The 139,121-nt window shown below is 45.0% G+C and overlaps 1 protein-coding gene across 1 annotated transcript; it reads right to left on the bottom strand.

Annotated features, from left to right (window-relative positions):
- Positions 1-23,469: 23,469 nt before the first annotated feature.
- Positions 23,470-83,477, bottom strand: sema3g (semaphorin 3G). The gene is made up of 16 exons (XM_036947322.2): positions 82,957-83,477; positions 58,858-59,018; positions 53,445-53,507; positions 47,553-47,672; positions 42,717-42,807; positions 41,156-41,272; positions 40,797-40,939; positions 36,413-36,527; positions 36,216-36,285; positions 35,857-36,001; positions 32,655-32,886; positions 32,457-32,548; positions 32,297-32,338; positions 31,940-32,165; positions 28,055-28,188; positions 23,470-25,308 (listed from the first exon to the last, which is right to left on the bottom strand). Exons 1-16 carry the CDS (start codon positions 83,063-83,065, stop codon positions 24,814-24,816), a joined length of 2,355 nt encoding a protein of 784 aa, XP_036803217.2. The 5' UTR covers positions 83,066-83,477; the 3' UTR covers positions 23,470-24,813.
- Positions 83,478-139,121: the final 55,644 nt, after the last annotated feature.

Below are 139,121 nucleotides of genomic sequence, written 5' to 3'. Positions count from 1 at the left end.
AAAACCATAACCCTAACCCTAACTTTAGCTCCTAACCCTAGCCCCCGCCAAGTTCTTTTTTCACTGATTATCATGCACCTAAGAGAATGCTAACATAATAATAATAATTTGATGGGGGCTTATAGTTGTCCTATTTCAAATATGTTTTTGCATATCACAACTCCCCGAGACACCCTCTGAGAGTGGGGTCACAGCCAGGGTCACCCTAAAGCTCAAGGGCACATCGAAAAAGAAATTCACATTGTTGGCTCTGGGATTGGAACAAGCAACCTTTAAGTTAATGGCCCAACACTTTTACCGCTAAGCTACCTACCTAACTACATAATTTGATTTTAATTTCATTTATTAGGATCGCCATTAGTCAACGCCAATGGCGACAGCTAGTCTTACTGGGATCCGACACATAACGAAAAAGACATTACAGACAAAAGGCTTTACAATTTACATACATACATGGTTGTGTGTGTGTGTGTGTGTGTGTGTGTGTGTGTGTGTGTGTGTGTGTGTGTGTGTGTGTGTGTGTGTGTGTGTGTGTGTGTGTGTGTGTGTGTGTGTGTGTGCGTGTGTTGTTTGTACATGTGTGTATTTGTGCATGGGCATGAACATTGATCAGCTCTGTGACAGCAGGGCCATTATGATATTTCTATGAAGAATGTGAAGCATAATGTTGGTATGGTTGCTCCACTAACCCCCCTTTTCCACAAAAGCCGCTCCTGGAGAATGTCAAGGGCCCAGTGATATGAAGGGGTTAAGGGGCAGTGGTGGCCTATAAGGGGTTGGGGGACATGAAGGCACAGATTGGTTTGTAGATAATGGGAAGAGGAGAGTGAAACGGGGCTCCCACTTCCCCACAGTACAGGCTGTCATGTACTGTCATGTTGTGTCTTGTCTCTGTCCTTTCCCTTCACCCTGTCTCCCTCTGCTGGTCGTTGTTAGGTTACCTTTTCTCCCCCTCTTTCCCCCAGCTGTGCCTTGTCTCCTCCTAACCACCTCGTCACCCCTTTTCCCACCTGTTCCCTTTTTCCCTCTGATTAGGTCCCTATATCTCTCTCTGTTTCTGCTCCTGTCTTTGTCGGATTCTTGTTTGTTGTGTTTCATGCCTGAACCAGACTGTCGTCATGTTTGCTGTAACCTTGTCTTGTCCTGTCGGAATCTGCCGGTCCGTCTGAGCCTACCTATGTTTGGTAATTAAAGAAGCTCTGTTTAAGTTAATTCGCTTTTGGGTCCTCATTCACGCACCGTAACACAGGCACAGAGCCCCCCCTCTCCTCTGTCGATACAGGGATGCCATCCTGTGTACGATATACCAATTGCATAGTTGTTGGCTGTTGATGTAAGGCTGCAGGCCTAAATACCATTGTTGTGCTGTAATACTCAGTAGTAGTGTAAAACATAGTAGACGACATATGACAATAAACTCCTCAGATGTAAAGTAACTGGGTATTTTATTGTGTTAAAAACAATCTGACATAACAATCCACAAAGAACTTTGGAAGTAATACAGTGCACCATGTCAACTTTGGCCTTGAACTTTGAACTGTCTTCACAGACCACCTCTCCTCCTTAACCAATATCAGCTCTCCTTTCCCCAAAATATACAAAAAACACTCACGCACGCACACAGACACAAACACTCTTTCTCTCTCAGAAATAATGTTGGGGTGCGTAACATAGCAAGGAATAGCAACATTTACAGAAAGATTTTTTAAATTATGGTATTTTTGGGAGAATGTGTAGGCCTATGGTACAAATATAAGCGCTCTATTCAATCTGTTAAGTTAATTCGCTTTTGGGTCCTCATTCACGCACCGTAACAGAAGAATCCGACCAAGAATGGACCCAGCGACTTCGGATCCTCTCCACTCAGCCGTCGGGATCCGGGGAGCGATGCTAGGCAGACACGAGCAGGAATTGTCTGCTGCTCGACATGCCGTTGAGACCCTGGCCACCCAAGTCTCCAACCTCACAGAACAGGTTCACCATCTCCGCCTCGATCCACCGGCCACTTCCAGGGCTTTCGAATCTCCGGAGCCCAGAATCAATAACCCGCCGTGTTACTCTGGGGAGCCCACTGAATGCCGCTCGTTCCTCACCCAGTGTGATATTGTGTTTTCTCTCCAGCCCTACACTTTCTCCAGGAGCACTGCTCGTGTCGCCTACGTCATATCTCTCCTTATTGGACGGGCTCGTGAGTGGGGCACGGCAATCTGGGAGGCAAGGGCTGAGTGTACTAACCAGTATCAGGACTTTAAGGAGGAGATGATACGGGTTTTTGATCGATCTGTTTTTGGGGAGGAGGCTTCCAGGGCCCTGTCTTCCCTATGTCAAGGTAATCGATCCATAACAGACTACTCTATTGAGTTTCGCACTCTTGCTGCCTCCAGTGGCTGGAACGAGCCGGCTTTGCTCGCTCGTTTTCTGGAGGGTCTCCGCGCAGAGGTAAAGGATGAGATTCTCTCCCGGGAGGTTCCTTCCAGTGTGGATTCCTTGATTGAACTCGCTATTCGCATTGAGCGACGGGTTGATCTTCGTCACCGAGCTCGTGGAAAGGAGCTCGCGTTCTCCGTTGCCCCCCTCTCCGCATCACTACTATCTTCCTCTGCCGGCTCGGGTGCTGAGCCCATGCAGCTGGGAGGTATCCGCATCTCGACTAAGGAGAGGGAACGGAGAATCACCAACCGCCTCTGTCTCTATTGCGGTTCCGCTGGTCATTTTGTCACTTCATGTCCAGTAAAAGGCCAGAGCTCATCAGTAAGCGGAGGGCTACTGGTGAGCGCTACTACTCCTGTCTCTCCTTCAAGATCCTGCACTACCTTGTCGGTCCATCTACGCTGGACCGGTTCGTCAGCTTCCTGCAGTGCCTTAAGTGGTCCGTTTCCGCCCAGGGAGCTTTTGATCTCCTCAAGAATCGTTTTACATCCGCTCCTATCCTTGTTACACCTGACGTCTCTAGACAGTTCGTTGTCGAGGTTGACGCGTCAGAGGTGGGCGTGGGAGCCATTCTTTCTCAGCGCTCCCTCTCTGACGACAAGGTCCACCCATGCGCGTATTTTTCTCATCGCCTGTCGCCGTCGGAACGTAACTATGATGTGGGTAACCGCGAACTGCTCGCCATCCGGTTAGCCCTAGGCGAATGGCGACAGTGGTTGGAGGGGGCGACCGTTCCTTTTGTCGTTTGGACTGACCATAGGAACCTTGAGTACATCCGTTCTGCCAAACGACTTAATGCGCGTCAGGCGCGTTGGGCGCTGTTTTTCGCTCGTTTCGAGTTCGTGATTTCTTATCGTCCGGGCTCTAAGAACACCAAGCCTGATGCTTTGTCTCGTCTCTTCAGTTCTTCAGTAGCCTCCACTGACCCCGAGGGGATTCTCCCTGAGGGGCGTGTTGTCGGGTTGACTGTCTGGGGAATTGAGAGGCAGGTAAAGCAAGCGCTCACTCACACTCCGTCGCCGCGCGCTTGTCCTAGGAACCTTCTTTTCGTTCCCGTTCCTACTCGTCTGGCCGTTCTTCAGTGGGCTCACTCTGCCAAGTTAGCCGGCCACCCTGGCGTTCGGGGTACGCTTGCTTCCATTCGCCAGCGTTTTTGGTGGCCCCACCGGGAGCATGACACGCGTAGTTTCTTGGCTGCTTGTTCGGTCTGCGCGCAGACTAAGTCCGGTAACTCTCCTCCTGCCGGCCGTCTCAGGCCGCTTCCTATTCCCTCTCGACCGTGGTCTCACATCGCCTTAGATTTTGTCACCGGACTGCCTTCGTCAGCGGGGAAGACTGTTATTCTTACGGTTGTCGATAGGTTCTCTAAGGCGGCTCATTTCATTCCCCTTGCTAAGCTTCCTTCTGCTAAAGAGACGGCACAAATCATCATCGAGAATGTTTTCAGAATTCATGGCCTTCCGTCAGACGTCGTTTCGGACAGAGGTCCGCAATTCACGTCTCAATTTTGGAGGGAGTTTTGCCGTTTGATTGGGGCTTCCGTCAGTCTCTCTTCCGGCTTTCACCCCCAGTCTAACGGTCAAGCAGAACGGGCCAATCAGACTATTGGTCGCATCTTACGCAGTCTTTCTTTTCGCAACCCTGCGTCTTGGTCAGAACAGCTCCCCTGGGCAGAATACGCCCACAACTCGCTTCCTTCGTCTGCGACCGGGCTATCTCCTTTTCAGAGTAGCCTCGGGTACCAGCCTCCGCTGTTCTCATCTCAGTTCGCCGAGTCCAGCGTCCCCTCCGCTCAGGCTTTTGTCCAACGTTGCGAGCGCACCTGGAAGAGGGTCAGGTCTGCACTTTGCCGTTATAGGACGCAGACTGTGAGGGCTGCTAATAAGCGTAGAACTAAGAGTCCTAGATATTGTCGCGGTCAGAGAGTTTGGCTCTCCACTCAGAACCTTCCCCTTAAGACGGCTTCTCGCAAGTTGACCCCGCGGTTCATTGGTCCGTTCCGTATTTCTCGGGTCATTAATCCTGTCGCAGTTCGACTTCTTCTTCCGCGATACCTTCGTCGCGTCCACCCGGTCTTCCATGTCTCCTGCATCAAGCCCGTCCTTCGCGCCCCCGCTCGTCTTCCCCCCCCCCCCCCCCATCCTTGTCGAGGGCGCACCCATCTACAGGGTCCGTAGAATTTTGGACATGCGTCCTCGGGGCCGTGGTCACCAGTACCTCGTAGATTGGGAGGGGTACGGTCCTGAGGAGAGGAGTTGGGTTCCCTCTCGGGACGTGCTGGACCGTGCGCTGATCGAGGATTTCCTCCGTTGCCGCCAGGTTTCCTCCTCGAGTGCGCCAGGAGGCGCTCGGTGAGTGGGGGGGTACTGTCATGTACTGTCATGTTGTGTCTTGTCTCTGTCCTTTCCCTTCACCCTGTCTCCCTCTGCTGGTCGTTGTTAGGTTACCTTTTCTCCCCCTCTTTCCCCCAGCTGTGCCTTGTCTCCTCCTAACCACCTCGTCACCCCTTTTCCCACCTGTTCCCTTTTTCCCTCTGATTAGGTCCCTATATCTCTCTCTGTTTCTGCTCCTGTCTTTGTCGGATTCTTGTTTGTTGTGTTTCATGCCTGAACCAGACTGTCGTCATGTTTGCTGTAACCTTGTCTTGTCCTGTCGGAATCTGCCGGTCCGTCTGAGCCTACCTATGTTTGGTAATTAAAGAAGCTCTGTTTAAGTTAATTCGCTTTTGGGTCCTCATTCACGCACCGTAACACAGGCACAGAGCCCCCCCTCTCCTCTGTCGATACAGGGATGCCATCCTGTGTACGATATACCAATTGCATTGTTGTTGGCTGTTGATGTAAGGCTGCAGGCCTAAATACCATTGTTGTGCTGTAATACTCAGTAGTAGTGTAAAACATAGTAGACGACATATGTCAATAAACTCCTCAGATGTAAAGTAACTGGGTATTTTATTGTGTTAAAAACAATCTGACATAACAATCCACAAAGAACTTTGGAAGTAATACAGTGCACCATGTCAACTTTGGCCTTGAACTTTGAACTGTCTTCACAGACCACCTCTCCTCCTTAACCAATATCAGCTCTCCTTTCCCCCAAATATACACAAAACACTCACGCACGCACACAGACACACACACTCTTTCTCTCTCAGAAATAATGTTGGGGTGCGTAACATAGCAAGGAATAGCAACATTTACAGAAAGATTTTTTAAATTATGGTATTTTTGGGAGAATGTGTAGGCCTATGGTACAAATATAAGCGCTCTATTCAATCTGTATCACAGAAGTACAGCGTTACAGCGTGATTGAAATTTAAAGGCAGCTCAATCGGAAACTGCCTTAACATTTATAGTGTGCAAACTCTCCCACTTCAGCAATACAGATTGCGCGCATCTATCAGTTACACATACAGTACATGTCAGTACATAAATAGTCACACAGGTCACCTGGGGAAAATATTTGAATGCATCTTTATGACTGTTGCTTCCAGGGTTGTTTTTCACATCATTACAACCCTAAGGGGCAAACTTTATGGGGCCACCACTGGGCCACTGGAATGTGTCAAGGAGAGTAATCTCCTCATCTCAGCTCTCGGCGTCCTGGCCGGGGGAAGAAGAGATAGAAGGGGGGAAGAGAGATATTTACAGTATATACAGTATACAGGGATAGAAGGAGAGAGAGAGAGAGAGAGAGAGAGAATGAGAATGTCATCTGGCAGAAAGACAGTGGGGACTGAGGCAAGTGGCTTCTACATCCAGCAGTCATCATAGGAGAATCATAATTTCTCTTCCTCTCACTCAATGATTTAAGCACTGCGCTTTACTGCCCGAGGAGAGGCCAAGTCTTTTCATTTACTGTGTAATACTCACTGATTTTCCCTAACTTCCTAATGTAGCTTTCTTACTGAGCTTATTCATTATTTTTCCTTAGCCAAGCAGGACGTCTACTGTATATGTTTTAAGGTGCAGTCTGAATGAGTCTGGCCTCTGTGGTTAAAGAGTTAAAGAGAGGGCCAGTGTCCAGTGCAGGCAGTATGGTGGAAAAACCCTGAAAAGTCTCTCACTCTCCCTCTCCCCACTGCATTGTAACAACTACTTAACGACACATAAACGCAAACACACACACACACACATACCCCCCACCCCCCACCATGCAGTGACAGGTCTAATGATGAATGGTTCTAATTAGAAGTAATTATCTCCCTCTTGTTGGAGTGATTAACCCCAGTGTGTTGTGTTGGAGAGAGTGTTGACATAAAGGAGGCAGGGTTTCAGTGACAGCCCTCTCTCGCTCCCTCCCCTCCCCTCCCTGAGCCCTGGACCCTGGGCCACGAGCAACGCTGACAGATCTAAGCCACAACCACAACACCACACAACCCAAACACACACCAACAGAAAGTGTTTCTTTAAAAAACAAACAGCAAGAGGTGGGCAGAGAGCGAAGGAGAAGAACACGGAGAGGAGAGGACAATGAGCAGAGTGTGTGGGGGAGAGGCAGAGAGAGACAGAGAGAGGCTGGGAGAGGCTGAGAGAGGCAGAGAGAGGCCGAGAGAGACAGAGAGAGGCTGGGAGAGGCAGAGAGAGACAGAGAGGCTGGGAGAGGCAGAGAGAGACAGAGAGAGACATAGAGAGGCTGGGAGAGGCAGAGAGAGACAGAGAGGCTGGGAGAGGCAGAGAGAGACAGAGAGAGACATAGATATGCTGGGAGAGGCAGAGAGAGACAGAGAGAGGCTGGGAGAGGCAGAGAGAGACATAGAGAGGCTGGGAGAGGCAGAGAGAGACAGAGAGAGGCTGGGAGAGGCAGAGAGAGACATAGAGAGGCTGGGAGAGGCAGAGAGAGACAGAGAGAGACATAGAGATGCTGGGAGAGGTAGAGAGAGACAGAGAGAGGCTGGGAGAGGCAGAGAGAGGCTGGGAGAGGCAGAGAGAGACTTAGAGAGGCTGGGAGAGGCAGAGAGAGACAGAGAGAGACAGAGAGAGACATAGAGAGGCAGAGTGAGGCCGAGTGTGCTTACACAGCCTCCAGGGCAATTTACACAGAACGGATGGAAACCGTACCTGAAATTACCACATATAAGTATGTTTCATTAGGGCTTGAACAACATTATCTTAAAGGATCAGACGCTGGATTGATGGGGGCAATGTTGTGGGATTTATTTTTTATTATAATTTTTTATTGAATCTTTATTTAACAAATTCTTATTTACAATGACAGCCTACCAGGAACAGTGGGTTAACTGCCTTGTTCAGAGGAAGAACAACAGGTTTTTACCTTGTCAGCTCGGGGATTCGATCTAGCAACCTTTCAGTTACTTGCCCAATGCTCTAACCACCAGGCTACCTACCACCTCAAAATACTGTGATGTCATCTAGCTGTCTGCTTCTCTGTGATATAGCGTGCCTATGGTCTTTTATTTGTTTTTATTTATTTTACCTTTATTTCACCAGGTAGGCCAGTTGAGAACAAGTTCTCATTTAGAACTGCGACCTGGCCAAGATAAAGCAAAGCAGTGCAACACAAACAACAACGCAGAGTTACACATGGAATTGTCACGTTCTGACCATAGTTCTTTTGTGTTTTCCTTGTTATAGTGTTGGTCAGGATGTGAGCTGGGTGGGCATTCTATGTTGTGTGTCTGGTTTGTCTATTTCTATGTTTGGCCTGATATGGTTCTCAATCAGAGGCAGGTGTTAGTCATTGTCTCTGATTGGGAACCATATTTAGGTAGCCTGTTTTGTGTTGGGTTTTTGTGGGTGATTGTTTCCTGTCTTTGTGTTTTATGCACCAGTTAGGACTGTTTCAGGTTTTCACGTTTATTGTTTTGTATCCTGTTCATGTTTTAGTTAACTTATTAAATTAACATGAACTCTAACCACGCTGCGTTTTGGTCCGCCTCTCCTTCCCAGTAAGAAAGCCATTACAGGAATAAACAAACATACAGTAAATAACACAATAGAAAAAAATCTATATACAGTGTGTGCCCAATGAGGTAAGATTAGGGAGGTAAGGCAATACATAGGAAGTCATGGCGAAGTAACTACAATTTAGCAATTAAACACTGGAGTGATAGATGTGCAGAAGATGAATGTGCAATTAGAGAATCTGGGGTGCAAAGGAGTGAATAAATAAATAACAATATGGGGATGAGATACTTGGATGGGATATTTACAGATGGGCTATGTACAGGTGCAATGATCTGTGAGCTGCTCTGACAGCTGATGATTAAAGTTAGTGAGGGAGATATCTCCATGTCTCCAGCTTCAGTGATTTTTGCAATTCGTTCAGGTCATTGGCAGCAGAGAACTGGAAGGAAAGGCAGCCAACGAGGAATTGGCTTTGTGGGTGACCAGTGAAATAAACCTGCTGGAGCGTGTGCTACGGGTGGGTGCTGCTATGGAGACCTTGTGAGCTGAGATAAGGCAGGGCTTTACCTAGCAGAGACGTATAGATGACCTGGAGCCAGTGGGTTTGGCGACGAATGTGAAGTGAGGGCCAGCAAACGAGAGCATACAGGTCACAGTGGTGGATAGTATATGGGGCTTTGGTGACAAAACGGATGGCACTGTAATAGACTGCATCCAATTTGCAGAGTAGAGTGTTGGAGGCTATTTTGTAAATGACATCGCCAAAGTTAAGGATCGGTAGGATAGTCCGTTTTACGATGGTATGTTTGGCAGCATGAGTGAAGGATGCTTTTTGTTGTGAAATAAGAAGTCGATTCTAGATTTAATTTTGGATTGGAGATGCTTAATATGAGTCTGGAAGGAGGGTTTACAGTCTAACCAGACACCTAGGTATTTGTAGTTGTCCACATATTCTAAGTCAGAACCGTCCAGAGTAATGATGCTGAACGGGCGGGCAGGTGCGGGCAGCGATCAGTTGAAGGGCATGCATCTGTGGTCTGAGTGTTAGGTTCAGACCACAGCACATTAGAAAATACATTATCTCCATTATGTATTCTAGTCTCTCCTGGATGGAACGGTATGGTGGATAGACTAAACTGGCACCCACTATCAGAGAAAGTTGCATTCTCTTACTATACAATCCATCAATGACTTCACCTATGTCCAGTAATGTGCTTTCCGAAGCAGAACTACATTGTGTTGCTTTGCGCTACATTGAACTGTGCTGTGCAGAGTAAATAGAGCAGGGTAGTGTGTTTGAGCTACTGTAAGTGAGCGGACAGGAATATATGGCTATAGTGGACAATGCTTACGGCAGGGCCCACACCCACAGGAAGGAAGTAGCACGAGAAGGTGGCTCTCAGAACTGGAGACATCCTGTGATTACAATGAAAGACGGCTGAGTGAGCTGTGACAACACTGAAATGTAGGGAAATGATTTAACTCATAAGCCATTCATTATTAGTTCTGATGTGTTTTCCTATTGATTTACCCTAATTTGTTTGTATTAGCATGGGATGTAACAGGTTTAAGTGTGTGCGAAAGAGAGGAAGTGAGTGAAGGAAAACAACTGAGAGAAAGAGAGTTTGACTGTATCTGGTATCCATTGTATGACCTACTTCTGAACAGTGTATCTCAGGTTCCTTAGGTCGCTGTGTTATTACTTAGCACAGCTGGTGCAGTTATCACACGGCTGGAGTCACACACTGCCTGTTCCTGCTTTTTCACATCACACTCTACCCAGCCTGCGCTGCGGCCCACTTTGGTCATTAGTTCTGAGATAACACACACGCACGCACGCACGCACGCACGCTCTCTCACACACACACACACACACACACACACACACACACACACACACACACACACACACACACACACACACACACACACACACACACACACACACACACACACACACACACACACACACACACACACACACACATCCTCTGTACTGATTATGACTGTGTTGCACTATCTGGGAGATTCCCATATTGGCTCACAGCAAATGGTTGCCTGTAAATGACAAGAGTTCTTCCCTGTATGACTGTAGTGGGTCATGTTCTGGGAAGAGCAAGATGACGAAAACGAGTCATCTTTTGGCATTAAAGTTGAACCTACTATCAAAATGTGTCATTTTTTAAATACAAATCAATATTTTAGCAATAGCTGGTAGAGATCATGAGGAATTGCACAGCATGAGGAATTCTTTCAAAGACACTAAAATAATTAATTAACATGCCGCTCGCAGGCACACAAGCACGAACACGCACACACACACACACACACACCCACACACACACACACACACACACACACACAAACACGCACACACACACACACACACCCACACACACACCATAGCGCCATTCAAGTTCATCCTTAAACTAAGGACCCTGGGATTAAACACCTCCCTCCGCAACTTGATTCTGGACTTCCTGACGTAGGAAACAACACATACTCCATGCTGACCGGGGGCCACGACAGCGTGGCCGCACACGACTACAACACCATCATTAAGCAACCTCTCCCTCAACGTCAGCAAGATTGTGGAAATTCACATAAATGGGACTGTAGTGGAGCAGGTCTAGATCTTCAAGTTCCACATCACTAAGGAATTATCATGGTCCACACACACCACCAATACAGTTGTGAAGAGGGCACCACAGTGCTTCTTCTCCACCAGGAGGCTGAAAAGATTTGACGTGGGACCTCAGATCCTCAAAAAGTTCTACAGCAGCATCTTTGAGAACATCTTGATGGGCTGCATCACCGCTTGGTATGGCAACTGATTGGCATCCAAGCGTAAGGCGCTACAGAGGGTAGTGTGTATGACCCAGTACATCACTGGGGTCGAGCCACTGCCATCCAGGACCTCTATTGCACGTTGTGTCAGAGGAAGGCCCTGCAAATTGTCAAAGACTCCAGCCACCCAATGATAGACTGTTCTCTCTGCTACCGCACAGCAAACGATACCGATGCACCAAGTCTGGAGGCAACAGGACCCTGAACAGCTTCTACCCTCAAGCCATAAGACTGATAAATAGCTACTTAAATAGTTAACCAATAGATACCCGGATTATCTGCATTGACCCTTTTTGCACGGACTCTTTTGACATATACTGCTGTTACTGTTCATGTTCTATCCTGTTGACTAGTCACTTTATCCCTATCTACGTGTACAGTGCATTTGGAAAGTATTCAGACACCTTGACTTTTTCCACATTTTGTTACGTTACAGCCTTATTCTAAAATTGATTAAATCGTTTTTTCCCTCATCAATCTACACACAGTACCCCATAATGACAAAGCAAAAACAGGTTTTTAGAGGTTTTTGCAAAAGCCCGGAATGGAGCATCGCTTGAGAGACCTGAATATAGCAGTGTAGCAACGCTCCCAATCCAACCTGACAGAGCTTGAGAGGATCTGCAGAGAATCATGGGAGAAAGTCCCCAAATACAGGTGTGCCAAGCTTGAAGCGTTATACCCAAGAAGACTTGAGGCGGTAATCGCTACCAAAGGTGCTTGAACAAAGTACTGATTAAAGGCTCTGAATACTTACACTACCGTTCAAAGGTTTTCTTGTTACAACATGAATTCAAAATGTATTAAATATACGCTTTTTCTCACCCATCTACACACTACACCCCATAATGACATAGTTTTTTAAATGTTTGCAAATTTATGTTTGAAAATGAAATACTTAGATAAGTGTTCACACCCCTGAGTCAACACATGTTAGAATAACCTTTGGCAGCGATTACAGCTGTGACTCGTTCTGGGTAAGACGCTAAAGGGGCCGATTCCGACCCAAGTTAAGTGAACGTAAATAGAATGGTCCTTTATATGTCCTTTTTATGCCCTTTCTCTCTATGCGTATTCTGACCTTGAACTTAAGCATGGGAATAACATGCTAGTCACCAACTATTCATTTAGAGTGGAGATCAAATAAATGAAGGTGTGGCTGAGGTGTATATTTGGCATTGTGTTTTAGGTTATTGTCCTGATGAAAGGTGAATTTGTCTCCCAGAGTGTGTTGGAAAGTAGACTGAACCAGGTTTTCCTCTAGGATTTTGCCTGTGCTTAGCTCCATTCCGTTTATCTTTTTATTCTAAAGAACTCCCTAGTCCTTCCCGATGACAAGCATAACCATAACGTGATGCAGCCACCACCATGCTTGAAAACACAGAGTGGCACTCAGTGACGTGTTGTGCTGGATTTTCTCCAAACATAACGCTTTGTATTCAGGACATAAAATGAATTTCTTTGCCACATTCTTTTGTTGTTGCATGTTTTTGAATATTTTTATTCCAATCCCTACAACTACCTCATTCTTCTGCTGTATATGTGTTCCAGAAGTACTGATACTGGTCACATTCGAGTGTACTGGGATGTTGATGTGACATTGAGTAGCTGAGGTGCATGTTAGATAGACATTTTACCACAGATCCATTAGTCTATCCTTTTTTCTTATGCGCTCAACCAAGGCTTCAATGCTTATAGCTAAATAAATGGGGATAGTGGATATCCTTTCCTCAACCTTTTAGAAATAGAGCACTATCTACAATATACCTTTAAATGGCTATGTTCCAAGTTAATGTATGTTTTACTTAAACAAAAGTCGAATGGGGTTTTCCATCTTCTGAATCTGGCAGGTAAATGTTGCCAGGAAATGGTGATGTTTCGAATAGGCCTAGCTTGTTCATAATGGCTGAGATCCATAGAGCACGTAGGGACGATGAAACAATGGAAGCCCATTCATTTAAATGGTTGTGAAATGGGCGGGGTGACTGTCAGGCAATGCAAGCATGGGCGAGGGAGCGTGAACAGGGCAGGACCTAAATTGGGGAAAGGTGAACTTTATTCAAATAGTCTGCGATATGAACACTGGCGGCAGTAAACCCTAAACCACCAGTGGTCGGTTGATAACAACAAAGCCCCATATCAGATTATTTTGAGTACATTAATATGAGAGAAAAGTTCATGTATTGTTGTGTTAGATGGAGATCAAAGGGACAAACCCTTCCAACTTGAAAGTTCACCTGAACAACATCCACAAAGAAGCAGTCAAACAATTTGACAAAGTCAGACAGCCACAAGAGCTAGCTGCTGCGTTGACAATGCAAATGGCAACCTCTTCCCCAGGACAACAGAGCAGAAACCTGGCAACCTCATTTCAATGAGTATAAAAAAAGAGAAGAAGCATTGATTCAGTTATTCATTGAGTCTGGTAAGTACACAAGACTAGCCTCCCATGCCTAGGCTACTTTCTGTCCCTAATAGGGTTGGGTGGTATCCCGATTGTCATATCCTCATATTGTCCTTCTCTCACACCGGGAATTATGGTATTACCGGCTTAGTACACAAGGGGCACCAAAAAATGCAAAAAGGACCATTGGGCGTCTATTGCCAGAATTCTAACAAAATTAGCACAAGTAATAGCGAATTTCCTTGGAGGCTACTAGCTAAATATGCTAACGAGCGCAAACAAAAATAAACAAATTGCAAAGGGAGGCAATTCAGCTTATAAAGTTATACATATATATATATATATAGGTAGGAGTTACCGAATGTCATTTCTGGTCACTTACATGCAAATGTGAATGAGAAACATTGCAAATGAAAGTTTTGATGCATGCTTGTCTGAAGGAAGAACAATACTGTGTGCACACTGTGTCTATGTGGAGTCTGGGAGTTGCTAGGGAAACTGCCTGCTCTGCTTGGAGAAGATAGGGGAGGAGCAGACAGCCCCAGATCTGACAATAAAAAACGCAAGGAAATCAAACTGCAGTGGCAGCTGTACAGAATTCATCCAAAGGGCTTTGACTTCTCAAGCACGGCAGGAATAATATTAATTCAGCCACTTGCTTAGATAACTAGCAAGTTAAACTTAGGAGTCGCCCTAATCTTTGGTAAAAATGCAACATTAACTTTAAGCAAAACATTTGGAAATTTGGCTAATGATATTCTTTCTATGGTAAACATTAGCAATATCATGGTCAGGCACAGTTTTTTTTATACCTTGCTTTTACATTGTAAGCTCATTTACTTGTATGGCTGCCAGCCAAATAGTGTCACAATTCTGTTGTCATCTGATGACAATGAAGCTATTTTCTGCTGAATGTGTTGCACTAATTCATTTTCTGTGAAGGACAACTATAGTTGCATGTCCCTGATCACTTGATTGAAGCAAAAAAAGCAATGACTTTGCAAAATAATGTGACAGGGGAAATGAAGAACGCAATCTGCTTTATCTCCAACATATTCCACAAGTTGACTGCAGGCATTTACTTAAAAGTAGCTACAAATATAGAAATATGTTGAAAAACATTTTTTTTAATAAAAAAAATCCCGTGGCTATTTCCAAATACCCCGGTATACGCTATACCCACCAAGCCTAGTCCATAATACTACAACTGAATCTTAAAATAAAAAAACTAAAATAAATGTTTCTAGAAAATTAAAACTTACTAGTAAGTCAAGTCTGAATACTAACAAACTAAACATAATTATATATATATATATATATATATATATTTTAAATGTATATAAATAAAAGCAAATGTAAAAACACAACTATAATAACCTTGTATCAGTCTTCTTCCACCTCTGTCTGTGTGTCTGAGTCCCACCAGAGGAGAGGTGAGGTCTGCCCCTGGCTCTACTGGCAGCTGAAGAGTGCCAGTTACACACAAACTGTCTGTCAGACCCAGAACTTTGTCCCAACCTTCTGCCTCCCAGAACACCAGGTTGGCAGTTTGACTGCAGGTTGGGTCTAGAGACAGAAATCTGATCTGGGAACAGTCCTCAGATCCTCTCATGTCTGATTCTGGTGGACGTTTCAAAGACTTCATAGACCAGACGGTTGTCAAAGGCTATGAGCTGTTTGGATTGGGCTCTGTGGATGTTGTTTTTTCTCTGGTGCAGTGATTACCCTGTAGACGGACTCAACCTCTATTACATCCAGGTTGAAGCCATGACTAGCAGTGGTTTAACCATTGCCAATTTCATCTGTGCTCTATAGCAAACACAACCCCGGATGACGTGTTGCTGCAGATACATGCTGGGATTTCTACACCTGATAAACCACAATGTGGACATAAGTCTGTACATGGCACATTCATGGAGCAGCAGTATCTCTATAGACAGTCAACTAACAGGGTGTGTTTTGTGTATGAATCAACACCAGCAATTATGTCCCCAGAGTGATGTTGGATTGGGCCTGTGGCATTATTACAGTGTTTTATATTGTCTAAACGTTATATAAAGTGTGTTTATGGGATGTTAAACAGGGATAGTGGTTATGTAAGTTTGTGCGTACTAGCTGGTGAAACCATTAACTAAGGCATGTACATTATATTGGCACTGTCGAGGAGTACTGTAGTGAACTACATGTAGTTCAACTATGTAGTAATATAACTACATTTTGCAGTAGCTTGGCGGTAGTTGAACTAAAAGCAAATATTGGTAATGTTTTCCGTAGTTAATTTCATGTTTGCCATGTGGAGGTGTGGCTTACTACTGGACCTGCACGCTGCTTTCTTGTCAAAATAGAATAATGGTGAAGCAGCCAAGAATTCATTTCATTTTTCATTATCAAACCTGCCCAATTGTCACTTGAAACAGTGTTAAATAGGCAAAATGACACATTCTGTTGACATCTGACACCAGAGTGATCTGTTCTCGCAATTTGTAGTCTGACATTTCAGATTTAGATATGATAATTTACCAGAAAGTAGTTTGGATGTAGTGAACTACTTTTTCAAAGTACATTTAGTTATGTAAACTATATACAGCTATAGGGTAGCTTAACTTCTTCCAGTGTGAAGTAATTGGTAGCTTGGTAAACTATATTTTCAGAGTAGCTTCCCAACACTATCTATAGGGGTACTTTCTCTGCCTGTAAGCATTTTTTTCATTTACATTTTAGTAAATTATCAGAGGCTCTTAACCAGAGCGACTTACAGGAGCAGTTAGGGTTAAGTGCCTTGCTCAAGGGCACATCGACAGATTTGGCACATAATCGTCGCTGGGCCTGTTTTAGTGTGTACATTTTATATTTACTTAACACAATGGAATAGGTAAGGTTGACATGGAGTTGTATGGCCCAGCATATCACAATGCAACGTCATTACAGCATCCATATTAGGAAACCCCTTAGTTGTCAAAAAACGCTCTAAAGCCTTGTTCACGTTGCAGGCCTTAATGCCCAAATCTGTCTAAAGCCTTGTTCACGTTGCAGGCCTTAATGCCCAAATCTGTCTAAAGCCTTGTTCACGTTGCAGGCCTTAATGCTCAAATCTGTCTAAAGCCTTGTTCACGTTGCAGGCCTTAATGCTCAAATCTGTCTAAAGCCTTGTTCACGTTGCAGGCCTTAATGCTCAAATCTGTCTAAAGCCTTGTTCACGTTGCAGGCCTTAATGCTCAAATCTGTCTAAAGCCTTGTTCACGTCGCAGGCCTTAATGCTCAAATCTGTCTAAAGCCTTGTTCACGTCGCAGGCCTTAATGCTCAAATCGGTCTTGTTTTTCAACAAGCGACCAAATCGGATTTGTGTGTGTGTGTGTTCAGACAGCAGTAATTTGCTGATGTAGCCGATGTGAAATGGCTAGCTAGTTAGCGCTAGTGGCGTTTCAATCGGTGACGTCACTTGCTCTGAGTCCTTGAAGTAGTAGTTCCCCTTGCTCTGCAAGGGCCGCGGCTTTTGTGGAGCGATGGGTAACGATGCTTCGAGGGTGACTGTTGATGTGTGCATAGCGTCCTTGGTTCGCGCCCAGGTCGGGGCGAAGGAACGGGCGAAAAGTCTATACTGTGACACTGACATGGCTATGCTAGTTGTCATAGTAACAAAGGATGGGTGAGCAGTGGTGAAGGCTGGTTGGTGGTGCTCGTGCTTCCTATCACTCAGAACATGTACAGTATTTATACATATAATTTTGTAGCAATTGAAGGTGACAACAACACCTTCCATTGATGTTTCACAGTTGCTTTGAACGTTCAAAATCATAGTGTAAAGCCTCAACAAATAAGATGATCCAAATGTCAAAGTTATTTTTGATTAGCCACAGCAATCAACTAGGTACTGTAGCTGTGTAGCTTTCTAGCTCATTCACTAATGTGTTTGTAAACAATCAACATGCTAGTTAACTACCACATGTTCTTGTCAAACTGTCAACAGGGTAGCTAGTAAGCAACAAGACATGTCAAATATCAGTCTAAAAACACTTGAAGGCAAATAAATCAGATTTGACTGTTCAGGCACACGCATATTAGGGCTGACTGGCTATCGTTCAGGCAAACAAGAAAGAAGTGCACTCAGGCTATCCAGAAGGCCAAAGTTAGTTACTTTAAAAACTCTTAAGGATCTGGCCCTTTTTTTCAATTTTCGCCTAAAATGACTTACCCTAATCTAACTGTGTCACGCCCTGACCTTAGAGAGGGTGTGATTTGGGTGGGCATTCTATGTTCCTTTTTCTATGTTTTGTATTTCTTTGTTTTGGCTGTGTATGGTTCTCAATCAGGGACAGCTGACTATCGTTGTCTCTGATTCTGAACCATACTTAGGTAGCTTTTTCCCACCTATGTTTTGTGGGTTGTTATTTTCTGTTTAGTGTTTTCTGCACCTGACAGGACTGTTTCGGTTTCGTTTATTCTCTTTGTTATTTTGTTCCAGTGTTCAGTTCAATAAAAGTCATGAACACTTACCACGCTGCGCTTTGGTCCTTCAGACGACGACACCCGTTACAAACTGCCTGTAGCTCAGGCCCTGAGGCACCATTTGAAAGGAAACACTTTGACGTTTGTGGAAATGTAACATAACACATTACATCTGGTAAAAGATAATACAAAGAAAGAAAAAACTTAAAAAATGTGTATCTTTGAAAAGCAAGAGAAAGGCCATAATGTATTATTCCAGCCCAGGTGCAATTTAGATTTTGGCCACTAGACAGCAGAAGTGTATGTGCAATGTTTTAGACTGATCTAATGAACCATTTCATTTCTGTAAAAAATGTTGTATCAAGACTCCACAAATGTGCCTAATTTGTTTATTTATTAGGAGTTCTCAGTTCTCTCTCTCTGTGGGTCGAACCCCAAGAAGTTCTGGAAAACGGTTAAAAACCTGCAGAATAAACCCTCCTCCTCACAGCTGCCCATGTCCCTTAATGTTGATGATGTGGTTGTTACTCACAAGAAGAACATGGCTGAGCTCTTTAATCACCACTTCATTAAGTCAGGATTCCTATTTGACTCAGCCATGCCTCCTTGCCTGTCCAACATTTCCTCATCTCCCACCCCTTCTAACGCAACTACCCCGATGCTCCTCCCTCTTTTTCCCCCCCTGCCCCGCTACAAAGTTTCTTCCTGCAGACAGTCTCTGAGTCTGAGGTTCTCAATGAGGTTCTTAAACTTGACCCCCAAAAAACATCTGGGTCAGATGGTTTAGACCCTTTCTTTTTTAAGGTTGCTGCCCCTATCATCACCAAGCCTATCTCTGAGCTTTTTAACCTGTCTCTCCTTTCTGGGGAGGTCCCCATTGCTTGGAAGGCAGCCACAGTTTGTCCTTTATTTAAAGGAGGAGATCAGGCTGATCCTAACTGTTATGGGCCTATTTATATTTTGCCCTGTTTATCAAAAGTGTTGGAAAAAACTTGTCAATAATCAACTGACTGGCTTTCTTGATGTCTATAGTATTCTCTCGGGTATGCAATCTGGTTTCCGCTCAGGTTATGGATGTGTCTCTGCAACCTTAAAGGTCCTCAATGATGTCACTGTTCCCCTTGATTCTAAGCAATATTTATTTTTTATTTTGAATCCCAGGCCCCCATCCCTGCAGGAGGCCTTTTGCCTTTTGGTAGGCCGTCATTATAAATAAGAATTTGTTCTTAACTGACTTGCCTAGTTAAATAAAGGTTAAATAAAACAATACAAGTCTTATGGCCAGGAATCAGATTTGTATCTGACTTCAAACCACCTACAAAAGTGGTTTGAAATGTGGGCTGAAACATCAGATTCAACGTGCTTATTGGCTGTTCAGACCGAAAAAAAAAGAACAGATTCAAATCAGATATGCAAAAAAATTGGGTTTGAGTCACTTCAAACTGTCGATATGAACAAGGCTTAACAGTCCTGGATATCCCTCCCACACTAGCTTGCCTGGCACCCGGGCTTCCTCAAAAAAGGTAAAATTATTGAAGGAGACCCACCTGTTTAAGCTAAGCCTTGGTGGCTCCTAACGAGCACCTAACGTGACTGTAACCGGTGTGCAATGCTGATCTTAACGAGTTAAGGGCCTTAAGTGAAATGGCTGCAGCAGCTGGAGTTCCCATCACCCCTGCTGTGTGGATAAAGAGGGTTTATGGGGGATTGGGTCCAACGGTGCCTCTACGGTTAATGCTGCTGCCCATAAGTCTGACCCACTAAAGCTGCGTTTACACAGGCAGACCAATTCTGATATTTTTTCCACTAATTGGTCTTCTGACCAGTCACATCAGATCTTTTCACAAATCTTTTTCATAGGTGATCTGATTGGTCAAAGTCCCACTAAAAAAACATCAGAATTGAACGGCCTCTGTAAACGCAGCCTATGTCCCTCCGACAATGTCACATTGTACCACTCTGCCGTTTTGTTTCACACAGTGAAGAATGAGGACAGAATGGGCTGAGGTGTTTTGCAGTTTCAGGACAGGCTCTGTGGCTGTGTCTGTGCTCAGGTTGTCAAGGTTTTTAGGTGATTGGGTTGGGTTTATGAGACCATGTCTTTTGCTTCCCCGACAAAAAACTAAAAACAATTCTAAGCTTTTATACAGATGTTACCCTGGCAATTACGCTACAATTACACGCAAGAGTACCTTCATTGATAACAATAACAAGGCTGGGGGCTGTGGTTCGCCAACTATGAGTTCAAAAATGAAATGCACCATAACCTACTGCACATTTACACTCAAATAGGGCATATCTAATGTTTACACTCAAGAAACCATTTTATCCTAAAATCAATTCAATCTTTTTCAGACTCATTGGCTGTGTTTACTCAGGCTGCCCAATTCTGAACTTTTTTTCACTAACTGGTCTTTTGACCAATCAGATCAGCTCTGAACAAAATCTGATGTGAAAAGAGCTGATGTGATTGGTCAACAGACCAATTAGTGAAATAAATATCACATTTGGGCTGCCTGTGTAGACAAAGCCCCTGAGATGTTACTCAGGGATAGTATTACAATTGATTTGGCATACTTCATTAGCCTGCTCCAAACATGCCAACAACAGACAAAACATTGAACACTGCACTGCCAGATGACAAACAGACACACTCATACACAGAGCAGCCGCTGATCCCTGGACACAACTACCTTGCTGCAAAGGCACGCACGCAAGCAAGCATCTTGTAGATTGATAAAAGCAGTCTGGTCTGTCTGTGTGATTGCATTATTCCTGGCTCTGATCAGGACTCTCCTTCCTCTCTGACCTGACAGAACTAACGTCTACCACTGGACCACAACCCCCATACACCCACTCCCTACAACAACATCCCACACACTTGCCTACAACTCTCACAGCCTTAAAAAGCAACAAATCCCTTTGAAAACGGCCTATGTGATATGAATATTAGTCAGAAACAGTTATTCTAGTGTCAAAATTGACTTCAAGGTGTAAACAGGATAAGTTTGGTCTTAAAGTCAGTCTCGTCTAAAATGGAGTTTGGAACATCCGTGTGTCACAATGAGTAAATTAAGGTTGGATTTTGATTTGAAAATTTACATTTGCCCACTAACCTGGGGTGAACAGATGCGGTGATTGCTCTCTATCCAATAGCATAGACAATGAGGCAGACCTGCTCAGCAGCCCGACTTTGTTTACGTAAGACAAAATGCAATTTTTTTTACTTGAGAATAATGCACCAAATACCTTAGTTAGATTTACAATTGCCAACTGAAACATTCTCAGTAAAAACTTAATTTAATCACAGATTTCCTATATTATCTTAGACTCATTCAGGGAATTTTGAGGAAGTGAAATATGCTTCCGTCTCTACAGTGTCTCAAGGGGGACAAGCATCATTAACCAAACGTGGAATTGGCCAGGAAACACACTGTCACACCCTGACCATAGTTTGCTTTGTATGTTTCTATGTTTTGGTTGGTCAGGGTGTGAGCTGGGTGGGCATTCTATGTTACATGTCTAGTTTGTCTAGTTCTATGTTTGGCCTGATATGGTTCTCAATCAGAGGCAGGTGTTCGTCATTGTCTCTGATTGGGAACCATATTTAGGTAGCCTGTTTGGTGTTGGGTTTTGTGGGTGATTGTCCTTAGTGTCTTGATGTCCTTTTTCTGTCGTGTGTATGTGCACCAGTATTAGGCTGTTTGGGTTTTGGTGGGTGATTGTTCTTATGTCCTTTTCATATCGTGTGTATGTGCACCACTATTAGGCTGTTTCGGTTTTCGTTACGTTTATTGTTTTGTAGTTTTTGTATTAGATTCGTGTTACTTCAGTTTCATTAAACATGGATCGCAATAGCCACGCCGCATTTTGGTCTGACTCTCTTTCCCATACAGAAAACCGTGACACACACCTCCAAGACGAAAGTCTTGTTTTTCTAATTGGCAACAGAAAACCACATGTGCCAATCTGCTTGTTCATTGGCTCGTTAAACCATTCCCCACCCCTATAGGCCCACAAATTTACAACACCACAAACCCACCACAACTTGGTCCCTAAACGTCACCACGCAAAACATCACAGAAGCTCTCCTACAGAAAGACAGACAAGTGTATGGGAGTCAGCAAGAAAATGCAGTCAGAGGTTTATGTTTGGGGGAAGAAATGCATTTATACAGTACCAGTCAAAAGTTTGGACACACCTACTCATTGAAGGGTTTTTATTTATACTATTTTCTACATTGTAGAATAATAGTGAAGACATCAACACTATGAAATAACACACATGGAATCATGTTGTAACCAAAAAAGTGTTAAACAAATCAAAATATATTTTATATTTGAGATTCTTCAAAGTAACCACCTAGATGACAGCTTTGCACACTCTTGGAATTCTCTCAACCAGCTTCATGAGGTATTCACCTGGAATGCACTTCAATTAACAGGTGTGCCTTGTTAAACACTTATTTGTAGAATTTCTTTCCTTCTTAAATGCATTTGATCCAATCAGTTGGTAAGGTGGTAGGGGTTGGTATACAGAAGATAGCCCTATTTGGTAAAAAACCAAGTCCATATTATGGTAAGAACAGCTGAAATAAGCAAAGAGAAACGACAGTCCATCATTATTTTAAGAAATGAAGGTCAGTCAATCAGTAAAATTTCTAGAACATTGAAAGTTTCTTCAAGTGCAGTCGCAAAAACCATCAAGCGTTATGATGAAACTGGCTCTCATGAGGACCGCCACAGGAAAGAGTAGGTGAACGGATGATCTCCGAATGTGTGGTTCCCACCGTGAAGCATGGAGGAGGATGTGTGATGGTGTGGGAGTGCTTTGCTGGTGACACTGTCTGTGATTTATTTAGAATTCAAGGCACACTTAACCAGCATTGCTACCACAGCTGGTTGTGAGTGAAGTGAAGTAAAAGCAGCCAACAAGTGCTCAGCATACAGTATGTGGGAACTCCTTCAAGACTGTTTGAAAAGCATTCCAGGTGAAGCTGGTTGAGAGAATGCCAAGAGTGTGTAAGGCTGTCATCAAGGCAAAGGGTGGCTACTTTAAAGAATCTCAAATATATATTTGGATTTGTTTAACACTTTTTTTGGTTACTACATGATTCCATAGTTTTGATGTCTTCACTATTAATCTACAATGTAGAAAATAGTAAAAAATAAAGAAAAACCCTGAGTAGGTGTGTCCAAACTTTTGACTGGTATTGTATGTTAAGTACACTTACACCGCATGCAGGAGAGCTCATTAAATAAGACATAAATACAACATTTAAATTAGGCTCTTCCCTGTGAAAGAGACCCGCCAATGAGTTACAAACCACACGTCATCGACAGTGGAAGGCTCACTTTATGTTGTAGTCTATGATTGACATTTTCAAAACAAAGCATGTCAAAACGACTGTTCTGTTCTTTAAACTATTGCTGATAGTAACTGCGAGATGGAGCTCCAGAAAAATCTAAAACAAATGGCATTTTCATTGTTTTATTCATATTCACTGTTATTGTTTTTTTTAGTTACTCAACAATCCTGTTTTTGCATAGTTGTGTGCCATAAGCTATTGTGTTGTGTGGAGCAGTGTATTTTCCCTTTTGGTGAAAAATACTGTGTTAATGCCATCTTTATAACCAATCAGAATAAGATCTGGTACTGTATAGTGAACCACTCAAACCAGGGCATACCTACAGTAATCCAATCATCAATAGTCATCAACTCCCCATTCTTGTCTATACAAGTCCTGCGACACTCTCTCCGTCCCATCTGGTCGGTCTAACATACGATCAGAAACAATATTTGGAGAGAAAGGAGAGGACAGGAGGACAGGAGGCTAATAATTGCTCTCACTCTCCCACCCTCCGCTACAACCAGCGCCCGTGGAAGGAGAGCTTCCCGTGAAGTATGTTAGTGAAACATTGTATTTCAACAACGGAGACAGAAATCCTGTATTTAAATTAAGAACCAGTGTTTACAAAGCAGCAGCAGAACATTCAGCCAGCGCCAATGACCCTTTTTATTTTCCTTCCTTTGTCAGGAGTGAGAACAACACCTACGACACACAAAGGAATGGTGGGACCTGGAGTCTAGCTGATAATACAAAGCAACAAACAGGCCTTTTCTCTGTTGAACCGTCAACAATCGTCTCATGGCAACTTCCAGTTAAAGCAATTGTCTGGTGTGTTGTTATGGCTGGTTGAGTGAGTGTGTGTGGATAGAATTTGCTGTTGTGAATTATTTGCAGGGTGATGGGATTACACTGCTAAAAAATAACGGTGCTTTGGGGTTCTTTAAATAACTTTTTGACTGTATATGAAGTGAGCCATAGCAGTGTAGGGTGTGTTGAGGTGCAGGGTAAGGCAAAGGCTCCGGAAATGCAGTTTTAAGGGGTACAGAGCGAAGAACACAGAAGCAGTCACAGAATGGGTAACATGGAATGGGCTCAATGACCTAAGAGAAATGAGTGCAATGTTGGGTTGAAGGAGATCAGTTGTAGCAGTCCAACACACACTATTTGCAGCATGTTACAGTCAATCCATAATCATACAGAGACACTGATGTTGCGAGGGTGCGTGGAAGGGTCCCTTTGTGGAAACAGTTGAGGGTTTTTCATGAAGCAAATGAGAGTTGATGAGTGCCATGAGTACCTGTCGCTCTCTTTCTCCTCCTCCCTTCTGCCTCCAAATCAGTCTCAACCCTCATCCCTGTTGGCAGCACATCTTCCTACAATACATATCACTACCACCTCTTCGTTCTCTCATTCATCATGTCATGTAGTCCTTCTCTTTCTCCTCCCTTCATCTGTTTCTCCCTCCCCTCTACGGCTGTCGGTTACTGACGTCCCGCGGCGTCCGGTTGCGTTCCCCGGAGCCCTTATTGCGGGTCTTGCGCGCACTATCCTGTGCCTGCCGGTACTTGTCCAGCATGCTCTTGTGTTTACGCCGCAGCTTGTCGTTGCACCACAACCTCTCACAGTACTCCTCCACGTGCGGCAGGTTGGACGGGCCGATCAGCTGCATGATGTCCTTGAACCAGGGGCGCAGGTGGCTGAGGGGGTTGGTGCTCCTGTAGGCATGGCAGGGTGGCCAGGACCGGTACCCCTTTACCCCCAGGGGACCGTCGAGGGGGGTGTCGTCACGGGCCAGCAGCTCACTCAGTGTGTTCCCCTGCAGGACCTCCAGGGAGAGGTGGGTGAGGGTCTGTGTGAAGCCGTGCTCACGGGAGAGACACACATACACACCCTCATCCTGACGGAACACACGGCGGAAGAGCAGGCCTTGCTCCATATGCATCACTCGGTCATCCAGCTTCACCTGCGGGGAGAAAGGGAGGGTAATGGAGGAAGAGAAGGGAAATAACAAGAGAGATATGGAGGGAGAACAGAAGAGATTGAGATGGGGAGATAGGAAGGCAAGAGGGGAACATATAGAGGTAAAAATAACAGAAGAAATAAAGAGGGCAAAGTGGTGGTGAGATGGAGGGATGAGGGGATGTAAAGTGGTGGTGAGATGGAGGGATGAGGGGATGTAAAGTGGTGGTGAGATGGAGGGATGAGGGGATGTAAAGTGGTGGTGAGATGGAGGGATGAGGGGATGTAAAGTGGTGGTGAGATGAAGGGATGAGGGGATGTAAAGTGGTGGTGAGATGGAGGGATGAGGGGATGTAAAGTGGTGGTGAGATGGAGGGATGAGGGGATGCAAAGTGGTGGTGAGATGGAGGGATGAGGGGATGTAAAGTGGTGGTGAGATGGAGGGATGAGGGGATGTAAAGTGGTGGTGAGATGGAGGGATGAGGGGATGTAAAGTGGTGGTGAGATGGAGGGATGAGGGGATGTAAAGTGGTGGTGAGATGGAGGGATGAGGGGATGCAAAGTGGTGGTGAGATGGAGGGATGAGGGGATGTAAAGTGGTGGTGAGATGGAGGGATGAGGGGATGCAAAGTGGTGGTGAGATGGAGGGATGAGGGGATGCAAAGTGGTGGTGAGATGGAGGGATGAGGGGATGCAAAGTGGTGGTGAGATGGAGGGATGAGGGGATGAGGGGATGTAAAGTGGTGGTGAGATGGAGGGATGAGGGGATGTAAAGTGGTGGTGAGATGGAGGGATGAGGGGATGCAAAGTGGTGGTGAGATGGAGGGATGAGGGGATGTAAAGTGGTGGTGAGATGGAGGGATGAGGGGATGCAAAGTGGTGGTGAGATGGAGGGATGAGGGGATGTAAAGTGGTGGTGAGATGGAGGGATGAGGGGATGCAAAGTGGTGGTGAGATGGAGGGATGAGGGGATGCAAAGTGGTGGTGAGATGGAGGGATGAGGGGATGCAAAGTGGTGGTGAGATGGAGGGATGAGGGGATGAGGGGATGTAAAGTGGTGGTGAGATGGAGGGATGAGGGGATGTAAAGTGGTGGTGAGATGGAGGGATGAGGGGATGCAAAGTGGTGGTGAGATGGAGGGATGAGGGGATGTAAAGTGGTGGTGAGATGGAGGGATGAGGGGATGTAAAGTGGTGGTGAGATGTAGGGATGAGGGGATGCAAAGTGGTGGTGAGATGGAGGGATGAGGGGATGCAAAGTGGTGGTGAGATGGAGGGATGAGGGGATGTAAAGTGGTGGTGAGATGGAGGGATGAGGGGATGCAAAGTGGTGGTGAGATGGAGGGATGAGGGGATGTAAAGTGGTGGTGAGATGGAGGGATGAGGGGATGTAAAGTGGTGGTGAGATGGAGGGATGAGGGGATGCAAAGTGGTGGTGAGATGGAGGGATGAGGGGATGTAAAGTGGTGGTGAGATGGAGGGATGAGGGGATGCAAAGTGGTGGTGAGATGGAGGGATGAGGGGATACAAAGTGGTGGTGAGATGGAGGGATGAGGGGATGCAAAGTGGTGGTGAGATGGAGGGATGAGGGGATGCAAAGTGGTGGTGAGATGGAGGGATGAGGGGATGTAAAGTGGTGGTGAGATGGAGGGATGAGGGGATGTAAAGTGGTGGTGAGATGGAGGGATGAGGGGATGCAAAGTGGTGGTGAGATGGAGGGATGAGGGGATGCAAAGTGGTGGTGAGATGGAGGGATGAGGGGATGTAAAGTGGTGGTGAGATGGAGGGATGAGGGGATGCAAAGTGGTGGTGAGATGGAGGGATGAGGGGATGCAAAGTGGATAAGGTATGGCACAGAGAGGGGGAAGGGGTGAACGTTGAGTTTTTGTGCTGTTTTCTCAGCTTGGAAGGCTAAGAAGAGTTTTGCCATGAAATTCAGCAGTAGTTTTTTTGTCCTTTCTCTCTGCCACGGTGTGTATTTGTGCCAAAGCAAACAGGGCAGCCTGGTTTCTCCAATTGACAGCTGAGAGCCAGGTTTATTTGGTGGGAAATAGAAAGCTGCTCTAATGTCTTAATACGTACATGCTTGACTGAAACACTCCATTAAGCCTAGAGGAACCATAAAGAGACCCTGGCATTGAGGAAACAGGAGCTTTACTGTACATGTAACAGGGCACTAAGCTGGAGCGGACTTGTCTCTCTCTCTCCCTCTCTCTCCCTCTCTCTCCCTCTCTCTCGCTCTCTCGCTCTCTCGCTCTCCCAAACATCTCTTTAAATCTCCCCCTGAGGTCTTTCAGTTTTTTTTAAACTTGTTCTCTACTTTTTGTCTCACACCTCTTATTGCTCCATCTCTTGCTCTATCCTCCATCAGACTTTCCCTCTCTTTCTCCCCATCTCTTTCCAACACTCTTGTGATTCCTCCATCAGACTTTCCCTCTCTTTCTCCCCATCTCTTTCCAACACTCTCGTGATTCCTCCATCAGACTTTCCCTCTCTTTCTCCCCATCTCTTTCCAACACTCTCGTGATTCCTCCATCAGACTTTCCCTCTCTTTCTCCCCATCTCTTTCCAACACTCTCATGATTCCTCCGTCAGACTTTCCCTCTCTTTCTCCCCATCTCTTTCGAACACTCTCGTGATTCCTCCATCAGACTTTCCCTCTCTTTCTCCCCATCTCTTTCCAACACTCTCGTGATTCCTCCATCTGTCTCTCACACTCTCTCCCTCCCTCCATTGATCAATCTATCTCACCTCTTCCTTGCGGCCGTCTCGTTGGAGCAGCCATGTCACAGTGGCCTGGGGGGAGCGGGGGACACACTCCAGGAAGGTGCTGTTGTTCTCTGTCCCGTACACAACCCTGTCTTCTGTTACGTCCAGCTCCTCCACTGTAGCACAGCAGACACAACATTAGAATATGTACAATTAGAAATGTGATCTTCAGAGTATGGTGTGTTCTCAGTAGGCCCTGTGACTTTGGTCATGTCATCTTCAGCTATGGTAGACACAAAATCTCCCTTTTTAGTGCCTTTATTCAATGTCAGTGTAATGCAATCGAACCCTAAGGAACTCCTAGGCCTGGCAGAGAACTTTCATCACCCCTCACACACACCTTCGGGTGAGCAAACACACATTCTCCGCCCCTCTGACTGCTACACCCTTCCTTCTTTTGTTCCCCCTCTCTCCGCCCTTCTGTTCCCCTCTCACACCATGACAAACCGACAGGGATCTGTCTTATTCTCAGCACAGCCGTGTCACGGTTCAGTGAAGCTTCTCCATAAATACAACCTAGTTTCCATTACTTGGTAAATGAAAAGGTTCTTAAAGACCTTCTCATTCAGCCCACAGCTTGTGTATGATGTCATTTCTTACACACCGGTAATGCTGTGTATTTCAACTGCACCATAGCATATGTTTCATACCTATAAGATACAGACAAGGAACCCAAATACAGCACAAGTTGTGTATATTTGTGATAATCTGTGTTACAGTATCTGTCTGTGTACAGTATATACACAAGTTTGTTGTTTTAAGATAAAGCATGTGTTTCATGTTGCTATCACTCTGGCTCCCAACAGAGGGATGCACATTTTACACAGGGATCTGACACCTCAGTCAAACACAGCTTGTGTTCTATCAGAACAACTTCGCTCTAGACCTGACACAGGGATTTACAATATAAACTACACATGATTTCCACTTCCCTCTACAGTCGTGGCCAATAGTTTTGAGAATGACACAAATATACATTTTCACAAAGTCTGCTGCTTCAGTGTCTTTAGATATTTTTGTCAGATGTTACTATGGAATACTGAAGTATAATTACAAGCATTTCATAAGTGTCAAAGGCTTTTATTGACAATTACATGAAGTCGATGCAAAGAGTCAATATTTGCAGTGTTGACCCTTCTTTTTCAAGACCTCTGCAATCCGCCCTGGCATGCTGTCAATTAACTTCTGGGCAACATCCTGACTGATGGCAGCCCATTCTTGAATAATCGATGCTTGGAGTTTGTCAGAATTTGTGGGTTTTTGTTTGTCCAACCGCCTCTTGAGGATTGACCACAAGTTCTCAATGGGATTAAGGTCTGGGGAGTTTCCTGGCCATGGACCCAAAATATCGATGTTTTGTTTCCCGAGCCATTTAGTTATCACTTTTGCCTTATGGCAAGGTGCTCCATCAAGCTGGAAAAGGCATTGTTTGTCACCAAACTGTTCCTGGATGGTTGGGAGAAGTTGCTCTCACAGGATCTGTTGATACCATTCTTAATTCATGGCTGTGTTCTTAGACAAAATTGTGAGTGAGCCTACTCCCTTGGCTGAGAAGCAACCCCACACATGAATGGTCTCAGGATGCTTTACTGTTGGCATGACACAGGACTGATGGTAGCGGTCACCTTGTCTTCTCCGGACAAGCTTTTTTCCGCATGCCCCAAACAATCGGAAAGGGGTATCATCAGAGAAAATGACTTTACCCCAGTCCTCAGCAGTCCAATCCCTGTACCCTTTGCAGAATATCTGTCTGTCCCTGATGTTTTTCCTGGAGAGAAGTGGCTTCTTTGCTGACACCAGGCCATCCTCCAAAAGTCTTCGCCTCACTGTGCGTGCAGATGCACTCACACCTGTCTGCTGCCATTCCTGAGCAAGCTCTGTACTGGTGGTGCCCCGATCCCGCAGCTGAATCAACTTTAGAAGACGGTCCTGGCCCTTGTGGGACTTTCTTGGGCGCCCTGAAGCCTTCTTCACAACAATTGAACCGCTCTTCTTGAAGTTCTTGATGTTCCGATAAATGGTTGATTTAGGTGAAATCTTACTGGCAGCAATATCCTTGCCTGTGAAGCCCTTTTTGTGCAAAGTAATGATGACGGCACGTGTTTCCTTGCAGGTAACCATGGTTGACAGAGGATGAACAATGATTCCAAGCACCACCCTCCTTTTGAAGCTTCCACACAATCAGCATGACAGAGTGATCTCCAGCCCTGTCCTCGTCAACACTCACACCTGTGTTAACAAGAGAATCATTGACATGATGTCAGCTGGTCCTTTTGTTGCAGGGCTGAAAGGCAGTGGAGATATTTTGGGGGGATTCAGTTAATTTGCATGGCAAAGAGGGACCTTGCAATTAATTGCAATTCATCTGATCACTCTTCATAACATTCTGGAGTATATGCAAATTGCCATTATACAAACTGAGGCAGCAGACCTTGTGAAAATGAATATTTATGTAATTCTCAAAACTTTTGGCCACGACTGTAGAACTGACACTGGGCTATACAATATAAACTACACATGATATCAACTGGCCTTTGGTCATCCAACCTATACATTGTTTACAGTGTATGTCTTGTTCGCTCTCCCCTGAGAGAAAATCAGAGATGCTATTTATATTTATTTCTCTACAGACCCAGGTTGCAGGCCAAATGGTACCCTATAACCTATATACTGTAGTGAACTATACTTTTGACCAAAGCCCTGTAGTCAGGGTTGGGGTTTAATCTGGTTACAAAAACACTAACTGTAAACAGTTATGTTACCAGCACAAATATTGTAATCAGATTACAGATACTTTTGAAAAACTAGATGATTACTTATTGGATCACTTTTACATTCAGACAAACCAAATTAATGATGACACACTAAATGTGTTTGATGGGTCATTTTTGTCTTCATCTAATGCCTTTTAAAGGGAAAGTAACTGAAAGTAATCAGTTACTGAGTTTGGGTAATCCAAAAGTTACATTCCTGATAAACATTTTGGACAGGTAACTAGCAGCTATAACAGATTACATTTAGAAAGTAACCAAACCAATCCTTCCTGTAGTACACTATGTAGGCAATAGGGTACCATTTACAATTTTTTTTCACCTTTATTTAACCATAGTTAAATATATTGTTAAATATAGTCGCATAGTTGAGAACAAGTTCTCATTTACATTACAACTGTGACCTGGCCAAGATAAAGCAAAGCAGTTAGACACATACAGCAACACAGAGTTACACATGGAATAAACAAACATACAGTCAATAATACAGTAGAAAAAGTCTATATACAGTGTGTGCAAATGAGGTAAGATAAGGGAGGTAAGGCAATAAATAGGCCATGGTTGCGAAGTAATTACAATATACCAATTAAACACTGGAGTGATAGTTCTGCTCCAGAAGATGAATGTGCAAGTAGAGATACTGGGGTGCAAAGGAGCAAGATAAGTAAATAAATAAATAAATACAGTATGGGGATGAGGTAGTTGGATGGGCTGTTTACAGATGGGCTATGTACAGATGCCGCCCCAGTGTTTGTCCTACCTCACCTCTCAGAGTCTAATGCCTCTCAATGGACAGGTTTGACCTCTGTGTCCTCCCTGGAGCAAATACTTTGGGTCAATTTCCGCTTGGCCACCATGACAGCCAGACTAGCTCACCCCCCTCACACCTCTGTCATGCACAACATTTTAATAAGCATTTATCAACAGGATATTAGAGTGCCCTACTTTCCCCCAAGGGCACTTGGCATGTTGTGAGTCTCCGTGCTGTATATCCTTCTCACATAGTCTATCATCTTCATTTTGTAATTAATTTACACTCATTTAATTCCCAAGCTTTTCATTCCCACCCTTTACCCTCCATCTCCCCCTCTCTCACCACTGAGGTTCTGGTCCATACACTGCAGGGCCGGGTTACCATGCCTGATGTCCTGACGGCGATAGCGGCGTCTGCTGAGCGAGGTGTAGCGAGTGCAGGAGGTGCCGTCCCAGGCACAGTAGGGGTCTCTGGCCAGGCAGCACTCAGCACAAGCCTTCCCATATGTCTCACACCTGTGAAGCCTCAGCTGGGCCATACCCACCGGAGAACCCACGTACAGTGCTTGCTGTGTGCGGAAAGGGGTCAGAGTACAACCAGAGAATGAGAATCTAATGTTTTATCGTGGTGTTGGCTTCAGTGCTTGCATGTTTTCTTTAAGTTTATGTCAACTGTGATAAATAATTTACATTTACTCACCCTTTTTACTGAGATCTCCAAAGAGGTAATGGGAGTTGGCACCTTGATAACATAAAAATATTATATTTCATTCGCATTCAGACATTGCGAATTGGTTAGACTTTTAAATACACGAGGAGGAGGGGAGACAGAGGAGAAAGGAGGCATCTTATCTAGTTACCTTAAAGACCTGCAGCTCCTCCAGAGTGACCTCTTCTGTGTCCAGAGTGTTGCCGCTGCGCAAAGCAATGACCTTCAGAACAGTGCCTATGTCTGGGGTCAGAGGTCAAAATGGTCAACTTACATCCCAATACACTCAAGTTTCCTGACTAGTCACCACTCAGACTAATTACAGAAATGTGGAGAAGTTAGGACAAACCGGTGCCTATGAACATGACGTCATACTGTCCATCCTCTGCCTCTACACGGTCCACCACGATCTGTTTGAGGCGGTAGGGCAAGTTGGCCTTGACCAGCAGAGGCTGCTTCATGGCCGGGTACACCGGTCGCCACATCAGGGGGTGCCCTCGGGCAAACTGGAGCACTGCATCTGGGAAGTCCTTGGTACTGCCAAACTGTCTGCCAGGCTGGTTGGTGATCTTACTGGGGCACTGGAGATGAGAGGAACTCTTTAGTAATCATTTTATAAAAACATATGATTTGTGTTAAATGTAAAAGGGGGAATGTGACATGAATGTTTTATTCAGCTGTGTTTTTAGAGATCAGTTGATGAGTCATTTAGTAAGTTAGGTCTGTGTTTCTCTGTGACTCCCTTACAATGTTTGGCTGGGAGTCATATTCAACACTGCTTGGGAAGATTTCTTAAAATTCTGTCATAACATTGACTAATCCATAGGCACTTCTGACAGCATTGCAAAAAAATAATTTCAGTTACTGTAAGTTGGAATGGACATAGATTTTCATTATCGAACAGTGGCGTGTATTCATAGATGCCAACGGAAGCCAGGCTTCCCCACCAAAAATTTTAAAAAAAAAATATATAAAATGTATCGTTCGTCTCTATGTTTCATAATTTTCCTTCAAATCGCAAGAGGCTGAATGTATCTGACCGGAGATAGCATCCGAGCAAGCAAAACAGCCCCTCTGTATGTGTAGGCCATCTATTTAAAGCAGTCTGGTCCAAAAGATTATGACAGTGTTGCTGCCCATAACATTGAATGTAAGGGCCCATTTGGCCTCCCTTGATCATTTCAAAAAAAAAATAGCCAATCAGCGTTGGTCCTGGCGCACCAACCATCTCAATTGGGTTGAGGTCGGATAACTAAATAATTTACAGTGTCACCATCATACCTCCTCCTCCATGCTTCACGGTGGGAAACACACATGCGAAGATCATCCGTTCACCTACTCTGCGTCTCACAAAGCGAATGGAACCAAAAATCTCACATTTGAACTCATCAGACCAAAGGACAGATTTCCACCAGTCTAATGTAATTGCTCATGTTTCATGTCCCAAGCAAGAATCTTCTTCTTATTGGTGTACTTTAGTAGTGGTTTCTTTGCAGCAATTTGACCATGAAGGCCCGATTCACACAGTCTTCTCTGAACAGTTGATGTTGAGTTGTGTCTGTTACTTGAACTCTGTGAAGCATTTATTTGGGCTGCAATTTCTGAGGCTGGTAACTCTAATGAAGTTAACCTCTGCAGCAGAGGTAACTCTACTTTGAAGAATCTAAAATCTAAAATATATTTTGATTTGTTTAACACTTTTTTGGTTACTACATGGTTCCATATGAGTTATTTCATAGTTTCGATGTCTTCACTATTATTCTACAATGTAGAAAATAATAAAACAACTTGATGAGTAGGTGTGTCCAAACTTTTGACTGGTTGTAGGTTGTAATAATGCTTTTTTTTAGCTTCCCCAGTGATTTCACCCACGCACCACTACTGCTATCAAAGCCTATCTAAATTCCTGAATTGACAGGAATGGAGAAAAAATTGTTGCCAAATTCTTATCTACTCTCATTACGGGTGTGAAAACTATGCACACCGCCTAAGCACTAAATCACAGAAGATTGCACAATAGCTTGCAGAAACAGTACAGCTGAGGTGATCTCTGTTTGAGGGAGGAGATAGCCAAATGTCTCCACAGTGCCAAACAGAGGATGCATCCAAAATGGCTCCCTATTCCCTATGGACAATGGACAGAAGTCGTGTACTTTATAGGGAATAGGGTGCTATTTGAGACACACACAGATCCAAGCCAGTCAGCTATATATTGATCCAGTAATTTAGGGTGCCTTTGGCTTAGGAGTGTTTACATTGGTGAACCTCAGGAATGAGCAAACTGGAGCAGATTCCCCCAGCATATGTAGAGTATTAGTATAGGAGCCTGTACACAGTAAATTCTCCAGTGTCTATACGGGTCCACACTTGTCAGTGTTAAATTAACACAATGCTCGGGTAAAGCCTTATTTGAATATTTCCCAGAATGCCTTGGCTTTCCAGTGAATTGTAGTTAATGCCCATGACACATTTTTTTTGATGGTTGTTGCATTCATCGATTTGTAGACCTGTGGTCTTCACCAAGTGAGATCCTAAGCGAATATGTTATCATTAACATTAAATTCTTTAACACAATACAACGTACAAAGTATTTATTAATAAGGTCTTATTTTGAGGGCCTAGTTTTACCCTAATGCAATGACCTAAATATCATGGGTTTCAGGCCTGCAAGTCACATTATGATGTGTATTTCCTATTGGAATCCAACCAGAGTGGGGATATCCAACATTTTGAATTCTTCAGAATAACTGCCAGGTTTGGAAAACTACTAATACAGCATATGAGACTACTTAACCATTTAAACTGGAAAAACAAGTAACATATTGGATTAGTTTAGATAAATATTTATTATTTATATTTGAGTAGCATTGGATGAATTAATAAATCAATTTAGTTGCAAAAACATAGAGATTGAAACAAACCATTTAAAAAAATCAACAATGCTGGGGTTAGTGGTGTTGGACTAGTAACCGAAAGGTTGCAAGATCGAATCCCTGAGCTGACAAGGTAAAAATCTGTTGTTCTGCCCCTGAACAAGGCAGTTAACTCACTGTTCCTAGGCTGTCATTGAAAATAAGAATTTGTTCTTAACTGACTTGCCTAGTTAAATAAAGGTAAAATATAAAATGAATTACAGGTGTGCCCCTGAATGTTTTCTCTCTCTCTCTCTCTCTCTCAGCCAGGACATAATTCTTAATCAGGCCTGTGTGTGTGGATTGAAACCACAGAGGTGCCGACTCTGCTCTGACACTCGGGCCCTGAATGAAGCTAAATTACAGCGCTGTGGATGACAAGAAAACATGAGGCAGAGCTGCTGAGGGGAGGACCAACAGTAACCACACTGGACTAGCTCTTTATCCCTCTGTTGGAGTTTCTTCTTCATTCTCTCTGTCGCTGTCTGTCTCCCTTTCTCATTCAATTTCTCTCTCTCGCCCCAGTTTGATCACCTGATCTCTCTCACACAAGCAAGCTGACAAGGAGTCTGAAACAAAGTATTAGTTTGTAGATATGGCATGGTAGCCTGCAGTATGGTACTGTATGGTATTACTCACCACCCCAGGTCTTGGATAGGGCACTCTGCCCTCGTAAGCCCCCCACTGGTAGTCAGGTCCCTCCTTGTGTGCAAAAGGCCCGTTGAAGGCTTCTCTGATGTCTGCCATACGGTACACACAAACTGCAAAGCCTTGGAACACGTTACTAGGGGAGAGAGGAACGTTTAATGTTAGGGACTGATTTCATTAGGGTTTGGTTCCTCCATTGTACATGTTAAAGCTACAGACTGGGATTTGAAAAACAACAAAATGTCTGCCTTGCCGCTTGTTATGGTAAAGGAATTGGGTCTGGAGGAATGCAACCACTGTCAAATTCATAGACGGCGATATGGATGTGTGTAACCATGTGTGGAGCTCACCTGATGGTGCTGAAGATGGCATAAACATCTGGGTTCTTCTCATCCTTGCCTCTAAGCAGGAAAACATCCTCTGTGAAACAAAATACAAGCGTTATTGAGTACTTTTGTTAATGTGCTCAGGTTTGGTGCCTGCGAGCATACATTATTTGTGCTTGTGTGTGTGTGTGTGTGTGTGTGTGTGTGTATGTGTGTCTCACCCAGCTCGTCAAAGTGTGTGTCAATGCCATGAGGCCCAGGTACAGAACACACCAGTCTGGCCTTGATGAAGGTGCTCCATTTATTCACCAGCACTCTCTGTCCACCTGCATCATTCTATAGAGGACACAGACAACACACCATCACCATCACCACCACCATCACCATAACATTTCAATCACACAGACAACTCACCACATCACCATCACCACCATCACCACCATAACATTTCAATCACACAGACAACACACCATCACCATCACCACCACCATCACCATAACATTTCAATCACACAGACAACTCACCACATCACCATCACCACCACCATCACCATTACATCTCAATCACACAGACAACTCACACCATCACAATCATCACCATCACCATTACATCTCAATCATACAGACAACACTCCACCACCATCACCACCACCACCACCATCACCACCATTACATCTCAATCATACAGACAACACACCATCACCACCCCCACCCATCACCACCACCATCACCATGACATCTCAATCATACAGACAACACTCCAGTACCATCACCACCACCACCACCATCACCACCATTACATCTCAATCATACAGACAACACTCCACCACCATCACCACCACCACCACCATCACCACCATCACATCTCAATCATACAGACAACACACCACCACCACCCCCACCCATCACCACCACCATCACCATGACATCTCAATCATACAGACAACACACCATCACCATCACCACCATCACCATCACCATTACATCTCAATCATACAGACAACACTCCACCACCATCACCACCACCACCACCATCACCATTACATCTTAATCATACAGACAACACACCACCACCATCACCATCACCATTACATCTCAATCATATAGACAACACACCACCACCACCCCACCCATCACCACCACCATCACCATGACATCTCAATCATACAGACAACACACCACCACCACCACCACCATCACCACCATTACATCTCAATCATATAGACAACACACCACCACCACCCCACCCATCACCACCACCATCACCATGACATCTCAATCATACAGACAACACACCATCACCATCACCACCACCATTACATCTCAATCATACAGACAACACTCCACCACCATCACCACCACCACCACCATCACCACCATTACATCTCAATCATACAGACAACACTCCACCACCATCACCACCACCACCACCATCACCATCACCATTACATCTCAATCATACAGACAACACACCACCACCACCCCCACCCATCACCACCACCATCACCATGACATCTCAATCATACAGACAACACACCATCACCATCACCACCATCACCATCACCATTACATCTCAATCATACAGACAACACTCCACCACCATCACCACCACCACCACCATCACCATTACATCTTAATCATACAGACAACACACCACCACCATCACCATCACCATTACATCTCAATCATACAGACAACACACCACCACCATCACCACACCACCACCATCATCACCATAACATCTCAGTCATACAGACAACACATACACTAACCAAAAGAGGGAGGGAGAAAGGAGAGATGGCTCACACTGACTATACAGTATAATTGTCAATACAAGGCAAACAAATAGAGTTTATCAGTTACACCCAAACAAAGAATAACCATTATCCATACGGCAGCAGGACTAAAACTCATAGAAGTACATACTGTAGCTAACTAACTCTGTCTGTCCTCTCCCATGGGAAAGTTGTCTAGTAAACCCTTCTATAACCATGCACTGGACACTGGGGAGACAGAGAGCACGGGTTATGGAGATGTAATCATATGAGCTTGTCTTCTCCTCCATACTGTTTTATAGTGTATTGTTGTAGCGCTAGCATACAGGCAGCGTACAGACAGACAGGGTCGTTTAATAGACACCAGGGCTGTGTAAGCTGTCTGGGATCAGATCATTGCTTTCTTGGAAGGATGTGGTCCTGTTCTGGTGGAACTGATAATAGCAGGCAGTGTTTAACAACGCCTTGGGGAGGGATGTGCAGGAAGAAATATACGATGTATGGAGAGAGATTTGGGGGGGGACTGTGGGGACTGTGTGTGTTTGTTTGTGTGAGAACCATATACTTGTAAGTGTGAGCAAAGGAATGTTACACTATAAATTGCCTAGACTCTAAAGCAGATGGCGAATCTAAAGCAGATTGCGAACCTGTCAGCTGTGGTGTGTGTGTGTGTGTGTGTGTGTGTGTGTGTGTGTGTGTGTGTGTGTGTGTGTGTGTGTGTGTGTGTGTGTGTGTGTGTGTGTGTGTGTGTCAGAAGGAATGTATGACTGTGTGAGAGAGATGCACACTCTGACGCTCATACCAGAGCACATCCAACAGCTGTGTGTGTAAGGAGGAAGAAAGACGCCAATTGTTGGGGAATGTCAGCTCTCCCCAACCCGCCCACCTGTGGCCTGACTAAACCATTAGAGACCCTCCCTGTAAGGCGATACTATAAGCACATCTCCCTGTAACTAAATGTTAAACTATCACTATGGCAGAGCTGAAGCTCCACTGTGGAAATAACTCTGAGCCATGATCCAGTTCCCAAGCCCCAGATCATGACGTGGTCTCAGAGAATTTGAAGACTGACTTCGTGGGTCCTGGAGAGTGAACTATCAAATCAAATTATATTTGTCACATGCACCGAATACAACAAGTGTAAACTTTACCGGGAAAAGCCTACTTTACGAGCCCTTTCCCTCCAATGTTGGTGTATCATGGTAGTATGTGTGAGTGTGTGGGTAGAGTCCAGTGAGTGTGCATAGCTTAGTGGCTAGAGTGTTGGACTGGGAACCGAAAGGTTGCAAGATCAAATCCCTGAGCTGACAAGGTAAACATTTGTTGTTCTGCCCCTGAACAAGGCAGTTAAGCAACTGTTCCTAGGCTGTCATTGAAAATAAGAATTTGTTCTTAACTGACTTGCCAAGTTAAATAAATCAAAAATAGCATCAGTGCAAGAGAGTCAATGCAAATAGTCTAGGTAGACATGTGATTAACTGTCCAGCAGTCTTATGGCAGTTGCCATGTGGTGATGCAGCCAGACAAGATGCTCGCAATGGTGCAGCTGTATAACTTTCTGAGAGTCTGAGGGCCTCCCAAGGGGGAAGAGGCGTTGTCGTGCCCTCTTCAAGACTGTGTTGGTGTGTTTTGACTGTACAGGCTTTGGTTTTTCCATTTATGTTTTGAGGTTGGACTTTAGCACGTGTAGCTCGTTAGCACGTAGGGCGCACCATTGGGGTCACCTCGTTCGTCAGTATGTGTTATACCTGTGCTGGTTGCCATCTCGTTAGTGGGAAGGTGTTTCACCTGTGCTGGCCCATGTGCTATTTAAGAGTCGCTGGCCCACCGTTAGTTGGCACTCCCTATTTAGATTTGTTTTTAAATAACATTCCTTTGTCTGATTTCCCTGATTTAATTTTGCTCCACGTTTTTGGTTTGCTTCCTGTCTTTAAGTTTCTTGTGGGGGTTTTCTTTTGTTTGCCTCTTCTTAGGCAAATTTAGTGGTCCCTCATGGTGAGTGTCGTTTAGGTTCCAGTTATTGTTGTTAGTCAACTTTCAGTGGACACACCCATGAGTGTCTTACAGAACCCCTGCTAAATCCCACCTGTTTTGTGTAGTTGTTGTCAGTGACTCTGTTAGTTTCTGTTTGAGCAACATTATTTGGATTTCTAGCTGGGGAACGTAGCAGGACCATGATAGGTCCTTAGTGATGTGGATACCAAGGAACTTGAATCTCTTGACTGGCTCCACTACAGCCCCGTCGATATGAATGGGGGCATGCTCGGCCCTCCACTTCCTGTAGTCCACCATCAGCTCCTTTGTCTTGCTGGCGTTGAGGGAGAGGTTGTTGTCCTGGCACCACACGGCCAGGTCTCTAACCTCCTCCATATATGCTGTCTCAGCGTCTTTGGTGATCAGGCCTACTACCATTGTTTCAGTAGAGGCAAACTTAATAATGGTGTTGGAGTCGTGCGAGGCCACACAGCCTCTGGTGAATAGGGAGTACAGGAGGGGACTATGCACGCACCGCTGAGGGGCTCCCATGTTGAGGGTCAGCATGGTGGATGTGTTGTTGCCTACCCTCACCACCTGGGAGTGGCCCGTCGGGAAGTCCAGGATCCAGTTGTAGAAGGTGTTCAGTCACAGGGTCCTTAGCTTAGTGATGAGCTTGGAGGGCACTCTGGTGTTGATTGCTGAGCTGTAGTCAATAAACCTCATTCTCACATTGGTGTTCCTTTTGTCCATTTGGGAAAGGGCAGTGTGGAGTGCAATAGAGATTGCATCATCTGTTGATCTGTTTGGGTGGTATGCGATTTAGTTAGGTGCAACTGTATGTATATTTCTCTTACCGCACACACACGTCCTACGCGGGTGTGGATGGCCCCCTCTCTGTTCCCGGCCTCCATGGCCTTCTCCGTGAAGAAGAAGTACACCTTGTCATTGTCACGGTCATCATTATCAGGGATGAGGTGGGCCGCAACAAACTTAGGATCTGGAGAGAGGGAAGAAGAGAGAGTGGGTGAGTGGGTGAGTGAGTGAGAGAGTCAGTGAAAAATAAATGTAAAAAAAGAGAGCAAATAGGAGTTATTTCTTAGCTAGTAGTGTCTATAGAAGATGTAAGAACCAAATGGTGTAGAATGGGTGTATAATTGATATTGGTTTAGGTGTGTATTCAGTGTGGGTGCTGAGTAGAGTACAGTTGTTGTACCATGCAGCAGTCTCTGGTCCGTCTCAGTCCTCATGGTGGAGCGACCTCCCAGACTACGGAAGATCACTGAGTCTCTACCCAGGAAGTCTGCAGTCAGCCCTGTGTATAACTCCCCACCTGGGAACAGACAGAGAGGAAAGGATGGAGGAAGATAATGAAAGAGGAGGGGATGAGGAGCGAGGATGAGGAAATAAGGGATGGCAGGGCAAAAATGTCACGATGACAGGAATACAAAATTGGCCAATATAGTAGACATACCCCAAGCCACATGTCCTGCATCCCTAGAGAAGGTTCATAGACTGGACAAAGATCAGATCAACTGTCTGTAACAACATCTCCCATTGAATCAGACAGCATTCCCAACTGAACTCGTATCCGATTAAATGCTATCCCTGCTCTACATGACAGGTCATGCTCCTAACAAGAGTATATTCATCTACAGTGGCCGTGTCATAGCTCCCTAAGCCCTGCCATCACTTCACTGACTGAGGATGGAAGTGCCTGTGTGTGGGAGCACACGTGTGTGTATCTATGGCTCCGATGATCGTTTCCCAACCAACCATTATAATAGCAGCTAGCTGTACAGAGACAGTGGGGCTGCCTTACACCCCTGAGCATGCACAAACAGATAGTCAGTCTGGCTTGGTCCCACAGAGTTTTGAGAAGTGTGATTAATGCAGACTCTGGCCCCGCTGAAAGGCAATAGCTTCTTTCAATAGCTGATCCCAGAGAAAGAAGAGATGCAGAGAAACATCAGAGGGATGCGTGTGTGTGAGGAAGCAGGGAGGAGGGTTACTGACCTCCTGTCCTCCCCCTGCCAAAGAGCTCTCTTTACTAGTGGGACACAATGGCCATGACAAATACGCTCTGTCTTCCTCTCTCTCTCTTTTTCTCCTTCTCCGTCTCCCCTTCTCTGTCTCTCTATTTTATTTCTTCCCCCATCTCTTTCTCTCTCTATCCCTGTCTGATGAATCTATCCATTGCGACCAGAAATTACACCTTAATCATGATTCAAAAGTCCCTACAGAATGAATAGAGGATAATAGATGTGTGATTCAACAGTGTAGAACATGTACACAACTTGTGTGTGTGTGTGTGTTTAGTGTGTTTTTCCATGTTAGCTTTATACAGTGTAAGTGAGTGAGCATTAGTGGAATATTACGCTGTTTGTGTAGGGGTTGTCTTTTGTGTATCAGTGTGCTCAAGGATAGACTGCTGGGCCTTTGGCCGTCCCTGTGTGTCTGCCTGCCAGATCCAATGCATTTTGGGACAGATCCTGGAGTTTGTGAGGTTCAGCAGCAGAGTGGACTGAGGCAGGGTGGGAGGACACACACACACACACACACACACACACACACACACACTTTTCACCCCTGCGACTTCTAGAGTTGCATGTTGAGGCAGTAAATCTGGCTTATTTCACAAGCTATGTGGAATGACAACAAGAGAGGAACACCCTTACTACAGTGTATCTCACAGAATCAGAAACCTCAAACCCCTTCCGGCTGTTGTGTTGAGATAAACATACTGGACTAATAAAGACACAGAATACAGGACCTACCAATTAAGGTGCTAGCGAAGGGGAGGCTGGGGTCGTGAGGAACCTTCCCCCGTCCGTTCTCCATTTTGGTAGGGTCCATGGTGAAAACATGCTGTTTAGGAGAAAAAAAGAAAAATGGGATTAGGAAAAATCCAGATATCACATATCATATCACATATCATTAAAATATTAGATTAGAAGCTTAAAGTCACATGTCCAGGGTTGCAAGTGCAATTACAGGCTACAGTGAAATTCTTAAGAAAATCTTACGATTTGAATGTAAGGCCGTAAGGGCAATTACTGAACTCATTGTAAATATTTCAACATACAGTACATCACTCTAATACATATAATTAAATAGAACACTTAATTGAATGTATCTCTATGCCCTAATACAGTAGTGACTCTTTGACTGTAGTGATGTCATCAGTGAGGGACAGGAGTAACAAGGGGTAACACAGTGAGTGTAAAAAGACAGACAGGATGAGCTCCAAGTGAATCAGGACCCAGATGAATGTCCTCTCTGTGAACTATCCACAATCTCCAGCTCTGGGTAGCAGTTCCTAGTGCAGATAATGAGGCATTGTGGTTCTCTGGTTGAATGACTGTACACACTGTCATGTAGGACACCATGACATGGAAGTCAGCAGGATAAAATTACACTTAATAACGCTACCATGATTAAAATAACACTGTATGTCCTTGATTTTGTGGCCCTTTCCTTGGCTTTGAATCACACAGGGATTCCCAGTGGCACAAGGACCTTTCCAGCTATATTGACACTGTCAGTGAGGAAGGTTGGCTTTGAGTTCCACAATGTCTCTAATATAGTCATACATTTAGCAGGAGGTTAGGAAGTGCAGCTCAGTCTCCACCTCATTTTGTGGGCAGTGGGCATATAACCTGTATTCTCTTGAGAGCCAGGTCTGCCTACGGTGGCCTTTCTCAATACCAAGGCTATGCTCACTGAGTCTGTACATAGTCAAAGCTTTCCATAAGTTTGGGTCAGTCACAGTGGTCAGGTGTTCTCTCTCTCTCTCTCTCTCTCTCTCTCGCTCTCTCTCTTTCTTTCTCCCTCCCTCCCTCCCTCCCTCCCTCCCTCCCTCCCTCCCTCCCTCCCTCCCTCCCTTTGGCAAGCGCAAGCGGTAGAGGATCTCTGCTGTTCCTCTCTCAGTGAGCTAAATAGTGGCAGCAGCACCATATGTTACCTCTCCCTGAGCTGTGTAACTCTCCGGGCTGCACACATACAGTACACAGTACCCTATACGCACAGAAACTAACCTCCTTTTAATAAAATCTATCTAGTAACATTAGTTATCGTGATCAGATCAATCAGCTTTAATTCAAATTCCAATTAGAACTCTTGCTTGGTGAATCTCCATAGTTCATCTTTTTCACATAATCAAACCTCTTTTACTTTCCATTCTCTGTACCTCATTCTCTATACCTCATTCTCTATACCTCATTCTCTATACCTCATTTGTCCTCCTTACAGCACCTCTCTACTCTCTTTACTTTACCTCCTCTCTTTTGCCTCTCCCTCCCCTCTCTCTACTTCATCCATCTCTCCCTCCCCTCTCTCTCTACTTCATCCATCTCTCCCTCCCCTCTCTCTATTTCATCCATCTCTCCCTCCCCCTCTCTCTACTTCATCCATCTCTCCCTCCCCTCTCTCTACTTCATCTATCTCTCCCTCCCCTCTCTCTCTACTTCATCCATCTCTCCCTCCCCTCTCTCTATTTCATCCATCTCTCCCTCCCCCTCTCTCTACTTCATCCATCTCTCCCCCCTCTCTCTCTCTACTTCATCCATCTCTCCCTCCCCTCTCTCTCTACTTCATCCATCTCTCCCTCCCCTCTCTCTCTACCTCATCCATCTCTCCCTCCCCTCTCTCTCTACTTCATCCATCTCTACCTCCCCTCTCTCTATTTCATCCATCTCTCCCTCCCCCCTCTCTCTACTTCATCCACCTCTCCCTCCCCTCTCTCTCTACTTCATCCACCTCTCCCTCCCCTCTCTCGCTCTACTTCATCCATCTCTCCCTCCCCTCTCTCTCTCTACTTCATCCATCTCTCCCCCCCTCTCTCTCTCTACTTCATCCACCTCTCCCTCCGCTCTCTCTCTCTACTTCATCCATCTCTCCTCCCCTCTCTCTCTACTTCATCCATCTCTCCCTCCCCTCTCTCTCTACTTCACCCATCTCTCCCTCCCCTCTCTCTCTACTTCACCCATCTCTCCCTCCCCTCTCTCTCTACTTCATCCATCTCTCCCTCCCCTCTCTCTCTACTTCATCCATCTCTCACTCCCCTCTCTCTCTACTTCATCCACCTCTCCCTCCCCTCTCTCTCTCTACTTCATCCATCTCTCCCTCCCCTCTCTCTCTACTTCATCCATCTCTCCCTCTCTCTCTACTTCATCCATCTCTCCCTCCCCACCCCCCTTCTCTCTACTCCCTCCCTCCCTCTCGCTCTCTACTTCATCCATCTCTCCCTCCCCTCTCTCTCTACTTCATCCATCTCTCCCTCCCCTCTCTCTACTTCATCCATCTCTCCCTTCCCTCTCTCTCTACTTCATCCATCTCTCCCTCCCTTCTCTCTCTACTTCATCCATCTCTCCCTCCCCTCTCTCTCTACTTCATCCATCTCTCCCTCCCCTCTCTCTCTACTTCATCCACCTCTTCCTCCCCTCTCTCTCTCTACTTCATCCATCTCTCCCTCCCCTCTCTCTCTACTTCATCCATCTCTCCCTCCCCTCTCTCTACTTCATCCATCTCTCCCTCCCCTCTCTCTCTACTTCATCCATCTCTCCCTCCCTTCTCTCTCTACTTCATCCATCTCTCCCTCCCCTCTCTCTCTACTTCATCCATCTCTCCCTCCCCTCTCTCTCTACTTCATCCACCTCTTCCTCCCCTCTCTCTCTCTACTTCATCCATCTCTCCCTCCCCTCTCTCTCTACTTCATCCATCTCTCCCTCCCCTTTCTCTCTACTTCATCCGTCTCTCCCTCCCCTCTCTCTCTACTTCATCCATCTCTCCCTCCCCACCCCCCTTCTCTCTACTCCCTCCCTCCCTCTCTTTCTCCTCCTGGCTAGTCTCACTCAGATCCAGTCTCTCTGTGGTAACTCGGTGCAGAGCGAGGGGACTGGCGCTAGTCATGTCTGTTGTCGTTCTCTAGTCAGCCCTGCCAAGCCAAACAGCCCAGCAACCCCACTACCAAGCCTGACACGACTACTGGCACACACACATGCTCTTTGATGCGCGCACACACACACACACACACACACACACACACACACACACGCACACACACACACACACACACACGCACGCACGCACGCACGCACACACACACCATAGGAGGTTGGTGGGACCTTAATTGGGGAGGACTGGCTCGTGGTAATGGCTGAAGCGGAATAAGTGGAATGGTATCAAATCTTAAACATATGGTTTCCGTTATGAGCCGTCCTCCCCCAGCAGCCTCCACTGCCACACACACGCTAGTTTTAAGACCGCAGGACTTTATTGCTAAAAAATGTTTTTTGTTGTTGTTGTTTCTCTTATCTATTCATATTTTATTTGCTCATGGGGGGGAGGGTCATGAACCTTCAGGCCGGTCTGTGGGTGGGATGACCTTTGACAGGGTGTTTCCCCTCTGTTCCAAGCCTCCCCAGGACAGATGTGCAGTCAGCTGCCTTACGTCACACCTTAACACACTGTATCCATCTACCAACACACACAGGCACAGAGAGACATAGAAACACACGCACAAGCATGCACACACACACACAAACAAACAAACACACACACACACACACACACACACTATGCTGCTCTACTCTACAAAGTAGATGTATTGTTCTCAGTGTCATGGTGAGCTTGTCAGAGGCAGCACAGAGATAAGACCTAAAGGTTTTTAATGAAATGTAATAAAGCATAGGTCCAAAGCACACAGGATGATGAATTTAGAGAGAGGGCCAGCATGGCAGAACACACAACCCTCCACACAGTTAATCCAGCAGCCTCCACCCTAACTACCAACACACCACCACAGACAGACCACCCTTCCACTCCCTGCCTATAAATATACCCTCCCTGTCTCACATAACACCCTGTTGGTTCCACAACCTCCATCCCCCAACTTGAATAGGTGGAACCCTCACCAACCCTCCAAGCCCAGTGCCTCATCCCCTCATGCCCAGTCCGATCCCCTCCTGCTGGGTGAGCCACATGGGCCTGTGTGCAGCTTTGTGGGGTTTCACCACATACAGGCACCTACAGAGGGCCTCACACCAGGGCAGCAGGGCCCCGCTGGACAGCTGCATGCTGGAGCACAACCCTGGGCCATGTGTCCTCAGCCTGGAGCTCTGAGCCTGGAGCCAGAGCGCTGAACGTTACTGACGGCTACAGCCTGCTGCCTCTTTCTGTACACACTGTCTCAGAGAGAGAGAGAGAGAGAGAGAGAGAGAGAGACCACTGTGCTCACAGACTGGATCCAATAAGACAGTATCAGGTATCAAATACTATACAACGGAGACAGACAGACAATCCATAGGGAGTAGTTGGTACTGCCATGATCACAATACTACAGCTTTACAACGAGGTGAGGAGACTGAGGCAGTCAAAGGTATGGGAGTCAGTCAGCATCAGACCAGACAGCCTCATCTGATTACTGGCTGCTGGAGGAGAGAGTATGTAGAGCAAAACCAGGGTGACTCATCTGTCAGAGCCTCTCTGTGTGTGTGTGTGTGTGTGTGTGTGTGTGTGTGTGTGTGTGTGTGTGTGTGTGTGTGTGTGTGTGTGTGTGTGTGTGTGTGTGTGTGCGTGTGTGTGTGTGTGTGTGTGATGCAGTGGGGTCTTACCTCTCCACGGTAGCCCACGTACACATAGGTACACATGGGTTGGAATGCACCCGTACCACAGGCCAGCAGGTGGGTGCGATTATAGGGCTGCAGCAGGCGCACAAAGTTGGCACACTCCGTCTGTGAACACACACGCACACACACACACACAGGTTAAATAAATACACATACACAGGACAACAATAAACTGTCAACCAATTTCTGACCATTTTGTGTAGAGCAAAAATATTTCTTAACAAAGGCCATTGATTCCACATGTTAGCAATAAGGGCCAAGAACAAGATTTGAAAAGATGAAAAACAATAAACTTCAACAAACGCTGGGCTTCCCAGATCTTTCCCACAGCCAAAGACAGGGCCACATGGAGGGATCAGGCAACAGAGAGAAGAGAAGGAGAAAGATGGAGAGCTAGAGAGAGGGGGTGGGGGGAGAATAAGAGAGGAGATCTAGAGACAGAATAAGAGAAAATAGAATCCTCAAGCCCTCAGGAAGAGTAGGGCACAGATGTATCCTTTTCTTGAAGTTTCCCAATAGAAGCTGAGGAGTGGTGTCACAGTGACCAACAGGAAACAAGCCAAGAGTGTCACTGCCCTAGGGTGAGAGGGTCAAACTCGTCCACTTAGCTGCTGTGTGTGTGTGTGACTACTTTTTTTTTTAAATAACCAGGGAGGGCTCATTGAGATTAAAATCTATTTTTCAAGAGTGCCCTGGCCAAGATAGGCAGCACCAAGTCACTACAAAAAAATTACAGACAGACAACATGAAAAACTACAAGTAATCTAGTAAAAACCATTGAATTCACAAGAGTATAAAACAGCAAATGATAAACATTGACAGGTCAGGGAATCAGCCTCAAAATCCTTTAATAATGATTTAAAAACACCAATCGGGACAAGTTCTTCCAGTTTAAAAGTATTTTGTAAGGCGTTCCAAGACGATGGCGCAGAGTACATAAAAGCCCTTTTACCAAATTCAGTTGGGACATTTGGAACAGTTAGCAGGATAAAGTCCAGCGAATGAAGAGAGTACCCACCACATTTCTGAACAATAAAAATGCCCAAATAAAAAGGTAGTAAACCCAAAATGGCTTTGTAAATAAAAGTATACCAGTGACTGAGCCTACGAGTGACTAGAGAAGGCCAGCCAACCCTGGTATACAAAGTGTAGTGGTGCGTAAGGGTTTTGTAGTTTAAAATAAATCTCAAAGTTTCATGGTAAAGAGTGTCAATTGATCTCAAACACTGAGCGGAAGCATTCATATATAAAATATCCCCATAGTCTAGTAAAGGCATAAATGTAGCTGATACTAGCCACCTTCTGGCTTCAAAAGAAAAGGCCTTATTCCTAAAATAAAATCCCAATTTCAGCTTACATTGTTTTTGTAAGTTGAGTATTATACACTATTATACACTGAATGTACAAAACATTCTGAACATGACATAGACTGACCAGGGGAATCCAGGGGAATGCTATGATCCCTTATTGATGTCACTTGTTAAATCCACTTCAATTAGTGTGGATGAAGGGGAGGAGACATGTTACAAAATATTGAAGTGCCTTTGAACGGGGTAGAAGGTGCCAGGAGCACTGGTTTATGTCAAGAACTGCAACGCTGCTGTTTGTTTCAAGCTCAACAGTTTCCCATGTGTATCAAGAAGGTCCACCACCCAAAGGACATCCAGCCAACTTGACACAACTGTGGGAAGCATTGGAGTCAACATGGGCCAGCATCCCTGTGGAACACTTTCGACACCTTGAAGATTCCATGCCCTAACGAATTGAGGCTGTTTGAGGGCAAAGGGGGGTGCAACTCAATATTAGGAAGGTGTTCCTAATGTTTTGTACACCCACTGTACAGTATATTGGCGGTTTGGAGTGAAGCCAGGTGTGCTTTTTATCTATCAGCCAAACATGACTTGGCTCTCCTTCCTGTCCAGACTATAGCTGCACGCACGCACGCGCGCACACACACACACGCCCACACACACACACACACACACACACACACACACACACACACACACACACACACACACACACACACACACACACACACACCTCACAAACACACTCCTCACGCACATACTCCTCACGCACACACTCCTCACGCACACACTCCTCGCGCGCACACACACACACACACACACACACACACACACACACACACACACACTCCTCACGTAAACACACACACTCCTCACGCACACACACCCCCACCCACGCACACACACACACACACACACACACACACACACACACACACACACACACACACACACACACACACACAAGCACACCCTCCTCACGTAAACACACACACTCCTCACGCACACACACACACACACACACACTCCTCCTTACGCACATACTCCTCCTCTCAGGTTTTAATTACCCAAAACGCTCCCTCCCTCCCTCTCTTCACCTACCACCATCCCACTCTCCTCCCCTGCTCTGGTTGAGTATAGAGTGTAGGCTGTAGTGAGACGGACTGTAGATATAGACTCCAGACTGGTCCCAGTGGAGAGACGCAGCCTCCTGGCCCTGTCTCCTCCATGTTCCTAATGTTTTATACACTCAGTGTATAAACTGATGAGTGGCAGATCCTTCGTAATGTATTTCTCCATAATATTGAGTGTGTAACAGACAGGCGGGGTGGTAGGGTAATACCATCAGGCCTCAGATGATTATACTGAGGGATGGAGACATCTTGTTCTAGTGTAAACAGCATGCATTCACTGGAGAGCAATCAGCGCTGTTAACACTAACAGGAAATCAAGACCATCGTTGGGGGAAACACACAAACACACGCAGAGAGAGAAAGACAAACACACACACCGTCAAACAGGCGTACAGCTGTGCACACACACTCGAAGACACACATGGATGCAAACACACACAAAGAGGCACACACAAAGCTGTTTTGGAAAAAGCAGGATGCTTCAGTCCAAGTCTCTGTGGTCCACACAGCTGGAGCTACATGGAGAAGAAAGAGCAAAGAAGCAGTGTGCTGAGGAGAAGGCCAGATGAGCAGACTACAGATGTGAACATTGATAACTTAGACAGACACACAACACAATCCCACCAGCTCCCAGACAAGTGGTAGACACAAGCGTAGGCATCAAATGCACTATAAGACGTGCTCAACTCCTAAAGTTTGGTTTCTTTAGCCCAGCAGTAGTTGTTCATATCAAGTAAGCTTAGACGTACTGTTAGCCTAGAGCGATCCACAGTGTCTGTCTGCATATTTGTCCTTGGTTAGTAGATGATTCACTTTTTAAAGCAAGTCACTTCCACGTTTGTACCCATAAGTACGGCTGTACCCATTAATGAACATAGTGGAACGTTTCCTCTGGCAGTGCTGGATAATGCCAAGGCACTGTGCCAAATGGCACCAAGCTGAGTTTCCAGCTCCCTGATGCATGAAGTCTCAGAGTCTCACAAAGTTCTTCAAAAGTCTCCTACAAATCCTTTAAACATTCAAATCTCTCACCCATCCACTCGGACTAATAACTCTCCCAAAGCCACAACCCCGGTAGTTCCTGCTTTGTTATTGTCTGGTTCCTGCTGAGGGAGGGGCTGTGGGACATCTATGTCTGCTGGGGGCAATGAAATTAGGGGTCATGTGGTCGCGACCTGTGAGAAAGGCCATCATAAAGCAAACACGTTAGGTGTTACCCAGTGGTCAACCAGCGGGGTCACACAGCCCCATTGAACAGCCGGTTCCCCTCCTTTAGCCAGTCAATAAAATACCCTCACAGATAACTCCTCCATCCCCCCACAGTCAATGGAGGGAAGTAGTATGCACATCCTACAGCTCCAAGACACAGACACATTGTGTATAAGGGAAGGAGACAGATTGCGACCATCAGAACGCTGAATAGGTGCAACAATAGTAACACAACGCGCTCCGGCTTTAAAACCAGCCAGGCTGTCTAGTCAGTGTCTAGTCAGCGTCTAGTCAGCGTCTAGTCAGCGTCTAGTCAGCGTCTAGTCAGTTTCTAGTCAGTGTCTAGTCAGTGTCTAGTCAGTGTCTAGTCAGTGTCTAGTTAGTGTCTAGTCAGTGTCTAGTTAGTGTCTAGTCAGTGTCTAGTCAGTGTCTAGTCAGTGTCTAGTCAGCGTCTAGACAGTGTCTAGTCAGTGTCTAGTCAGTGTCTAGTCAGTGTCTAGTCAGTGCCAGCGCCCGCTTCACTCCACAGTGTTTGTTTAATGGGAGGTCTCCATGTTCAACACTGCCTAACAAAGTTAGAGAGGGAGGGATAGCTCTGTCCTCACTCACCCACCCGCTGGCATAGGCAGACAGGGTATATTTAGAACACACATTTAAGTGTCCATCTGTGACGGAATGAGCTGCTCTGTACACACTCACATGTCCCTGCATCCACTGGGATAACATCAGTCCTCAGTAAGGGTTGTGAACCAAGCCTTTCTCTCTGGCAAAAACACAAACAAGTCCATTTCAACCAATCAAACCAACACCTATCCATGCCTTTGCAACTTTTTGACTTATGACATTGCCTGGGGTTTTGTCTAGCTGCGGGGAAAGGTACAAACAGAGCCCTGATTGAGTGTGTGTCCATGTCTGAGTCTTTGTCAGGTAGAGAACAGCGGCAGAGAGGGCACCCCATCAATGACCCAGAGACAACAACATAACTGGGCCTGTCCACTGGGGACCACCCCCTCTTACATAGGGTAAACAACACATACAGTCCCTAAAAGCCTTTCTCATGGAGTCCCTAGCCTCAGAGGGCACTGGGGTGGAGGTGGTGTGTCGTATTCCGGTTGGGAGGAACTAGAGGTGAGAAGTGTTACCGATGTGACCCTGTACACACATTCCCACTTCGCCTCTACCTCCCAGCCCAGTCATTGTTAATGATGCTAGACACTGGACTAGAAACATGGGCCCCTCTTCCTCTCTGACAAACAATGTATCTCCAGCAACTTGAACTGTGGTCTGAATGAGTCTGATGGTAGGTGAGTGCTTCTGGGGTGCATGGGTGTGTCTCTGGAGGGGAGCTTAAACACACACAGCCCACGGCTCCCTTGGCACAGGTTAGATTGAGTTACCGTGGGCCCAACTTTAACCCGTCACGACTGCTCCTCTCCCCTAAGAACACCAGCTCACATACCTCATACAGGAGGAGGAAACGCATAATAACTCCTGATATTAGATACCCTCCTCACCTGCCACTTCAAACGCCACAGTTACCTATAGGGCCAGTGTTGACGCCCAATGGGGGGGTCTTAAACTTGCCTCCACATCCACAGAGACAGATTAGTCCTGTTTTACAGGCCAAACCCCCTAACCCAGACCAGATGCGAGGGTTGTTTCACTTTCTGTCGTTACCCAAGGCTTAGGGGACAGAAGATATTAAACATGGAACCGCAAGTGTCTTTAGAGTGTCTGACTGGGGAGTGAGGGCCAGTTTCAATATGGGCAGTCTTCTTAAAGATGTAATTACTGGTGTTCATTGTGTCGGGAACCCGACTCTGGATACCTCAGCCATGTGGGAGGGGATATTACTAGATATCGAAAGACTCCCTATCTCATTCACTGGCTGTTAAACAACTTCACTGTACCCAGGGATGGAGGCATGGATAGATGAAGGGATGGTGGGATGATGCATGGGACTATGGCTGTCGCCTGTAGGATATAGGAAAAGGGAGTGTTGACACAGCAAGCCAACTGTCGACATCAATTTGCTGTTTAGCTTCCTGATAACATGATCCAGATGTGGCAATGTAGAATGTACAGTACAGTCAGTAAGGTAACTAGAATGCTACTGTCTAGAGTGGCTGATAAAGCAGCTGAATAGGCTAGACCGGTGGAAACCATAGATGTGACATTTTTTGAGTAAATAGGAAGTAGAGAGGCCTCTCTGAGCTGTCACTCACCTGAGAATCTTTCCCTCTCTGGACACATTCATCTCTGTTACCAGGCAACGGAGGCCAGTAGATCTACAATGAGAGAGAGAGAGAGAGAGAGAGAGAGAGAGAGAGAGAGAGAGAGAGAGAGAGAGAGAGAGAGAGAGAGAGAGAGAGAGAGAGAGAGAGAGAGAGAGAATGATAAAATGATAAATCACGTCATAACATTGTTCACTGCCTAAATCCACAATATAACTACAGGCAATTAGAGCATGAGAACATTATTAGCCACAGTTTAAACAATGAAAACATACTAGATCACATGAAATCCAAGCAGGTATCTCACTAAGTCTTTGCTCCCACACAATCATCCATGGGCTAATCAGTGCTAATTGATGTGGGTGGGTCGAACATGGAACTGTAATCACAGTGTAGTAATTTAGGCCGTGTGATACATTTACGGTGTGTTCTATATCATCAATATCCAGCTTATTCAAGATTGTTTTTGGAAAGCCCCTCTTTGGCACCATCAGATACTGTGTTGTAAATTACTGACTCGCAGATGGCTTTTTTGTGTGTTTCATTTAAAAGCTTATTTTGCTTTCGGGAAGAGGTCTATACAGAGTACCAAGAAAACAATCAAGGAAGCAGTAACTTTCTGTGACAGTGTGCGTACGTGTCCATCCGCAATTGTGTCCATCCGCAATTGTGTCCATGTGTATTTGTGTCTGTGCTTATGTGCATGTACATGCGTGCTCCTACATTATAGTGCATGTACATGCGTGCTCCTACATTATAGTGCATGTACATGCGTGCTCCTACATTACAGTGCATGTACATGCGTGCTCCTACATTATAGTGCATGTACATGCGTGCTCCTACATTATAGTGCATGTACATGCGTGCTCCTACATTACAGTGCATGTACATGCGTGCTCCTACATTATAGTGCATGTACATGCGTGCTCCTACATTATAGTGCATGTACATGCGTGCGCCTACATTATAGTGAGTGCATGTACATGCGTGCTCCTACATTATAGTGCATGTACATGCGTGCTCCTACATTATAGTGCATGTACATGCGTGCTCCTACATTATAGTGCATGTACATGCGTGCTCCTACATTATAGTGCATGTACATGCGTGCTCCTACATTATAGTGCATGGCCATTCATCATAAGACAGAAAACGACACCTGATACAGGTGCTTTTCTGTAACACAGCTATCATATCATAAATGAATGTTACAGAAAGGATTAGGGCCTCCTCTATAAATCACACTCTATCCCTTTATCGAGCCTGTCTGGAACTGAACCACAATAAATCCCTGCCTGTCTGAAACATGCCTTTTTATGGTCTGAACCACAGAATCAGTCAATCTGATAGTCAACACTGCGCTATTTATACTAATATTCCTTTCCTGGATTCAAATAGGAAGTACTGTGGTCATCATGTTCTATTTGTCTCTATAACTCCGTCCCTCTGTTTAACCATCCTGACATGTTAGTCATCAACACCAATTGCAGGATAAAGTTTCCCCTATGTCTAGACATTGATCTGGTCAGCTTGGGTTTCTGTGCCTTAGGGCAACTTCTTACCAGAGCTTGGCTGTCAGCGCGCTGATTAACTTCCTTTTCCTGTTTGGCTCAGTAGTGTCATCCATTGGCCGGAAAGCCCAGGCACCAGCCAATCATAACAAGCACTGACAAACCCTGGCATGAGCTGGCCAATCAAGGACCTTACTGTGGCATGCATCAAGTAGATCCATAACATACTAAACTACACACAGACCGTATGTTCAAATCTACTCTTATCTAGTCTCTAGTGTGACTGAAACTAGGGGGACATGTTTGTTAAGAACCAACCACATTTATGGCAACATAAAACAAGTTTGGTTTTACACACAAACACTCCTCAAAAGCTAAAGGTCTATATCGAGCTGCAATCATTTTAGTTTAGAGTAAAATATTTACATGTTAATGTGGCACATTTACATGAGTTTAATGGGCATGTGTTTGTTTTATTTCTGCCATGGTCGGTCATTACCATTAAGACTGTATTGAAACAGTTCAAACACTTCCCAAATATGATATGCCAGAGTGGCTGTTGACGCTCTTAAGAAGCAGTGGTGGGCAGTGGGTAGTGGGCAGTGAGCTGTGGGCTGAGGGCAGTGAGTAGTGGGCAGTGAGCTGTGGGCTGTGGGCTGAGGGCAGTGAGTAGTGGGCAGTGAGCTGTGGGCTGTGGGCAGTGAGCTGTGGGCTGTGGGCTGAGGGCAGTGAGTAGTGGGCAGTGAGCTGTGGGCTGAGGGCAGTGAGTTGTGGGCAGTGAGCTGTGGGCTGAGGGCAGTGAGTTGTGGGCTGTGAGCTGTGGGCTGTGGGCAATGAGCTGTGGGCTGTGGGCTGAGGGCAGTGAGTTGTGGGCAGTGAGCTGTGGGCTGAGGGCAGTGAGTTGTGGGCACTGAGCTGTGGGCTGTGGGCTGTGGGCTGTGGGCAGTGAGCTGTGGGCAGTTCACAGGCCAACCTGGTCTCTGTGACCTCATCTCTCCAACTCATCCATGTTTGTTTCTCCCTGTCAAAGACTAGTGGGCCCAGCCAGACTGAGCCTAGGAGTATAGACATTACTAATAGTGAGTTGACTTAAAATATACATAAAATGTATATAGTATGTTTAAACTGGAATTACAGGCCTAAGCGTTGTTGTTCACTAGTTTGCTCCAATTGAGGGAGGGGTGGTAGGGTTGGAGGGTAATAAAGTAAATATGTATTTTTTTTAAAGATATGTATATACAGTTGAAGTCGGAAGTTTACATACAATTAGGTTGGAGTCATTAAAACTTGTTTTTCAACCAAATTTCTTGTTAACAAACTATAGTTTTGGCAAGTCGGTTAGGACATCTACTTCGTGTATGACACAAGTCATTTTTCCAACAATTGTTCACAGACAGATTATTTCACTTATAATTCACTGTATCACAATTGCAGTGGGTCAGAAGTTTACATACAGTAAGTTGACTGTGCCTTTAAACAGCTTGAAAAAATTCCAGAAATGATGTCATGGCTTTATAAGCTTCTGATAGGCTAATTGACATAATTTGAGTCAATTGGAGGTGTACCTGTGGATGTATTTCAAGGCCTACCTTCAAACTCAGTGCCTCTTTGCTTGACATCATGGGAAAATCAAAATAAATCAGCCAAGACCTCAGAAAAACAATTGTTGACCTCCACAAGTCTGGTTCATCCTTGGGAGCAATTTCCAAAGCATTACGGTACCACGTTCATCTGTACAAACAATAGTATGCAAGTATAAACACCATGGGACCACATAGCCATCACACCGCTCAGGAAGGAGACGCGTTCTGTCTCCTAGAGATGAATGTACTTTGGTGCAAAAAGTGCAAATCAATCCCAGAACAACAGCAAAGGACCTTGTGAAGATGCTGGAGGAAACAGGTACAAAAGTATCTATATCCACAGTAAAACGAGTTCTATATTGACATAACCTGGTAGGCCGCTCAGCAAGGAAGAAGCCACTGCTCCAAAACCGCCATAAGAAATCCAGACTACGGCTTGCAACTGCACATGGGGACAAAGATCGTACTTTTTGGAGAAATGTCCTCTGGTCTGATGAAACACAAATATAACTGTTTGGCCATAATGACCATGGTTATGTTTGGAGGAAAAAGGGGGAGCCTTGCAAGCTGAAGAACACCATCCCAAACGTGAAGCACGGGGGTGGCAGCATCATGTTGTGGGGGTGCTTTGCTGCAGGAGGGACTGGTGCACTTCACAAAATAGATGGCTTCATGAGGCAGGAAAATTATGTGGATATATTGAAGCAACATCTCAAGACGTCAGTCAGGAAGTTAAAGCCTGGTCGCAAATGGGTCTCCAAGCATACTCCAAGCAAAATGTCTTAAGGACAACAAAGTCAAGGTATTGGAGTGGCCATCACAAAGCCCTGACCTCAATCCCATAGAACATTTGTGGGCAGATCTGAAAAAGCGTGTGCGAGCAAGGAGGCCTACAAACCTGACTCAGTTACACCAGCTCTGTCAGGAGGCATGGGCCAAAATTCACCCAACTTATTGTGGGAAGCTTGTGGAAGGCTACCCAAAACATTTGCCCCAAGTTAAACAATTTATAGGCTATGCTACCAAATACTAATTGAGTGTATGTAAACTTCTGACCCACTGGGAATGTGATGAAATAAATCATTATTTATTTCAAATTGTATCTCTACTATTATTCTGACATGTTCACATACTTTAAATAAAGTGTTGACCCTAACTGACCTAAGACAGGGAATTGTTACTAGGATTAAATGTCAGGAATTGTGAAAACTGTATTTGGCTAAGGTGTATGTAAACTTCCGACTTCAACTGTTAATATATGTATGTATGTATATGCGCCAACAAAATATATGGGGAATGGAAGTGATGCAGACAATTACATTGATGGAAGCTACAATATATCTGCAATATTAAAGCTGATCTTCTCCCTACATAAAAAATATATATAATAAATAGTGAGTTAACTTTCTAAATGGAGTCTAACAGTAAACTGGTACATAGCAGGTTAAGTGATATACAGAGGCAGAGAGGGAGGAGCAGAGAGCTTAGTCTATGATGGAGGACCAGACAGAAGGAGGGATAGAGGGGGATTAAATAATTCTAGAGGTAATGATATGTGAGGAGGAGGCTGGAGAAACCTGGGGCTATGGTTAAGCTTTCTCTCCTGTCTCTCTTTTTCAATCGCTCTTTCTCCCTCTGCTACCCTATCAGGTGGGAAACCACAGAGACCTGATAAGAAGAGACCAGCTTAGTGTAAACTCTAGACCAGGATAAGTCTGACACACACAGGAGGATGTATATCACAGGGTGAATGAGGACACAGACAGACAGACAGACAGACAGACAGACAGACAGACAGACAGACAGACAGACAGACAGACAGACAGACAGACAGACAGACAGACAGACCGCTCAAGCAGTGATTCCCACTAACTCAAACTGTTAAAGTGTTAATCTCTACAGGGATTAAGTTAGGAATCCTAAAATTGGAGCTGGATTAAAGAGAGATGATTTAGAGACATTTGAGGTTGGTATTCCTGTGTGGCTCAGCTGGTAGAGCATGGCACCTGCAATGCCAGGGTTGTGGGTTTGATTCCCACAGGTGACCAGTACAAAAAGTATGATTTTGGCACTCACAACAGTAAATTGCTCTGGATAAGAGTGTCTGTTAAGTGACCATATGGAGTCCTGGTGAGATGTACATGCCACCCTAGTCAGCAGCTCAAACAACAACACTAAGACAATGGGTGAGTTTAGGAATAATTATTTATGTGGGGTTTATTGTACATGAGTTGATGAGTATGTGGAGGGGTTTAAACTCCCCCCATTGGCCTATCGGTACAGTATATATTACAGGGAACATGGACTCACCTCTTTGGAGTCCAGGTTGGTATGGTCCAGTCTCAGGGAGTAGAGGACGTCTTTGCCCCCCAGGAACAGGCGGTCATGGTACTCGTCCAGAAACAAAGCGCTCAGGGAAAGCTGACCGTGGTGACCACTGAAGATAGAGGACCGGTTGGTGGCTACAAGGTCTGTGGGAGGAGGAGGTGAAGGAGGATGGATGGATGGATGGATGGATGGATGGATGGATGGATGGATGCAGAGAAGAACAGAGTGGGCATGTGAAGATATATAAACCCAGTGGAAAACTAAGCAAAACATCAATATGCAGTAGGTCAAGGAGGTGATGTCATCTCTGCCATTTGAAAAGGTTAGGTACACCGTGTGTGGGTCCCGGAAGAAATCTGACCTAACCTGGTCTCCATTCATGGAGTACGTAGAAACCCATTGGTTGAATCAATGTTGTTTCCACATCATTTAGTGGAATAGATGTTGAATTGATGTCTGTGACCAGTGAGGAGCCTGTCGTTTAGATTATGTCTCTGTTGTATTTCAGCACATGCAGTCATGTCCTATGTTATTAGCCATACTGTGCAAATATGTATTAACCTGTTTTTAATTATGTTTCTCTTTCTTTTTTGTATGCAATACATCAATACGGAGGACTCCTATAAATCTGCTCAATATGCTGAAGAAAAGTCCGTTTGTGATTAAGATGGAATTTGGGTTGTTGTTCTGGGTGGGCTCCCTGCTGGGAAGGAGATCTCCATGTTTGTTCAGAGGTATTCAGGGGTCTTCCAGAACATTAGATAACTGGAAGGTTTGGCTCAGCTAGAGAATGACTCAGTGTTCTGTGTTCTGAGATGACAAATAAAGATCAATAGCAGTTTGAGTGGAGTCCCAGTGTTTATAGGATGTCATACGCCTGTAATACACATTAGTTGCAGAAAGAGTTATCTGGGCTTGACATGGAACGCGCTACTCTGAGGCACACCACCCATCAACACATACGCATGTTTGCTCGCATGCTCACACACGCACACACAACACTAAAAACAAATGGTTCTATATACAGTGCCCTCTGAGGGTATCCAGACCCCTTGCCTTTTCCACATTTGGATACATTACAGCCTTAATCTAAAATTCATTAAATATATATTTTTCCTCATCAATCTACACACAATTCCCCACAATGACAAAGAAAAAACAGGTTTTAGACAATTTTGTTAATTAAAAAAAAAATATGGTAATATAAAATATCACATTTACATCAGTATTCAGACTCTTTACTCAAGCACTTTTGGCAGGGATTACAGCATTGAGTCTTCTTGGGCATGACGCTACAAGCTTGTATAACGCTACAATCTGTATTTGGGGAGTGTCTCCCATTCTTCTTTGCCGATCATCTCAAGCTCTTTCAGGTTGAATGGGGAGCGTTGCTGCACAGCTATTTTTAGGTCTCTTCAGAGATGTTCGATCGGGTTCAAGTCCGGGCTCTTGCTGGGCCACTCAAGGACATTCAGAGACTTGTCCCGAAGCCACTCCTGTGTTGTCTTGGCTGTGTGCTTAGGGTCGTTGTCCTGTTGGAAGGTAAACCTTCACCCCAGTCTGAGGCCCTGAGCAAGCTGGAGAAGGTTTTCATCAAGGATCTCTGTGTACTTTGCTCCGTTCATCTTTGCCTCGATGCTGACTAGTCTCCCAGTCCCTGCCGCTGAAAAACATCCCTACAGCATGATGCTGTCACCACCATGCTTCACCGTAGGGATGGTGCCAGGTTTCCTCTAGTCGTGACGATTGGCATTCAGGTCAAAGAGCTCCACCTTGGTTTCATCAGACCAGAGAATCTTGTTCTTCATGATCTGAGAGTCTTTAGGTGCCTTTTGGCAAACTCCAAGCGGGCTGTCATGTGCCTTTTACTGAGGAGTGGCTTCCGTCTGGTCACTCTACCATAAAGGCCTGATTGGTGGAGCACTGCAGAGATGGTTGTCCTTCTAGAAGATTCTCCCATATCCACAGAGGAACTCTAGAGCTCTGTCAGAGTGACCATCGGTTTCTTGACCTTTGTCCCCGGCCGGCCAGTTCTAGGAAGAGTCTTGGTGGTTCCAAACTTCTTTCATTTAAGAATGATGGAGGCCACTGTGTTCTTGGGGACCTTCAATGCTGCAGAAATGTTTTGGTACCCTTCCCCAGGTCTGTGCCTCGACACAATCCTGTCTCGGAGCTCTAAGGACAATTCCTTCCACCTCATGGCTTGGTTTTTGCTCTGACATGGACTGTCACCTGTGGGTGATATAGACAGGTGTGTTCCTTTCCAGATCATGTCCAATCAATTGAATGTACCACAGGTGGATTCCAATCAAGTTGTAGACACATCTCAAGGATGATCAATGGAAACAGGATGCACCTGAGCTCAATTTCCAGTCTCATAGCAAAGAGTCTGAATACTTATGTATATAATTTCTAAAAAACAGTTTTCACTTTGTCCTTATGGGGTATTATGTGTAGATTGCTGAGGATTTTTTTTATTTAATCCATTTTAGAAAAAGGCTGTAACGTAACAAAATGTGGAAAAAGTCAAGGGGTCTGAATACTTTCCGAAGGCACTGTAGTGCCATATAAGGGTTATTTGGCTTGGAACCCATTTTGGTATTATATGGGGGGGAAAATTGAAGGTTCTATGAATAACCATGCTCATACGGTTCTAAATGGAACCTGTATGGTTTCATAAATAACACTTTCCTAAGGTTCTATGAAGAATCATAAGAAAATGTTTCTATATAGCACCAAAAAAAGGATTCCGCTATGGTTACAACCCCAATAATTCCGCTATGGTTACAACCCCAAGAATTCCGCTATGGTTACAACCCCAAGAATTCCGCTATGGTTACAACCCCAAGGATTCCACTATGGTTACAACCCCAATAATTCCGCTATGGTTACAACCCCAAGAATTCCGCTATGGTTACAACCCCAAGGATTCCACTATGGTTACAACCCCAATAATTCCGCTATGGTTACAACCCCAATAATTCCGCTATGGTTACAACCCCAATAATTCCGCTATGGTTACAACCCCAAGGATTCCACAATGGTTACAACCCCAATAATTCCGCTATGGTTACAACCCCAAGAATTCCGCTATGGTTACAACCCCAAGGATTCCACTATGGTTACAACCCCAATAATTCCGCTATGGTTACAACCCCAATAATTCCGCTATGGTTACAACCTCAATAATTCCGCTATGGTTACAACCCCAAGGATTCCACAATGGTTACAACCCCAATAATTCCGCTATGGTTACAACCCCAAGGATTCCACTATGGTTACAACCCCAAGAATTCTGCTATGGTTACAACCCCAATAATTCTGCTATGGTTACAACCCCAATAATTCTGCTATGGTTACAACCCCAATAATTCCGCTATGGTTACAACCCCAAGAATTCTGCTATGGTTACAACCCCAAGGATTCCACAATGGTTACAACCCCAATAATTCCGCTATGGTTACAACCCCAAGAATTCCGCTATGGTTACAACCCCAAGAATTCCGCTATGGTTACAACCCCAATAATTCCGCTATGGTTACAACCCCAAGAATTCTGCTATGGTTACAACCCCAAGGATTCCACAATGGTTACAACCCCAAGGATTCCACTATGGTTACAACCCCAAGGATTCCGCTATGGTTACAACCCCAAGGATTCCACTATGGTTACAACCCCAAGGATTCCACTATGGTTACAACCCCAAGGATTCCACTATGGTTACAACCCCAAGGATTCCACTATGGTTACAACCCCAAGGATACCGCTATGGTTACAACCCCAAGGATTCCGCTATGGTTACAACCCCAAGGATTCCGCTATGGTTACAACCCCAAGGATTCTGCTATGGTTACAACCCCAAGGATTCCGCTATGGTTACAACCCCAAGGATTCCACTATGGTTACAACCCCAAGGATTCCACTATGGTTACAACCCCAAGGATTCCGCTATGGTTACAACCCCAAGGATTCCACTATGGTTACAACCCCAAGGATTCCACTATGGTTACAACCCCAAAGATTCCGCTATGGTTACAGCCCCAAGGATTCCACTATGGTTACAACCCCAAGGATTCCACTATGGTTACAACCCCAAGGATTCCGCTATGGTTACAACCCCAAGGATTGCACTATGGTTACAACCCCAAGGACTGCACTATGGTTACAACCCCAAGGATTCCGCTATGGTTACAACCCCAAGGATTGCACTATGGTTACAACCCCAAGGATTCCACTATGATTACAACCCCAAAGATTCCCCTATGGTTACAACCCCAAGGATTCCACTATGGTTACAACCCCAAGGACTGCACTATGGTTACAACCCTATTTGCTGCTAAATAGAACCCGTTTTATGATTCCTTATGGAACCTTTATGGAAGGTTCTTTGTAGAACCATACATGGTTTTAATTCTAGATTAATAGCCATATTATATTGTTAAACGTCCATAGGTGTTATTATTGTGTTTATTAGTAAGTTGAATCAGCTGTGTTAGCTCTGGAATTGCTGGTGTTCCCATGCAGAAAATGAAGAATTACTGATTTAGTCAACCATTCTCAATTACCATACGTGAGTTTTTCACAAGACACCATCACTGGCCATTGTCATATAGAGTACAACGTGTTTCTATGAACATTTCAGTCATTGAGCAGACGGAGCGACGTACAGTAGTTAGTGCATATATTTTCATATTTGTTCGTACTGATCCCCGGTGGAAATTGAACCCACAACCCTGGCATTGCAAGTGCCATGCGCTACCAACTAAGCCAAATAGGACTGTCATAGCATAACACAACAGATTAGATCAACTGGAATGACACTACCCTTCATCACTAAAATAGGAAACAATCATATTTTGAACTGAAAATAACCATTGAAGGCCTCAAAGGGTTATTTGGGACAATATGGTTCCATACTGAATAATCACCCAAAGAACCCTTGAGGAACCCTACTTTTTAGTGTGCACAGTATCCACTCAGGGCCTTCTTCTTACTGGCTCTCCTCTACAGTGCAGACCCAGATCGACCAAACACACGCAGACCATAAACATAGAGCACAGTAGGGAGGCCAGGCATGCTCCCCTGACATCTTGGCTGGAGTGTTGTAAGAGAAGACAGAAAAACTGTGTGTGTGTGTGTGTCTCTGTCGGTGGTCTCTGTGAAGTGTTGCCAGACTGGTCTGTACACATCAGATCTCCCTCTTCCCAAAACCAATCGAGAGTCAGGGAGGTGGAACTCAGAAAGCGAGAGAGAGAGAAAATCCTTTGATCTCTAACCATCTCTAACCATCAGAGCGTTGAGCTCATTAAAAGGCAGAGTGGTACCTGAGGTATTATTCAGCTCAGGGAGTGTTGTAATTATATTTCAAACATCTCTTCAGCCTGCCATTTCTACTCTTTAATGTCTCACAGACATTAGTTCACTGTTGGATCTCCAGCTATTCTGGCAACAACATCCAATAACAAACACATCTACAGTCTCTCTCTGCAAGAGTGGCCTAGATACGCAGTTCAAGTTCGATGTGAGGTGGTGGTTTGTATGTTTTTGCCTGATCAGCCCAGTGTGTGTCGGGAGGGGGGTCTCTCTGTGTCTGGGGGTGGGGGGTTGTGTGTGGGGTGTGTGTCTCTCTCTCTGTGTCTTGTGAGGACCTGACGCCCAGAACTCTGTTGGGCCCCACGGATGGACAAGGTGTCGCTGGGTACAGAGGGGACCTTGTGCATCACTCAGCGAACACTGAGGAGCACTGAGTGACAGGGGCTCGTCTATCAGCGTGTGTATGTGTGTGTGTGTGTGTGTGTGCATGCGCGGAAAGGCCGAGAGACTCAGTAGAGAAGTAGAGAAGGTGACAGCGGAGAGATGACAGACATGCAGAGACATACACTGATGATATCATACAAGCTCTAGGCATTGGTCTTCCCATGTACATAAACACTATTACAGCTTTTTAACAGCCAGCTAAACACCAACACACACACACAGTTATCCCTCATCACCATAATGAACTGTAGAAAGCATTGGAGAACACTTTTCACTTTACAGTGTTTTTCCCCTCATATATTTCCTAATTGTGAATAAAATGTATATGAATGGAAAAGCTGAGGTGGCACGAGTCAGACCCAACCCCTTTAATTGGAATCTGATGAAACCATCGCTACAGCAGAAGCCAAACAACAGGGCTGCCTGTTATTAAGACCTTATAAAAGTGATTTGAAGCCTTTTCCAATTCAAAGACTAAGCCTACCTCCCAACAGAACGCAGCCTAAGGTACCACTGACTCAGCATACAGACATGCGGATGGACGGACAAACTGACAGACAGGAGATCTAACTCACAGACACAAAAACAGGTCCTGTAGACATGAGCATCAACGGGGAGAAATAGGGGGGGGGGGGGGGGGGGTGCTGACATACATTCCTAACAAACAGGGGAGCACAGCGATAAGTACAGATGAGGGCCACAAGGCCACAGGTGACATATGTATACCTATATATATATATATACTGGAGACAGACAGGTTAGCAAATACAGACAGTACAGAAGAGAGATACCTAGAGGGGTAGTAGGGTTGAGACACATGTACAGTATAAGCAGAAGGAAACATCCATCAATACTATTCTGTAGCAGATCATGTTACAGACAAAGATACCGTGTCTAACTGAACAGAGTCTAACTGAACAGAGTCCAACTAAACAGTGTCTAACTGAACAGAGTCCAACTGAACAGTGTCTAACTGAACAGAGTACAACTGAACAGTGTCTAACTGAACAGAGTCCAACTGAACAGTGTCTAACTGAACAGTCTAACTGAACAGAGTCCAACTTAACAGAGTCCAACTGAACAGTGTCTAACTGAACAGTGTCTAACTGAACAGAGTCCAACTGAACAGTGTCTAACTGAACAGTGTCAAACTGAACAGAGTCCAACTGAACAGAGTCCAACTGAACAGTGTCTAACTGAACAGAGTCCAACTGAACACTTGCAGAAATTCAGTCACTGTTTTCATTTTAAGTTATCAGCGTACACCTGTAAATGCATGTAGGGGTTCAGTGTTTTCCACTGATCTGTATGAGCTGAGGATAGATTTCAGTCTGGAGTGAGTGTTGAAGCTCGAGATAGTCAACTATGAGGTTGAGATCTGTTGCTCTGCTCTCACCTCTGTGTTCTGACAAGAAAGGAGGAAATGAAACCTATCAGTGATGCAGCTCCTACTCCATTCCTATAGCCACTATCTCCTCCCCCTGTTCCCAAACCCCCCAAACTGAAGATACTGTGCAGTACACATAAAACACACACAATCAAACACACACACAGAAAGGTGGTGGCGGCAAGCTAATACCTAACAGATTTCAGCTCATCTGTAGCTTGTTATCACTGCAACAGCCTGACGCCTCAGAAAACAGTCATACTTCACACATACACCACACACTTCTCCTCTTTTTCTCCTTCGCTCTCCATCTTCAACTCTCTGTCTTTTTCCCTCTTTAAAAAACCTCACGACAGTAAAACATCTGCCAAATCGTTTAGAACCCTACAGTTACCAAAAAAATTACCCCAAATGTAAAGAACAACATTGTACATATGGAGATAAATATGCCACATTTACATCAACGCAATGCTCCAAAATAAGAACATCCTTGCCAAATCTAAGTAATAACCATTTGTTGTCAATGTGTCAAATATTGATTATCACAGCAAAACCCTCTGCCTTAAACTCAACTAAACTAACTATGCTCCTACATGCAGCTTTTAACCAACATCCACTGTCTTCCCACTGCAGTGTCCCACAGACACAAATAAACAGAGAAAGAGGGGTCACTCTCTGTGGGTCTGGGGCTTTGGGAACCAAACACTGGAGACTGGGGGGAGAGAGGAGGGGATCAGGGAGGGTGGGAGTCTATCGAGGGTTCTCCTCCTCCTCTCCCCTCCTCTTCAGTCTTCCTGTTTGTTTATCCAGTGGATTAAGAGTGTAAACATCTGGTCTGAGCCCTTCTTCTGGTCACACTATACTGGCACCCCATAGGCTAATGCCCCGTAATAGTGCGTGTGTGTGTGTGTGTGTGTGTGTGTGTGTGTGTGTGTGTGTGTGTGTGTGTGTGTGTGTGTGTGTGTGTGTGTGTGTGTGTGTGTGTCCACCTCCCTGTCTGTATGGTCCTCAGAGCTGACACCTGAGCCCAGGGATAATATTGATTCAACAGATAAGACAGCCTAACCAAGGAAATCCCAGACTAACCCAGACTATCCAAATACTAACCCAATACCAATTCAATATTAATGCAGAGTGTCCCTGATTATGGTCTGTCTGAGTGCTAACCACAACACCATTGACCCAGACGATGCCTCAGCCACCTACTTTGACTAGGGATAATGATGCTCATTGGGCACAGACGTCAGTTCAGCGTCTAGTTTTGATTTACATTAGGTTGAGTTGTTAATTAACATGAACTCAACGTGAAATCTACAACTAATATCACCCTATCATGTGATTTAGGTTAAAAGATGGGTGAAAAAAAGACCAAATGCCTTACGTTGAGGACTTTTTGCAAATCCAATCAGATTTCCACGTTGCTTCAACGACATCACATCGATTTTGGGGGTTGGAATTACGTGGAAACAACGATGAGTTAACCAGTTTTGCCTAATGGTAACCTCTGACCAACTCCAGGCTTGGGAAAAAACTCACAAAACATTCAACATGCAATTTCCTACATTCTCTGTAACCATAACATCCAATCACTTCTGGGAAATTGTACTCAATACAGATCCTCTGGATGCCTCAGCTACATGGCTTACATGCCAACATGTTCCTCCTCCATCACAGCTGTGTATGTAAAGACATTCTCTCATGGATGGGGCTTCTCATAGACATAACCCCAATCTAGCTGTATTATTTCAGTGCTTAGACAGGAAAATAAATATTTAAATAGTGTGAGAAGGAGATACTAAGGCAGAGAGAGAGAGAGAGAGAGAGAGAGAGAGAGAGAGAGAGAGACTGGTGAAAAGTAGGCTGTGTGTGAGGGAGTGCTCAAGGCTCTTCTATCTGACTGTATCATCTGTAGGTACAAATTGTGCCCCAAGCCAAGCAGTGTTAGTAGTTAGTGTGTTAAGGGCTGGCTGGAGGAGTGTTATTCTGAGCTCAGGGTGAGGGATGAGGGGGTGATGGGAGAGGGGCAGAGGAGGGGGACACATCTGATGCCCATTAGACCCCCGTAGCCACACTATGGTGAAACACTCACATCCCTTCTCTCATTGTCTCCACCTCATGCCTCTCATCGCTACATCTCTAACCCACCTTCTGCCTCCATCTGACAGGTTCACACACAATGTAAAAATAAATATTGTAAGGCAATCAGCTGCAATAGGATTGTAAGTTTGCTTAACATTTGGTGATATATTAGAACCAACATACATTCTCTGGTTGAATTGTATGATCACTCAATTTTGAAATGTAGGTTAAGTGAAGATACAATTCAACTTGAGAATGTATTCTACATTATTTGCATATTTCTCAGAGGCCTTGCCAAGATTGATTATTGAGCTACCTAAATCATATGAACTGGAACAGACATCTCACTATTGGGTACAATAAGTCCAATAACTAACACATTTCATTATTTTAGAAACATGTATGATATTTATCGCTGTGTGGCATAAGTTTAATCAACTATGGTGGGAAGTATGATAATGATGGGTGTAGTTTTGAGGGATTTTGAGCAAACATGAATTTGTAATTTTACTCAACAAGCTTGTTGATATTCAGCTCACTTTGAGCAGAGTTTGCTGAGTAAACAAACTTGAACACATTAGCTCAAATTCTTGTCCTTTTAAAGTAAACTCAACTCACAGTAGAACGCTGTTTAAGCAATTGGTTATATTGGCTCTTTATATAGTGTACACACACAGAGACACACACACACACACCACACCACACACACACACACACACACACACACACACACACACACACACACACACACACACACACACACACACACACACACACACACACACACACACACACACACACACACACACACACACACACACACACACACACACAGTCTTGTATAACTAACCTTGTGGGGACAGACAATTCAGTCCCATTCAAGATCCTATTTTCCCTAACCCTAAACCTAACCCTAACCCTAAACCTAACCCTAGCTCCTAACCATAAACTTAATTCTAAAACGAATTCTAACCTTAACCCTAAACCCCATAGAAATAGCATTTGCTCTTGTGGGGACTAACCAAATGTCCCCAGTTGGTCAAATGTTTGTTAGTTTACTATTCTTGATAAACACGTGCACACACTCATACACACATACACTAAAGTTATTACACTACTAAAAGACTTCCCAGGCCAGTGTTCCTTGTTTTAGCACTGCTGTATATTATTGCTGTGTGCCAAGAATGGCAGGAATCTGGGTCTACACACAAATCAACCCTCCCACCTCCTCCTCCATCTTTTCCACATTGTCTGGACTACCCACCCCCTCCTCTGTGCACGGACCCACAGGGGACCCACTTGGCTGCCACCATTATCTGTGTCCACCTGCCCCACCACAGATGTCCGTGACACATGAAAGCCCTGTATTTTCTGCCCACGTGTCCTTTACCATCTCCGGGCCTGTCATATATAACCGACCACAGAATCATACACACACAAGTAAGCAAACTTGCACGCACACACAGACACACAGGAAAATAACAATTTCACCCAGAAAAACAAGTGCTGTGTATCATCCCCAGAGCTGTTCTTTCCTAATTAGATCCTATTTACAGGGAAGATCTCAACTGCATTCTCCTTAGGTCTTCTCTCCTCGTCTCCTTCTCAAAACCCATTGGTTGAGAATGCCAGAGGTCCCTCCCCTCTGAGCTTCTCCTCCAATGGGTTTTGAGAAGGAGAAGAGAAGAAAGGCGAGAGGACGCAAGGAGAATGCAAACGAGGTTCTTCCACAGTGTATGGAGACTGTGAATCTCTATGGGGTCTATTATGGCTACTTGAGTCTATGGGACAGAAGTCAGGTGTTTGTCTTGGCTGGTGACACAATACTCTGGGTTACTACTAACTGGTATGGACCTGGTCTTTCTATGGCATTATATGGTGAAGCTCTACACTGAGTATGTGTGAGGGAGTGCCTGTGTGTCTGTTTGACAGAGAGAGTAATGTACACATTGAAGGGGCGTTGGGCCTGCCCTCAACTCCTAAGCTCGTTTTTTTGCTTCTTAAAAACCCATTTAGACATTCTATGTCTAAGACCTCACATAGTGTTGTTTGACCTCGGTGTTGTGAAGGTCCTCAGTGGAGACATAAGTTGTCCCTGTGGATTCTGAGGTAGAGCTGTAGTACATTCGTCACACCACTGCCAGGGCTCTGTCTGAAGGGATCCACTGGACACTGACACGCACGCACGCACGCACGCACGCACGCACGCACGCACGCACGCACGCACGCACGCACACACACACACACACACACACACACACACACACACACACACACACACACACACACACACACACAGGAACATATTTTTTATCAGTCGTCTCAGGATGCTTATCTGACAGGGTCACACGATCCCCCTGTAGAGCCAACCAGAAAAGGGTAGAGAGGGAGAGAGGGGGGGAGAGGGTGACCTCAGCATCCCAGACCTCAATCAACCCCTTGCCAGAAGGACAGCCTAGGACACTGTAAACTTCGCCAATGACTTTCACAGTGGAGTGAGGTTTCACCCAAAACTCAGTCGAAACCTTACTGGTTCACACACAGTGGTCATAAAACAACCTAAACCTGGCATTATGGGGGAATTAGGGCTGAATTGGGAATGGCTGGTATGGAGGGCCGTGAAATTGGACAGGCATGTGATGATACGGACAGGCATGTGATGACCCAATAAAATGGTACATCATCTGTCAAATGTTCTAGTGCTTCCCAACAAGGTGGGTCAGAACCAGGCCACTTCTGGAGGGTCTAGGGGGGTACTGGAATGCCCAGTCCAGTCCAGGCTAGTCTTGCCAGACCCTGCTGAGAAGGTCTCCCTCCTCCTCTCTCTCTCTGTAATGAAGAAATTACCCTCGTTAACACTAGTAGGCAGGCAGTCTCCCTGGCCCCTGAACCAGCTGACTCTCACTATCAGTGGCAGGCAGCACCCCATGTTGAGCTACTCTCTTAATTAACACACACGTGGCCTGTATGGAGTATTGGCTCAAGTATAAGTTAACGGCGGCCTATGTAATCGCCAGGAGTGCTGAGGTAATGATCGCAGTGTGTGTGTGTGTGTGTGTGTGTGTGTGTGTGTGTGTGTGTGTGTGTGTGTGTGTGTGTGTGTGTGTGTGTGTGTGTGTGCGTGTGTGTGTGCGCGCTTATATGTGTGCGCGCATTCGTGCATCTGTATACAAATATCAATAACTAAACTCAGCAATAAAAGAAACGACCATGTCTTTCAAAGATAATTGGTAAAAATGCGAATAACTTCACAGATCTTCATTGTAAATGTTTTAAACACTGTTTCCCATGCTTAATGGGAAACAGTGAACAAGCACCTGTGGAACGGTCGTTTAGACACTAACAGCTTACAGATGGTAGGCAATTAAGGTCACAGTTATGAAACCTTAGGACACTAAAGAGGTATTTCTACTGACTCTGAAAAACACCAAAAGAAAGATGCCCAGGGTCCCTGTTCACCTGCATGAACATGCCTTAGGCATGCTGCAAGGAGGCATGAGGTCTGCAGATGTGGCTAGGGCAATACATTGCAATGTTCGTACTGTGAAACGCCTAAGACAGAGCTACAGGGAGACAGGATGGACAGTTGATCATCCTCGCAGTGGCAGACCACATGTGACAACACCTGCACAGGATCAGTACATCCGAACATCACACCTGCGGGACAGGTACAGGATGGCAACATCAACTACCCGAGTTACACCAGGAACGCACAATCCCTCCATCAGTGCTCAGACTGTCCGCAATAGGCTGAGAGAGGCTGGACTGAGGGCTAGTAGGAATGTTGTAAGGCAGGTCCTCACCAGACAACACCGGCAACAACGTCACCTATGGGCACAAACCCACCGTCGCTGGACCAGACAGGACTGGCAAAACGTGCTCTTCACTGACGAGTCGTGGTTTTGGTTTTGATGGTCGGAGGAGGAGATGGCCGCCGTTATACGGGTCTCCTAACCAATTGTGCTATTATGTGGGGGGTTTTCGCGATATTTGTAAATGATTTTGTACATAATGTTTCTGCAACCGTATCTTACGGAAGGAAAGAGCTTCTGGATATCAGGAGAGCGATCACTCACCTCGGATTAGACAAAGATTTCTTCAACAACAACAACAACAAGCAGGACGATATTCTCCAAACACCCACAGGACAGACATCCCAATTATTCGCAAAAGGAAGCGACGCAGAGGAAGAAGAGCCGGATACCTCGTCCGGACCCGCAGAAGGCAACTTGGAAAGCTGCCGTTACCGTCAATATTACTCGCCAACGTGCAATCATTGGACAATAAACTAGACGAGGTACGATCACGAATATCCTACCAACGGGACATCAAAAACTGTAATATCCTATGCTTCACAGAAATGTGGCTGAATGAAGACATGGATAATCAGCTAGCGGGATACACGCTGCACCAGCAGGATAGAACAGAACACTCCGGTAAGACGAGGGGGGGCGGTCTGTGCATATTTGTAAACAACAGCTGGTGCACGAAATCTAAGGAAGTCTCTAGATTTTGCTCGCCTGAAGTAGAGTATATTGTGATAAACTGCAGGCCACGCTACTTGTCTAGAGAGTTCTCAGCTATACTTTTCGTGGCTGTTTATTTACCACCACAGACAGATGCTGGCACTAAGACCGCACTCAGTCAGGTGTATGAGGAAATAAGCAAACAGGAAACCATTCACCCAGAGGTGGCGCTCTTAGTGGCTGGAGACTTTGATGCAGGGAAACTAAATTAAATGTACAACCAGAGGGAAAGAAATTATAGATCACCTGTACTCCACACACAGAGATGCGTACAAAGCTCTCCTTCGCCCTCCATTTGGTAAATCCAACCACAACTCTATCCTCCTGATTCCTGCTTACAAGCAAAAATTAAAGCAGGAAGCACCAGTGACTCAGTCTATAAAAAAATGGTCAGATGAAGCAGATGCTAAACTACAGGACTGCTTTGCTATCACAAACTGGAACATGTTCTGGGACTCTTCCGATGACATTGAGGAATACACCACATCAGTCACTGGCTTTATTAATAAGTGCATTGAGAACGTCGTCCCCACAGTGACTGTACGTACATACCTCAACCAGAAGCCATGGATTACAGGCAACATTCGCACTGAGCTAAAGGGTAGAGCTGCCGCTTTCAAGGCGTGGGACTCTAACCCGGAAGCTTACAAGAAATCCCGCTATGCCCTGCGACGAACCATCAAGCAGGCAAAGCGCCAATACAGGGCTAAGATTGAATTATACTACACCGGCTCCGACGCTCATCGGATGTGGCAGGGCATGCAAACTATTACAGACTACAAAGGGAAGCACAGCCGTGAGCTGCCCAGTGACAACAGCCTACCAGACGAGCTAAATCACTTCTATGCTCGCTTCGAGGCAAGCAACACTAAGGAATGCATGAGAGCATCAGCTGTTCCGGACGACTGTGTGATCACGCTCTCCATAGCCGACGTGAGTAAGACCTTTAAACAGGTCAACATACACAAGACAAGACGGATTGCCAGGACGTGTGCTGACCAACTGACAGGTGTCTTCACTGACATTTTCAACATGTCCCTGATTGAGTCTGTAATACCAACATGCTTGAAGCAGACCACCATTGTCCCTGTGCCCAAGAACACAAAGGCAACCTGCCTAAATGACTACAGACCCGTAGCACTCACGTCCGTAGCCATGAAGTGCTTTAAAAGGCTGGTAATGGCACACAACACCATCATCCCAGAAACCCTAGACCCACTCAAATTTGCATACCGCCCAAACAGATCCACAGATGATGCAATCTCTATTGCACTCCACACTGCCCTTTCCCACCTGAACAAAAGGAACACCTATGTGAGAATGCTGTTCATTGACTACAGCTCAGCGTTCAACACCATAGTACCCTCAAAGCTCATCACCAAGCTAAGGATCCTGGGACTAAACACCTCCCTCTGCAACTGGATCCTGGACTTCCTGACAGGCAGCCCCCAGGTGGTGAGGGTAGGTAGCAACACATCTGGCACGCTGATCCTCAATACTGGAGCTCCCCAGGGGTGCGTGCTCAGTCCTCTCCTGTACTCCCTGTTCACCCACGACTGCATGGCCAGGCACAACTCCCAAACCATCATTAAGTTTGATGACGACACAACAGTGGTAGGCCTGATCACCGACAACGACGAAACAGCCTATAGGGAGGAGGTCTGAGACCTGGCCTGGTGGTGCCAGAATAACAACCTATCCCTCAACGAACCAAGACCAAGGAGATTATTGTGGACTACAGGAAAAGGAGCACCGAGCACGTCCCCATTCTCATCGACGGGGCTGTAGTGGAGCAGGTTGAGAGGTTGAGCAGGTTCAAATTCCTTGGTGTCCACATCAACAACAAACTAGATTGGCCCAAACACACCAAGACAGTCGTGAAGAGGGCATGACAAAGCCTATTCATCCTCAGGAAACTAAAAAGATTTGGCATTGTTCCTGAGATCCTCAAAATGTTCTACAGCTGGAACTATTTGCATTGTGACCCCCCCCCCCCAACCCCTCTTTTACGCTGCTGCTACTCTCTGTTAATCTTATATGCATAGTCACTTTAACTATACATTCATGTACATACTACCTAAATGGCCCGACCAACCAGTGCTCCCGCACATTAGCTAACCGGGCTATCGGCATTGTGTCCCACCACCCGCCAACCCCTCTTTTTTACGCTTCTGCTACTCTCTGTTCATCATACATGCATAGTCACTTTAACGAAACCTACATGTACATACTACCTCAATAAGCCTGACTAACAGGTGTCTGTATATAACTTGCTACTCTTTTTTCAAATGTCTTTTTACTGTTGTTTCATTTCTTTACTTACCTACACACACACTTTTTATTTCCTTTTTTTTTGTCCCACACCATTGGTTAGAGCCTGTAAGTAAGCAATTCACTGTAAGGTCTACTACACCTGTTGTATGCATGTGACAAATGAACTTTAATTTGATTTGCGTTTATCGTCGAAGGAATGAGCCTGTACTCTGGAGTGGGATCGATTTGGAGGTGGCGGGTCCGTCATGGTCTGGGGCAGTGTGTCACAGCATCATCGGACTGAGCTTGTTGTCATTGCAGGCAATCTCAACGCTATGTGTTGCAGGGAAGACATCCTCCTCCCTCATGTGGTACCCTTCCTGCAGGCTCATCCTGACATGACCCTCCAGCATGACAATGCCACCAGCCATACTGCTCATTATGTGCTTGATTTTCTGCAAGACAGGAATATCAGTGTTGGCCAGCGAAGAGCCCTCTTTCTCAATCCCATTGAGCACGTCAGGGACCTGTTGGATCGGAGGGTGAGGGCTAGGGCCATTCCACCCAGAAATGTCCGGGAACTTGCAGGTGCCTTGGTGGAAGAGTGGGGTAACATCTCAGAGCAAGAACTGGCATATCTGGTGCAGTCCATGAAGAGGAGAGGAGATGCACTGCAGTACTTAATGCAGCTGGTGGCCACACCAGATCCTGACTGTTACTTTTGATTTTGAACCACCCTTTGTTCAGGGACACATTATTCCATTTCTGTTGGTCACATGTCTGCGTAACATGTTCAGTTTATGTCTCAATTGTTGAATATTGCTGTGTTCATACAACTATTTACACATGTTAAGTTTGCTGAAAATATACGCAGTTGACAGCGAGAGGACGTTTCTTTTTTTGCTGAGTTTATATCAAATGCAGCGGGCGTTGTTGCTCTTGGCACTTCCTGTCAACAGCTCCAGGGTGGAATGAATTGATTGCTGAGACAATTTTTTATTATACCTTTATTTAACTAGGCAAGTCAGTGAGGAATAAATTATTTATTTACAATGACGGCCTAACAGTGGGTTAACTGCCTTGGTCAGGGGCAGAACAACAGATTTTTACATTGTCAGCTCTGGGATTTGATCTAGCAACCTTTTGGTTACTGGCCCATTGCTCTAACCACTAGGCTACCGGCCGCCCCAGAAAGCGTGGGGTGATGGGAACCTCCTCTGAGAGCGTTCACAGCGCATGAGGAACAAAGTCCGTGTCCCAACAAAGTCCGTGTCCAAATGCAGCCTGCAGTGGGGGGGATTGTTCACCGCGACGCACATCATTGTGAGCGACACTAACTTTGTTCCCCGTGCGCTGTGAACGCTCTCAGAGGGGGTTCCCATCACCCCATGCTTTCTCCTGCTCACCTTTCACTGGCCCCACAGCCACACAACTATGGATCTCTAGTGCGAAGACATGGGTAGACACATGTATATACACACACATTACACTAACTGACTAACACACACACACACACACGCACAGAGACAACATACAGACAGACTCTAAGTTAATTCCTCATCCAATCTAATTCTACAATACTCAACATTACACCCACATACGTAGCCTCACCCAGACCAACACACTGAGACCACAGGACCTTCCTTCCACTCTACCAATCCTCTGTTTCATTTGCCAAAAGGCAAGAATAATATTCTCGGCTTCCTGTGTTTACTTCACTGAACATCAGCCAATAGGAGAAATCAGAGAATTAGATGTGACATTCAATCAATGTGATTACAGTAGTATGGGGGGTAATGTACAGGACCCCCTTGCATTTAGACATTCTTATCAATACTACTACCCCCCGAAACCTCCCTCCAGCTCCCCAGACCCCCAGTACCATAGCCCAAGGAGACCCCCAGGACCACGGCCCTGCGACCCCGGTTGAAACTGTAGCCCTGTTCACTAACTCTCTCACCGGGTCAACTAGCCACGGCAGAAAGGGCCAACCCCACCAGCAGTCAGAAAATATACAAACCCCACTCACTCCTCACAGTGAATGCAGGGATTGCTGTAGGTTGAAAGCCTAAAGTAAATACTCCTCCCTCCTCCTCAAACTCCAGACCTATTTTTCTCAAATGTTCTCCCTCCTTCTTTCTTTGCCTGCACTATGGGCCAAGCAGGACCTCTTGCTCTCTCTTTCTCTCCAATGAAATATGATGAAATATGCAGAGGTCTGAGCTGTTTACCCAAGACTAGGAGAGGGAGAGCCTTTTATGAAGAAACCGAGAGCCGACATCAAATCCCTGGCATCCATCACCTTTAAAGAATAAGTTGCACCTAAACAGGAACTAATCCCTTTAAAAAGGTCTATGTGGCATCGATACGAGTCCGAAACAGTTATTCTAGTGTAAAAATTTACTACAAAGTGTAAATAGGATAATTTTGGTTATAAAGTCATTCTCATCCAAAACAGAGTTTGGATCCTCAGTGATGTCAAGATATCATACCCCCTTTTGCCAAGCTCCACGTGCAAATTGCCCCTCTTCCCACTTCGGTTCCCTTCATTGAGGGGAATCGATTAATCTGGCCCTTGAAAGAAAAGAGATACCGTTCGTTATCATTTGATAATAGTAGCGAGGCAGGCTAGCTAGCTAGCTACATGCTAGCTAACGTTAGACTACAAGTTGGATTTGCAAGTTAGTTCGTAGCTCATACAAATATATTCTGTATTTTATAGGGCAAAACTAAATAATGGATTCAGCTATGGTGGTAGCTAACTCATGTCTGAGTCTGACTAAAACAGTGAACTAGGAGCAACAAACTGTAATGGCGTCACCAGCCTAAATCTAATCCAATCTGGAGCTACAGTCAGTCTACATCTGTAAAGCATAGAATTAGGGTTTCCACTAGTTAACACAGCCACAAAGTCTATAACAAAAAAAAGATTTGATTAAGATTAGGGTTAGGCATAAGGTTAACAGTGTGGTTAAGGGTTAAGGTTAGGGGATAGTAACATTAGTAGTCTCTAAAAAAATAATACTTTTAGGAAAACGTTTTTTATGTTTAGCTCACATAATTTCCTTTAAATGTTAACATTAAGGTTTTTGTAATATAATAAATCAAATCAAATTCAAATCAAATTTATTTATATAGCCCTTCGTACATCAGCTGATATCTCAAAGTGCTGTACAGAAACCCAGCCTAAAACCCCAAACAGCAAGCAATGCAGGTGTAGAAGCATGTTGGCTAAAACATAGGAAGAAACCTAGAGAGGAACCAGGCTATGAGGGGTGGCCAGTCCTCTTCCGGCTGTGCCGGGTGGAGATTATAACAGAACATGGCCAAGATGTTCAAATGTTCATAAATGACCAGCATGGTCAAATAATAGGTCTGGGACAGGTAGCACGTCCGGTGAACAGGTCAGGATTCCATAGCCACAGGCAGAACAGTTTAAACTGGAGCAGCAGCACGGCCAGGTGGACTGGGGACAGCAAGGAGTCATCATGCCAGGTAGTCCTGAGGCATGGTCCTAGGGCTCAGGTCCTCCGAGAGAGAGAAAGAAAGAGAGAATTAGAGAGAGCATACCGAAAATTCACACAGGACACCGGATAAGACAGGAGAAGTACTCCAGATATAATAAACTGACCCTAGCCCCCCGACACATAAACTACTGCAGCATAAATACTGGAGGCTTCCAAGCTTTTTTATAATTGAGGAGGAGTACCAAGATGGCTGCATGATGGTTTCAATACAGTGTCCTCAGTAATCCAGCGTTCATACACATCACTGATTTATACACATATACAATACACACGCACACACACACAATCAAAAATACAGTTGACACACAGAGACTTATGCTGTAATGTATAGTGTGTATATAGACAAACAGACTTGCACAGACAATCTCTCTCTGACACACACCAACACACAGACACACACATTGCTAGCCCTCCTTGTATCCTCCTTCCATCGCTATACCACCATCCTCTTCATTCATGCATTCATCAATCCCTCTCTTTTCCCTAACATTCCCTTAACACACACACAGTCCTCCTATAGAGCCAGGCCTGTAGAGGCCTGCCACACTGACCCAGCTGTTCTCTACGGTGCTGCTTTAGTTTGTTAAATGCTGCAGCTCAGCTGGACCCTAATGGTTCCACAGACAATGATCTACAGAGAGGTTAAAGAAACAGACCAAGAGATGAGTCTATCAGAGTGTGTGTGTGTGTGTGTGTGTGTGTGTGTGTGTGTGTGTGTGTGTGTGTGTGTGTGTGTGTGTGTGTGTGTGTGTGTGTGTGTGTGTGTGTGTGTGTGTGTGTGTGTGTGTGTGTGTGAAATTAGTTAATGGACATGACTCCAAACAGAACAGCTAAACGCATTGGAAAGCCCAGAGTTAGCCCTTAGTGACTTGGATAGATCAACACAGTACAGTAACTGTAGCTTATCAGAACCAAATCTAAACACTGAAAACACCTCAACATCAGATCACTCTCCACTCAATACGGAACCTGGCCATCACAGACCGAAAAGCCCAGACCCCGACCAGATGAGACAGTATGGGGAGAGGAGCAAGGGAAACGGGGGGAGAAAGGCATGTTACCTAATTAGAGGCCGTGTATAGCTCTCAGTGATAGTCACCAATGGACAGGAGGAAGCCACGGGTCTCTCATGACGGTAATGTGTAATCATTACTTCCCAGTCACACTGACATGCCCTTACTGGGACTGGGAGATATTGGGGGTGCTGGGAGTAGAGGGGGTCTGAGGAGTAGAGGGGGTCTGAGGAGAGGCATTACAAAAACCCTCTGGTTCCACATCAAATGATCTGTCCTGACAAGAAATATGTTTTCCTCAACATCACTTCATTGTAATTTCCTTTATAGGCATAAAGAAAAACATAATAGGTTTGCCAGAGTCCGGAGAGTTTCCATAGGTCTGACAGGTGCAACTTTTTCTCGGGCACTTTCGTTCTCTCTTATATTTTCCCAGCCTCCCCTCTCCTCTCTCACACATCTCATGTGTTCCTCTCCCTCTCTCCACTCCTCTGTCGGTGCTGTGTGATCTGACGGCATTGTCGTCTGGGAGCTGTAACTTCAGAGTGCTGCGGCAGAGGTGGCAGACATGGTGACACTTTATCAGGGCTCAGACACCAGACACACACGTGTGAGAGCGTCACAGAGTGTGATAAGAGAAGAGATGACTGCGCTGAGGTGTTGGGCGTCTAGCAGATAGCTAGCTACCTGCTACTGTCATCATTCCTGCATAGCAGCAGCAAGGCAGCCATCTTGTTTTTTGAGATACTGGAACACACAGACATTGTTGATGGACATTCTAGGACAATCCACCACTCAATGGTAGACAGTCTATATTATAAACTGGGTGGTTCGAGCTCTATATCAGACCGTATAGCAAGGGTATGATAAAACATATATTTTTACTGCTTTAATTATGTTGGTAACCAGTTTAAACCCGTAATAAGGCACCTCTGGGCCTAAGAACAGCCCTTAGCTGTGATATATTGGCCATATACCACATCCCTTCGGGCTTTATTGCTTAATTAGAACAACTCCTCAGACTTTCTTGAGCTTCTGCTTTCCTAAAGTGATTCCATAATGACAATTTTCATGGATACACACTCTAAAACACACTCCTGGAGTTGAGCTGAGAGGCAATGCCAGCAGTCCACTCCAATTCTGTCAACCTCTGTCATACACCAAAAGGTTTTACTCCGTATTTCACTCTCGGAGCTGTACAGTATGCTGTTAATTGGTGTGATGAGCCAACCTGATTGGTTTCTGAGACCCCTTTTTCTGCCTTATGTTTCTAGATTATTGCAGAAGTCTGGGAACTAGAGAGAGAGGGATGGAAACACCCAACATTCCAGCCTCTGGATCACCAGACAATGACAGATTATTCAGCTTCTTCTCAATCCCCTCTCAACAACATCTGGGAAACACTGTAAAAACATAATGAATTAAAACAAACAGCCTCTCCATCTGCAGTACTCTGGAAACAAATTGAATCCTTTCAAAGTGGATGAAGATGAGGAGCCCTGTGTTTATGTGTGTATTTGTGCTTGTGTACATGTGAGCAAGAGAGAGGTGTGTGTGTGTGTGTGTGTGTGTGTGTGTGTGTGTGTGTGTGTGTGTGTGTGCGTGCGTGCAACTGTTTGTGTCAGTGCATTTGAGCGTGTACAGGCTTATTTACCCTGCTGAGGTCTACATATCCCTGATGGGGCAGAGGAGGGGGAGGATGGGGAGAAGGGAGGACATGGTAGAAGGTGAAGAGACAGAGGGCCAGGGGGCTGGGGGTCTCCATCTACAAACACTCACCAGCACACACAGAACAGACCTGGGGCTACAATGACACCCCCTGAGACCCCTAGTACACACCCGGCCCCTAGACCCCCATCCCCGGGGACCCAGACCCACTTTAAGAGCACACCACCAGGGGTTCCCCACTTCACATCACAAACACTGCCTTGAGTCAATACCAGCTACATTTTACAAGTCAGTCAGATGTGCCATTTTTTCAGCAACAGGATAAAGAAAACATGTGCATAATTATTTTCTATTGAAAACATCTAGTCCAACAGGAGGAAATCCCGTTTGACTTTTATCACTAATGCTTGCAGACCCACTGGGACTGGAGAAGGGCCATGTTTGTGAACACTGACCAGGAAATTACAACTCTATGTTCCCGCCAAATCAAGCATCTACATATACAGGCAGCCTGAGATGACAAAGATACTCAGGGGTATCACACGTTCAAGGCATGTGCAACCATAATTCCACATTTCTAACCTTGTGAGATTGATTTATCCCACTCTAGTCTATGAGCCGCAGATAAAACAGCAGTTGAATGTAAGTGGTTAGACAATACATTATGAATCCATATATTGTCATAGTTGAGTGTGCGAAGACAGAGCCTAGAGGTTTCCGTCTCGAACAGCAGTGTCCGCTCGCTCTATAAAACTTAATTGCGGCGCAGGAATGAAATAAACGTCTCGCGCGCCACGGTGTGCCAGACCGCAAGGAGGTGAAAATACACCAAAAATCCCTTCAGGGAGAAAGGTCGGCGATGTATCCACGTTAAAACCAACAAACTAAATGTGGGGCTTCGACTAACCGCTCGCTGCCTACAGTAGACCACAATCAACCATATTTAAACAATCATTTCCCACCTTGACAAGACCCTCCAAGAAGCCTGTGCGTGGGATGTAGGTTATAACACTGAGGAATTAAAATATTTAACTCATCCACATTATATAAAACAGGCCTGTGCATTAAAAACACTCAGAAGCTAAATTTGTAGCTATAATATACCTATAGAATATTGTATTTTTTTTGTATCTAGGCCTATTTATTTTTTTCAATGTTCTCAAAAATCTTACACATTACACTCATGTTCTCATGAACTGAACAATAGAACATACTGTATTTCTTATTGTCCAATACATTATGTAGATTACAATGAATTCAACAGCACATAGAATATAATTTCATTAACACCAATATATTTAATTGCCTTTATCCCATTGTCTGAATTGTTCAAGCATAGGCCTATAATACTCTATAATATTATTTGCAACACACCTTTAAGAAATTCATACTGTTGCCCACAATTGGGCTCACACGCTTTGAATGGCTCTGCTCTGTGGAGAGCCCTGGCGTCTGTGATGTGTCTTGTCGAAAACACAGGCGAACACAAACACAAACACACACTAGCCTACATTCTTCAACTTTGAGGTGCTTACATGGGAGTGGGTAGCCTAATAATGGATACAAAGCAATAGGCTATAATTCACATACACGCCCTGGAAAAAGTAATGCACATGTTCAAACACCTTGTGCGCATTCTGTCAAAATCTATTTTCAAATGATGACACATAGTTGAATATGAATAGACTATTAGGCAAAATAATAATTTAATTATTCCCCAGTTGTAAGCCTAGATCGGTCAAAACGTTCCTCCCCATCCGGGTCTTAGACGTTGTTGAAATAATAAAACATTTGAAAATAAGAAAAATAATCAATATAGCTGACCAGAAAACATAAATGTGATCAAATGAATGTATTTGAATGTATTTTACCTTTGTATGAAAGTCTGAGTCGTGGTACGTTCATCTTGGTAGCTGAGACTGTTGTTAGAAGAAGAGCAAACCGAATCATCCGCTGGCAGAAATATGATAATTCCTTCATCCTTGGAAATGTCCTTTTGAATTTCGATAGATCTTTGAGTTTGGGAAGTTTTGCAATTCACCTCTGTAACAAACGAATATTTAAATTCAAAATTATTGTAGCACTATATTTTCATAAGTTATAAAACTGTCTGTCATAAACGTGAAGGACTCAGTCACTCCTGTATCTAGACTCCGTCCATAATCTTCTCAGATATTAGTTTGTTCCGGGTCCACCACTCTCTCTGTGCCGGGCTTGACAGCGTGGGTTTGTTTCTACCTCTGAACAGACTTCGCTACACAACCCCGCCTTTCTCTGGAGGAGCAAGAGAACAGAGAAGCAGCCAGCAAAGAGAAGCGTTCCAAGCGACCCGCCTCTCGCCAGACACGCTCTCAACGAACATGCTCATCGGAGAGTCCACTTTACACACTATGTGATAAATAAGTTTGTTACATTATTTTGTCGATGAGGGGCTGTAATTGAGTAAACCCTGCGTCTGTTTAGGTATTTTAACCTGACATGGAGTGAAACGAATAAATTATCAAGGTCTGTGCGCAAGAAGTACTATTGGATATTTGGGGCAAAGTGATGCAATCTCAAGAAGACCTTAAAGGATTTACATTTAACTGAAAAACATATTGAACAAAGTAACAATTAGTGGTGTAAAAAGTACCCAATTGTCATACTTAAGTAAAAGTAAAGATACCCTCATAGAAAAGGACTCAAGTAAAAGTGAAAGTCACCAAGAAAAATAATACTTGAGTAAAAGTTTAAAAGTATCTGATTTTAAATATACTTAAGTATCAAAAGTTAATGTAATTGCTCAAATATACTTATGTATCAAAAGTAAAAGTAAAACTATAAAGCATTTCAAATTGCTTATAATAAGAAGATCAGACGGCGCAATTTTCAATAGATTTTTTAAATGTACAGATATCCAGGGACACACTACAACACAGAGACATCATTTATAAGCGAAGCATTTGTGTTTAGTGAGTCCTCCAGATCAGAAGTAGTATGATTGAGAATGTCATAGAGAATGTTGAACTGCTTATATTCTGTGTGTGTGTGTGTGTGTGTGTGTGTGTGTGTGTGTGTGTGTGTGTGTGATTGAGAGAGAGACAGAGACAGAGACAGAGACAGAGACAGAGACAGAGACAGAGAATGATTATGTCTGGGCCTGTCTCTATGACACACTCCATGTCCAGTCGGGCCATACTGAGGCCATATTGAACATGCAGACACACACACACAAGTCTGACAGCACCTATCATCAAGATCGCATGACATAAAACACATTGAAAACAACCACTACGCAATGACAGATGCCCTACCATACTATCCAAGTGCTTAGATTACATGCAAGTCACATGCAGTGTACAGTAAATACTTAAGCTCCAAGCTTAAATGTGAAGCATAAAATAAAATAAAAATAATACATATACTGAACAAAAATATAAACGCAACATATAAAGTGTTGGTCCCATGTTCCATGAAATAAAAGATCCCAGAAATGTTCCATTTGCACAAAAAGCTTATTTCTCTCCAATTCCGTGCAGAAATGTCTTCACATCCCTGTTAGTAAGTATTTCTCCTTTGCCAAGATAGACCTTCCACCTGACAGGTGTGGCATATCAAGAAGCTCATTAAACAGCATGATCATTACACAGGTGCACCTTGTGCTGGGGACAATAAAGGGCCACTCTAAAATGTGAGTTTTGTCACACAACCCAATGCCACAGATGTCTCAAGTTTTGAGGGAGCGTGTCTGTCTGTACTAAAGCTCTTTTGTGGGGAAAAACAAAATCTGATTGGCTGGGCCTGGCTCCCCAGTGGGTGGGCCTGGCTCCCAAGTGGCTGGGCCTATGCCCTCCCAGGCCCACCCATGGCAGCGCACCTGCCCAGTCATGTGAAATCTGTAGATTAGGGCCTAAAGAATTTATTTAAATTGACTGATTTCCTTCTATGAACTGTAACTCAGTAAAATCTTTGAAATTGTTGCATGTTTGTTTATATTTGTGTTCAGTATATACAACTGTGACAATCATAGTATGAGGCTTCTTGATTAAAACATTTTAACACATTTTCTTCACTATATTCTTCTCCTCCCGTCTAATGCCCCTGTATTGAGGGTCAAATACGGCAGGGTAGCCTAGTGGTTAGAGCGTTGAACTAGTAACCGGAAGGTTGCGAGTTCAAACCCCCGAGCTGTCGTTCTGCCCCTGAACAGGCAGTTAACCCACTGTTCCCAGGCCGTCATTGAAAATAAGAATTTGTTCTTAACTGACTTGCCTGGTTAAATAAAGGTAAAATAAAAAATAAAATAAAAAAATAAAAAAAATCTTGATGATTTGGAAATAGTGTGATGTGACTCAGATGTCCACATACTCAGTGAAGGTGAAGGTACGATACTAACTTAGCTGTCTGCTACCCTCCATGCATGGTCTCCATGTTCCCTGCTCTGCTAGCTAGAGGAGGCAGTGGTGGGAGAGCCACAGCCAGCGGGCAAACTATCCATTAGAGACAGGAAGGGGGGGTTCATAAATGTTTCATCCCTCTCTGGAGCTGAGCTGCGCGTGGACACTGGGAGTGGAAGTGGATCAGAGCGGAATGAGGAGAGAGGAGCAGTAGGCTGCGTGTCTCCACTGGGACCAGTCTAGAATCTATTTCTACAGTCCGCCTCACCTCAGCCTATTCTCTGTACTCTTCCAGAGTAGGGGAGGAGAGGAGAGAGGGATGTGTGTGTGTGTGTCTGTGTGCAGCTATAGTCTGGACAGGAAGGAGAGCCGATATATATAGTACCTTACCTCCAATATATATAGTATCTTAGTGCAGGTGCAGAGTGACTGTAGATGGGTCTGGATGTGTTGAGGGAAAATGGCTACACAAGTTGCTGTGTGCATAACTCGTGCATTTCATGAGACAATGTACCTGCCACCCTACCTATCAGCCATCTGGGTTGCCATGGTTATATCAGTGGGCCTAACCCCCAGGCTCATGGACCTAGCCTAGTTACATTTTACCTTTGACCCTGGGGGTTGTCAGGGGTGCTCAGGAGCCCTGTAGACACCTCAGAGGGCCTCAGTCTAAGCAGACCCTAATTGCAGACTGACCTGTACAGTGACCGCTGACCGGTGCCTTTAAACACAGCAGCATGGGAGGGAGCTGCTTACTAGGAGGAGCTTCGTAGTCAACAGACTCAACGCTACTACTGCCTCACATACATAGTCAGAATGAACAACTGATACTCAGTCAAAAACAACACATATTGTCTTACAAGAATGCATGTTACGATTCATGTACTGAAACAAACAAAGACACGGTCTTTCTAACTGCGCTGAGACTGAGAGGATATTGTTTTTGACTCCCAGACACACAGTTGTGGATTGTGGTTTCGCCTGAAATAGAGAAGTCCCAGTTATACCTTCTTTCTGGTTTTATTCCCCATTGAGGAATAATGACCCTTTTCACTGTCCCACACTAACCCATCCTCCTCCCACTCGCTCCCCTCAAATATGTAATGAGCTCTCCCTACTCCCTTCTATCTGCACAACACTCCTTCTTCTCTCAACCCTCCCCTGACCAAGAATTTTCCTCGTCCCTCTGTCCCACTCCCACTCTCACTCTCTCTCTCACCATGCTACCCTGCCTCTCCTTTACTCCCTTTCCTCCCCAATACCCCATGACCCATTTCATAGCGTCGCCTGTGCTCTCAGTAACATTCAGTACCATGGGGACTTTGAAACAATCTCTGGAGCTCCTCAGGGATCTACAGTGCATTCGGAAAGTATTCAGACCCCTTTACTTTTTCCACAACTTCATTAGAGTCCACCTGTGATAAATTCAATTGATTTGACATGATTTGGAAAGGCACACACCTGTCTATATAAGGTCCCACAGTTGACAGTGCATGTCAGAGCAAAAACCAAGCCATGAGGTTGAAGGAATAGATGTGCCAGAGACAGAATTGTGTCGAGGCACAGATCTGGGGAAGGGTGCCAAAAAATGTCTTCAGCATTGAAGGTCCCCAATAATAAAGTGGTCTCCATCATTCTTAAATGGAAAAAGTTTGGAACCACCAAGACTCTTCCTAGAGCTGACCACCTGGTCAAACTGAGCAATCGGGGGAGAAGTGCCAAAAGTTTGCCAAAAGGCACCTAAAGGACTCTCAGACCATGAGAAACAAGATTCTTTGGTCTGATGAAACCAAGATTGAATTCTTTAGCCTGAATGCCAAGCGTCAGGTGTGGAGAAAACCATTCACCACTCATCACCTGGCCAATACCATACCTACGGTGAAGCATGGTGGTGGCAACATCATACTGTGGGGATGTTTTTCAGCGGCAGGGACTGGGAGACTAGTCAGGATTGAGGGAAAAATGAACGGAGCAAAATACAGAGAGAGCCTTGATGAAAACCTGCTCCAGCACGCTCAGGACCTCAGTCTGGGGAGAAGGTTCACCTTACAACAGGACAACGACCCTAAGCACACAGCCAAGACAAAGCAGGAGAAGCTTCAGGACAAGTCTCTGAATGTCCTTGAGTGGCCCAGACTGACTTGAACCTGATCGAACATCTCTGGAAAAACCTGAAAATAGCTGTGCAGCGACGCTTCCCATCCAACCTGACAGAGCTTGAGAGGATCTGCAGAGAAGAATGGGAGAAACTCCCCAAATACAGGTGTGCCAAGCTTGTAGCGTCAGACTCAAGGCTGTAATCGCTGCCAAAGGTGCTTAAACAAAGTACTGAGTAAAGGGTCTGATTACTTATGTACACGTGATATTTCAGTTTGTATTTGTAATACATGTCATTATTGGGTATTGATGACGATTTGTACATTTTTTTAATACATTTTAGAATAAGGCTGCAATGTAACAAAATGTGGAAAAAGTGAAGGGGTCTGAATACTTTCCGAATGCACTGTATTCTTGGAACTCTCCAAAACCTTCATATCTCTAGAACGGCGTGACTGCTCAATAGCCCTCTTATCCACTACTGACCAAACTGATAGCTCCCTGGCTCCTAGCCTACACCCCAGGAGGGCTGAGGGACGGTTCCCTGGCCCTGGGCCCCAGAGTACTGCTCCCTCTATGGGGAGACATGTCAGGATAATCTCCCTTCCTGATGGATGGTTTTATCATCTCTAGAGCGTCTGGAATCTGGAAGACACTCTGACTAAATGAGTATTTATGATATGCAACGATAATGTTAAGTATGGCAGATAGTCCATTACATTTGGCTCAGGGACAGTGATGCTGCGCTGTGATTGGTGCAGAATGTTAAGGTCGTGACCTGAACACAGATGATCACGGCAGCATTGTCATTCACCGTGACCTATAACCCCTGACTCAGAGATCATGGTTTCTGATGTTTATTTGTTTACCCCCTCCGTCCAGAAAGCCATTCATCAAGTCTGTCAAAGGGAGGGTGGCAGTGTGGTTGTGTGTATGTGTAGCACTGCTTTACTGCTTTGTGAGCCTAGAATGTGTTGTGTGTTGAGTGATTGTTTTTTTGGTCAATATTTAGGTCTGTTTGATTTTAGTGTTACACACGGGTGGTCTATCAGTGTGTGTGTGTCTGTGTGTGCCCGTGTGTGTGTGTGTGTGTGAGTGTGCGTGTGTATCTTCTGGGTGCCTTCAGGGTTTACCGTTATAGTCCAGCAGGGAGAGAAATGTACTGGACTCTATAGTACTCCCCACAGACCACACACACACTCTCCAGTCAATACATGCCATTACCATCTCTCACCAGTCCCGATCCCCAGTGAATCTTCCATACAGTAGGAACAATATGTGTCAAGCAGCCCATAAAGTTGGAGAAAGAATATAAGACCAATCCAAAGCCAAACCATTTATCTTATAGGCAGGGGAGAGTGAGGTAAATTGTGCTATATTTTACATTCAGCATCACTGCGTCAAGGGAAACATAATCTTCTTTCTAACAAAGATATCTACCTATATTTCAGGATGTTAGGTATCCCTGGAAATTATCAGAATTCATGTAAACAGTTTTGAAAACATAGCTTGTCCAAAAAAAGTGGTGTCTTGGCACAATTTACCCCGGGTATGGGGTAAGTTGAGCCGTGGGATATGGTAAATTAAGCCGCCTACACATTTTTGTACTGAATTAAACATTACCACTACCACAACCACTAATTCAACAATTCAAGTGTTGTTATTGTCAAGTGGAAATGTTTAGGAGCAACAACAGCTCAGCTGCGAAGTGGTAGGCCACACAAGCTCACAGAATGGGACCGCCGAGTGCTAAAGCACGTAGACGGTAAAAATCTTCTGTTGCACTCACTACCAAGTTCCAAACTGCTACGTCAGCAGTATTGTTTCATGAAATGGGTTTCCATTGCCAAGCAGCCGCACACAAGCAGTCACCATCTGGCAGTCCGATGGACGGATCTGGGTTTGGCGGATGCCAGGAAAACACTACCTGCACCAATGCATAGTGTCAACTGTAAAGTTTGGTGGTGGAGGAATAACGGCCTGGGGCTGTTTTCATGGTTCAGGCTAAGCCCCTTAGTTCCAATGAAGGGAAATCGTAATGCTACATCTTACAGTGACATTCTAGACAGTTCTGTGCTTCCAACTTTGTGGCAACTGTTTCAGCATGACAATGTCCCCGTGCACAAATCGAGGTCCATACAGAAATGGTTTGTCGAGATCAGTGTGGAAGAACTTAACTCAACCTCATCAAACACCTTTGGGATAAATTGGAACGCCGACTGCGAGCCAGGCCTAATCGCCCAACATCAGTGCCTTTGGTCATGTAGTGTACAAGCATCATGAAACCTCTAACAAAATCAATTCATTTGACTTGGTGAAAATCATTTTTTTGGACTTAACTTGCTTACCACTTGTTCCATGTGGTTTCTTCCTTCACAAGGGTGACTCAGTTTACCCTTTTGGCTCAACTTAACCCACTCTCCTGAAGATGATACCTTCTTTCAACTAAAATCGAATTTGTCTTAAAATTAAGAAATGGTCCTGTTTCAACTAAACCAGACCCCTGCCTACAACACAGCAGAGTGCTGGGCCCAGTCCTTAGACTGAGGTAAACTGGATTATTTTATGCCTCTGATGGGCCGATCACAGCGCTGCCTTAATGCAAGCACGTAGCCGCAACCAGTGAGTGTGTCACTGAAAGGGCATATTGTTGGCCCCAGATCAGTTTGAGAGATCAAACCCAACTGGAAACAGATGGCCAGGGGGCTTTCCCTTTCACACACCCTAAGTCTTGGCTGGTTTTGTGGTCCCACTCCCTATACACAGTGACATGTTCAAAGGCTATGTGGTCCAGCCTGTCTGTGTTGATCCTGTACCTTGTCTGTACTGATCCTGTACCTTGTCCTGTACCTTGTCTGTACTGATCCTGTACCTTGTCTGTACTGTGCAAACTTCCATCCCTGCAAGGTGCTTAACTCTTCTAACTTAGTTTTGGAGACCAAACCAAGTTCTAAATTAATTGGATTGGTGGAATATATGTTATTTTGGAGCTGGAACTCTGGTTCCTCTCCCTCTTCATCCCTTTCTCCCTTAGCTGTGGGGAATTAAAGGGCAGAGTTTTGCTCTCTGTCTCTCTCTCTCTCTCTCTCTCTCTCTCTCTCTCTCTCTCTCTCTCTCTCGCTCCCTCTCTCTCTCTGAATGGATGGGTCAAAGTGTGAACAGATAAACGAGGCTGTGCTGATTACAGCTAATCTGAGATTTCCTCTTGCTTATCAGTCTCTGCACCGAGGCCACATCTAAACACTGGGACAACCTCTGCCAGATGACTATCTGTCCCTCCCTCCCTCCCTCCCTCCATCCCTCACTCCCTCATCAGTCTGTCTCAGCATATCCCTTTTCCTTCTTTTTACATATACCAGCACAGCCTGTCTGGACATTATGCATTGTGCATATTAACTACAGGAAACACTATGACACATTGTAAAAGAGTAGAGAACTGAAAGTGCATTTTTAATTTTCTGATGATGTTGACCTGAAACAAGGAAATGTAATAATAAATTTTAAAAAATGCAGTACCAGTCAAAAGTTTGGACACACCTACTCATTCAAGGGTTTTTCTTTATTTTTACTATTTTCTACATTGTAGAATAATGGTGAAGACATCAAAACTATGAAATAACACATATGGAATCATGTAGGAACCAAACAAGTGTGAGACAAATAAACAAATATATTTTATACTTTAAATTCTTCAAAGTAGCCACCCTTTGCCTTGAGACAGCTTTGCACACTCTTGGCATTCTCTCAACCAGCTTCATGAGGAAGTCACCTGGAATGCATTTCAATAATTAATTATTAATTTTCGCCTAAAATGACATACACAAATCTAACTGCCTGTAGCTCAGGCCCTGAACCAAGGAGTTGCATATTCTTGGTACCATTTGAAAGGAAACACTTTGAAGTTTGTGGACATGTGAATTGAATGTAGGAGAAAATAACACAATAGATCTGGTAGAAGAAAATAAAAATATTTTTTTTGTTTTTGTATTTCATTCAACCACCATCTTTGAAATCCAACAGAAAGGTCCCAAATCTAGCCATCACTCTGCTTGTGTCCACAAGAGGGTAGCAGTGTATGTGCAAAGTTTCAGACTGGTAACTTGACGTATGAACAAGATACATTACGTTTAGTGTGAAGTCACCCAGGTGTCCTTCAGGATTTGCCCAAATGTACATTTACATTACATTTTTCTGCAAGAATATTGTCAAATCTGTATACTTGGAATTTGATTTAGCTTTTCCAGTAGCCATATTGTAAGTTCAACATTTGCAAAACACCTAGTTTTAATAACTTCACAACTCTCCATATTCTTGCCATTTTTGTCCAAAAGGAAAATGCTTGCTGTCGCACAAGATTAGCAGCAAAATTGTGCATACTCCCGTAAAGCCCAGCTCATTGGCTATCTAGCTAGATTTGTTAAATCCCGATTCGTGCTTATTTGACAAAGTTACAGTCAATCAAGTGAAGACCTCCTGTGTCATCGGTGCACCTTGAAGGCGTCACTTTCTGACCAAATTTGGTGTCCTGTGGGATATACGACACTCCCAATGATATAGTGAAGTCTGGAAACGTTCTAGGATCTCTGAGGAATAAATATGAATGTAATTTGACTGGTTGAAACAACATTTAGCGATTTTCACAGATTCCTTTCTCTGCAAATTGAACGAGAGGAAATACAAAATCAATCATGCTATATGGACCTTTTTAGAATATGAAAAATTATTTTATCTAAACAAAACGACACTTCATGTTATTTCTGGCACCCTTGAAATGATAAATCAGAGCAAGATTTCAGAATGTAAGTACACATTTCACCTTCAGAGGTGAATTTATCAAACCTTATCAGACACTTACAGTTGAAGTCGGACGTTTACATACACTTAGGTTGGAGTCATTAAAACTTGTTTTTCAACCATCCCTCAAATGTCTTGTTTACAGACAGATTATTTCACTTATAATTCACTGTATCACAATTCCAGTGGTTCAGAAGTTTACATACACTGAATTGACTGTGCCTTTAACTAAACAGCTTGCTTTAGAAGCTTCTGATAGGCAAATTTACATAATTTGAGTCAATTGGAGGAGTACCTGTGGATGTGTTTCAAGGCCTACCTTCAAAATCAGTGCTGTCTCCTAGAGATTAATGTACTTTGGTGTGAAAAGTGCAAATCAATCCCAGAACAACAGCAAAGGACCTTGTGAAGATGCTGGAGGAAACCGGTACAAAAGTATCTATATCCAAAAACTTCTGACCCACTGGGAATATGATGAAAAAAATAAAAGCTTAAAGAAATAATTCTCACTACTATTATTCTGACATTTCACATTCTTAAAATAAAGTGGTGATCCTAACTGACCTAAAACAGGGAATTTTTACTAGGATTAAATGTCAGGAATTGTGAAAAACTGAGTTTAAATGTATTTGGCTAAGGTGTATAACTTCCGACTTCAACTGTATATGTACCGACATTTGTTGTTTCTCTAATATCTGTGATCATGACACAAGGCACTCCATGATTTACACCAGTCCCGTTGACGGGCGCCTTTCACTAATTAACAGGTGTGCCTGGTTAAAAATTAATTTGTGTAATTTATTTCCTTCACGCATTTGAGCCAATCAATTGTGTTGTGACAAGGTAGGTGTGGTATACAAGAGATATCCCTATTTGGTAAAAGACCAAGTCCATACTATGGCAAGAACAGCTCAAATAAGCAAAGAGAAACAAGTCCATCATTACTTTAAGACATGAAGGTCAGTCAATACGGAACATTTCAAGAACTTTCAAAGTTTCTTCAAGTGCAGTTGAAAAAAACATCAAGAACTATGATGAAAATGGTTGTCATGAGGAACACCACAGGAAAGGTAGACCCAGAGTTACCTCTGCTGCAGAGGATATGTTCAATAGAATTAACAGCCTCAGAAAAAAGTAACAGACACATCTCAATGTCAACTGTTCAGAGGAGACAGAGGAGATTTCTGCAAAGAAACCACTACACCAATAAGAATGAGAGACTTGCTTGGGCCAAGAAACATGAGAAATGGACATTAGACCGGTGGAAATCTGTCCTTTGGTCTGATGAGTGCAAATTTGAGATTTTTGTTTCCATGTAGATGCGAAACGCAGAGTAGTTGAACGGATGATCTCCGCATGTGTAGTTCCCACCATGAAGCATGGAGAAGGTGGTGTAATAGTGCTTTGCTGGTGACACTGTCAGTGATTTATTTAGAATTCAAGGCACACTTAACCAGCATGGCTACCACCGCATTCTGCAGCGATACTCCTTCCCATCAGATTTGCCCTTAGACCCACTATCATTAGTTTTTCAACAGGACAATGACCCAACACACCTCCAGGCTGTGTAAGGGCTATTTGACCAAGAAGAGGAGACATGGAGCGCAGCATCAGATGACCTGGCCTCCACAATACCTTGACCTCAACCAAATTGAAATGGTTTGGGATGAGTTGGACCGCAGAGTGAAGGAAAAGCAGCCAACAAGTGCTCAGCATATGTGGAAACTCCTTCAAGACTGTTGGAAAAAGATTCTGAAGAGTATTCAGACCCCTTCACTTTTTACACATTTTGTTATGTTACATCCTTATTCTAAAATTGATTACATGTCAGAGCAAAACCAAGCCATGGGGTCGAAGGAATTGTCCATAGAACTCAGATACAGGATTGTGTCGAGGCACAGATCTGGGGAAAGGTACGAAAAAATGTCTGCAGCATTGAAGGTCCTGAAGAACACAATGGTCTCCATCAATCTTAAATGGAAGAAGTTTGGAACCACCAAGACTCTTCTAGTGGCAGCCTGTCAAAACTGAGCAATCAGGGGAGAAGGGCCATGGTCAGGGAAGTGACTAAGAATCCGATGGTCACTCTGACAGAGCTCCAGAGTTACTCTGTGGAGATGGGAGAACCTTCCAGAAGGACAACCATCTCTGCAGCAATCCACCAATCAAACCTTTATGGTAGAGTGACCAGACAGAAGCCACTCCTCAGTAAAAGGCACATGACAGCCCTCTTGGATTTTGCGAAAAGGCACCTAAAGACTCTAATACCATGAGAAACAAGATTGTCCGGTCTGATAAACCAATATTGAATGCCAAGCTTCACGTCTGGAGGAAACCTGGAACCCGGAGCCCGGACTTGAACCTGAACATCTCTGGAGTGACCTGAAAATAGCTGTGCAGCTACACTCCCGACCCAACCTGACAGAGCTTGAGAGGATCTGCAGAGAAGAATCGGAGAAATACAAATACAGGTCTGCCAAGCATCATACCCAAGAAGACTCGAGACTGTAATCGCTGCCAAAGGTGCTTCAAAAAAGTACTGAGCAAAGGGTCTGAATATTTATGTACATATGTATTTCAGTTTTATTCTTATATATAAATGAGGGGAAACAAGCTATTTAATTAATTTTAGAAGAAGGTTGTAACATAACAAAATACCTTCCTAATGCACTTTGTATATACAGTACCAGTCAAAAGTTTGGACACATCTACTCATTCAAGAGTTTTTCTTTTCTACATTGTAGAATAATAGTGAAGACATCAAAACTATGAAATGACACATATGAAATCATGTCATAACCAAAAAAGTATTAAACAAATAAAAATACATTATATATTTTAGATTCTTCAAAGTAGCCATCCCTTGCCTTGATGACAGCTTTCCACACTCCTGGAATTCTCAGATTCACCTGGAGTGCTTTTTCAACAATCTTGAAGAAGTTCCCACATATGCTGAGCACTTGTTGGCTGCTTTTCCTTCACTCTGCGGTCCAACTCATCCCAAACCATCTCAATTGGGTTGAGGACGAATGATTGTGGAGGCCAGGTCATCTGATGCAGCACTCCATCACTCTCCTTCTTGATCAAATAGCCCTTACACAGCCTGTAGGTGCATTGGGTCATTGTCCTGTTGAAAAACAAATGACAGTCCCACTAAGCGCAAACCAGATGGGATGGCGTATCGCTGCAGAATGCTGTGGTAGCCATGCTGGTTAAGTGTGCCTTGATTTTTAAATAAATCACTGACAGTGTCACCAGCAAAGGATGCCCACACCATCATACCTCCTCCTCCATGTTTCATGGTGGGAAACACATGCGAAGATCATCCATTCACCTTCTCTGCGTCTCACAAAGACACGGCGGATGGAACCATTAAATCTCACATTTGGACTCATCAGACCAAAGGACAGATTTCCACCGGTCCAATGTCTATTGCTCATGTCTCTTGGCCCAAGAAAGTATCTTCTTAATATTGGTGTCCTTTAGTAGTGGTTTCTTTGCAGCAATTCGACCATGAAGGCCCGATTCACTCAGACTCCTTTGAACAGTTGATGTTGAGATGTGTCTGTTACTTGAACTCTGTGATGAATTTATTTGGGCTGCAATTTCTGAGGCTGGTAACTCTAATGAACTTACCCTCTGCAGCAGAGGTAACTCTGGGTCTTCCATTCCTGTGGGGGTCCTCATGAGAGCACGTTTTATCATAACACTTCATGGTTTTTGCGACTGCACTTGAAGAAACTTTCAAAGTTCTTGACATTTTCCATATTGACTGACCTTCATGTCTTAAAGTAATGATGGACTGTCGTTTCTCTTAGCTTATGTGAGCTAATGTGGACTTGGTCTTTTACCAAATAGGGCTATCTTCTGTATACCACCTTTACCCTGTCACAACCAGTGGCGTAGCCACGGGTAAGGCCAGTTTAATCTCAGTCCTACCCCAAAAAAGTTCTAGAAATGATTCGATATACATTTTTATTTGTATATATTTTATTACATTTTTTAAATAAATGCATGTGAGATTCACTTTCTATGTAACAAAGAAATAGTCCGTGACAATCAATTTGGCTTCCGACAATTGGTTACATTTAAAAAAAAATGTATATGGTTGTTTACCTGAACTACCTGGCAATGTCACGTGGATAAACTTTGTAGCAAATAAACTTACAAGCTCTACCACGCTAGCTTACTCGAATTGACTCACCAGCTAAGTTAATTTAGTACTTCTAGCAATGGCAAACCAAATGTCGATCAATAGGTTTTTCAAAAAAAGACGTCTGGAGGAATAGAAGTGTGTGCCAGAAAATAATTTGGATCAATCTACCGATGGCTTCCAGAATGAGACATTAACAGGTGGTGCCAGGATAGAAACAACCGCAATCGCCATCACAACCGCCAATGCCCCATTGAGCCAGGCATGCTTGCCTACCCCACCGTCTCCACTCTTTCTTGATGCTGCGGGCGGGGGTGACCCTGCAGTAGGTCCACCGACAGATGTGTCTGCCGTTGATGATCCAGCCTGTCAACCAAAGCTAGCAAAGTTCCCTTCAAGTATGATAAATGGCAAATCACGCTGCTTCTCTTCAAGGTGGTATGACCAGTTTGTGTGGATTGAGTATAGTAAAGCAAAAGATTTGTCTGCATTTTTCTGGGGCAAATGTCAAATTCAGACATTTGGAAACTCACAAGAAATGCTTGCTGCAAACACGAGAATAGCAAATTACATGCTAGTGCCCTTGAAAAATGTGAATCCTAAAAGGAGAAACCATGGGCCTAGAATTCGTGGGACTGTGTTGAACCAAATACATGATGATGCAAACATGGATTTTATAGAAGGAAACCGTGCACATGTTAAAGTGGTCATATATATTGTTCAATTGTGTGCAAAGCAGGAAATTCCACTCAGAGGGCATAGAGAAACCAAAGAGACAATCAACAAAGGTAACTTTTTAGAAATCTTCAATTTCATCTCAAAGTATGACTCAGGAATAGAAAAAAGGTTTAATGAGCTACCTCACAATGCCACGATTACGAGCCGTGAAATTCAGAACGAGTTGCTGGAGTGTGCAGCATCATTGTTACTGTGCAGGATAAAAGATGAAGTTCATTCTGCGTCTTCCACGTAGTTCAAAATCAGGGTCTGTGTGGAAAGTGCTGTTATTGCTAGATGTCATTTTAGAGGTTATTGCAGAGTTTCCAGAGGCTTGTGGACAAATCACATTAGAAGCCGATGCCCTCTTACAACAAATCCAGAACAAGACGTTTTTATTCCTGTTAGTCACGTTTAGTAAATTGTTTGACACTAGTGATTTTGCTACGAAGGGATTACAAAGCTCTACATTATCTGTGACGGACTGTATTGGTTTAATTGAAATCCTCAAAAGCAGCTTTTCTAAGTTCAGAGCTAACTCAGGGGGAGACTTTGATAAAGTTCTCAAGCTAACTGAAGAGATGAGGATTAAGCATGATATTAGTAATTGGGGTGTGAGCGCATTACGGCAGCGAAAACTGCCTGTAAAATTGACAGACAGTGTAGTCACAACTTCATTAGGGAAAACATCCAGCATCAAGAGTGACGGTGACCTGAGGCAACTTTGGAACAATATTCTAGACAGACAGATTACTAAATTAAACTCAAGATTTCAAGAAGACACATGTGGGATCATGCAAGCAGCAGCCTCCTTTTACAAAGAATACCAAACCTGCGGCCTTAAAGAGCAGCTGAAGACCACATGCGATCATTATGCAATATCAATTGAGGTTACTGAATTCACTGTTTTTATTCAGCAGTTGAGTCGCAAAATGAACATGGGAAAGAGTGACTTTTCCTCCATAATGAGTGTACTTGACAGCTGCCCTGATGATATTTTAACTCTCTGTTAAGGATCATTGTCACACTTCCAATGACATCATGCAGTGTGGAGAGACTTTTCGCAACAACAACTAGGATAAAAAATAGTCTTTGCACATCAAAGACAAGCGCCCGGCTGAACCACTTCAGTTTACTGTCTTTTGGCCGTGAACTGACAGATACATTGGATTATGATGAAATCATCACCATATTCAACTCAAAGCCTCGCTGTCTGTGCCTTGTGATGTAGGTCACGCCTTATGATACGTCTACTGAAGGTAAGGTACCTTGTTATAGTACTACTGCCTGCCGTGGTATAAATGGTAACATCAAATATAGACTTGTTTGCCCATGGAGATTAAAGTGCGCATGAAGATACATTTTATGTTGTCGGCAAGTTGGCAACTGGTCTAAAATTACTGTCTTATTTTTAAATGCCGGGATTGGTAATTATTTGTATATGTAACGAGGTTGTATTACAATACAAACAATTGTATTACAAAGTAATATACAGTGCACATCGCAAAAAAATGAAATAGATAAGTTGAAAAAATACCTGTCCAAATTATTCGAGGCCTATCCCCCCAAAAAAATTCTGTCTACTCCCCGGGTCACAACACAACGGATTGGCTCAAACGCATTAAGAAGGAAATTCCACAAATTGACCAGTCAGTATGAGGGAGTGAGAGCGATGACACCAAATTTAACACACCTGCTCCCCATTCACACCTGAGACCTTGTAACACTAATGAGTCACATGACACCAGGGAGGGAAAATGGCTAATTGGGCCCAATTTGGACATTTTCACTTAGAGGTGTACTCACTTTTGTTGCCAGCGGTTTAGACATTAATGGCTGTGTGTTGAGTTATTTTGAGGGGACAGCAAATTTACACTGTTCTACAAGCTGTACACTCACTACTTTACATTGTAGCAAAGTGTCCTTTCTTCAGTGTTGTCACATGAAAAGATATTTACAAAAATGTGAGGGGTGTACTCACTTTTGTGATATACTGTGTATATACTGTATATATACAGTGCCTTGCGAAAGTATTCGGCCCCCTTGAACTTTGCGACCTTTTGCCACATTTCAGGCTTCAAACATAAAGATATAAAACTGTATTTTTTTGTGAAGAATCAACAACAAGTGGGACACAATCATGAAGTGGAACGACATTTATTGGATATTTCAAACTTTTTTAACAAATCAAAAACTGAAAAATTGGGCGTGCAAAATTATTCAGCCCCCTTAAGTTAATACTTTGTAGCGCCACCTTTTGCTGCGATTACAGCTGTAAGTCGCTTGGGGTATGTCTCTATCAGTTTTGCACATCGAGAGACTGAAATTTTTTCCCATTCCTCCTTGCAAAACAGCTCGAGCTCAGTGAGGTTGGATGGAGAGCATTTGTGAACAGCAGTTTTCAGTTCTTTCCACAGATTCTCGATTGGATTCAGGTCTGGACTTTGACTTGGCCATTCTAACACCTGGATATGTTTATTTTTGAACCATTCCATTGTAGATTTTGCTTTATGTTTTGGATCATTGTCTTGTTGGAAGACAAATCTCCGTCCCAGTCTCAGGTCTTTTGCAGACGCCATCAGGTTTTCTTCCAGAATGGTCCTGTATTTGGCTCCATCCATCTTCCCATCAATTTTAACCATCTTCCCTGTCCCTGCTGAAGAAAAGCAGGCCCAAACCATGATGCTGCCACCACCATGTTTGACAGTGGGGATGGTGTGTTCAGCTGTGTTGCTTTTACGCCAAACATAACGTTTTGTATTGTTGCCAAAAAGTTCAATTTTGGTTTCATCTGACCAGAGCACCTTCTTCCACATGTTTGGTGTGTCTCCCAGGTGGCTTGTGGCAAACTTTAAACAACACTTTTTATGGATATCTTTAAGAAATGGCTTTCTTCTTGCCACTCTTCCATAAAGGCCAGATTTGTGCAATATACGACTGATTGTTGTCCTATGGACAGAGTCTCCCACCTCAGCTGTAGATCTCTGCAGTTCATCCAGAGTGATCATGGGCCTCTTGGCTGCATCTCTGATCAGTCTTCTCCTTGTATGAGCTGAAAGTTTAGAGGGACGGCCAGGTCTTGGTAGATTTGCAGTGGTCTGATACTCCTTCCATTTCAATATTATCGCTTGCACAGTGCTCCTTGGGATGTTTAAAGCTTGGGAAATCTTTTTGTATCCAAATCCAGCTTTAAACTTCTTCACAACAGTATCTCGGACCTGCCTGGTGTGTTCCTTGTTCTTCATGATGCTCTCTGCACTTTTAACGGACCTCTGAGACTATCATAGTGCAGGTGCATTTATACAGAGACTTGATTACACACAGGTGGATTGTATTTATCATCATTAGTCATTTAGGTCAACATTGGATCATTCAGAGATCCTCACTGAACTTCTGGAGAGAGTTTGCTGCACTGAAAGTAAAGGGGCTGAATAATTTTGCACGCCCAATTCTTCAGTTTTTGATTTGTTAAAAAAGTTTGAAATATCCAATAAATGTCGTTCCACTTCATGATTGTGTCCCACTTGTTGTTGATTCTTCACAAAAAAATTCAGTTTTATATCTTTATGTTTGAAGCCTGAAATGTGGCAAAAGGTCGCAAAGTTCAAGGGGGCCGAATACTTTCGCAAGGCACTGTATATACAAGCACTCAACCAAAATTACAGTGCACATGAAAATGTGGCCCTGCATAAATGTTTATGCTGCTGCTGAAGTGTTGAATGGCAGCCACTGTGAGGGATTATGAAGAGCATGAACGGAGGGGGGCAACTATCAATCTCTCTCTCTCCCCCTCCTCACCTGGCCATCCACTCCACACGGTACCTATCTATCTAAACACAGGGTATAGCCCCTATGTAACGTTATTCCCACCCTCGGAAAACCCTCAACGATATACTGTGTGTCCAATCCAATTATGCCCTCCGAGGCCAACGCCTCAATACTGCTCCTTTCGAAAAGTAAGTGCAGCTGAACAATGTTTATTGCACAGGGTTAGGAGAGAGGAGGAGAGGAGGAAGTATGGCAGTATAAGTAAGTGTGCTATTTCTCAGGGTTCCAGTCCTCACAGTCACACAAACAAACAGAAAAGTGGGAGCTGTTGTGTGTGTGATGATGATGATGGTGGCACGCCTGTGTCTCCAGCCGTCCCTTACAGCCTTCACTCTTTTAAAGGTTAGCCTAGCGCTAATGAACCACACAGGGACATCAGCCATATTCTCCTGTAGTTTAAGCCTGTTCTGCCCCTGGTGTGTGGGGTGAGAGACCCCTGGCAGGCACCCATTAAAGGTGCTTAGTGTATAAATATGGGGGTGTAATGAGGGGCCTAGCACCTCCTCTGATCCGCCTCTGTACACTGTGCTCTCCTGATGGAGGCCAGGTGCTCCCGTAATCCTGTTTTAATTCTAGACAAATATCAATCCCAGCCTGGAGTTAAACACTCTTCCTACCTACAAGGACTCTTTAACATCCATAGATGTGTAGAATCATGTTGGGAAGGTAAAGGTAAGTGAGGGGGATACAGGGATACATATTTCCATAGGGTCATTATGGAGTGATATAGGGAGGGGGGGTAGTCAATGGGTGATAGGTGAAACCCACTAACTCTGCTCCCATAGGTCATGGGGATGCCAACTGCCTCAGGTCCTGACTCCTATCCACAACCACACTTACCCCCTCCTTCCCCTCCAGATGTCACTCTCCTACTCCCCTCTTTCCCCATTAACCATCAACCACAGAACCATCTGCCAGCCCATCAGTTGAAAGGCTCTCTGGATGGATACCTATCCCAACACAGAACCACACACCTCCCCCTAAAGCCCTCTCTGTGCCTGCTTTTTTAGTTTTTATTAAAAAAATATTCCTAACAGAATCTTTCCACCCCTGCCTACCCGTCAAATCCAAGCAAACAGTGTGTACTCTTGCATGTGTGTTTGTTTCTTGCAGAGCGCCTGCACAGAGCCTTGCAAGACACACACGCAAACAATGGGTGGCGCCTGTGGTGTCTGGCATGTGTGCGTGCATGTGTGTGTGTGTGAGTGTGTGTGAGAGTGGGTCTGTGTGTCTTGCAAAACAGGGATTTTTCTACAATTTGAAATCCTTGGACAAGCCAAACAGTGTAAAGCAAAATAACACAGCATTAGCCATGGCAAAGTGCTTAGAATGGCAGAAAACGTGCTTTAAAATGGCAACATTGTCTCTCAGCACCATGGCAGAATATGTAGAATTGCAGTAAATTAGTTTTAAAACTGCAAAGATTTGTCTCAGCTCCTCTAAAATTGTCTCTAAAATTCAGCCGTGCCCACTGCCACACCCCCTGACACGCCCACTATCAGCCCCTTTTTGGCCCAGAAAAAAACCTGCACACACACAGTTCAGCACCAGGCTAATTTCTCATTTCCAAGTGGTGCCTAGACCTAACCCTCCTGTGTGACCAAAACGGTCTAGTCCCAGCTCCTCTCCACCTCTATCCAAACAATGTGTACAGACATACACATATTGTATGTACATCCTGAATCAAAACTTAATCACACAGATAAAAACACAAATATTGAGATATACACAAAAATGCCAAATGTTACTCACAGGACAAATATACTCACAGGACATACTCACAGGACAAGATCAATCAAATGTAGTGGATACCACTTTGAATATCAATGAACATGACCTCTTAACCTTTTTGGGATAGGGGGCAGCGTTTTCACTTTTTCACTTACTCTGTCCCAGATGCTAATATGTGCATATTATTATTATTAGTATTGGATAGAAAACACTCTGAAGTTTCTAAAACTGTTTGAATGATGTCTGTGAGTATAACAGACTCATGTGGCAGACGAAAACCTGAGAAAAATCCAACCAGGAAGTGGGACATCTGAAGTTTGTAGTTTTTCAAAGCTTGGCCTACCGAATACACATTGAGATATGGATGAGGTTGCACTTCCTAGGGCTTCCACTAGATGTCAACCGTCTTTAGAAACTGGTTTGAGGATTCTACTATAAAGGAGGGGCTCCTGATACCTGTTTAAGTCAGAGGTCTGGCAGAGAGCCTTGGTCTCATGACACGCGCTCCCGACAAAGTTACCTCTCGTTCCAGAGCTTTTCTGAAGACAAAGGAATTCTCCGGTTGGAACATTATTGATGTTTTATGTTAAAAACATCCTAAAGATTGATTCCATACATCGTTTGACATGTTTCTAAAGGACTGTAATGGAACTTTTCGAATTTCTGTCTGGATGAAGTGCCTGCGCCTCATGAAGATGGATTACTGGGCTGAACACGCTAACAACAAGTGGCTATATGGACATAAATGATGGAACTTTATGGAACAAATCAGTCATTTATTGATGAACTTGGATTCATGGGAGTGCCTTCTGATGAAGATCATCAAAGGTAAGTGAATATTTAGGGTCTTGTTTCTAACTTTGTTGATTCCAAAATGGCGGATATTCCTCTGGCTGTTTTGGGTTCTGAGCTCCGTTATCAGTTTATGCTTTTTCCGTAAAGTTTTTTGGAAATCTGACACAGCGGTTGCATTAAGGAGAAGTCTATCTTTAATTCTGTGAATAACACTTGTATCTTTTATCAATGTTTATTATGAGTATTTCTGCAAAATCACTGGATGTTTTGGAATCAAAACAATCCTGCACGTAAGGTGCCAATGTAAACTGAGATTTTTGGATATAAATATGCACATTATCAAACAAAACATACATGTATTGTGTAACATGATGTCCTGTGAGTGTCATCTGATGAAGATCATCAAAGGTTAATTGATTAATTTTATCTATATTTCTGCTTTTTGTGACTCCTATCTTTGGCTGGAAAAATGGCTATGTGTTTTTTCGACTTGGCTATGACCTAACATAATCATATGTTGTGCTTTAGCTGTAAAGCATTTTTTAAATCGGACACGATGGGTAGATTAACAAGATGTTTTTCTTTCATTTGCTGTATGTTTGAATTTCGCGCACTGCCTTTTCAGCGGAATGTTGTCGAGGGGTTCCGCTAGCTAGAAAGGTTAACGGACAAATTACTCATAATAACTCATAACTGTGTCTTGTGTGACACCCACTTGAGGTTCAAGCAATCCCTTAGCACATAAGCATTCATTAGCCTACAGCATCAGCCACATTGACAGAGGCAGCACTGTACGGAGCTGGAGCCAACAGCAGCAGGCCCCGGCATGGCCTTGGCCTGGCCAACACACCAGCCTTTCCCACAGCCACAAACCAAACTCCTCCCAACCCTGGGCCCAGACTCCCCAGGGAAACACAGATTAGCCCTGGCCAAAGACCACTAATCCCATCACATACTTCCACACACATACCTCAACCCCACCTCACCCCAACCTCAGCCCCAGCCTAGTCCAAGCCCCAGCCCCAACCAAGACCCCTCTCCTTATCTGTCCTGACTGGCTGGCTACCTACATACAGGCCAGTGGAAGCTCCTCAGAGGAGGAAGGGGAGGAACATCCTCCTCAGTGAATTTCAAGAAAATTCAAATATCCTTTTTAGATAAAACTATTCTAAATATAATCACCTGTCACCAAATAATTGATTAAAACACACTATTTTGCAATGAAGGTCTACAGTTGTCACGCCCTGTCAGGGATAGGGGGGTATCTAGGTATTATATTTCTATGTTGGTGTGTGTGTATGGTTCCCAATTGGAGGCAGCTGATTTTCGTTACCTCTAATTGGGGATCATACTTAGTGTGTCCTTTTGTTTTGTGTGAGTGCCTATGTGAACTACGTATTTCACGATCGTTATATCTTAGTTGTTTTTGGAAGTTTCACTATCATTAAAATGTGGAACTCTACTCACGCTGCTCCTTGGTCCAATTATTCATATGACGGTCGTGACAGAATATCCCACCATAGCAGGACCAAGCAGCGTGCCCAGGAGGTGAAGGAGAGTTCGTCATGGGAAGAGATACTAGGTGGACGCGAGACCCTTCCTTGGCGGGAGTCGACGAGGAGTAAAGGAGGACAGCGACGACGCCGGGGTCCGTGGCCTAAATCAGCCCAAGGGCAAACCCAAGGTTGTTCTTGGGGGAGGCACAAGGGGCGGTCAGCCGAGCCCGAGGAGAGAGCCAGTAACAGTCTGGGAGTTGATGAAGCAGTATGAGGAGGGATATCGGAGAGAGATGTTGGCTAGGAGTATGCTGCAGCGCAGGCGTTTTGAGGAGCGTGTCATCAGTCCGGTGCAACCTGTGCCGGCTCCACGCACCAGGCCTCCAGTGAGCCTTCCTAGCCCGGTACATCCTGTGCCGGCCCCTCGCACTCGCACTGAAGAGTGTGTCACCAGCCCGGTGCAACCTTTGCCGGCTCCACGCACCAGGCCTCCAGTGCGCCTCCCCAGCCCCAGCACTCGTCCACCAGTGCATGTGTACAGTCCGGAGTCTTCAGCGACGGTCTACAGCCCGGAACCTCCAGCGACTTTTCACAGTCCAGAGCTTCCAGCGATGATTCACAATTCAGAGCCTCCAATGATGGTCCACGGCCTGGAGCTTCCACTGCGCCGATGCCCAGTCCAGGCACAGTGTCCAGTCCCGCTCCATAGCGGGAGGCTTCGTCTGCGCCAGTGCCCAGTCCAGGCATGGCGTCTAGTCCCACTCCATGGCCGAAGCCTTCCTCTGCGCCGGTGCCCAGTCCAGGCACGGCATCCAGTCTCGCTCCATGGCCAGAGCCTTCCTCTGCGCCGGTGCCCAGTCCGGGTACGGCGTCCATCCCGGCTCCATGGCTGGATCTGCGGTCTGAGCGGGTGCTACGTCCCACACCGGAGCCGCCACCTACGCTAGTTGCCAACCCTAACCCTCCCCATCTAGTTTCAGGTTTCGTGGTCGAAAACCACATGTTTGGGGGGGTACTGTCATGCCCTGACCATAGAGAGCCCTCGGGGTGTAATAGGTAAGGGCGTGACTAGGGGGGTTATTGTTTTGTGTGAGTGCCTATGTGCGCTACGTATTTCACGATCATTATATCTTTGTTGTTTTTGGAAGTTTTCCAATTATTCATACGGTCATATTATTCAGACGGTCGTGACAACAGTAGCCTCAACAGCACTCTATAGGGTAGCACCATGGTGTTGCAGCTAGCTTCTGTCCTCCGCTGGGTACATTGTCTTCAATACAAAACCTTGGAGGCTCATGGTTCTCACCCCCGTCCAAGGACTAACACAGTTATTATTACAACTTCCAGAGGACCTCCTCCAACCTATCAGAGCTCTTGCAGCGTGAGGTGACATGTTGTCCACCCAATCAAAGGATCAGAGAATGAATCTAGTACTGAAATCATAAGCTACAGCTAGCTAGCACTTCAGTGCATAAAACGTGGTGAGTAATTGACTCAGAGTGAAGATTTCATCCAAAATGAAGGAGAAGCAAGAGAGAGATCGTATTTTTTTCACTTTCAGTTTCACTTACTTAGCTAGCAAATGCAGCTAGCTAGTTTAGCCTACTCAAACAACCTGCTCAAACAGAGGGATGCCATGTTAGCTAGCTGGCTATGACTATCCAACACAACACTGGAACTCTTCCAAGTCAAGGTAAGCTTTTGGTTTTACTTATATATTGCCACTGGGACCCGTCGGTGTAACTGCTGAACTGTTCACAGTGTAACGATACTTCATGATTGTAGCGGGTTTACTAACGCGTTAGTTCTATTAGCTACAGTGCCTTGCAAAAGTATTCGGCCCCCTTGAACTTTGCGACCTTTTGCCACATGTCAGGCTTCAAACATAAAGATGTAAAACTGTATTTTTTTGTGAAGAATCAACAACAAGTGGGACACAATCATGAAGTGGAATGACATTTATTGGATATTTCAAACTTTTTTAACAAATCAAAAACTGAAAGATTGGGCGTGCAAAATTATTCAGCCCCCTTAAGTTAATACTTTGTAGCGCCACCTTTTGCTGCGATTACAGCTGTAAGTCGCTTGGGGTATGTCTCTATCAGTTTTGCACATCGAGAGACTGAAATTTTTTCCCATTCCTCCTTGCAAAACAGCTCGAGCTCAGTGAGGTTGGATGGAGAGCATTTGTGAAAAGCAGTTTTCAGTTCTTTCCACAGATTCTCAATTGGATTCTGGTCTGGACTTCTAACACCTGGATATGTTTATTTTTGAACCATTCCATTGTAGATTTTGCTTTATATTTTGGATCATTGTCTTGTTGGAAGACAAATCTCCGTCCCAGTCTCAGGTCTTTTGCAGACTCCATCAGGTTTTCTTCCAGAATGGTCCTGTATTTGGCTCCATCCATCTTCCCATCAATTTTAACCATCTTCCGTGTCCCTGCTGAAGAAAAGCAGGCCCAAACCATGATGCTGCCACCACCATGTTTGACAGTGGGCATGGTGTGTTCAGGGTGATGAGCTGTGTTGCTTTTACGCCAAACATAACGTTTGCATTGTTGCCAAAAAGTTCAATTTTGGTTTCATCTGACCAGAGCACCTTCTTCCACATGTTTGGTGTGTCTCCCAGGTGGCTTGTGGCAAACTTTAAACGACACTTTTTATGGATATCTTTAAGAAATGGCTTTCTTCTTGCCACTCTTCCATAAAGGCCAGATTTGTGCAATATACGACTGATTGTTGTCCTATGGACAGAGTCTCCCACCTCAGCTGTAGATCTCTGCAGTTCATCCAGAGTGATCATGGGCCTTTTGGCTGCATCTCTGATCAGTCTTCTCCTTGTATGAGCTAAAAGTTTAGAGGGACGGCCAGGCCTTGGTAGATTTGCAGTGGTCTGATACTCCTTCCATTTCAATATTATCGCTTGCACAGTGCTCCTTGGGATGTTTAAAACTTGGGAAATCTTTTTGTATCCAAATCCGGCTTTAAACTTCTTCACAACAGTATCTAGGACCTGCCTGGTGTGTTCCTTGTTCTTCATGATGCTCTCTGCGCTTTTAACGGACCTCTGAGACTATCACAGTGCAGGTGCATTTATACGGAGACTTGATTACACACAGGTGGATTGTATTTATCATCATTAGTCATTTAGGTCAACATTGGATCATTCAGAGATCCTCACTGAACTTCTGGAGAGAGTTTGCTGCACTGAAAGTAAAGGGGCTGAATAATTTTGCACACCCATTTTTTCAGTTTTTGATTTGTTAAAAAAGTTTGAAATATCCAATAAATGTTGTTCCACTTCATGATTGTGTCCCACTTGTTGTTGATTCTTCACAAAAAAATACAGTTTTATATCTTTATGTTTGAAGCCTGAAATGTGGCAAAAGGTTGCAAAGTTCAAGGGGGCCGAATACTTTCGCACGGCACTGTATGTATGTGACCAATAACATCTGCTAACCATGTGTATGTGACCAATAACATCTGCTAACCATGTGTATGTGACCAATAACATCTGCTAACCATGTGTATGTGACCAATAACATCTGCTAACCATATGTATGTGACCAATAACATCTGCTAACCATGTGTATGTGACCAATAACATCTGCTAACCACGTGTATGTGACCAATAACATCTGCTAACCATATGTATGTGACCAATAACATCTGCTAACCATGTGTATGTGACCAATAACATCTGCTAACCATGTGTATGTGACCAATAACATCTGCTAACCATGTGTATGTGACCAATAACATCTGCTAACCATATGTATGTGACCAATAACATCTGCTAACAATGTGTATGTGACCAATAACATCTGCTAACCATGTGTATGTGACCAATAACATCTGCTAACCATGTGTATGTGACCAATACATTTGATTTATATTACTTCCAACAAATGAAACCTTCTCAAACAGCCTAATGTATTGAAGTACTGTTGTTGTTGTTGTTGTGGTGGTGACAGTAATCTTAGAACTTTCAAAAAAGAATACTTTATGGAAAATGTTTTATATATTTTATCCTTTTTTATTTGATTGCTTAGATCACATAATATTATTTAAAAGTATGTGTTAGGGGTCTGTAAATAAATGTGGCAAAAACAAATATAGACATTACTAAATGCATTCATCTAGCTTCCAAAATATGTTTTCTAATGGTGGGGAAGTGCCAAGATGAAGGAGCACCCCTTGCGAGTCATCTAGTGTATACAGAAATTATTGGTTAGAACCAGTAAAGAAGGGTGCTTTAAAGTTCTCGGGTAGCGGAATGACTTTGGCTTTGTCACGCCCTGGTCTTAGTATTTTGTGTTTTCTTTATTAATTTGGTCAGGCCAGGGTGTGACATGGGTTTTGTATGTGGTGTGTTTTGTCTTGGGGTTTTTGTTAGGTATTGGGTTTGTATTATAGTAGGGGTTTCTAGCAAAGTCTATGGCTGTTTGGAGTGGTTCTCAATCAGTGGCAGGTGTTTATCGTTGTCTCTGATTGGGAACCATATTTAGGCAGCCATATTCTTTGAGTGTTTTGTGGGTGATTGTTCCTCTCTCTGTGTTTGCACCAGATAGGGCTGTTTAGGTTTTCGCACATTTATTGTTTTCGCACATTTATTGTTTTCGCACATTTATTGTTTTCGCACATTTATTGTTTTCGCACATTTATTGTTTTCGCACATTTATTGTTTTCGCACATTTATTGTTTTCGCACATTTATTGTTTTGTTAGTTATTTCATGTATAGTGTCTTTATAAATTAAAGAACATGAATAACCACCACGCTGCATTTTGGTCCGCTTCTACTTCACCCGAAGAGAACCGTTACAGGCTTCCCTTCAGGTCTGAGGACAACATTTTTCTCCACACTTAGAATAAAAATGTGGCAATATAGCATATTAGCATATGTCCATCAAAGTTATCAATACCAGGTGTTTTCTCATAAGTGATGGTCAACAATCATTTTTTCACCTCACCCACGCTAACTTTAGAAATTTCAAAATGCAATTATTTCCCTTCATTATTTTGTATTTAATGCATGAATATGAAGTCTCAAAGTTTGTTGTTGGCATTTAATGCCTAATTTAGCTTAATTTGCCAATAGTCATTAAAGTATTTTGCAACATCTAAAGGTTGCAATACATCTGATTCAATGAAAGATGGAGTTGAATTAGTCTTTCTGCCCATAATTAAATTTAAAGTATTCCAAAGCTTTTTTCCATTCTACTTTGTCATTTATCATGGTTTCATAATAGTTTATTTTTTATTTTTGTTGAGTTTAGTGACATTATTTCTCAATTTACAGTAAGTTTCCCAATCAGAAGGGCAGCCAGACTTATTAGCCACTCCTTTTGCCCCATCTCTTTCAACCCTACAGTTTTTAAATTCCTCAACAATCCACAGGTTCTTAACAGTTCTAACAGTCCGTTTCTTAACAGGTGCATGCTTATCAATAACTAGAAGAAACAATTTCATAAATTGCATCAAGTGCAGCTTCTGGATGCTCCTCATTACACACATCAGACTTCAACATAGGAGTCAGTACAACACTTTTTGTATGATCTCTTATACACTATTTCAGGCCCAGCCTTTGGAACTTTGACTTTTCTAGATGCGGCCACTATATTATGGTCAGTACTTCCAATGGGTACAGCTTTAGAGAGGAGTTCTGTAACATTGGTCAAAATGTGATCGATACGTGAATTATACAGTTCCTATACTGTTTGTAAATGCCCTGGTAGGTTTATTAATAACCTGAACCAGATTGGTTACAGTGAGCAGCTTCCTCTTGAGCAGACAGCTTCATGAAAACCAGTCTATATACCTATAACCCAGAAAATAGACGTGGGATACACAAAGGGGACTTGTCAAAACTATACATGAAGAGAATGGTCAAAATGTATCCTCCGTGAGACAAACCCAGGACCTTCAGACCCCATGGTGGGGACGTTAATGCAATGACATCAATGTACAGCAAAAATGTTAGACGTCACTGCAGAACACCTGACCATTTACATACTCAGCTGTGGGGCTTTCAAGACTTTAATTTCATATAACTTTTCCAGACATCAATGTAGGCTACAGTAAAACACACATACCAGAATATATAGGCCTACTGCCTATGTGATATGAAGTGCATATTCAGATTAACTTCACAGCACAGAGCAAGTTTGTAAAGGAAAAAGATGTTCCTACCTTAGTTTTCCAAAACACAGCCATTTCCTCGTGCTTCTTCTACTCCCTATTTCTTGTTTTTTTCCTGTTGTCTGACACATCTGTGTCCTTTAGCAATCCGTGATCTCGCATAATGGTCTGGGTTGAATTTGGTCAGGGGTGGGCCAGAAAGGTTCAGAAAGACTAGTCCTGGTATGGCGAAGGTATGCAGGAAGGTGAAAGTTGAGGTGCAAAAAATATTATTTTGAGAAAGTCCCTGCTCTCATTCTGCAATGGACATTGGGATGGTGCTGACCATCTCCAACAGCTCTTTAATTCCATCTGGAATGTCTCCTTTAGCATTGGTGACCATGTACTGTCTGTAGGTCCGTATGACCAGAAGTGGACTGTCAATGCCAAACCGCTGGCAGAAAGGTTCTCTCTGTTTCTCCGTACAGTGCTCCTGCTGCCTTGGACCAGTATTGCGCGTATAGCTCCTTCAGCTCATCAATGAACTGGCTGTGTCCTGTATTGTCCACTGCCCGTCCTCCTTGAGAACATTCTAGCCTCCATGTTCCTCGCCAAGCTCTCGAAAACTCTCTCTGTTAAGGACTCGCTGGGTCTTCCACCATTCAGTTTGACACCTTGGAAAGAGTTCTCCTGAATCCCCCTCTGGCTGAGTAGTGTGTCGGCCTGGCTGCTCTGTCATTGCACTGAACACCCTCGCTTCCCTGAAGACTTGCCTGTGTGCAGTAATAATTGTGCAGTCTCTCTTTTGGAGCTCGATTGACAATTCCGATAGTTCTTGAAGTGCATCACACCTAGATTGTTAACAAACGCATGCGAGGACATGTGCATGGCAAGGCCACCATAGCTCTGACGGGTCATACTGTCGCAGAAGGCACCCTCAGCTGCTGAGGTGAAATACTTGTGAAGAGCTGGGAAATTCTTCCACACAGACTCTACAGTTCTAAAACTGGATGCCACCCATCTAGTGTCCAAGATCCTGACGATTTTGCACAGCTGAATGTCTAAACTCTATGATCACTCTCTCAGCACCATTCGGTTTTTGTTGGATACGCTATAAAGCTCATTGCGTTTGTCCATAAGTAAATGATTTTTAGCTCCCATTTCATTTAACACATGGCCTACTGCAAGCCCAAGCCTGTGTGCCGAGCAGTGCCAAACAGTTATCTTAGGGAAGAGGGCCTGGAGCCTTGTTGCTACTCCGCTCTTGCGTCCCAGCATAACAGACGCACCATCATACGTAAGGGTTTTGGAGAGAAAGATCTCAGTAAACTTCACACCCTCTAATGAAGATAACAGATTACGGACAATTCCCCCAGGAAATCATCCAGTTTCACAAGATCAGCAACACATTTTGCAGTTACGCCCATATCTGCCAGCTGAAGTCTGATGTATATAATCAAGGCACTCTTTTTAATCAAACTTGAAGCCTCATCGAGCATTGGGTTCATTTTGGGAGAGCACTGTACTATTCTTTCAAGTAGTTTTCACTTCAATTTCGTATATGAAATATGTTGCTGTATGTTGGAGCAAGCAATATTGGAATGGAGAATTCTCCCCATGTCAATTTCTTGCTCAAAACCATGAGCGGGCCTGTGACGTTTAGTCGGAGACTCGCTGTAGTTTTTATTTTGACTTAAACTTGAGTTAAGGTGTCTTCTTTTCTACAGTGCTTGCTGCTGCAAAATGGGTCTTGGTTTGGGCATGTTCAAAAACCTTTTTGCTGAGGGCTCTTTGTTTTTTTTTTTATGTTGGAGGCAGAGGACGTTACTGTACATTCCACCCACTCTTTTGTTAGTTTCATTACTCCAGTGTTTTCCGGACCAAAGCTCCCTACCTTTTTGCATGTTGTACGGTCCAGCTTTGGATTTTGCATGACTAGCCAGGAGTTATACGTTTGATTGTTCTTGAACTGAGCCTCCATCCAAACTGCACCTGCTCTGGGTACTTTGTACACTGCCCCTGACGACTAGCCCAGGCTACTTGATGCGATTATAGCTCAACATCACTGCAAGACCTGTTTCAAGATCAGTAACTTACATCGCCGGCCCGCCCCGTAACCTCTATGTACAAATAAGAGAGCAGGTCTGAAATTGGTGTGGAAAGATAGGATCATAATGCTACAGACTCTGTTAAAAATCTGCTCTGTGGTTCTCTGTAAAGGCAAGATGGCTCATGACAAGAGGTGTTGCAAATGTTCATCGACATTGGTGTCATATTGGCTTAGATATGATGTGAAGAAGATTTGAATTTAACATTGAGCTTCAACCAATGCACGCAGAGACATAAAAATGGTATCCACTAGTTCATCTGACTCTGGGGAGGTAGATAAAGGGCTTCGTTGCCAAAATCCGAAGTACCAGGACAGAAACATTTCACCCTCAGGGTTTACCATCTTGCTTCAGGATTATAACACCACCTTAAAATAGACTATGTAGAGGGACTATTCTGCTCTAAGTGATTTCAATTCCGCACCATGCTGACAATTCTGGGGAGTCCTCCTTCATTTGGACTACCTCTTCCTCAAGCAGAGTGAAGAGTTCATTTAGTTTTCTGAATGGAGGGACGGAGGGAGAGATGGAGGGAGGGAGGGGGGTAGAGAGAAGGAGAGAGGGAGGTAGGTAGGGAGCGATGGAGGGAGAGAGGGAGGTAGGTAGGGAGAGATGGAGGGAGGGAGGTAGGGAGGGACGGAGGGAGGGAAGGAGGGAGAGATGGATGGAGGGAGGGACGGAGGGAGGGACGGACGGAGGGACGGAGGGAGGGAGAGATGGAGGGAGGGACGGAGGGAGAGAAGGATGGAGGGAGGGACGGAGGGAGGGACGGACGGAGGGACGGAGGGAGGGAGAGATGGAGGGAGGGACGGAGGGAGGGACGGAGGGAGAGATGGAGGGAGCAGCGGAGGGGAATAATTAAAACCCAGTGATGAGAAAATAATCCCAACTCTGTCTTTGGGACTGGGACATGTTCCGGGTAGCCTCAGAGAATAATATTGCCGTATGCACTGATTTGGTGAGTGAGTTTGTAAGGAAGTATATAGGAGATGTTGTACCCACTGTGACTATTAAAACCTACCCTAACCAGAAGCAGTGGATGGATGGCGGCATTCACCATCGCATTTAACCATGGAAAGGTGACTGGGAATATGGCCGAATACAAACAGTGTAGTCATTCCCTCCGCTAGGCAATCAAACAAGCAAAATGTCAGTATAGAGACAAAGTGGAGTCGCAATTCAACATCTCAGACACGAGACGTACTTGGCACGGTCGTCAAGACAATCACGGACTACAAAAGGAAAACCAGCCACGTCGCGGACAACGACATCTTGTTTCCAGACAAACTAAACACCTTCCTTGCCCGCTTTGAGGATAATACAGTGCCACCGACGTGGCCCACTACCAAAGACTGTGAGCTCTCCTTCTCCATGGCTGACGTGAGTAAGACATTTAAACATGTTAATCCTCGCAAGGCTGTCGTCCCAGACGGCATACCTAGCCTCGTCCTCATGGCATGCGCAGACCAGCTGGCTGGTGTGTTTATGGACATATTCAATCTCTCCCTATCCCAGTCTGCTGCCCCCAAATGCTTCAAGATGGCCACCATTGTTCATGTACCCAAGAAGGCAAAGCTAACTGAACTAAATGACTATCACCCCGTAGCACTCACTTCTGTCATCGTGAAGTGCTTTGAGAGACTAGTCAAGGATCATATCACCTCCACCTTACCTGTCACCCTAGACCCAATTCAATTTGCTTACTGCCCCAATAGGTCCCCAGATGATGCAATCGGCATCACACTACACACTGCCCTATCCCATCTGGACAAGAGGAATACCTATGTAAGAATGCTGTTCATTGACTATAGCTCAGCATTCAACTCCATAGTACCCTCCAAGCTCATCATTAAGCTTGGGGCCCTGGGTCTCAACCCTGCCCTGTGCAATTGGGTCCTGGACTTCCTGACAGGTCACCCCCAAGTGGTGAAGGTAGGAAACAATATCTCCACTTCGCCGATCCTCAACACTGGGGCCCCACAAGGGTGTGTGCTCAGGAGGTTGAAGAAATGTGGCTTGTCACCTAAAACCCTCACACACTTTTACAGATGCACAATTGAGAGCAACCTGTCGGGCTGTATCACCACCTGGTACGGCAACTGCACCGCCTACAACCACAGGGCTCTTCAGAGGGTGGTGCGGTCTATACAACACATCACGGGGGCAAACTGCCTGCCCTCCAGGACACCTACAGCACCCAATGTCACAGGAAGGCCAAAAAGATAATCAAGGACAACAACCACCCAAGTCACTGCCTGAACTGCGAGCTAAAATCCAAAAGGTGATGTCAGTACGGGTGCATCTAAGCTGGGACCGCGAGACTTGAGAGCTTAAGAGCTTCTATCTCAAAGCTTCTATCTCAAGGCCATCAGACTGTTAGACAGCCATCACTAACACAGAGAAGCTGCTGCCTACATACAGACTTGAAATAATTGTCCACTTTAATAAATGGATCACAAGTCACTTTAAAAATGTCACTTTAATAATGTTTTAAATATCTTGCATTACTCATCTCATATGTATATACTGTATTTTATACCATCTATTGCATCTTGCCTAAGCCGCTCTGTCATTGCTCGTCCATATATTTATATGTATATATTCTTATTCCATTCCCTTGCTTAGATTTGTGTGTTTTAGGTTGTGGAATTGTTAGATTAATCAAATCAAATCAAATGTATTTATATAGCCCTTCGTACATCAGCTGATATCTCAAAGTGCTGTACAGAAACCCAACCTAAAACCCCAAACAGCAAGCAATGCAGGTGTAGAAGCACGGTGGCTAGGAAAAACTCCCTAGAAAGGCCAAAACCTAGGAAGAAACCTAGAGAGGAACCAGGCTATGTGGGGTGGCCAGTCCTCTTCTGGCTGTGCCGGGTGGAGATTATAACAGAACATGGCCAAGATGTTCAAATGTTCATAAATGACCAGCATGGTCGAATAATAATAAGGCAGAACAGTTGAAACTGGAGCAGCAGCACAGTCAGGTGGACTGGGGACAGCAAGGAGTCATCATGTCAGCTAGTCCTGGGGCATGGTCCTAGGGCTCAGGTCAGTTGAAACTGGAGCAGCAGCACGGCCAGGTGGACTGGGGACAGCAAGGAGTCATCATGTCAGGTAGTCCTGGGGAATGGTCCTCCGAGAGAGAGAAAGAAAGAGAGAAGGAGAGAATTAGAGAACGCACACTTAGATTCACACAGGACACCGAATAGGACAGGAGAAGTACTCCAGATATAACAAACTGACCCTAGCCCCCCGACACATAAACTACTGCAGCATAAATACTGGAGGCTGATTACATGTTAGATATTGCTGCACTGTCAGAACTAGAAGCACAAGCATTTCGCTACACTCGCAATAACATCTGCTAACCATGTGTATGTGACCAATACAATTTGATTTGATTTGAACATAAGCACTCTCTCATCGAGGAGTTGGAGATGTGGGCTGGTGGTGAGATCATGTGATGATTTAAGAGTGTTTATACCATCAGGCTGACTTCAGAGCCTCAGAGTCGGACCACCAGTAATCCCAGAGTAAACTTTCCAGAGCTCAGCGACCCCGGGGGTGTGTGATCTGGGATGGGAGTTGGGGTTCATAATGGATGTGTCTTCACCAAGGGGTCAGGGGGTAATCCTCGTCATAGTAACACCCGGGGTCGGCCTTCTCTCACCTCAGCAGTCTCCTCCTCAGCATCACAGATCCTACCATCCATCGTTGAGGCCAGCCACAATCTTTCATAAGGTCTTAATTGCTAAGCCTCCCGCTGTGGTCTCAATTCCCCCTGACACACTCCCCCAAACCCCCTTTAACGCCTATACACACATCAAACTCCCCATAAACCCCCTTTAACGCCTATACACACATCAAACTCCCCATAAACCCCCTTTAATACATATACACACATCAAACTCCCCACTCATTTTTACCCACACTCCCTCACTCATCACCTTTAGAACCTACTGTAACCTTTAACCAGGTTACCCCACTGTGATGGCACATTTCTCTGTCAGAACAGACCCTGCCACGATCAGGACAACATTTGCTTTGGACTCCTTTTTTCCCCAAACGGCCCCAATAACAGAGATCCAAATGCATTTACATCATACATTCTTACAGCAAATACATAATCCCTCCATAGGAATGCATGCTAAAATGAAACAGGCAAGATTCACAATCCGATTAGGCCTGCTCAGCGGGGCACATGTTATCACAGGTTTCCCAACGCTGCAGAGGAGCTCTAGTGTTCCAAACAGAGCGTGTGTTTTTACGCGACTGCAGGACAGCAATATGCCTTACCTGGGGGTGCTGTGAGCATTAGTGCGCGCCTGAGCAACAATGTTTCTATAGGTTTATTTGTACTTTACGTTGCAGGAGGACAGTACAGCTTCTTTCCACTGCATGTTTATCCATAAGTGCAGACGTTTCAGACTGTTCCCTGTGTGTTTGTTTGTATATGAGGGTGTAGGACAGTAGAACCTCTGTTTCTCTGTAAACCTGAGAATCAGCATGCACATGGTTATAGCTCTCCAGGTATGCAAAACATTCCAACCCAGAATGGCAACCATTTTGTATTTTTATAACACCTTGTCAACGGCTTGGTGATTAGTTGACAACTAGAGTCAGGTGTGCTAGTCCGGAGCCACAACAGAAACATGAACTGTTGGGGGTACCCGAGGTCCAGAGTTGGGAAAGGATAGGGAATAGAGTAAAGTTACTCTTAAAGGTTACAGAGAGTTTAGTCTATCAATATGCTAAAACATCCCACAAGACCATTCACTTCAACTCACTTCCTTGTTTTTTTTCAGTATAAATTAGACATTATATTAGATGGTATAGATTCTGTGGAAAGGGTTTGAGTGTGGAGCAATCCTTATGACAAAATGAACTATGTGTCCTTCAACACCTCTCCACTGGCTGTGTTGTCTGTGCATTGGCTTTGACACTTCACACTGTATATATATGTCAGCACCCCCCTTTCTCTGCATACTGTCTGTCTGCAACCTGCCCGCTGTGTGAAGTCGTCATTGGTTGTAGATAAAAGCTCATTTAAGTTTGGATTTTGTTTCACATAAAAGGAGAACAACCATGAAACACATGGTGCCTTGTGAAAATCTAAACTTGAATGTTTCAAGTTGAAACATCTTGGAAAAGATGTGAATCTGGGCTTGGAGGGATCCTAAAACTACCCAACAGAGTACAAATATAATTTTCTCATGTCTGTCCACAGATAAATAAGCTGGTCTCTAGAGTAAAACAAACAGGAAACGTGAAACAATTACTGAAACTATGGACAGGTCTAACTGCTCGTGCTCAGTACATCCACCGTGCGCTCTGCAGTGTGAAGCTCTTTCTCTGGGCCAGTGGATTGCTCTCAGGTTAAATGTCACATTTTGTGTTTTGTCTTACTTCCTGAAAAACCTCTTATCTTATTGTTCTACAGGGGGAGTATGGGATGCACCTCTGACCAGAAAGCAAACTCATCCAACTGGGCCAAGTGGGACCCAGTACTGTCAGGGATATTCTGTCTCATATACAGTGCCTTGCGAAAGTATTCGGCCCCTTTGAACTTTGCGACCTTTTGCCACATTTCAGGCTTCAAACATAAAGATATAAAACTGTATTTTTTTGTGAAGAATCAACAACAAGTGGGACACAATCATGAAGTGGAACGACATTTATTGGATATTTCAAACTTTTTTAACAAATCAAAAACTGAAAAATTGGGCGTGCAAAATTATTCAGCCCCTTTACTTTCAGTGCAGCAAACTCTCTCCAGAAGTTCAGTGAGGATCTCTGAATGATCCAATGTTGACCTAAATGACTAATGATGATAAATACAATCCACCTGTGTGTAATCAAGTCTCCGTATAAATGCACCTGCACTGTGATAGTCTCAGAGGTCCGTTAAAAGCGCAGAGAGCATCATGAAGAACAAGGAACACACCAGGCAGGTCTGAGATACTGTTGTGAAGAAGTTTAAAGCCGGATTTGGATACAAAAATATTTCCCAAGCTTTAAACATCTCAAGGAGCACTGTGCAAGCGATAATATTGAAATGGAAGGAGTATCAGACCACTGCAAATCTACCAAGACCTGGCCGTCCCTCTAAACTTTCAGCTCATACAAGGAGAAGACTGACCAGAGATGCAGCCAAGAGGCCCATGATCACTCTGGATGAACTGCAGAGATCTACAGCTGAGGTGGGAGACTCTGTCCATAGGACAACAATCAGTCGTATATTGCACAAATCTGGCCTTTATGGAAGAGTGGCAAGAAGAAAGCCATTTCTTAAAGATATCCATAAAAAGTGTCGTTTAAAGTTTGCCACAAGCCACCTGGGAGACACACCAAACATGTGGAAGAAGGTGCTCTGGTCAGATGAAACCAAAATTGAACTTTTTGGCAACAATACAAAACGTTATGTTTGGCGTAAAAGCAACACAGCTGAACACACCATCCCCACTGTCAAACATGGTGGTGGCAGCATTATGCTTTGGGCCTGCTTTTCTTCAGCAGGGACAGGGAAGATGGTTAAAATTGATGGGAAGATGGATGGAGCCAAATACAGGACCATTCTGGAAGAAAACCTGATGGAGTCTGCAAAAGACCTGAGACTGGGACGGAGATTTGTCTTCCAACAAGACAATGATCCAAAACATAAAGCAAAATCTACAATGGAATGGTTCAAAAATAAACATATCCAGGTGTTAGAATGGCCAAGTCAAAGTCCAGACCTGAATCCAATCGAGAATCTGTGGAAAGAACTGAAAACTGCTGTTCACAAATGCTCTCCATCCAACCTCACTGAGCTCGAGCTGTTTTGCAAGGAGGAATGGGAAAAAATGTCAGTCTCTCGATGTGCAAAACTGATAGAGACATACCCCAAGCGGCTTACAGCTGTAATCGCAGCAAAAGGTGGCGCTACAAAGTATTAACTTCAGGGGGCTGAATAATTTTGCACGCCCAATTTTTCAGTTTTTGATTTGTTAAAAAAGTTTGAAATATCCAATAAATGTCGTTCCACTTTATGATTGTGTCCCACTTGTTGTTGATTCTTCACAAAAAAATAGTTTTATATCTTTATGTTTGAAGCCTGAAATGTGGCAAAAGGTCGCAAAGTTCAAGGGGGCCGAATACTTTCGCAAGGCACTATAGTAGGTCAGTGGCGAGGGGTCAACCGTGAGCAAAAAACAATTTTCTGGGCCAGAGGCCAGAAGAGACATCAAAGCTCACAAAACAAATGATAACTTATACAAAAATCTCTCTCATCATGAGTCAAAGGAGAGCCATCCACTTTCAGATTATCTCCATAAAAGCACTTTATGATGCTACAGTACACCTTAATTAGTGCTGTTACAGCTGCTCTGACCCTTTAAAATCTTCCCTGGACTAAACACAGCTAAATCCTGTCTGTCTGCACTGGATCAGTGGCTGGTCTTAATCTGCCTGCTGGTCTGAGTTGGGATGTGCTGTACTATCTATCTGCCTGGGAGGAATTCGTAGTGGGTGTTCTAACTTCACTGGCTAATAATAGTCATCCTGGCCTGAGAATCATTAACAAGATAAAAACATCCAGAACGGAGCTACTACCGAAGTCTGTCAAGCACGTACTGTATCTCAGAAGACTGCTCCTGGGGATATCTAGTAGATCTCTCCTTTCAACAAGGACCTCCCCACAAAAACTTGTGAGTGGATACTGTATGGTCAATTATGGTGTGAGTGAGAGTGTGTGTGTGTGAGTGAGAGATGTATGTGATATGGAGGTAATTGATAGCATCACACCATCACTAATGTTCTCCCTGCTTCTCAGAGATGATTGACAGCTGTGATTGGCAGCCTGTGAGGAGCCTTAAGGGCAGACACACAGCCTGTTGAATGACACACAACGGTTAAACTCACACACACAGAGAAAACAAAACACTTTTATTATAGACACAGGTTGTACACATGCACTGAAACACACATGCCCACACACACTATAAAGGGATTATCTTTGTCTCCCCCTAAGTCTGTCTGGTCCAGGAGAGTTGTAATAAAGCCTGACCTCTGCCTCTCTCTGTCCTCTCCTTAAATCAAAGAGAGGGGTCACCTCAGCGCCATAGCAACGCCTGCGGCCATGCTCCCTGGGTCCCGGGAATCCTGGGAAGGGAGCTGGAGGAATGCGGTGTCTGATTATCTGCCTCACGGAGAGGTAGCTGTAGGCTGGACCTTGCACCCTGCACCACATGTTCACTAAGCAAACCCAACTCCACTCTAAGCCCCAGAACCATCCATCTGATACACACCCTGTCATCCCACGGACACAATTTAGGGATAGGGCTGTGAAGGTGGAGGTGCCATGCAATAGTCCCACAGGGTCATGTTTGAGCTGAACACTGTACAGAGAGGTAAGTAAAAAAAACACCTCTGAAAGCATGTTGGCTTTTCATGAGCCTTTTGAACTCAGTGGCATAGCTGTCATTCCAACTACCACTAAGGAGAGAGGGGTGCCTTCACAAGAGACCACTGACCTTCCTCTAGTGATAAAGCATTCAACCCTTTGAATAGTCTGTAATACACTGTTTTGTTTGAAATGTATACTAAAATCTGACATGTTGTGTATTAGGTGTAATTCTCCACAGACCATGGTGTGACATGGATTTGACAAACAATACTCAGTTCTTTGCAGCTGTAAGGGATATATAGGTTAGTACCAACACACAAATCCAGGTTACAACACGCAAGGGACCCAGCACACAGAACTGCACAAGACAGGTAAGGAATAAAGAGAGGCGGAGCATCTGCGATAGATATTGACCTGTGCATAAAGGATGACCTTGTCAGTGTGCCGTCTATCAGGTTGGAGCTGAGAGCTGTCTTCTCTTCCCTCTCATTGTGACAGATCACTGGGCCAACCCCCCTGCTCCAGTCCCCATGGGACCTTCAGCTGTCCCAGCGACAACCCCAGGACTAATCGGGCATTCACCTTACCTGACAGCAACACAAACTGAGAGAATGTCTAAGCTGAGAGAAATCTTTAGAGAACCGAGTCAACATCTATAATGTATAGGGTTCATCTTCACACTGGCATTCCAATATGTCAAGCTGCTGGAGGGAACAAAAACATTGAAAGCACAGATGTCCGTGTCATATCAATTTACAGGATCGAATGGAAACGGAATCTTCGCTTGAGTGTTTACACAGATTCTGTAGATTTATGTGCCATAAAGCAAACACATTCTGCTTATGGTCCCAGTGTATGGGAAACTCATCCAACAGATGGCCTATGGATGTCCCATGCCAGTTGACTGTGGTATTAAATATGCCAAGTGCCTATTTTGGCTGCTGGATGCTAGGGAGGAGGAGGATGGGTTCTAAGAGACAGATCAGCAGTGGGTCTATAAATCCTTATCAGCTAGGTAATGGAAAAACAGCCTGTCTGCCTGTCACAGATTCAGAGAGGAGGACTTCCACACTCTGCGTCTTAGGTAATGGTTTACCATCCAAGTTATGAACACTATAACAATATTGGGGCTTGGCCAGCAATTCCCCATGCATACAGACATGCATAACACAATGTGCACACATCCGCATGTGCGCACACACAAGACTCCTGAACAGGTAATCAAATGGATACCCAGACTATTTGCATTGTGTGCCACCCCCCCCCCCCCCCCAACCCCTCTTTTACACTGCTGCTACTCTCTGTTCATCATATATGCATAGTCACTTTAACTATACATTCATGTACACACTACCTCAATTAGCCCGACCAACCAGTGCTCCCGCACATTGGCTAACCGGGCTATCTGCATTGTGTCCCGCCACCCACCACCCCCTCTTTTACGCTACTGCTACTCTGTTCTTCATATATGCACAGCCACTTTAACCATATCTACATACTATCTCAATCAGCCCGACTATCCGGTGCCTGTATATAACCTCACTACTGTTATTTTTCACTGTCTTTTTAATGTTGTTTTTATTTCCTTACTTACCTATTGTTCACCTAATACCTTTTTTTTTTAGAAATTACACTGTTAGTTAGAGCCTGTAAGTAAACATTTCACTGTAAGGTCTGTTGTATTCCGCACACGTGACAAATAAACTTTGATTTGAATTACACACACATACACAACCCCCCAACCCCAATCTGTGTAATGTTCATCTTAACGAGAGCCCAGCCTATCCCGTGTTGTCTGAATCCAAGGATAAGTCTTCCTTTGTTTCTATCTCTCCATCCCTTCAAATCTACCTCACTCCCCAGCTGCCGACCCCACCCACCCTCCCCTCCTCCCTTCATTCCAGCAGTTGTCTGTGAGGACATAGCGGGTGTGTCAGTCTGCCTGTCGTGCCTCTCCTCCTCTTCAGGGGAGAGAGGGATGAGACAGAGGGATTATCAGAGAGAGAAAGAGAGAGGCATGATGGAGAGAGACAGGGTGTAATTACAATGCTGACGATGATAAAGTAGTCATGTCAGTCACTCACATCTCCACCCCCTCCCCCATCTCGCCCTGTCTCCCTCCCCATCTCGCCCCCCCCATCTCGCCCTGTCTCCCCCCACCATCTCGCCCTGTCTCCCCCCCCATCTCGCCCTGCCCCCCCCATCTCGCCCTGCCCCCCCCCCATCTCGCCCTGTCCCCCCCCCCCATCTCGCCCTGTCCCCCCCCATCTCGCCCTGTCCCCCCCATCTCGCCCTGTCCCCCCCCCATGTCGCCCTGTCCCCCCCCCCATCTCGCCCTGTTTCCCCCCCCATCTCGCCCTGTTTCCCCCCCATCTCGCCCTGTTTCCCCCCCATCTCGCCCCATCTTGCCCTCCATCAAACACATATCTTTCTCTCTCCCCCACTTTCTCCCTGACACCAAACCCCACAGTAAACACAAGCCACCGTGACTTCCCTCTCATGCTTTAGTGTTTAATATGTTTTACGCCTCCCCCTCCTCTCCCAGCCAGCCCTTCATTCAAAAGCTAATTCTGAGTTTAGTGTATAAAGGTTTGTATTATTTCAGCCAGTAGTTTTGCACAATTGTGCACAACGTCATCTATTTTGTATGTCATGTTACGTTCTGCAATTTGTATGTGTTACTAATTTGTAAATGCTTAATCCCGTTCAATCTTTTTAACTTTAGCCTGCCTTATTGACTGAAAAGCTGTCCAGTGTTCAGACAGGGTCATACTAAAAACAGTATCCAGCTCCCTCTGAATGAATGTTCACCACAAAACCACATGGCTCAGAGCTAGTATTTGCCATAGATTTTCAGGTCTTGCCATAGATTTTCAGGTCTTGCCATAGATTTTCAAGTCTTGCCATAGATTTTCAGGTCTTGCCATAGATTTTCAAGTCTTGCCATAGATTTTCAGGTCTTGCCATAGATTTTCAGGTCTTGCCATAGATTTTCAAGTCTTGCCATAGATTTTCAGGTCTTGCCATAGATTTTCAGGTCTTGCCATAGATTTTCAGGTCTTGCCATAGATTTTCAGGTCTTGCCATAGATTTTCAGGTCTTGCCATAGATTTTCAGGTCTTGCCATAGATTTTCAGGTCTTGCCATAGATTTTCAGGTCTTGCCATAGATTTGCAGGTCTTGCCATAGATTTGCAGGTCTTGCCATATATTTGCAGGTCTGGCTATAGATTTTCAGGTCTTGCCATAGATGTTCAGGTCTTGCCATAGATTTTCAGGTCTTGCCATAGATGTTCAGGTCTTGCCATAGATTGCCATAGATGTTCAGGTCTTGCCATAGATGTTCAGGTCTTGCCATAGATTGCCATAGATGTTCAGGTCTTGCCATAGATGTTCAGGTCTTGCCATAGATTGCCATAGATGTTCAGGTCTTGCCATAGATTGCCATAGATGTTCAGGTCTTGCCATAGATTTTCAGGTCTTGCCATAGATTTTCAGGTCTTGCCATATATTTTCAGGTCTTGCCATAGATTTTCAGGTCTTGCCATAGATGTTCAGGTCTTGCCATAGATGTTCAGGTCTTGCCATAGATGTTCAGGTCTTGCCATAGATGTTCAGGTCTTGCCATAGATGTTCAGGTCTTGCCATAGATTTTCAAGCAGATTTAATAAAAAACGGAACAATAAAGTAAAGCGCTAAAGAACATCGCTTGACATGAAAACAATTACACACAAAACATGATGGGAAACAGAGGGTTAAATACAAGTAGATTGATTGGGGAAATGAAAACCAGGTGTGTATGAAAACAAGACTAGACAAATGGATATATGAAAAAATGGAGAGACGATGGCTAGAAAGCCGGTGAAGTCGATCGCCGAACGCCACCCGAACAAGGAGAGGAGCCGACTTCGGTGGAAGTCGTGACAGAAATGTCCAATTTGACAGAATATTTTGAGTAGATTGTTGAAAAAAAGGCAATTCAATACATTTGAATCCCACTTTATAACACAATAAAATGTGAAGAAATGCAAAGGGGGTAAATGCTTTTGCAAGGCACTGTATATGATCATTATTATTATGATCCAGGCTCACACTACCTTCCAGTTTCTCCATAGAGACCGGTGGAGACAGAAGTTAGAGGTTGTATGGAGACAGAAGTTAGAGGTTGGTCTGGAGACAGAAGTTAGAGGTTGTATGGAGACAGAAGTTAGAGGTTGTATGGAGACAGAAGTTAGAGGTTGGTCTGGAGACAGAAGTTAGAGGTTGTATGGAGACAGAAGTTAGAGGTTGGTCTGGAGACAGAAGTTAGAGGTTGGTCTGGAGACAGAAGTTAGAGGTTGTATGGAGACAGAAGTTAGAGGTTGTGTGTATGAATGAATGTGTGTAGAGATTGTTTCCTTTTCCTGGCTTTGCTATTGGTCTATTTCTGGCTCACTTGGCTCGAGGCTGTAATTTTGGAGTTGGGGTTGGAGGGGACACACAGGTTTATGAGATGAGAGCCCTGAGGAGTCAACTTCTGGCCGGTCATTGGTCAGATCCAACCAACGGCCAGCCTTCTCCCATATAGATCTGTTTGTCATCAGGGCCCACTGGTCACCTCTCTGCACGCACGCACACATGCAAACAATGAAATACACACACACTCCCCTGAAGTACTACAAAGGGGCTATTGTCATCTAAGAATGAAACAACCCCCAAAACACCCTTTTTCATAACAGGGGTGCCCTTTCGCATATCCGTCCCCTGTACCTGGCACTCACATGCCACTCAGCACTTGCTCAGAGACCTCATGGATGGAAAGAAAACATGGATACAGTGCGGCCCCTTTTCTTAATTCCATGGGTTCCCTACTCCCTATTCAATAACTGTTTTACGATCACAGGCAAACATCCAGTGGCAATAGCTGAACTCTCAGTATAGGTAGTATTAATGAAGTGCTGTACAGAGCAATATTGCATGATGACGTAGTGGATATCTCTGCATGACTTGTCATATGACTTGCACTCATGGATCATCATGACTCAATATAGAGCACCCATATGTGAAAATCTGTTCATTCTGGTAATGCCCCTCTTTCAGATGTCCTGAGAATTCCATCCAATAGCAGACCACTGATTGAATCCCGATGGAGAGACGAAGACCTCTGATTGAAGTAGAGAAAGAGAGAAAGGGGGGTCTACTGAGAGGGACAGCCTGTCCACTCCCAGGACCTTCCCAGCCCCAGAGAAGAGGGTCAGAGACACCACAGGCCTGGTCACAGCAAGGGGCTTGAGTTCCACCTGCCCTGAAGAGAAAGGGCCCTGACCCTGGCATTGTTTGGTGAGGTTTGCAGTACTTCAGGCGCCACGTCTGGTTGCCTTTCGTAGCGCTCTGCTGGAGCACTTTGTCCCATTCTCTGTCCTGGAGATCAGGTCTCATCCACCTCCCCAGCACAGTGCCCCAATGTGGGGTGCAGGCCTCGCCTCAGAGACCCCTCTTGTTCCATCTTAATCCTGGGGAATCAGCCTCACCAGAGGAGAGGCATCCCTTTATTCTGCCTCTCCTTCCTTCCATCTTCCCTGGCATCCATCCTCCATTCATTACATAAAAACACATATCGTCATTGTGCTCAGCCATCACACAGTCATGCATGTTTTCTGCATATTAAGAGAGCAAAGCCTTTCTCCATTTCATTTACATAGCTTGCAAAGACTGGATAAGGAGAGAGAAAGAGGGAACGAGAGGAAAGTGGCAGACTGATTTGAGATAAACATCAATTCAGAAATATATCCAATTACATACGCTGTTCCCAATCCCAAATTACCTCTGTGTGAGAGGTTGAGTTACTCAGGGCACAACCAGAGGGAGCACAGCTGAGCTCTCTATTATTTTATCTTGGCAATCTCCTTCGTCTCTCTCTCTGTCTGTCTGTCTCTCTGTCTCTGATATAAACTGTAGAAGAAAAGAAAAACAGTCAAACTACTCCCTTTGAGGACTAGATACCTCAGAGTTAGAGCTGGGGAGACCACACACCTCTACTTTGACTGGCACCACAGCACATACTTCTCCAGTCTACTTTCCTCAGTCTCTCCAGCCGCTTCCCCTTCACAGCTGCTGTTCCGCAAACCACAACCTGACACCCCGTCAGTCAGAGAGGGTAGGTGTGTGTGTGTTGTTTGTGTGTCTGTGCTTGCTTGCATACATGCGTATGTGTGTGCACGTTTACGCGCTTGCATGTGAAACCCCTGTGTGTATTTCTATAATGATCAGTCACTCTGCATAATGACTACATCTAACCATGCCTGACCACATCTTCTCTGCTTCCCTTAGCAGCTCAGAGAGGAATGTGTGGGCTGACTTAGCTCCCACCTCGCTTCTCCATGTCGAGTTAGAGCGTGCAGTGTCTAGCGTCTATGGTCAACCCTCACCCTCCACCCACGGCTGCCAGACAGGCCCAATGCTTTTCACCCTCTCCACCCACAGCTACCAGACAGGCCCAATGCTTTTCACCCCCTCCACCCACAGCTACCAGACAGGCCCAATGCTTTTCACCCCCTCCACCCACAGCTGCCAGACAGGCCCAATGCTTTTCACCCCCTCCACCCACAGCTGCCAGACAGGCCCAATGCTTTTCACCCTCTCCACCCACAGCTACCAGACAGGCCCAATGCTTTCCAACCCCCAACCACAGCTACCAGACAGGCCCAATGCTTTTCACCCTCCACCCACAGCTGCCAGACAGGCCCAATGCTTTTCACCCCCCACCCACAGCTACCAGACAGGCCCAATGCTTTTCACCCCCTCCACCCACAGCTACCAGACAGGCCCAATGCTTTTCACCCTCCACCCACAGCTGCCAGACAGGCCCAATGCTTTTCAGCCCCTCCACCCACAGCTACCAGACAGGCCCAATGCTTTTCACCCTCCACCCACAGCTGCCAGACAGGCCCAATGCTTTTCACCCCCTCCACCCACAGCTGCCAGACAGGCCCAATGCTTTTCACCCCCTCCACCCACAGCTGCCAGACAGGCCCAATGCTTTTCACCCTCTCCACCCACAGCTACCAGACAGGCCCAATGCTTTCCAACCCCCAACCACAGCTACCAGACAGGCCCAATGCTTTTCACCCTCCACCCACAGCTGCCAGACAGGCCCAATGCTTTTCACCCCCCACCCACAGCTACCAGACAGGCCCAATGCTTTTCACCCCCTCCACCCACAGCTACCAGACAGGCCCAATGCTTTTCACCCTCCACCCACAGCTGCCAGACAGGCCCAATGCTTTTCAGCCCCTCCACCCACAGCTACCAGACAGGCCCAATGCTTTTCACCCTCCACCCACAGCTGCCAGACAGGCCCAATGCTTTTCACCCCCTCCACCCACAGCTGCCAGACAGGCCCAATGCTTTTCACCCCCCCCACCCACAGCTACCAGACAGGCCCAATGCTTTTCACCCTCCACCCACAGCTGCCAGACAGGCCCAATGCTTTTCACCCTCCACCCACAGCTGCCAGACAGGCCCAATGCTTTTCACCCCCCACCCACAGCTACCAGACAGGCCCAATGCTTTTCACCCCCCACCCACGGCTGCCAGACAGGCCCAAATGCTTTTCACACCCTCCTTAGGTGGAGCAGCATGCACACACACACCCTCCTTAGGTGGAGCAGCATGCACACACACACCCTCCTTAGGTGAAGCAGCATGCACACACACCCTCCTTAGGTGGAGCAGCATGCACACACACCCTCCTTAGGTGGAGCAGCATGCACACACACACACCCTCCTTAGGTGGAGCAGCATGCACACACACACCCTCCTTAGATGGAGCAGCATGCACACACACACCCTCCTTAGGTGGAGCAGCATGCACACACACACACCCTCCTTAGGTAGAGCAGCATGCACACACATACCCTCCTTAGATGGAGCAGCATGCACACACACACCCTCCTTAGGTGGAGCAGCATGCACACACACACACCCTCCTTAGGTAGAGCAGCATGCACACACATACCCTCCTTAGATGGAGCAGCATGCACACACACACCCTCCTTAGGTGGAGCAGCATGCACACACACACACCCTCCTTAGGTGGAGCAGCATGCACACACACACACCCTCCTTAGGTAGAGCAGCATGCACACACATACCCTCCTTAGGTAGAGCAGCATGCACACACATACCCTCCTTAGGTGGAGCAGCATGCACACACACACACCCTCCTTAGGTAGAGCAGCATGCACACACATACCCTCCTTAGGTAGAGCAGCATGCACACACACATACCCTCCTTAGGTGGAGCAGCATGCACACACATACCCTCCTTAGGTAGAGCAGCATGCACACACATACCCTCCTTAGGTAGAGCAGCATGCACACACATACCCTCCTTAGGTGGAGCAGCATGCACACACACACACCCTCCTTAGGTGGAGCAGCATGCACACACACACACCCTCCTTAGGTAGAGCAGCATGCACACACATACCCTCCTTAGATGGAGCAGCATGCACACACACACCCTCCTTAGGTGGAGCAGCATGCACACACACACACCCTCCTTAGGTGGAGCAGCATGCACACACACACACCCTCCTTAGGTGGAGCAGCATGCACACACACACACCCTCCTTAGGTGGAGCAGCATGCACACACACACCCTCCTTAGATGGAGCAGCATGCACACACACACCCTCCTTAGGTGGAGCAGCATGCACACACACACACCCTCCTTAGGTAGAGCAGCATGCACACACATACCCTCCTTAGATGGAGCAGCATGCACACACACACCCTCCTTAGGTGGAGCAGCATGCACACACACACACCCTCCTTAGGTAGAGCAGCATGCACACACATACCCTCCTTAGATGGAGCAGCATGCACACACACACACCCTCCTTAGGTAGAGCAGCATGCACACACATACCCTCCTTAGATGGAGCAGCATGCACACACACACCCTCCTTAGGTGGAGCAGCATGCACACACACACCCTCCTTAGGTGGAGCAGCATGCACACACACACACCCTCCTTAGATGGAGCAGCATGCACACACACACCCTCCTTAGGTGGAGCAGCATGCACACACACACCCTCCTTAGGTGGAGCAGCATGCACACACACACCCTCCTTAGGTGGAGCAGCATACACACACACACCCTCCTTAGGTGGAGCAGCATGCACACACACACCCTCCTTAGGTGGAGCAGCATACACACACACACCCTCCTTAGGTGGAGCAGCATACACACACACACCCTTAACACCATTACATGTTTAAACCGTTGCAGTGTAAATGTGTGTACGACATCATAACCGCCATCGATAAGAGACAATACTGTGCAGCCGTATTCATCAACCTGGCCAAGGCTTTCGACTCTGTCAATCACCACATTCTTATCGGCAGACTCAACAGCCGCGGTTTCTCAAATGACTGCCTCGCCTGGTTCACCAACTACTTCTCTGATAGAGCTCAGTGTGTCAAATCAAATCCATCTTTTGCACATCTACCATTCCAGTGTTTAATTGCTAAATTGTAATTACTTCACCACCATGGCCTATTCATTGCCTTAACTCCCTTATTTGACCTAATTTACACTCACTGTATATAGACTTTGTTTTATTTTTTTCTTCTGTATTATTGACTGTATGTTATGTTCATTCCATGTGTAACTCTGTGTTGTTGTATGTGTCGAACTGCTATGCTTTATCTTGGCCAGGTCGCAGTTGCAAATGAGAACTTGTTCTCAACTAGCTTACCTGGTTAAATAAAGGTGAAATTAAATTAAATTAAAAAAGCACTGTGTACTGTTTGTATAGAATGGCACTGCAAGCCTCTGAGACTGTAGATCCAGGCATTTATCCTTCATCATAAGACTTCAAAATAGCTACACGGATCATCTGAGTTGATCTTTGTATTTTATTCTTATTTATTCACACTCACAGGGCCCGCTACACACTACACACATTCACAGGGCCCTACACACTATGCACACTCACAGGGCCCGCTACACACTACACACATTCACAGGGCCCTACACACTATGCACACTCACAGGGCCCGCTACACACTACACACATTCACAGGGCCCTACACACTATGCACATTCACAGGGCCCTACACACTATGCACACTCACAGGGCCCTACACACTATGCACACTCACAGGGCCCGCTACACACTACACACATTCACAGGGCCCTACACACTATGCACACTCACAGGGCCCTACACACTATGCACACTCACAGGGCCCGCTACACACTACGCACATTCACAGGGCCATACACACTATGCACATTCACAGGGCCCTACACACTATGCACACTCACAGGGCCCGCTACACACTACACACATTCACAGGGCCCTACACACTATGCACACTCACAGGGCCCGCTACACACTACACACATTCACAGGGCCCTACACACTATGCACACTCACAGGGCCCTACACACTACGCACATTCACAGGGCCATACACACTATGCACATTCACAGGCCCATACACACTATGCACACTCACAGGCCCATACACACTATGCACACTCACAGGGCCCTACACACTATGCACACTCACAGGGCCCTACACACTATGCACACTCACAGGGCCCGCTACACACTACGCACATTCACAGGGCCATACACACTATGCACATTCACAGGCCCATACACACTATGCACACTCACAGGGCCCACTACACACTACACACATTCACAGGGCCCTACACACTATGCACACTCACAGGGCCATACACACTATGCACATTCACAGGCCCATACACACTATGCACACTCACAGGCCCATACACACTATGCACACTCACAGGGCCATACACACTATGCACACTCACAGGGCCTGCTACACACTATGCACACTCACAGGGCCCCCTACACACTATGCACACTCACAGGGCCCCCTACACACTATGCACACTCGCAGGGCCCGCTACAAAATATGCACACTCACAGGGCCCCCTACACACTATGCACACTCACAGGGCCCCCTACACACTATGCACACTTGCAGGGCCCGCTACACACTATGCACACTCACAGGGCCCCCTACACACTATGCACACTCACAGGGCCCCCTACACACTATGCACACTCGCAGGGCCCGCTACACACTTCGCCGAGTGGCGCAGCGGTCTAAGACACTGCATCTCAGTGCAAGAGGCGTCAATACAGTATCTGGTTCGAATCCAGGTTGCATCACATCCGACCGTGATTGGGAGTCCCATAAGGTGGCGCACAGTTGTCCCAGCGTTGTCCAGGTTTGGCCGGGGTAGGCTGTCATTGTAAATAAGAATGTGTTGTAACTGTAACTGACTTGCCTAGTTAAATAAAGGTTAAATAAATAAATAAAAACACTGATACTCCAATATACATACAAACACTTCTCCATCATTTGCCCACACATACATTTATAGTGACTTTACACACACACACAATCATCAGATATGCTGCTGCTACTCTGTTTATATATCCTGATGCCTAGTCAACTTAAACCTATACCTCTATCACTCCAGTATCCCTGCACATTGTAAACATGGTACTGGAACTGACCCTGTATATTGTATGCTTACTTACTTTATCATGTTTCTAATTTTATATATCTCTTTTGTTTTTGTTCCACCTTGTTATTTTTAAGTTTACATTGTTATTGATTGTTAGGGTTAGAGATTGCAAGAAATGCATTTCACTGTACTTGTGTGTGACATTAAAAATTGAAACTTGACTGGTGGCTAACGAGCAGGCTGATTGGGGATACCTCTGTGACTGACCCGTCTAATGAATGCCTCTCTCTGGGGACCTCTCCCTGGGGACCTCTCCCTGGGTCTCTATAGGTAGATGCTGTTCTGTTCATCTCTATGATCTGTAGACTAGGCTGTAGAGGTGCTGACTGGATTCTATCATGACACTATCAGGGCCTGGGCAACATGTAGCACCTGCCTGCATTCTACAGCCCATATGTCCATCAACGCATGCACGCTGCACACACATACCATGTATGCATACATCAAGGATTACAGGCTCATTACATTACATGATCGTCACACAGACAGCACCTACATTACATGATCGTCACACAGAGAGCACCTACATTACATGATCGTCACACAGAGAGCACCTACATTACATGATCGTCACACAGACAGCACCTACATTACATGATCCTCACACAGACAGTACCTACATTACATGATCGTCACACAGAGAGCACCTACATTACATGATCGTCACACAGACAGCACCTACATTACATGATCGTCACACAGACAGCACCTACATTACATGATCGTCACACAGAGAGCACCTACATTACATGATCGTCACACAGAGAGCACCTACATTACATGATCGTCACACAGACAGCACCTACATTACATGATCGTCACACAGACAGCACCTACATTACATGATCGTCACACAGACAGCACCTACATTACATGATCGTCACACAGAGAGCACCTACATTTCATGATCGTCACACAGAGAGCACCTACATTACATGATCGTCACACAGACAGCACCTACATTACATGATCGTCACACAGACAGCACCTACATTACATGATCGTCACACAGACAGCACCTACATTACATGATCGTCACACAGACAGCACCTACATTACATTATCGTCACACAGACAGCACCTACATTACATTATCGTCACACAGACAGCACCTACATTACATGATCGTCACACAGACAGCACCTACATTACATGATCGTCACACAGACAGCACCTACATTACATGATCGTCACACAGACAGTACCTACATTACATGATCGTCACACAGACAGCACCTACATTACATGATCGTCACACAGACAGCACCTACATTACACGATCGTCACACAGACAGCACCTACATTACACGATCCTCACACAGACAGCACCTACATTACATGATCGTCACACAGACAGCACCTACATTACATGATCGTCACACAGACAGCACCTACATTACATGATCGTCACACAGACAGCACCTACATTACATGATCGTCACACAGACAGCACCTACATTACATGATCGTCACACAGACAGCACCTACATTACATGATCGTCACACAGACAGCACCTACATTACATGATCCTCACACAGACAGTACCTACATTACATGATCGTCACACAGACAGCACCTACATTACATGATCGTCACACAGACAGCACCTACATTACATGATCGTCACACAGACAGCACCTACATTACATGATCGTCACACACAAGTGCTCATACTGATCAAATAGGCAACAACAACAAAAAATTCACACAAACTCTATTCCTCTACATTGCCTACTAACATGGTCAACTGGGGTGCACCAAAACCTCTATGGTCCACCAAAACCTCTATGGTCCACCAAAACCTCTATGGTCCACCAAAACCTCTATGGTCCACCAAACCTCTATGGTCCACTCTGCAGTGGAGGGGGAAAATCTATGTCCTCAGAAAGTGAAAACAGGACAACATGATCTGGCTCTTGACTCACTGACTACCTAAACTCCAAACTATCACATGAGCACAGAGCACTATTTGAGACAAAAGCTTTGCTGCAGTCACAATGCATCAATATTCCATGATTTCTTCCATTACTTTGAGTCCTGTGCTATGCCCTTCTCTAGGGTAGATTTAGAAAGGGAGGAATAGAGGGCACCAACTCACACACATTCCTAAATCCTCTCGGAGGGAGGAATAGAGGGCACAAACACACACACATTCCTAAGTCCTCTTCGAGGGAGGAAAACTCGGTCTGAGGTGTCATAGCGTTGTGAGAGCATGTGTGTGCGTTTGCTAGTGAATGCATGAGCAGCCAGGGTAAATAATTGAGATGGCTCCCAACAGAAACACTGGAATTTAGAGACCCCTGTAGATCTCACTCTCTGTCACGCAGACACTCCTCCACAAGTCTGCTGCAGAAACACACACACCATACACAGCCTCAACCAAAGGACCCTACACCCTGTCTGTCAGTTTCTGTTGGTGACTTCCGTACCTCTCTGCAGTGTACACATGGCCAGCACCTGTTTGACCCTCTCCTCCCCCTGGTCTTCCCTCTTTACTACCTAGCCCATTGAACCCTCATTACCATCAGCCTCCCCATTTCCACTGGGCCGCTGCTCTCTGTCAACCCTCCCCCCCTTCCTTCTGACCCCTAGGACCCCACCCCTCACCCTTTAACTGCTCCCCCAGCCAATCACAATTCTGCCCCACTTCATCCTACTCTTCTCATTTCTTTATTGGGTTGTGCTTTCCCCATTACCTCCATTCCCTCAGTGATTACTCCTAAATTGCATCCATGTACTGAGAGTTGAACCCTGCAGAGACCTCCCTTTACTGGGGTTAATTTCCACCTAGCCAGCCTCTCCTCTATACGGAGCTCTCCTCATATATGGGCTGGAAGGATACATGGCGGGGGAACACACTCACAACAGATGCTTTGTAGAATACAATCATTTACAAGGGAGGGGAAACAACGATGAAAAACACTATACGAAACATAAAAAATATCTTGAAGAAGTTGAGGAACATGACTTATGGCTGTGTAGTGTGTCTGTGCTGTTCTTTGTCTTGTTTGTGTGCTGTGTTGCTAGTTCCTAGCGTGCAACTCTTAACAGTCCAGGAGAACAATGAAAAAGCACCCAGGATTTACGAGTCATTGTGAGTGTAAAGTCTTAATCAGGAGGATTAGGTTTCAGTGCTGAATCACATTATTCTATTCTACGGTTGTGATATTGTTTAGGAGCCAGAGCCAACACTTTCTCTCCCGCCTCTCTCTCCTAGACAGGCCCTATCCTCTCTCTCCTAGACAGGCCCTATCCTCTCTCTCCTAGACAGGCCCTATCCTCTCTCTCCTAGACAGGCCCTATCCTCTCTCTCCTAGACAGGCCCTATCCTCTCTCTCCTAGACAGGCCCTATCCTCTCTCTCCTAGACAGGCCCTATCCTCTCTCTCCTAGACAGGCCCTATCCTCTCTCTCCTAGACAATTCTATAGACGGATATTGACTTCACTCCATCTCTCAAGTGCACACAGCTTTCTTGAGTGTTTGTGTGAGTGTGTGAGTGTGAAGCCAAATCATGGTTCCAAACGGCAACCCCCAGGACAGTCAAGAAGCCCTCATCCAGACAGGACAGTCCAGAACCCTCCTATCCCGACAGTCCAGTCCAGAACCCCCTATCCCAACAGGACAGTCCAGAACCCCCTATCCCAACAGGCTAGTCCAGAACCCCCTATCCCAACAGGCTAGTCCAGAACCCCCTATCCCAACAGGCTAGTCCAGAACCCCCTATCCCAACAGGACAGTCCAGACCCCATCCCAACAGGACAGTCCAGAACCCCCTATCCCAACAAGCTAGGCCAGAAGCTATCCCAACAGAACAGTCCAGAACCCCCTATCCCAACAAGCTAGGCCAGAAGCTATCCCAACAGAACAGTCCAGAACCCCCTATCCCAACAAGCTAGGCCAGAAGCTATCCCAACAGAACAGTCCAGAACCTATCCAGACAGGACAGTCCAGAATACAACACACCCGAGTGAAGGGATAGAGAGAGACCAAGACAACAAAGAGGAAAAGGAAGAAAGTGGATAAGGGGATGAGTGAGAGTGATGAGAGGAAAGAGAGTGAGTAGTGAGTCGGGTGCTGAGCTATGGTCTGGTATTCCTGTGAGGGGGCCTGTGTGATGGCCTGTTCTTCCTGTGTCGTGGGACTGGGTGATGGTCTGTTATTCCTGTGAGGGGACCTGTGTAATGGTCTGCTCTTCCTGTGAGGGGACCTGTGTGATGGTCTGTTCTTCCTGTGAGGGGTCCTGTGTGATGGTCTGTTCTTCCTGTGAGGGGACCTGTGTGATGGTCTGTTATTCCTGTGAGGGGACCAGCGTGATGGTCTGTTATTCCTGTGAGGGGGCCTGTGTGATGGTCTGTTATTCCTGTGAGGGGGCCTGTGTGATGGTCTGTTATTCCTGTGAGGAGGGCCTCTGTGTGTTAGAGGGACACCAAATAGAGATTATACCATAGAGAGCTTTCATCTCTCTAACACCCCTCCTCACCTGTCCCTTGTTTCCTTCTTATCCCCGTTTCCCCTAAAGCCCCTCCCTCTCTCCATCCTCCTGCAGCCACGCTTCTGTCCCTTGTTTCCTTCTTATTCCCCTGTTTCCCCTAAAGCCCCCTCCCTCTCTCCATCCTCCTGCAGCCACGCTTCTGTCCCTTGTTTCCTTCTTATTCCCCTGTTTCCCCTAAAGCCCCCTCCCTCTCTCCATCCTCCTGCAGCCACACTTCTGTCCCTTGTTTCCTTCTTATTCCCCTGTTTCCACTAAAGCCCCCTCCCTCTCTCCATCCTCCTGCAGCCACGCTTCTGTCCCTTTAATTGTTTTTATTGTAACGGTTCAACCTAAGCAGGAAGCACATTTAATAACAGGGAAAGTACATTTTGACTGTCAGGGACTCCGGCTAAAGATGGAATTTGGCATTAGGTTCAATGTGCACAGACTGGTTACCGAGCAACAGTCTCCGGGGGTTTTCCCCTCCGGGCTCTTCAAACGAGGCCTGTGATGTGGTCAGTGCCTCTTTAAAATCAGTGCAGAGGGGAAATCAAACACACACAACGTGCGTATCTCTCTCTCACACATACACGCATATGTACCAAAGCGCACGTACCTCACTCACACCTCTGAAAGAGGGGAAACTGTGTGTCTGTGAATGAGTGAGTGTGATAGGAAGCAGCTATTCCCTATTGCACGATCTGATTCAGCCAGAGCACACTTAACTGAATGACTGGAGGCTTGATTCAACATCTAATGAAGCTCGTCTATATAGAAGAGGTTTCTTCTATGCAGGTTTCACATGGTCTAATATTGGTAGCGTGTGTAAAATCATTAAGGAAACCTCCCTTCTGGCTTCTGTTTCATTCACAGGGTCATTCATCAATGAACACATCAACATCATGGGACAAATGCCTTTTCCATTCAAGTCCTTTTTGTAATGGTGACACTACTGAGCTTGTTTTGGCCTACACACTGGATGTCAACTCTATGGTGATGATGACAACATTAATCATTTATCTTACCGTGTTCTCTGATTACAGCTACAGTACACACAGTCATGGGATATTTAGAAATACAGATGGAGAACAGCTTTGTCTAAACCTGCACACTATCACAACATTTCTGGATGTTACAGAGGTTTGATAATCATGTTATATAATAATATATGCCATTTAGCAGATGCTTTTATCATACATTTTACATAAGCGTAACATATGGTCACATAAAAATGTGTGTGTGTGTAATACTGGTTAATGTTAAGCTCTCCAGGATAACAAGGAGAAGACAACTTGTATAGCAGTGGAGTCAAAGGTTACGACTCCCCTACAATACATTAAGCCTGGTCCTCGGGCCTGTCGCCCCTCACACACGGCTGGCAGATCAGAGACAGAGCTCC

Source organism: Oncorhynchus mykiss, chromosome 16 (genome assembly GCF_057628025.1).
Source record: "Oncorhynchus mykiss isolate SJ-2025 chromosome 16, ASM5762802v1, whole genome shotgun sequence".
In the NCBI taxonomy this organism is placed as follows: domain Eukaryota; kingdom Metazoa; phylum Chordata; class Actinopteri; order Salmoniformes; family Salmonidae; genus Oncorhynchus; species Oncorhynchus mykiss.
Note: the sequence above shows the minus strand (reverse complement) of the source record. Positions and strands in the feature narration are given on the sequence as shown.

Coding starts and splice junctions, on each gene's coding strand:
- sema3g (XM_036947322.2), bottom strand. CDS start 83,065: ATGAAGGAATTATCATATTTCTGCCAGCGGATGATTCGGTTTGCTCTT. Junction 47,673..53,444: donor AGAGAGGGAAAGATTCTCAG/GTGAGTGACAGC, acceptor GTGTGTTCACAG/ACGGAGTGTGCCAACTTTGT. Junction 36,002..36,215: donor GCCATCTTCAGCACCATCAG/GTGAGCTCCACA, acceptor TCTCTCCCCTAG/TAACGTGTTCCAAGGCTTTG.